Consider the following 142,186-nt stretch of genomic DNA (forward strand, 5'->3'; position numbering starts at 1 on the left):
TGAGTAAATGGGAGAGAGTATCGAAGATGAGATTCAAACATGAGAATGTCCATCTCGTGCCTTATCCCTACGCTTGCACTATGTATGTGGAACTCAACTCGTTTCAGCAAAACCTGTCTTGTGGTAAGTCGTTATGGCTGTGTTTGGATAATTTCTGGAAACATCTGTGATCTCCATCTTGCTTTTCCCTTTCCCTTCATCTCCTGTGTCTTTGAAGCAGAGGGAGCAAAACTGCGTGCAGCTGGTCTCACCCCGTCGCTTGCATGTAGCATCCCCTCTCAAATATACCACGTTTGGATGTAGGAACTCGTAAACGTGGAGAATTTGCTCCCTTCCCTGTACACCTCACTCCAGTAGTTAATTGCCCTCTGCAACAGTTGTTCAACATTTCTGTCCTGCAATTACGCACAGCATAACGTGCTGTTCCTTTCCGGCACCGATGTCTCAAGTTTCTGTTGGCAGGGCTTTTCCTTCAGGAAGATAGGTGTGGATGCCGCGCATGAGAGGGTAGCTGGCCAGTCTCCTGTGGAGGCTGTGCTCCAGCTGTCCTTGCATCTTCAAGAAAAGCAATTGTCCCCATCCCATCGACAGGTGGTATTTGTAGCCAGGAATTCTAGTTCTGAAAGAGCTGCATGTGCAGTTTTTCCATTTCAGCACCTCACGTGCAAGTCCAGCATGGTTTCTAAGGAGTTTCTCTTGTTCTGCGAAAGTGAGGTGCAATGCAAAAATGTACTTTTTAAGTTGGTGAAAGAAAGTCCAGTCACCAAATAGTCACCAAATTTGATCCTTTAACCTCTGTTACAGGTGAAGAAGCAAACAAGGGCAGTGATGAGCTTGTAAGTTTTGTGTGTGTTTGTGGTTTGTTTGTTTGTTTGTTTGTTTTTTTAAGTTATATTGTAAATAGTCTGGAGAAGCAGAATATAGATATAGGCAATGCTGTAGTTGTGCTGTTTCTGGGTGTCTGTCAGGCACTGTAAGGTGGCGCTGAATTCTCACCTATAACCATCCAAGTTGGGAGAAATCGTCCTGTTGGTTCCATGGGCCTTGGAATGAAGTGCTGCCCCCGGAGCCGAGGGCCCCGCTGGCTGCAGTGAAATGTGTTTGCTACAAGTCTGAGCTGAGCTGTCCGATGGTTTCTTCGCGGGGAGAGTCTGTGTGAGGTCGATAGGGCTGAATCGTGAAGTAGTGTCCTCGGTGCTGCATGTGCCATAAACAACCAAGTTCAGCTTCTTTGGAAAGTGTTTGTTGAATGAGAGCTGAGGGTAGGTTTGTTTTCAATATAGGTGAGTGTCTGCAAATGGAGTAAATTAGTGAAGGTGTCCTGTCCAAATTCCCCCAAAGAAAATCCCACTCTCTCTGCTAGCATTACACTCCTGCTAATGACATTCCGTGGCCCTCCTCTGAAGACGGAGAGCACGGGATGTTCTGGCAAGCAGTATTTCTTGTTGAGACCTGTTGAGCATAATTCTCTGGATGGGCTCTTGGTGCTCATCTTCGGTTTGAATAAGGCAGCTAGTCTTTTATTCCTGAAGCAGTTTTTGCATGAACAATTTTGCAAAGTACAAATGTATGTTAGCTCTGAATTTTGTTCTAAAGTGGAAAAGTCAAAATCAAACGTTATCAATACCAAGTTTGCAATGTTTTGAAGGCCAAGAGAAGAAATGCAGTGTCAGAAAGTACTGCCGTGGAAGAAACGGTGAAGAGGAGAAGAGTGGAATTCGGAGCAGAGACCTCACGCCCACAGTTGGGTATGGACAGGTGAGTTGACTACAAAATAGTCTTCCAGGGCACCTATCAGTATTTTCAGTGTCTTTTGTACCTTCCTCCTATTTCATTCCTGCGTAGTCCTTTGCCCCATTTGTCGTCTTCCTTCTCTTCCCTGGGTGACAGAACCTAAGCAGGGTTGCCCATGTTTGGAGCAAAGCTGTCCCATGCTTTCAGGTCCCGTGCCATTAACCGGAGGTCTTCCTGTTACGTGTAGAATCGCAGTGGGATGAGAACTCGGCAGCGAGACAAAGCCAGGCACTGGCTTGCACAGCTGCGCCGGGGGTGCCAGGGAAGAACTGGGAACAGCTTTCTGGCCACATCCCAGCCTGTTCCTCTCAGTGGGCTGATGAATGCCGCCTCTCAGCTGGAGGCTGAGATCTCTCTCTGTGGATTTCACAGAATGGCTGAGGTTGGACGGGACCTTTGGTCTCATCGAGTCCATCCCCTCCTGCTCAAGCAGGGTGACCCAGAGCAGCTCGCCCAGGACGTGTCCCGTCAGGTTTTGAGTGGGCTCCAAGGGTGGAGACGCCACAGCTTCTGTGGGCAAGCAGTTGTGGTGCTTGACCCCAGTTGCAGTCAAAGAGTTGTTTCTCGTGTTTAGATTTAATTTCATGTGTTGCCATTTGTGCCCTTTGCCTCTTGCCCTGCCAGAAGGCGCTGCTGAGGAGAGCCCGGCTCCCTCTTCTTCCTTCCCTGCCATCAGGTGTACGTTGCTAAGATCCCTCCTGAGCCTTCTGCAGGCTGAACAGTCCCAGCTCTCCCAGCCTCTCCGTGTACGAGAAGGGCTCCAGGCCCTTCATCATCTTTGCAGCCCTTTGCTGGGCTGAGCCCAGTGAGTCCCAGCCTTGTCCCGGGGAGCCCGTTCGGGACGGGGCGCACAGACTAGCCTCCGCAGCCCTGAGCAGAGGGGAAGGATCACCTCCCTCGAGCTGCCGGCAAAACTCTTCCTACTGCCGCTCAGGGTGGTGTTGGCCGCCTTCAGCACGAGGGTGCAGTGCTGGCTCATGCCAGCTACCTTCAGGCTTCGTTCTGGATTACTTCTCCGAGGCAGGCCCAGCATTCGTTATAGTCGAGCAGGCTTCTTTCTTTCACCGAGCGTAGCTTTTTCTAAAAGAAAATGTGTGTCTCTACTTAATATTACTTAATATTCACATATTACTATTCACAGGTATTGGGCAGAGAGTCCCAGATCCAGCGCTGTGATGGGAAGTGTTTGTGCTCACCTTTCCCCTTCCATGGTGGGATGTACAGACCATGTTGAATCATCTCCTTTGTTGCCTTAGGACCTACCCGCTTCCCAAATGCATGTCATGCAGAGATTTTAAAGGTAGAAGTCTGAACGCAGTTCTTTTCCTGCTCCTGCAAATGTTTCCCTCCCCCCCAACAGTTTCTTGTCACAGTAAAACTGCTGGAAATGAGCGAAGAGAGAAACCAGGTTCCAGAATGCTTTCTAATCTTTTTTAGCCAAGACAAGAGTTGTGGATTCAGAAGGCCAGAAAGGGCTCTTTCACGATCCAGTCTGGCAGTTCTCTTAGTCCCGTGTCTTGGCCCAGAAGTCACACCATTCTGGACAATTCTTGATTTCAAAATCAGATTGGTGAGGCATCAACTTCAAGCCTTCTGTCATTTTTCCCCAATTACTCCGTTAGACTGAAGAGCTCGTTCAGTCTGAGCGTTCCCCCCTGGGGAGGAGTTTGTCTGCGGTAATTGGGCCACCTCTTGATCTGTTTTTCTTTTTGGCCAAGTTCTTTTGCTCATCCTTCCTCATGGGGGATCTGGCTTTGGGTTTTCTTGGGGTGCCATTGAGTGTTGAGCTATCGGAATCTCCAGGTGTCGCTCTCCAGTGATACTGATCAGCCCAGTTTTGTGTGTGAATCCGGGGTTGGTTTTCCTCACATCCATCGCTTTGTACCTCTCTGTACAGCGTTTCCTCTGCCGTTTTATCGCTCCATGACCAGGTCTTGTAAGATCTCTCCGTGGTTCTTTGCTACCTGCCCTTCTCTTTGTGTCAGTAACCTTGTAGGGTTTGCAGACTTTCTCAACTGGCTGCTCATCCCCCTCTCCATGTCATGTAATGCTTTGTTGCATTAAGGGGCAAAGTAGTTTCGGCAGAAAATAACCCCCCTTGCGTTCTAACCCTCCTCACTGAGGTGGGAAGCGAGGTGTGGTGAGGTTTAAATTCTGAGGGATGCCCAATTCACCACTATCAGTCCAGGCGCGTTGAATGTGTATTAAACGGTTACAGTTCTGGATACACTAATAGCAGACTGCACCTTCAGCCCAGTTGCGCTCATGAACTAACACAGCCGCTCTTTTTGGTTGTGTTCAGTGAGAAACCCAAACAACGAGCTGCCTACACAGTGCAGTTTATTGCAGCAACAGCTACACAAGTTCTTTTGGATTGCTGGCGATAGCGACTGTCTGCAAAGCACGTGCGAATATTAAAGATGTTACTAATATAGCTCGGTTACAAATGCGCTAAGTTATCAAACAACTCTCTAGAGATTTCTAAGTTTCCCGGGGAAGCACTTGGTGTAGCCAAGTGTTCGAATTTTACCCACAAGCGTCCTTATGGGGGGAAGAGAGGCTCAGCCCGTTGACTGATCCCAGAAGTCAAAGCAGTCAGTGATGGAGTTCCCCTCGACTTGTTCACAACGGTGTCTTCCCTCATATCCCCCCTTTCTTGGGCCATATTTATACTATTTTTTATCTTCAAGGTGGAGTTAGAGTGACTCTAGTCATAACTACTTGAGTTATGATTGGTGTAAAATTTTCTCGCCTCTCACTTAAAGGTATCGTTTACGAAAAATTCAGGGCGCAGACTCAAGGAGGAGTGGTCGCACCTTGGAGGCAGGTAGCTTTGGGGCTGGAGGGGTGTTTTTGTATTATAATGCCATTATAATGTGCAAAGTTCACACAAAGGAGAGCATTTTGTCAACAAATGACAGATCGTTGGCTCAGGGTAACAAGTAGGCAGCTTATCAATTCTGTAAGACCTTTGAGGGTTGCATTTGGCCCTCCAGTTCCCATTTTATCACAGAGTTTGGCTGCGCTGTCTCCACTCCGCTCCATCCTCCGCACTGTTTTCCTTCTTAGAGCTGGCGCACATCAGTTCCGTGGTGCCATCTCGTTCCCGTGTTTGCTGGATTATCACAGGGTTTGGCCTTGGAGTCTCCACCCCACTCCACTCTGTGTGTTGCTCTGCAAGCAGTATTGTACAGGGAATCGCAGATGGAGCGGATTCTTCGCATACCGGCTGCGGCTGTGTTCTACCCTCGAACCCTCTTGATTTTATACCTTTCCTTAATGTGTGACCAATGCTCTATTATTGATCACTTTAGTAATCATTCCACAAGCTTTTCTTCTCTTTAACTGCTTGCTGGTTTTACTAGAAAAGCAGAAAGCCTGATAATGGAACGAGGGCCGGTTTTCCTTCTTCAAATGAGACTTTGAAGCGTGAGTGCAAATATCAATTAAGGGTCTCTATCTTGTTGGCTAGAGGTACTGAAATCCTGATTTCTGATGAAATACTGGAAGTAGCCTTTTACAAGATTGCTTCCTTTTTTTGGCTTTTTGTTAAACTCAGTTCTTACTTATTTGACTTCTTTTTAGAACTGGAGCTGAGTGTGTTCACCACAGGAGTAAAGCAAAGCGTGGATTTGAAACGGTAAGCTACAGAACGTCCAGAAAGAGACAACACTATCTCTTTAGTCCTAGATTCTTAAAGTGGCAAGCAGAAAAATGCCTTCAGGTAATGTTTTTCCCCTTTTCACCTGCATGGAGACATTTGTCATTCCTGCTCCTCAGACTTAGCCAAGGGATGAGTTCTACCGGGAGACGACACGAGCTTTTCTGAGTGTCAAGCTACAAACTCTAGGGGTGAGCTTCGCCTGCCAGAGATGAGCCTGAAGGGTGCCCTGCCTTGTCTTCCAGACTCCGGTCCTCTTTTTCCTCAGATGCCCCTTCGTGCAGAGCTCCGTGGAGGGCCAACAGTGGGGGCTGACACCTTGACACTGGCTTCAGCGTGAGGACTCGCCCCTCCCCAGCAGTGTCCTTTCTCTGTGCAGATGGCCTTGCAGGCGTCTCCCTCGTCTTGAAACAGTGCCGTGCCTTTTCTCAGTAGGGTGTCGGAAGGCGGGTTTACGACAGGGTTGTACCCACGGGATTGGCAGTTGCTTCCTGAACCCGCTGTTCTCCAGAGACCTTGTCAGGAGGGGAAGATTCTTTCTCCTGTAGCTCGCAGGCGAAAAGGCTGCTCTGACAGAGCTGCTGTTGGGCACAGCCTTTAGGGAACAGGGTCTGCGCCAGCACCCCTGTTCTCCTGCTCCTGCCTGTTGCCCGTCCTCCCAAACGACCCGCTGCACTTCATCCATTTTCTCGGTACCAATACCCATTCGAAATTTAGTTCCAATCCCTGCCATGCTCTCACCTTCCTGGCCTTTTTCCCCTCCACCTCTTTGGAGAGAGAATTTTATGAGGAGGCTGGTTCATTTCTCTTGGGTTTGTCCACAAAGGGAGTTGCCTGGTGGTATGAAAGGAACAGCTGCTTCTCCCACTGTTGCCTGGGAGGTGACCAGTTGCATCAAATCCCAGGATTTCTGCATGTTTCTGCATGACGACATGCTGCCCCTGCTTCAGGAACCTTCTGGACCTCTTCACAACTGGCGGAGCCTTTACGCAGATGTCGTCTGTGGGCTTGCTTGAGCTCTCAGATGGCCGGGGCATACTGCCTGCTGGCTCCTGGAGCCCTGGTTTCAAAGGGCCAACTCCAGCATCATTGCTCTGCAGGGATTCCCTGCCTGGACAGCCGCCTGCAGTGCTGGGCTACCAGTTGTGTGGTTACCTTCAGCCTGCACAGGTGAACTCCTGTATTGAAACAGCCCTCCCCTTGTTGTAAGCCCCAAACTTTCTTTCAGAAGAGGGGTTTTGACAGGTTTGTTGGATTTTCAAGACAGAAAGGAGACTGCCTGGTGACTCCTCAGGAGCGTTCGGTACAGAAGAATGTCTCTAAAACAAGCCGGCTTACTTGTCTCCAAAACCTGTATCGCTGTTTTTCCCTCAGCTTCCCTTTGCAGGATTAGTGACGGGTCTCTACACGTGCCCCTGCTGGCTTCTTTCCTCGGGAGCTCCAAACACACTCTTGGTGGGATAAGAGTCATCCGCTGAGAGATGCTTTTTTGTTCCCCACTTTGCTATAGCCACTGTGCCCAGAATGCCTCTGCTCCTTGTACTGTGGCTGAGTTTCCCAAATATTAGAGTCCTTGAAAGCTGGAGCTGCAGGTTGGCATGTTGGACCCTGAGAAAGAATGTGGCAGGCGGCAGACTTCACCGTAGCCTCGTATGGTGTTAACTAATGTGGGAGGCCACGTCCTGAGCTCTTTCCAGGTAAACTGGAACTATACGGAATGACTCGTCAACTGGGCAAATACCAACTGAGGGGAGAAGAACCTTCTCCAGAACAGATGCGTGTGCCACCATGCCTCGCACCTGAAATTTGCACTAGTCAGGGCACTGTTACGCTGAGGGGGGTGTCCAGGCACAGAGTGTTGTGGTTATGAATGCCGGGCCAGATACCATGAGCACTGCCCAAAATCATGGGCAGATGACCTCTGCCTTCTCTATGTTTTTCTAGGAGCTCAGAGCCAGGTGCTTCTGTGACGCGCTTTCCACTTGCTTTGCTCTCCATTTGCTTTCTTTTGCTATTTGGGATCAGAAGAAGGATTAGGTTTAGGAAAAAACGTATCGGTAGCTCCTGTAGTTCCTCAGGATTCTTCTGACAGTTCCTCTGGGGCTCTTGTTCAGTTTATCTGCAGTGTCTGAATTTGGATGCAAACCCACACGGTGTTTTAGAATGCATCTCAAAAAGGGAAGGGTCTCGTTAAACGTGAAGGAAATCTGTCTACTTAGCGCACGTAGGAGCGACGGGCACTCAATTGGGAAGGAGGAGCGTGGCAGTGCCGCAGTCACCTGGCTGTTAAATAGATGGCATTTTCAGCTTTCATCCAAATGCCTTCTTGGCCTGTGATTTTGACAGTAGGCTGTCTGGTCAGGATGACTGGTGTCGAGCCTGCGCACCTTTCCACTTACCACGTGTACCAGTAGCAGTCAAAGAAAGAGAACAGAGAACTGAGAGACGTTCAGACTGTCACTGCAGATAATTTTCTGACTTAGTTACTGCTCTGAGACTAAACTGCAAAGCTCTTAGGCCATCCACAGTTTGGAATTTTGGGTGAACCTGAGCTTAGTGCAAGAGGAACACCATCGGGGAGTGGAGCTATTCTTCTGTGATCTTCTCGCTAGGACAAAGTTGGTTTACTCTCTCGTCAAGAAGCTTACATGCTGATTTTGCTGTTTGTGGTCCTTTGTCTTGCTGACAGCCTTCCTAATGGGGATTCCCGACTCACCTCCCCCTTCTGGCACTTTGCACTTTTGTGCCTTCCCTGTTACTCTGTTTCCTATGACTGTGTCTTAGCAGGGCTGATGTCTGGGGGCCTGTATGGTCCAGCGGCTCTTATTTCCCACAGCACCTCGGTTGGTGGTTTCTTAAATCTCTCTCCGTGCCATAGCTGCTGTTATTCTTTCACAGTCTGCTATATTAAAGTCTACTCAGCGAACTACAGCTTTATGTTAGGCACGTGAATGTCCCGAGGAGGGAGAGGTAGCAATATATTGGTAAAGAAAGTCCTCGTAGGAGCAGGAAAAGAAATGGAAATCCCAGAACGAGGGAGTCGACCTTGTCTTTTAGTTCTGAAAGCGAGCAAACAAGCAAAAATCTCCTGTACCGTAGACTTTTACATTGTGTAACGGTTCTTGTGTTCCTTTTCCTTTCAGAATTCCTCCAAAGAAAAGGAGTGTGGCTTTAGTCCAGCGTCCCTCAGCGTGGGCTGTAACCAAGGGAGATTTTGTAAGTAAGGAATTCCTGGGTTGTTTCGTTCAGATTGGTCGTATTGCATCCAAAGCCACAAGGATGACATCGGTATTAGTTTTCCTTTAAAAATCATGTTTGGTATTTTCCAGCACGTGAGATTAGGAATGAGAACCATGGGAAAGCGGTAGGTCAGCAATGATTTTGGCTGAGAGTCTCTTCCCGTGCATCCCATCCCACCCGCAGAGCTCGGCTCTGTCGCTCGTTCAGAGCAGGGCTGTGAGATGGGAACCTCCCTCCAAATCCCTCTGCACGGTGATGGCTGGGAAACCCCCCAGGCGTCATGTCAGCCGGAGTCTGGACCCGCCTCTCGGTTTCAGGGGCTGCCGCTGGTGTTCTGGGAGGGTGGAGAGAGCGAGCTTCTGTTTTTGTTCTTGCTGCTGTTTCTTACAGGGGCACCTGTGGAATCTGACCTTGAACAAAGAACAGCAGCCGGTCAGGCTGAGGGTGCCATGCAGCTGCCGCAGCGAATGGACCACACGGTAAAGGAAGGAAGCGTGGAGTCGGGAGGAAGAGGTCTCTCCGAGTTCTGGAGAAGGTACCAACACTGCAGCTCGGAGCAGATGCAGGCCTGGCTATCGCTAGTAACAAGCGATAGGACAAGAGGAAATGGCCTCAAGGTTCCCCAGGGGAGGTTTAGAGTGGATATTAGGAAAAAGTTCTTCACCAAAAGGGTTGTGAAGCATTGGAACAGGCTGCCCATGGAAGTGGTGGAATCTCTGTCCCCAGAGAGATTTAAAAGCCAGGTAGACGTGCTGTGGGATGTGGTTTAGTGGTGGTTCTGGCAGTGTTAGGTTGATGGTTGGACTGGATGATCTTTAAGGTCCCTTCCAAGCTAGAGGATTCTCTGATTCGATGTCCAAGCCTGTGTTGGAGAGCGTACCCGACTGTAGCAGTTGAGGTGGTTCTACATGGTCTTGAAGAACGGACACCTCTGTTCTGTGGTTAAACCAAAGTGTGCCGGGGCAAAGGACCGTTCAGGGCTGTCCTTTTGTCTTGTGTAAGGTGCAACATTGCCAAGAAATGGTCCTCTTGTGAGCTGTCTTTGGGAAAAGCCCTCCTGGTGGGAGGTGGGGCTTTATCCGCTGAGGAGTGCCATCTCCAGCCCGATTTCTAAAGGGCTTAAATACTCCCCCTTCTGACAGGGCTTTCCCTGGACAGACCTTCTTTGGCTGCGTAGCAACTGTGGCCTTGGTAACCTTGACTCCCAAAGACACCATTGCAAACTGAAATTAACATCACCGTGCACCAGTTATTCTTTATGTTGTCTCTATTTTTTCAGTCTTTCCCTGTCTGTTTTGTGCTGGGGTTGTGTCTTTCTGGTGGCCAGAAATGGCCTTGTCATTACAATTCTCAGAGAAGGACTGGCAGTGTAACGTGCTCTTGTTGTTGTTTCCCCAGCATCATCTTTTTGCCACTCCAGCATCTTTTTGGTGGAAAGAACTGACCTGGAAGCACTGATTGTTGTGGAAAGGTAAACTTGTAGTGTGACTGTTTGGTGGTATTGTCTCTTGTGTAACTCTGCTTTTCACATGGCTTGTCTCAGCTAGTGAATGCTTTAAGTGAAATGCTACTTTGCTTATGTTTCCAAATTGATGTACTGAAGGTGTTGGGTTGGAATGTGTTTTTCTGTACAACCTAGAGTTTTGGGGAAAAGAGCAACAAGCTTTAAGATTTTGATCCTTGCGTGTCACCAAGTGGCAATGTGCCTTTGAAAAACTGTTCTGTGGGATTCTAATAAAAGAAGCAACTTGGAACTTGGTGTTATTTTAATCAGTCTTTAATCAGTCTTGCCCCGGCAGAAAACACTCATTCCCTCCAAGAAGCAGCAGAGGTTTCTAGTATGAGCCGGGCCTCTGCTTCCCAGCATGAAAAGGTCAAGATTGGTGAAGATACGGCAGCCTTGTGGAAGGAAAGGGAAAGGTACTGGAAGCAGAGGAGCCGCAGCAAGGCAGCGGGGCTGCGTCTGGGGGCCTCTTCCCGCTCTTGCCCTCGGCATCCCGTCGGGGCGGGAAGAGGCGGACGCCTCCAGCGGCGCCTGTGCTGTCGGCACCGGTGACTCGGGGCCCGATGCTCCTGGCTGCCGCCGTCAGTGCCACCGGCCCCGAGCTCGCTGGCGGGAGCAGTCGGGGCGGGAAAAGGCTTCTGCGTTGCTCCTCTTGCGCAGACGTGGCTGTGCTACTTACCCGCCCCGACGGGGGCTCCCCCGGCCGGGGGCTGCCCCTCCTGCCGCTGCCTGTGCCGCTGCGCTGCGCTGCGGGGGCTGCTCTGGGCGGCCCCTCGGGCTCCTTTCGCTCCGCATCGGGCAACCTGCGGCGCTCGGTGACTCCCGGGCGCAGCCCCACAGGACTCTGCCCGCCCCGCGGTGGCCCCACCGCCCTCCCAGCGGGGGAGAGGGCGGGTACGGACGGGACGGTGTGTGCGGCACAGAGCCCGTGCGGCGGGGCCCGGGGCAGGCAGGAGGGTCCGGTCGTGCCCCCCACCGGCTGCCCCGCCAAAGGGGGATGGCCGCCGGGACGGAGCCGGCCCCAGCCCAGCCCCGGGGCTGCCCCGACGCCCGGACAGCGGGGACCCGAGGGACACCGAGCGGCTGCCCCGGACCGGCCGGGACCTCGGGGCAGCGCAGGAGGGGAGCGCCCCGCGGCCGCCTCCCGGGGCGGCTCGGCCCCTCCGCCCGCCGCTCCTCTGCCCGCCCTGCGCCAGCCCGGCCCCGCCGCCGCGCTCGGGGACGGCCCTGACCGGCCGAGCGGGGCCGCGAGATGACGAGCCGATCCGAGCGGGGCCGAGTGTTGCCGAGCGGAGCCGAGCGGCAGCCGGTACCTCTCGCCACAGCCGCTGGCGAGACCTGGGCGTTGCCCGGGCAACGGCGGGAGGCTCAAACGCGCCGCAGCGGAGGGAGCGGCCGGTGGCCGAGGGAGCCGCTCCGGGGCCGGCCCGCTCCGCGGCGGAGGGCAGCGCAGCGTGAGGGGGGAGCAGGGGGACGGTGCGCTCGGCCTGGCGGCAGAGCCGGGGGGGAAGGAGAAAGGCTGAGGAGCAGTCGGGAGCGTGAGCGAGAGAGAGAGGGGCCGCTGGAGCCACGCTCTGCCCTCCCGGAGACGGGGACGGGAACAGAGGACCCGATCTGCCGGTGACATGCGGAAACGAAACTCCAGAGACTCCACAACCGGGAAGGTTGTAAAGTGGGTATGTTTATTCAGCGCTGGGCAGCACGGGGGGGTCGCCCCACCACAATCGTGCGCGCCCAATGCAGCGGCCTTCTCAAATATATATAGTTCTTAATTACATAATCATAAGATTTCCCAATACGCCTATACATATGCATAACCTGTCCCCACTTCGTATTAAAATTAGCTCTAAGAAGTCATTTCCATAAACTCCTCCCAACTGCGCTTGCGCAGTGCCTCCTGGTGGTGGTCGCTGAGGGTCGTGACCACGAAGGCTGATGATTCCTCTTCATCACCGCAAGTAACTCTTTGTCCTTGCGCAGACTCAGTTCTTCTTTGGTCTTTGTCCAGACCGCAGGGTTGGTTTCAGCCGCTTTTCAAGGCACACTCTTATTCGTTATCAGGAGCTGTCCTTGGCAATCTCAAGACTTCTTGCTTTTTATCAGGCCTGTCCTTTAGGTTATGAATCACTGCTAGTCAATCAGTGCACAATGTGTTATTGTCTCTATCACATACCCCTGACTCACCGGGCAGACCCTCCTCTTGGGGAAGTCTGCTGCCCCCCTGGGCCCGGGTTAAGGACGTCACTAGGAAACTTCCCGGCCTGGTACGGCCCTCGGACTATTGCCCAGCGCTGCTCTTCCCTGTGGGTGGCCACGAAGCCACAATGCGTAGTCCGAGGGCGATCCGGAGAGACTTCAGGGCCTTGGGATGGGTGGTAAGGGAATCTGGAGCGCCGGCTATTTTTCCTCTCTCCTTCCAGTTATGCGCAGCGACACTGGAAGGAACAGACGGACCTTGTCTCTTAATACATGGCTCCGTGGCTGCTGTCACCACCACAATTTTCGTTTTTTTGCACAAATAGGGAGGCCTCCATGGTGCCAGGCCTGCTGGGGTCAGATGGGATTGAACTTTCTGAAAGGGGGAAGAGGGTCTTTGCTCAGGAGCCAGTGGGGCTCATTGGCAGAGCTTTAAACTAGACTTGAAGGGGTCAGGGATAGGATCAGGCTTGCCCATGACAAGCTGCGGGAACATGCTAAGGTCAGGGGGACGGGGCGCCAGCGAGGACCCTCAGCCTGTTGGTCTGAGACGTGCTGGGTGCAGCACACTCGGAGTCTTATGGAGATGAGCCAGGGGCTTCTGACGGAACAGAAGCCAACAGGGAAACATCAGTGAAACCACAGTGTCATAGAATCATTTGGGTTGGAAGGGACCTTTAGAGGTTGTTGAGTCCAACCCCCTGCAATAAGCAGGGATGGGGCATCTGGGAAGATTATGTTTTTTGATGATGAGGGTGGGGAGACACTGGCCCAGGTTGCCCAAAGAGGTGGGAGATGGCCCATACCTGGAAACATTCCAGGTCAGGTTGGATGGGGCTCTGAGCAACCAGATCCAATTGAAGACGACCCAGACCATTCTATGATTAACTACTGCTTGGAAAAAACATACAAAGGAAAACTGAGTTAGAATCAGGTTAGGCTGATTCACACGGGGACTGGAGACGCAAAGAGTAAGGAAGACCCTCCCATTGAGTCACGAGGTTCAGAGTGGATCCCCTTGCCTTCTAAACTCCTTATGGAGCCCCGGTCTCACACTTGGAGAACAGCTTATGTCTAACGGAATTACCTATACAATGTTTGCAATAATATTGAGTAGCTGCATGGATTAGTAATGTCTCATTAGTACTAATTCAGCACGCTCTCAGTCACTTACTGAGGATCTGCCGCAGCTAAGGCATCTCTCCCCTTGGGTGAGGAAGGCTCTCAGTCTCAGGTAAGGAATCTCTAACCTTGAGAGTCGCCCCTGCCCACGGGGAGAGTCGCCTGGCGTGCAGTCCAGCTGCCATTCAGGGAGAGGTCAAATTGGGCTCCTCCTGACGGTGATATTTATCGAGGGGAGTAGTTGGCTGCTAGGCGATAGCACAGACGAGAGAGATGTCTTTTGTTTAGCTCGGGGATCTCGTTCTGTACTTTGGTTATCTTGCATTTTTAGGGTTTGAAACCGCCTTTAGTTCTTAAAGCAAGCAAACAAATAAACTTCTCCTGTACAATAGAATTTTACATTGTGTAACAGTTCTTTGGTTCCTTTTCCTTTCAGAATTCCTCCAAAGAAAAGGAGTGTGACTTTAGTCCAGCATCCCTCAGCGTGGGCTGTATCCAAGTGAGATTCAGTAAGTAAAGAATTCCTGGATTGTTTCATTCAGTTCGGTCATATTAGACTGCTTGCCCTCACTATCCCTCGGCAGCACTTTCACAGCCCGACCAACACTGGGGCTCTGCGCTTTCCTTGCACCGTAACGATCCCAACACTCTCTCCCACACTCGCCAGAGCCCCACTCCAAAATGGAAAACATCCAGCGACTGCTCCTACACAAAAGGAGCAAGGATGGAAAGCTGTTCCTGCCTTCACCATCCCGTAGCAGCGCTCTGACAGGCAGCTAATGGCAGCGTGGGCTGAGGCTGAGGTCCCCAGCAGCACGGGTGGCCCAGAGGAGAGAGGTGTCTGTTGCGGATGGAGCGATGCACTTCACTCGTAGAGAGAAGCAGCGACACGTTTATTGATACAAAACAGGGATTTAACAAAGTTTGAGAGTAAATGCGACAGTGCTTTAGCAGGATTCGATGGCAAGGTACACTTGGTTATTTCCTGCATGGAGGACAGGGTCAGGCAGAACTGCCAGGGAGACCCTCCTGTTGGGCTGAGGTTCGGAAAGGAGCCCCTTGCTTTCTAACCTCCTTCTCAGAGAGGAGTCTGGGTGCGGCTGGATCCAATCCTGGTCCCGGACTGGGTCAACGGTTTATGTCTAAGGGATTATATATGTGCAATCAATCCTTTCTATCACTTAGCTAAGATTTCACAGTTTCGCGTGCTATTAGTCACTGACCGAGGATCTGTTGCGGCAAAGAATCTGTGAAGCTCGAGGAGTAACCTTGAGAGGCGTCCCCGCTCATGGGGAGATCCTGGCGTGCAGGGGAGCTCAAAGGGCTCTTGGGCTGTTCACTATTGATGTGGGTGAGATGATTGACCTATAGTCATATCTGCATATTGGCCACAGTACCAGCACTGCTCAAGTTAGCCCTTGGCTACTGTGGTGTTATGTGTTTCCCCGAAACCACATCGAGCCGGGGGCAGCCATCACATGTACACGTGCCCATTGTGACCACCACAGGTGTTAGTGCTTGGGCAGGGTCACGGGAGATAAAGGTCAGGTTGGAAGGCGGGGAGGGGGAGCACACCATCACAGTGTCAAGGGAGTGATGTTGGTGCAATGCCGTTCCCTCCTCGACATACCTTTTCCAGCCACGTGTCCCTGGAGCTGTGGGATTCTCATACAGAACGCACACCCTAACCTAACCCTAATGGGAGGGTTAGATGGATCCAGGAACAGAGACCTATTGGCAAAACAGAAGGAAGCTTCCTTGGAGGAGTCTTGGTAGCTACCTGTGATATCAGGTCCCTCAACTAGAGATCAAAAGACTCTGGGAGATGCCTGGAAGGAGCCATGGGTTTATTGCGGGGTAAAAAGCTTTGCCTAAAAGAGAAAAAACATGATAGGTTACTTCCCAGTGAGAAAAACCCATCACAGTTATCTCCCTTTGGAGAGTCTGGAGGTCCTACCAGGGATCTGAGGTCCCTAAAATACATGACAAAAGACAACAACAGAAGCCTGGAAGGAGTCTCGGGTGAAACCCAGAGGATGGAACATTGTCCAAGGAGAAAAATCATCTCGGGTATCTTCCCTGGAGGAGTCTGGGGTTGCTACCCGGGATGACAGGACCCAAAAGCACCGGAATAAACACTCAGGGACATACCTGCAAGGAGTCTCGGATGCTTCCCAGAGGATGGAGCATTGTCCAAGGAGAAAAATTATCTCGGGTATCTTCCACGGAGGAGTCTGGGGTTGCTACCCGGGATCACAGGGCCCTAAACCCCAGGAAGAAAACACTCAGAAACAGAGCTGGGAGGAGTCTCGGGTGCATCCCGCAGGATGGACAATAGTCCAAGGAGAAAAATCAACTTTGGTATCTTCCCTGGAGGAGTCTGGGGTTGCTACCCAGGACCACAGGGCCACAAAAGCACCGGAATAAACACTCAGGGACAAAGCTGCAAGGAGTCTCGGATGCTTCCGAGAGGATGGAGCATTGTCCAAGGAGAAAATTCATCTCGGGTACCTTCCCTAGAGGAGTCTGGGGTTCCTACCTGGGATCACAGAGCCCTAAAGCACTGGAGAAAACTCTACGGGAGACGCCTGGGAGGAGTTCTGGGTAGATCCCGCAGGACTGACCACTGTCAAGAGAGAAAAATCGTATTGGGTGTCTTCCCTGGAGGAGTCTGGGGTTGCTACCTGGGATGACAGAACCATAAACCGTGAGAAAAAGACTCAGGGACATAGCTGCGACAAGTCTCGGATGCATCCCAGAGGATGGAGCTTTGTCCAAGGAGAAAAATCATCTCGGGTATCTTCCCTGGAGGAGTCTGGGGTTGCTACCCGGGATCACAGGGCGCTAAACCACCGGAATAAACACTCAGGGACATACCTGCAAGGAGTCTCGGATGCTTCCCAGAGGATGGAGCTTTGTCCAAGGAGAAAAATCATCTCGGGTATCTTCCCTGGAGGAGTCTGGGATTGCTACCCAGGACGACAGGGCGCTAAACCACCGGAATAAAGACTCAGGGACATACCTGCACGGAGTCTCGGATGCTTCCCAGAGGATGGAGCTTTGTCCAAGGAGAAAAATCATCTCGGGTATCTTCCCTGGAGGAGTCTGGGGTTGCTACCCGGGATTACAGGGACCCAAACCACAGGAAAAATGTTTGCGGGAGACGCCTGGGAGGAATCTCAGATGCATCCCAGAAGATGGAGCATTGTCCAAGGAGAAAAATCATCTCGGGTATCTTCCCTGGAGAAGTCTGGGGTTGCTACCCGGGATCACAGGGCCCCAAAACATCGGAATAAACACTCACGGACATACCTGCAAGGAGTCTCGGATGCTTCCCAGAGAATGGAGCATTGTCTAAGGAGAAAAATCATCTCGGGTATCTTCCCTGGAGGAGTCTGGGGTTGCTACCCGGGATGACAGGGCCCAAAAGCACCGGAATAAACACTCAGGGACATACCTGCAAGGAATCTCGGATGCTTCCCAGAGAATGGAGCATTGTAAAGGAGAAAAATCATATTGGGTGTCTTCCCTGGAGGAGTCTGCGGTTGCTACCCGGGATTACAGGGACCCTAACCACATGAAAAATGTCTGTGGGAGATGCCTGGGAGGAATCTCAGATGCATCCCAGAAGATGGAGCATTGTCCAAGGAGAAAAATCATCTCGGGTATCTTCCCTGGAGGAGTCTGGGGTTGCTACCCGGGATTACAGGGACCCAAACCACAGGAAAAATGTTTGCGGGAGACGCCTGGGAGGAGTCTCGGGTGCATCCCGCAGGATGGACAATAGTCCAAGGAGAAAAATCAACTTGAGTATCTTCCACGGAGGAGTCTGGGGTTGCTACCCGGGATCACAGGGCCCAAAAGCACCGGAATAAACACTTAGGGAAAAAGCTGCAAGGAGTCTCGGATGCTTCCCAGAGGATGGAGCTCTTCCCAAGGAGAAAAATCATCTCGGGTATCTTCCCTGGAAGAGTCTGGGGTTGCTACCCGGGATTACAGGGACTCTAACCACATGAAAAATGTCTGTGGGAGATGCCTGGGAGGAATCTCAGATGCATCCCAGAAGATGGAGCATTGTCCAAGGAGAGAAATCATCTCGGGTATCTTCCCTGGAGGAGTCTGGGGTTGCTACCCGGGATCACAGGGCCCCAAAACACCGGAATAAACACTCAGGGACATACCTGCAAGGAGTCTCGGATGCTTCCCAGAGAATGGAGCATTGTCTAAGGAGAAAAATCATCTCGGGTATCTTCCCTGGAGGAGTCTGGGGTTGCTACCGGGGATCACAGGGCCCTAAACCCCAGGAAGAAAACACTCAGAAACAGAGCTGGGAGGAGTCTCGGGTGCATCCCGCAGGATGGACAATAGTCCAAGGAGAAAAATCAACTTGGGTATCTTCCACGGAGGAGTCTGGGGTTGCTACCCGGGATCACAGGGCCCAAAAGCACCGGAATAAACACTCAGGGAAAAAGCTGCAAGGAGTCTCGGATGCTTCCCAGAGGATGGAGCATTGTCCAAGGAGAAAAATGATCCCGGATATCTTTCCTGGAGGAGTCTGGGGTTGCTACCCGGGATTAAAGGGACCCAAACCACAGGAAAAATGTCAGCGGGAGACGCCTGGGAGGAATCTCAGATGCATCCCAGAAGATGGAGCATTGTCCAAGGAGAAAAATCATCTCGGGTATCTTCCCTGGAGGAGTCTGGGGTTTCTACCCGGGATCACAGGGCCCCAAAACACCGGAATAAACACTCAGGGACATACCTGCAAGGAGTCTCGGATGCTTCCCAGAGGATGGAGCTTTGTCCCAGGAGAAAAATCATCTCGGGTATCTTCCCTGGAGGAGTCTGGGGTTGCTACCCGGGATGACAGGGCCCAAAAGCACCGGAATAAACACTCAGGGACAAACCTGCAAGGAGTCTAAGATGCTTCCCAGAGGATGGAGCATTGTCCAAGGAGAAAAATCATCCCGGATATCTTTCCTGGAGGAGTCTGGGGTTGCTACCTGGGTTTACAGGGACCCAAACCACAGGAAAAATGTCTGCGGGAGACGCCTGGGAGGAATCTCAGATGCATCCCAGAAGATGGAGCATTGTCCAAGGAGAAAAATCATCTCGGGTATCTTCCCTGGAGGAGTCTGGGGTTGCTACCAGGGATCACAGGGCCCTAAACCCCATGAAGAAAACACTCAGAAACAGAGCTGGGAGGAGTCTCGGGTGCATCCCGCAGGATGGACAATAGTCCAAGGAGAAAAATCAACTTCGGTATCTTCCCTGGAGGAGTCTGGGGTTGCTACCCGGGATGAAAGGGCCCCAAAACACCGGAATAAACACTCAGGGACATACCTGCAAGGAGTCTCTGATGCTTCCCAGAGGATGGAGCTTTGTCCAAGGAGAAAAATCATCTCGGGTATCTTCCCTGGAGGAGTCTGGGGTTGCTACCCGGGATGACAGGGCCCAAAAGCACCGGAATAAACACTCAGGGACAAACCTGCAAGGAGTCTAAGATGCTTCCCAGAGGATGGAGCATTGTCCAAGGAGAAAAATCATCCCGGATATCTTTCCTGGAGGAGTCTGGGGTTGCTACCTAGGTTTATAGGGACCCAAACCACAGGAAAAATGTCTGCGGGAGACGCCTGGGAGGAATCTCAGAGGCATCCCAGAAGATGGAGCATTGTCCAAGGAGAAAAATCATCTCGGGTATCTTCCCTGGAGGAGTCTGGGGTTGCTACCTGGGATTACAGGGACCCAAACCACAGGAAAAATGTTTGCGGGAGACGCCTGGGAGGAATCTCAGATGCATCCCAGAAGATGGAGCATTGTCCAAGGAGAAAAATCATCTCGGGTATCTTCCCTGGAGGAGTCTGGGGTTGCTACCCGGGATCACAGGGCCCCAAAACACCGGAATAAACACTCAGGGACATACCTGCAAGGAGTCTCGGATGCTTCCCAGAGGATGGAGCTTTGTCCCAGGAGAAAAATCATCTCGGGTATCTTCCCTGGAGGAGTCTGGGGTTGCTATCCGGGATTACAGGGACCCAAACAACAGGAAAAATGTCTGCGGGAGACGCCTGGGAGGAATCTCAGATGCATCCCAGAAGATGGAGCATTGTCCAAGGAGAAAAATCAACTTGGGTATCTTCCACGGAGGAGTCTGGGGTTGCTACCCGGGATGACAGGGCCCAAAAGCACCGGAATAAACACTCAGGGAAAAAGCTGCAAGGAGTCTCGGATGCTTCCCAGAGGATGGAGCATTGTCCAAGGAGAAAAATCATCTCGGGTATCTTCCCTGGAGGAGTCTGGGGTTGCTACCCGGGATCACAGGGCCCTAAAGCACTGGAGAAAACTCTGCGGGAGACGCCTGGGAGGAATTCTGGGTAGATCCCGCAGGATGGACCACTGTCAAGAGAGAAAAATCATATTGGGTGTCTTCCCTGGAGGAGTCTGGGGTTGCTACCTGGGATGACAGAACCATAAACCGTGAGAAAAAGACTCAGGGACATAGCTGCCACAAGTCTCGGATGCATCCCAGAGGATGGAGCTTTGTCCAAGGAGAAAAATCATCTCGGGTATCTTCCCTGGAGGAGTCTGGGGTTGCTACCCGGGATTACAGGGACCCAAACCACAGGAAAAATGTTTGCGGGAGACGCCTGGGAGGAATCTCAGATGCATCCCAGAAGATGGAGCTTTGTCCCAGGAGAAAAATCATCTCGGGTATCTTCCCTGGAGGTGTCTGGGGTTGCTACCCGGGATCACAGGGCCCCAAAACACCGGAATAAACACTCAGGGACATACCTTCAAGGAGTCTCTAATGCTTCCCAGAGGATGGAGCTTTGTCCAAGGAGAAAAATCATCTCGGGTATCTTCCCTGGAGGAGTCTGGGATTGCTACCCAGGATGACAGGGCGCTAAACCACCGGAATAAAGACTCAGGGACATACCTGCAAGGAGTCTCGGATGCTTCCCAGAGGATGGAGCTTTGTCCAAGGAGAAAAGTCATCTCGGGTATCTTTCCTGGAGGAGTCTGGGGTTGCTACCCGGGATTACAGGGAACCAAACCACAGGAAAAATGTCTGCGGGAGACGCCTGGGAGGAATCTCAGATGCATCCCAGAGGATGGAGCATTGTCCAAAGAGAAAAATCATCTCGGGTATCTTCCCTGGAGGAGTCTGGGGTTGCTACCCGGGATCACAGGGCCCTAAACCCCAGGAAGAAAACACTCAGAAACAGAGCTGGGAGGAGTCTCGGGTGCATCCCGCAGGATGGACAATAGTCCAAGGAGAAAAATCAACTTGGGTATCTTCCACGGAGGAGTCTGGGGTTGCTACCCGGGATGACAGGGCCCAAAAGCACCGGAATAAACACTCAGGGAAAAAGCTGCAAGGAGTCTCGGATGCTTCCCAGAGGATGGAGCATTGTCCAAGGAGAAAAATCATCTCGGGTATCTTCCCTGGAGGAGTCTGGGGTTGCTACCCGGGAGCACAGGGCCCCAAAACACCGGAATAAAAACTCAGGGACATACCTGCAAGGAGTTTCGGATGCTTCCCAGAGGATGGAGCATTGTCCAAGGAGAAAAATTATCTCGGGTATCTTCCCTAGAGGAGTCTGGGGTTGCTACCCGGGATCACAGGGCCCTAAAGCACTGGAGAAAACTCTGCGGGAGACGCCTGGGAGGAATTCTGGGTAGATCCCGCAGGATGGACCACTGACAAGAGAGAAAAATCATATTGGGTGTCTTCCCTGGAGGAGTCTGGGGTTGCTACCCGGGATCACAGGGCCCTAAAGCACTGGAGAAAACTCTGCGGGAGACGCCTGGGAGGAATCTCTTATGCATCCCAGAAGATGGAGCTTTGTCGCAGGAGAAAAATCATCTCGGGTATCTTCCCTGGAGGAGTCTGGGGTTGCTACCCGGGATCACAGGGCCCCAAAACACCGGAATAAACACTCAGGGACATACCTGCAAGGAGTCTCGGATGCTTCCCAGAGGATGGAGCTTTGTCCAAGGAGAAAAATCATCTCGGGTATCTTCCCTGGAGGAGTCTGGGGTTGCTACCCAGGATCACAGGGCCCTAAACCCCCGGAAGAAAACACTCAGAAACAGAGCTGGGAGGAGTCTCGGGTGCATCCCGCAGGATGGACAATAGTCCAAGGAGAAAAATCAACTTGGGTATCTTCCACGGAGGAGTCTGGGGTTGCTTCCCGGGATTACAGGGCCCAAAAGCACCGGAATAAACACTCAGGGAAAAAGCTGCAAGGAGTCTCGGATGCTTCCCAGAGGATGGAGCATTGTCCAAGGAGAAAAATCATCTCGGGTATCTTCCCTGGAGGAGTCTGGGGTTGCTACCCGGGATCACAGGGCCCCAAAACACCGGAATAAAAACTCAGGGACATACCTGCAAGGAGTTTCGGATGCTTCCCAGAGGATGGAGCATTGTCCAAGGAGAAAAGTTATCTCGGGTATCTTCCCTAGAGGAGTCTCGGGTTGCTACCCGGGATCACAGGGCCCTAAAGCATTGGAGAAAACTCTGCGGGAGACGCCTGGGAGGAATTCTGGGTAGATCCCGCAGGATGGACCACTGTCAAGAGAGAAAAATCATATTGGGTGTCTTCCCTGGAGGAGTCTGGGGTTGCTACCTGGGATGACAGAACCATAAACCGTGAGAAAAAGACTCAGGGACATAGCTGCCACAAGTCTCGGATGCATCCCAGAGGATGGAGCTTTGTCCAAGGAGAAAAATCATCTCGGGTATCTTCCCTGGAGCAGTCTGGGGTTGCTACCCGGGATTACAGGGACCCAAACCACAGGAAAAATGTCTGCGGGAGACGCTTGGGAGGAATCTCAGATGTATCCCAGAGGATGGAGCATTGTCCAAAGAGAAAAATCATCTCGGGTATCTTCCCTGGAGGAGTCTGGGGTTGCTACCCGGGATCACAGGGCCCTAAACCCCCGGAAGAAAACACTCAGAAACAGAGCTGGGAGGAGTCTCGGGTGCATCCCGCAGGATGGACAATAGTCCAAGGAGAAAAATCAACTTGGGTATCTTCCACGGAGGAGTCTGGGGTTGCTACCCGGGATGACAGGGCCCAAAAGCACCGGAATAAACACTCAGGGAAAAAGCTGCAAGGAGTCTCGGATGCTTCCCAGAGGATGGAGCATTGTCCAAGGAGAAAAATCATCTCGGGTATCTTCCCTGGAGGAGTCTGGGGTTGCTACCCGGGATTACAGGGACCCTAACCACATGAAAAATGTCTGTGGGAGATGCCTGGGAGGAATCTCTTATCCATCCCAGAAGATGGAGCTTTGTCCCAGGAGAAAAATCATCTCGGGTATCTTCCCTGGAGGAGTCTGGGGTTGCTACCCGGGATCACAGGGCCCCAAAACACCGGAATAAACACTCAGGGACATACCTGCAAGGAGTCTCGGATGCTTCCCAGAGGATGGAGCTTTGTCCAAGGAGAAAAGTCATCTCGGGTATCTTCCCTGGAGAAGTCTGGGGTTGCTACCCGGGATTACAGGGACCCAAACCACAGGAAAAATGTCTGCGGGAGACGCCTGGGAGGAATCTCAGATGCATCCCAGAAGATGGAGCATTGTCCAAGGAGAAAAATCATCTCGGGTATCTTCCCTGGAGGAGTCTGGGGTTGCTACCCGGGATTACAGGGAACCAAACCACAGGAAAAATGTCTGCGGGAGACGCCTGGGAGGAATCTCAGATGCATCCCAGAGGATGGAGCATTGTCCAAAGAGAAAAATCATCTCGGGTATCTTCCCTGGAGGAGTCTGGGGTTGCTACCCAGGATCACAGGGCCCTAAACCCCAGGAAGAAAACACTCAGAAACAGAGCTGGGAGGAGTCTCGGGTGCATCCCGCAGGATGGACAATAGTCCAAGGAGAAAAATCAACTTGGGTATCTTCCACGGAGGAGTCTGGGGTTGCTTCCCGGGATTACAGGGCCCAAAAGCACCGGAATAAACACTCAGGGAAAAAGCTGCAAAGAGTCTCGGATGCTTCCCAGAGGATGGAGCATTGTCCAAGGAGAAAAATTATCTCGGGTATCTTCCCTAGAGGAGTCTGGGGTTGCTACCCGGGATCACAGGGCCCTAAAGCACTGGAGAAAACTCTGCGGGAGATGCCTGGGAGGAATTCTGGGTAGATCCCGCAGGATGGACCACTGTCAAGAGAGAAAAATCATATTGGGTGTCTTCCCTGGAGGAGTCTGGGGTTGCTACCCGGGATTACAGGGACCCTAACCACATGAAAAATGTCTGTGGGAGATGCCTGGGAGGAATCTCATATGCATCCCAGAAGATGGAGCATTGTCCAAGGAGAAAAATCATCTCGGGTATCTTCCCTGGAGGAGTCTGGGGTTGCTACCCGGGATTACAGGGAACCAAACCACAGGAAAAATGTCTGCGGGAGACGCCTGGGAGGAATCTCAGATGCATCCCAGAGGATGGAGCATTGTCCAAAGAGAAAAATCATCTCGGGTATCTTCCCTGGAGGAGTCTGGGGTTGCTACCCGGGATCACAGGGCCCCAAAACACCGGAATAAACACTCAGGGACATACCTGCAAGGAGTCTCGGATGCTTCCCAGAGGATGGAGCTTTGTCGAAGGAGAAAAGTCATCTCGAGTATCTTCCCTGGAGGAGTCTGGGGTTGCTACCCGGGATTACAGGGACCCAAACCACAGGAAAAATGTTTGCGGGAGACGCCTGGGAGGAATCTCAGATGCATCCCAGAAGATGGAGCATTGCCCAAGGAGAAAAATCATCTCGGGTATCTTCCCTGGAGGAGTCTGGGGTTGCTACCTGGGATTACAGGGACCCAAACCACAGGAAAAATGTTTGCGGGAGACGCCTGGGAGGAATCTCAGATGCATCCCAGAAGATGGAGCATTGTCCAAGGAGAAAAATCATCTCGGGTATCTTCCCTGGAGGAGTCTGGGGTTGCTACCCGGGATCACAGGGAACCAAACCACAGGAAAAATGTCTGCGGGAGACGCCTGGGAGGAATCTCAGATGCATCCCAGAAGATGGAGCATTGTCCAAGGAGAAAAATCAACTTGGGTATCTTCCACGGAGGAGTCTGGGGTTGCTACCCGGGATGACAGGGCCCAAAAGCACCGGAATAAACACTCAGGGAAAAAGCTGCAAGGAGTCTCGGATGCTTCCCAGAGGATGGAGCATTGTCCAAGGAGAAAAATCATCTCGGGTATCTTCCCTGGAGGAGTCTGGGGTTGCTACCCGGGATCACAGGGCCGTAAAGCACTGGAGAAAACTCTGCGGGAGACGCCTGGGAGGAATTCTGGGTAGATCCCGCAGGACTGACCACTGTCAAGAGAGAAAAATCGTATTGGGTGTCTTCCCTGGAGGAGTCTGGGGTTGCTACCTGGGATGACAGAACCATAAACCGTGAGAAAAAGACTCAGGGACATAGCTGCCACAAGTCTCGGATGCATCCCAGAGGATGGAGCTTTGTCCAAGGAGAAAAATCATCTCGGGTATCTTCCCTGGAGGAGTCTGGGGTTGCTACCCGGGATCACAGGGCCCCAAAACACCGGAATAAACACTCAGGGACATACCTGCAAGGAGTCTCGGATGCTTCCCAGAGGATGGAGCTTTGTCCAAGGAGAAAAGTCATCTCGGGTATCTTCCCTGGAGGAGTCTGGGGTTGCTACCCGGGATTACAGGGACCCAAACCACAGGAAAAATGTTTGCGGGAGACGCCTGGGAGGAATCTCAGATGCATCCCAGAAGATGGAGCATTGTCCAAGGAGAAAAATCATCTCGGGTATCTTCCCTGGAGGAGTCTGGGGTTGCTACCCGGGATCACAGGGCCCCAAAACACCGGAATAAACACTCAGGGACATACCTGCAAGGAGTCTCGGATGCTTCCCAGAGGATGGAGCTTTGTCCCAGGAGAAAAATCATCTCGGGTATCTTCCCTGGAGGAGTCTGGGGTTGCTATCGGGGATTACAGGGACCCAAACCACAGGAAAAATGTCTGCGGGAGACGCCTGGGAGGAATCTCAGATGCATCCCAGAAGATGGAGCATTGTCCAAGGAGAAAAATCAACTTGGGTATCTTCCACGGAGGAGTCTGGGGTTGCTACCCGGGATGACAGGGCCCAAAAGCACCGGAATAAACACTCAGGGAAAAAGCTGCAAGGAGTCTCGGATGCTTCCCAGAGGATGGAGCATTGTCCAAGGAGAAAAATCATCTCGGGTATCTTCCCTGGAGGAGTCTGGGGTTGCTACCCGGGATCACAGGGCCGTAAAGCACTGGAGAAAACTCTGCGGGAGACGCCTGGGAGGAATTCTGGGTAGATCCCGCAGGATGGACCACTGTCAAGAGAGAAAAATCATATTGGGTGTCTTCCCTGGAGGAGTCTGGGGTTGCTACCCGGGATTACAGGGACTCTAACCACATGAAAAATGTCTGTGGGAGATGCCTGGGAGGAATCTCTTATGCATCCCAGAAGATGGAGCTTTGTCCCAGGAGAAAAATCATCTCGGGTATCTTCCCTGGAGGAGTCTGGGGTTGCTACCCGGGATCACAGGGCCCCAAAACACCGGAATAAACACTCAGGGACATACCTGCAAGGAGTCTCGGATGCTTCCCAGAGGATGGAGCTTTGTCCAAGGAGAAAAGTCATCTCGGGTATCTTCCCTGGAGGAGTCTGGGGTTGCTACCCGGGATTACAGGGACCCAAACCACAGGAAAAATGTTTGCGGGAGACGCCTGGGAGGAATCTCAGATGCATCCCAGAAGATGGAGCATTGCCCAAGGAGAAAAATCATCTCGGGTATCTTCCCTGGAGGAGTCTGGGGTTGCTACCCGGCATCACAGGGCCCCAAAACACCGGAATAAACACTCAGGGACATACCTGCAAGGAGTCTCGGATGCTTCCCAGAGGATGGAGCATTGTCCAAGGAGAAAAATCATCTCGGGTATCTTCCCTGGAGGAGTCTGGGGTTGCTACCCGGGATTACAGGGACCCAAACCACAGGAAAAATGTCTGCGGGAGACGCCTGGGAGGAATCTCAGATGCATCCCAGAAGATGGAGCATTGTCCAAGGAGAAAAATCATCTCGGGTATCTTCCCTGGAGGAGTCTGGGGTTGCTACCCGGGATCACAGGGCCCCAAAACACCGGAATAAACACTCAGGGACATACCTGCAAGGAGTCTCGGATGCTTCCCAGAGGATGGAGCTTTGTCCCAGGAGAAAAATCATCTCGGGTATCTTCCCTGGAGGAGTCTGGGGTTGCTATCGGGGATTACAGGGACCCAAACCACAGGAAAAATGTCTGCGGGAGACGCCTGGGAGGAATCTCAGATGCATCCCAGAAGATGGAGCATTGTCCAAGGAGAAAAATCAACTTGGGTATCTTCCACAGAGGAGTCTGGGGTTGCTACCCGGGATGACAGGGCCCAAAAGCACCGGAATAAACACTCAGGGAAAAAGCTGCAAGGAGTCTCGGATGCTTCCCGGAGGATGGAGCATTGTCCAAGGAGAAAAGTCATCTCGGGTATCTTCCCTGGAGGAGTCTGGGGTTGCTACCCGGGCTTACAGGGACCCAAACCACAGGAAAAATGTCTGTGGGAGACGCCTGGGAGGAATCTCAGATGCATCCCAGAAGATGGAGCATTGTCCAAGGAGAAAAATCATCTCGGGTATCTTCCCTGGAGGAGTCTGGGGTTGCTACCCGGGATTACAGGGAACCAAACCACAGGAAAAATGTCTGCGGGAGACGCCTGGGAGGAATCTCAGATGCATCCCAGAGGATGGAGCATTGTCCAAAGAGAAAAATCATCTCGGGTATCTTCCCTGGAGGAGTCTGGGGTTGCTACCCGGGATCACAGGGCCCCAAAACACCGGAATAAACACTCAGGGACATACCTGCAAGGAGTCTCGGATGCTTCCCAGAGGATGGAGCTTTGTCCAAGGAGAAAAATCAACTTGGGTATCTTCCACGGAGGAGTCTGGGGTTGCTTCCCGGGATTACAGGGCCCAAAAGCACCGGAATAAACACTCAGGGAAAAAGCTGCAAGGAGTCTCGGATGCTTCCCAGAGGATGGAGCATTGTCCAAGGAGTAAAATCATCTCGGGTATCTTCCCTGGAGGAGTCTGGGGTTGCTACCCGGGATTACAGGGACTCTAACCACATGAAAAATGTCTGTGGGAGATGCCTGGGAGGAATCTCTTATGCATCCCAGAAGATGGAGCTTTGTCCCAGGAGAAAAATCATCTCGGGTATCTTCCCTGGAGGAGTCTGGGGTTGCTACCCGGGATCACAGGGCCCCAAAACACCGGAATAAACACTCAGGGACATACCTGCAAGGAGTCTCGGATGCTTCCCAGAGGATGGAGCTTTGTCCAAGGAGAAAAGTCATCTCGGGTATCTTCCCTGGAGGAGTCTGGGGTTGCTACCCGGGATTACAGGGAACCAAACCACAGGAAAAATGTCTGCGGGAGACGCCTGGGAAGAATCTCAGATGCATCCCAGAGGATGGAGCATTGTCCAAAGAGAAAAATCATCTCGGGTATCTTCCCTGGAGGAGTCTGGGGTTGCTACCCGGGATCACAGGGCCCTAAAGCACTGGAGAAAACTCTGCGGGAGATGCCTGGGAGGAATTCTGGGTAGATCCCGCAGGATGGACCACTGTCAAGAGAGAAAAATCATATTGGGTGTCTTCCCTGGAGGAGTCTGGGGTTGCTACCTGGGATGACAGAACCATAAACCGTGAGAAAAAGACTCAGGGACATAGCTGCGACAAGTCTCGGATGCATCCCAGAGGATGGAGCTTTGTCCAAGGAGAAAAATCATCTCGGGTATCTTCCCTGGAGGAGTCTGGGGTTGCTACCCGGGATCACAGGGCCCCAAAACACCGGAATAAACACTCAGGGACATACCTGCAAGGAGTCTCGGATGCTTCCCAGAGGATGGAGCTTTGTCCAAGGAGAAAAGTCATCTCGGGTATCTTCCCTGGAGAAGTCTGGGGTTGCTACCCGGGATTACAGGGACCCAAACCACAGGAAAAATGTCTGCGGGAGACGCCTGGGAGGAATCTCAGATGCATCCCAGAAGATGGAGCATTGTCCAAGGAGAAAAATCATCTCGGGTATCTTCCCTGGAGGAGTCTGGGGTTGCTACCTGGGATTACAGGGACCCAAATCACAGGAAAAATGTCTGCGGGAGACGCCTGGGAGGAATCTCAGATGCATCCCAGAAGATGGAGCATTGTCCAAGGAGAAAAATCAACTTGGGTATCTTCCACGGAGGAGTCTGGGGTTGCTACCCGGGATGACAGGGCCCAAAAGCACCGGAATAAACACTCAGGGAAAAAGCTGCAAGGAGTCTCGGATGCTTCCCAGAGGATGGAGCTTTGTCCAAGGAGAAAAATCATCTCGGGTATCTTCCCTGGAGGAGTTTGGGGTTGCTACCCGGGATCACAGGGCCCCAAAACACCGGAATAAAAACTCAGGGACATACCTGCAAGGAGTTTCGAGTGCTTCCCAGAGGATGGAGCATTGTCCAAGGAGAAAAGTTATCTCGGGTATCTTCCCTAGAGGAGTCTCGGGTTGCTACCTGGGATCACAGGGCCCTAAAGCACTGGAGAAAACTCTGCGGGAGACGCCTGGGAGGAATTCTGGGTAGATCCTGCAGGATGGACCACTGTCAAGAGAGGAAAATGATATTGGGTGTCTTCCCTGGAGGAGTCTGGGGTTGCTACCTGGGATGAAAGAACCATAAACCGTGAGAAAAAGACTCAGGGACATAGCTGCCACAAGTCTCGGATGCATCCCAGAGGATGGAGCTTTGTCCAAGGAGAAAAATCATCTCGGGTATCTTCCCTGGAGGAGTCTGGGGTTGCTACCTGGGATTACAGGGACCCAAACAACAGGAAAAAAGTCTGGGAGATGCCTGGGAGGAATCTCTTATGCATCCCAGAAGATGGAGCTTTGTCCCAGGAGAAAAATCATCTCGGGTATCTTCCCTGGAGGAGTCTGGGGTTGCTACCCGGGATCACAGGGCCCCAAAACACCGGAATAAACACTCAGGGACATACCTGCAAGGAGTCTCGGATGCTTCCCAGAGGATGGAGCTTTGTCCCAGGAGAAAAATCATCTCGGGTATCTTCCCTGGAGGAGTCTGGGATTGCTACCCAGGATGACAGGGCGCTAAACCACCGGAATAAAGACTCAGGGACATACCTGCAAGGAGTCTCGGATGCTTCCCAGAGGATGGAGCTTTGTCCAAGGAGAAAAGTCATCTCGGGTATCTTCCCCGGAGGAGTCTGGGGTTGCTACCCGGGATTACAGGGACCCAAACCACAGGAAAAATGTTTGCGGGAGACGCCTGGGAGGAATCTCAGATGCATCCCAGAAGATGGAGCATTGTCCAAGGAGAAAAATCATCTCGGGTATCTTTCCTGGAGGAGTCTGGGGTTGCTACCCGGGATCACAGGGCCCTAAACCCCAGGAAGAAAACACTCAGAAACAGAGCTGGGAGGAGTCTCGGGTGCATCCCGCAGGATGGACAATAGTCCAAGGAGAAAAATCAACTTGGGTATCTTCCACGGAGGAGTCTGGGGTTGCTTCCCGGGATGACAGGGCCCAAAAGCACCGGAATAAACACTCAGGGAAAAAGCTGCAAGGAGTCTCGGATGCTTCCCAGAGGATGGAGCATTGTCCAAGGAGAAAAATCATCTCGGGTATCTTCCCTGGAGGAGTCTGGGGTTGCTACCCGGGATCACAGGGCCCCAAAACACCGGAATAAAAACTCAGGGACATACCTGCAAGGAGTTTCGGATGCTTCCCAGAGGATGGAGCTTTGTCCAAGGAGAAAAGTTATCTCGGGTATCTTCCCTAGAGGAGTCTGGGGTTGCTACCCGGGATCACAGGGCCCTAAAGCACTGGAGAAAACTCTGCGGGAGACGCCTGGGAGGAATTCTGGGTAGATCCCGCAGGATGGACCACTGTCAAGAGAGGAAAATGATATTGGGTGTCTTCCCTGGAGGAGTCTGGGGTTCCTACCTGGGATGACAGAACCATAAACTGTGAGAAAAAGACTCAGGGACATAGCTGCCACAAGTCTCGGATGCTTCCCAGAGGATGGAGCTTTGTCCAAGGAGAAAAATCATCTCGGGTATCTTCCCTGGAGCAGTCTGGGGTTGCTACCCAGGATTACAGGGAACCAAACCACAGGAAAAATGTCTGCGGGAGACGCCTGGGAGGAATCTCAGATGCATCCCAGAAGATGGAGCATTGTGCAAGGAGAAAAATCATCTCGGGTATCTTCCCTGGAGAAGTCTGGGGTTGCTACCCGGGATCACAGGGCCCTAAACCCCGGGAAGAAAACACTCAGAAACAGAGCTGGGAGGAGTCTCGGGTGCATCCCGCAGGATGGACAATAGTCCAAGGAGAAAAATCAACTTCGGTATCTTCCCTGGAGGAGTCTGGGGTTGCTAGCCGGGATCACAGGGCCCCAAAAGCACCGGAATAAACACTCAGGGACATACCTGCAAGGAGTCTCGGATGCTTCCCAGAGGATGGAGCTCTTCCCAAGGAGAAAAATCATCTCGGGTATCTTCCCTGGAGGAGTCTGGGGTTGCTACCCAGGTTTACAGGGACCCAAACCACAGGAAAAATGTCTGCGGGAGACGCCTGGGAGGAATCTCAGATGCATCCCAGAAGATGGAGCATTGTCCAAGGAGAAAAATCAACTTGGGTATCTTCCACGGAGGAGTCTGGGGTTGCTACCCGGGATGACAGGGCCCAAAAGCACCGGAATAAACACTCAGGGAAAAAGCTGCAAGGAGTCTCGGATGCTTCCCAGAGGATGGAGCTTTGTCCAAGGAGAAAAATCATCTCGGGTATCTTCCCTGGAGGAGTCTGGGATTGCGACCCAGGATGACAGGGCGCTAAACCACCGGAATAAAGACTCAGGGACATACCTGCAAGGAGTCTCGGATGCTTCCCAGAGGATGGAGCTTTGTCCAAGGAGAAAAGTTATCTCGGGTATCTTCCCTAGAGGAGTCTCGGGTTGCTACCTGGGATCACAGGGCCCTAAAGCACTGGAGAAAACTCTGCGGGAGACGCCTGGGAGGAATTCTGGGTAGATCCCGCAGGATGGACCACTGTCAAGAGAGAAAAATCATATTGGATGTCTTCCCTGGAGGAGTCTGGGGTTGCTACCTGGGATGACAGAACCATAAAACGTGAGAAAAAGACTCAGGGACATAGCTGCGACAAGTCTCGGATGCATCCCAGAGGATGGAGCTTTGTCCAAGGAGAAAAATCATCTCGGGTATCTTCCCTGGAGGAGTCTGGGGTTGCTACCCGGGATTAAAGGGACCCAAACCACAGGAAAAATGTCTGGGAGATGCCTGGGAGGAATCTCTTATGCATCCCAGAAGATGGAGCTTTGTCCCAGGAGAAAAATCATCTCGGGTATCTTCCCTGGAGGAGTCTGGGGTTGCTACCCAGGATCACAGGGCCCCAAAACACCGGAATAAACACTCAGGGACATACCTGCAAGGAGTCTCGGATGCTTCCCAGAGGATGGAGCTTTGTCCAAGGAGAAAAATCATCTCGGGTATCTTCCCTGGAGGAGTCTGGGGTTGCTATCCGGGATTACAGGGACACAAACCACAGGAAAAATGTCTGCGGGAGACGCCTGGGAGGAATCTCAGATGCATCCCAGAGGATGGAGCATTGTCCAAAGAGAAAAATCATCTCGGGTATCTTCCCTGGAGGAGTCTGGGGTTGCTACCCAGGATCACAGGGCCCCAAAACACCGGAATAAACACTCAGGGACATACCTGCAAGGAGTGTCGGATGCTTCCCAGAGGATGGAGCATTGTCCAAGGAGAAAAATCATCTCGGGTATCTTCCCTGGAGGAGTCTGGGGTTGCTACCCGGGATCACAGGGCCCAAAGCACTGGAGAAAACTCTGCGGGAGATGCCTGGGAGGAATTCTGGGTAGATCCCGCAGGATGGACCACTGTCAAGAGAGAAAAATCATATTGGGTGTCTTCCCTGGAGGACTCTGGGGTTGCTACCCGGGATTACAGGGACCCTAACCACAGGAAAAATGTCTGGGAGATGCCTGGGAGGAATCTCTTATGCATCCCAGATGATGGAGCTTTGTCCCAGGAGAAAAATCATCTCGGGTATCTTCCCTGGAGGAGTCTGGGGTTGCTACCCGGGATCACAGGGCCCCAAAACACCGGAATAAACACTCAGGGACATACCTGCAAGGAGTCTCGGATGCTTCCCAGAGGATGGAGCTTTGTCCAAGGAGAAAAGTCATCTCGGGTATCTTCCCTGGAGAAGTCTGGGGTTGCTACCCGGGATTACAGGGACCCAAACCACAGGAAAAATGTCTGCGGGAGACACCTGGGAGGAATCTCAGATGCATCCCAGAAGATGGAGCATTGTCCAAGGAGAAAAATCATCTCGGGTATCTTCCCTGGAGGAGTCTGGGGTTGCTACCCGGGATTACAGGGAACCAAACCACAGGAAAAATGTCTGCGGGAGACGCCTGGGAGGAATCTCAGATGCATCCCAGAGGATGGAGCATTGTCCAAAGAGAAAAATCATCTCGGGTATCTTCCCTGGAGGAGTCTGGGGTTGCTACCCGGGATCACAGGGCCCTAAACCCCAGGAAGAAAACACTCAGAAACAGAGCTGGGAGGAGTCTCGGGTGCATCCCGCAGGATGGACAATAGTCCAAGGAGAAAAATCAACTTGGGTATCTTCCACGGAGGAGTCTGGGGTTGCTACCCGGGATGACAGGGCCCAAAAGCACCGGAATAAACACTCAGGGAAAAAGCTGCAAGGAGTCTCGGATGCTTCCCAGAGGATGGAGCATTGTCCAAGGAGAAAAATCATCTCGGGTATCTTCCCTGGAGGAGTCTGGGGTTGCTACCCGGGATCACAGGGCCGTAAAGCACTGGAGAAAACTCTGCGGGAGACGCCTGGGAGGAATTCTGGGTAGATCCCGCAGGATGGACCACTGTCAAGAGAGAAAAATCATATTGGGTGTCTTCCCTGGAGGAGTCTGGGGTTGCTACCCGGGATTACAGGGACCCTAACCACATGAAAAATATTTGCGGGAGACGCCTGGGAGGAATCTCAGATGCATCCCAGAAGATGGAGCATTGTCCAAGGAGAAAAATCATCTCGGGTATCTTCCCTGGAGGAGTCTGGGGTTGCTACCTGGGATTACAGGGACCCAAACCACAGGAAAAATGTTTGCGGGAGACGCCTGGGAGGAATCTCAGATGCATCCCAGAAGATGGAGCATTGTCCAAGGAGAGAAATCATCTCGGGTATCTTCCCTGGAGGAGTCTGGGGTTGCTACCCGGGATCTCAGGGCCCCAAAACACCGGAATAAACACTCAGGGACATACCTGCAAGGAGTCTCGGATGCTTCCCAGAGAATGGAGCATGGTCTAAGGAGAAAAATCAACTCAGGTATCTTCCCTGGAGGAGTCTGGGGTTGCTCCCCAGGATGACAGGGACCCAAACCACAGGAAAAATGTCTGCGGGAGACGCCTGGGAGGAATCTCAGATGCATCCCAGAGGATGGAGCATTGTCCAAGGAGAAAAATCATCTCGGGTGTCTTCCCTGGAGGAGTCTGGGGTTGATACCCGGGATCACAGGGCCCTAAACCCCCGGAAGAAAACACTCAGAAACAAAGCTGGGAGGAGTCTCGGCTGCATCCCGCAGGATGGACAATAGTCCAAGGAGAAAAATCAACTTGGGTATCTTCCACGGAGGAGTCTGGGGTTGCTACCCGGGATCACAGGGCCCAAAAGCACCGGAATAAACACTCAGGGACATACCTGCAAGGAGTCTCGGATGCTTCCCAGAGGATGGAGCTCTTCCCAAGGAGAAAAATCATCTCGGGTATCTTCCCTGGAAGAGTCTGGGGTTGCTACCCGGGATTACAGGGACCCAAACTACAGGAAAAATGTCTGCGGGAGACGCCTGGGAGGAATCTCAGATGCATCCCAGAGGATGGAGCATTGTCCAAATAGAAAAATCATCTCGGGTATCTTCCCTGGAGGAGTCTGGGGTTGCTACCCGGGATCACAGGGCCCTAAACCCCCGGAAGAAAACACTCAGAAACAGAGCTGGGAGGAGTCTCGGGTGCATCCCGCAGGATGGACAATAGTCCAAGGAGAAAAATCAACTTGGGTATCTTCCACGGAGGAGTCTGGGGTTGCTACCCGGGATGACAGGGCCCAAAAGCACCGGAATAAACACTCAGGGAAAAAGCTGCAAGGAGTCTCGGATGCTTCCCAGAGGATGGAGCATTGTCCAAGGAGAAAAATCATCTCGGGTATCTTCCCTGGAGGAGTCTGGGGTTGCTACCCGGGATCACAGGGCCCTAAACCCCCGGAAGAAAACACTCAGAAACAGAGCTGGGAGGAGTCTCGGGTGCATCCCGCAGGATGGACAATAGTCCAAGGAGAAAAATCAACTTGGGTATCTTCCATGGAGGAGTCTGGGGTTGCTACCCGGGATCACAGGGCCACAAAACACCGGAATAAAAACTCAGGGACATACCTGCAAGGAGTTTCGGATGCTTCCCAGAGGATGGAGCTTTGTCCAAGGAGAAAAATTATCTCGGGTATCTTCCCTGGAGGAGTCTGGGGTTGCTACCCGGGATTAAAGGGACCCAAACCACAGGAAAAATGTCTGCGGGAGACGCCTGGGAGGAATCTCAGATGCATCCCAGAAGACGGAGCATTGTCCAATGAGAAAAATCATCTCGGGTATCTTCCCTGGAGGAGTCTGGGGTTGATACCCGGGATGACAGGGCCCAAAAGCACCGGAATAAACACTCAGGGAAAAAGCTGCAAGGAGTCTCGGATGCTTCCCAGAGGATGGAGCATTGTCCAAGGAGAAAAATCATCTCGGGTATCTTCCCTGGAGGAGTCTGGGGTTGCTACCCGGGACCACAGGGCCACAAAACACCGGAATAAAAACTCAGGGACATACCTGCAAGGAGTTTCGGATGCTTCCCAGAGGATGGAGCTTTGTCCAAGGAGAAAAATTATCTCAGGTATCTTCCCTGGAGGAGTCTGGGGTTGCTACCCGGGATCACAGGGCCCTAACGCACTGGAGAAAACTCTGCGGGAGACGCCTGGGAGGAATTCTGGGTAGATCCCGCAGGATGGACCACTGTCAAGAGAGGAAAATGATATTGGGTGTCTTCCCTGGAGGAGTCTGGGGTTCCTACCTGGGATGACAGAACCATAAACTGTGAGAAAAAGACTCAGGGACATAGCTGCCACAAGTCTCGGATGCTTCCCAGAGGATGGAGCTTTGTCCAAGGAGAAAAATCATCTCGGGTATCTTCCCTGGAGCAGTCTGGGGTTGCTACCCAGGATTACAGGGAACCAAACCACAGGAAAAATGTCTGCGGGAGACGCCTGGGAGGAATCTCAGATGCATCCCAGAAGATGGAGCATTGTGCAAGGAGAAAAATCATCTCGGGTATCTTCCCTGGAGAAGTCTGGGGTTGCTACCCGGGATCACAGGGCCCTAAACCCCGGGAAGAAAACACTCAGAAACAGAGCTGGGAGGAGTCTCGGGTGCATCCCGCAGGATGGACAATAGTCCAAGGAGAAAAATCAACTTCGGTATCTTCCCTGGAGGAGTCTGGGGTTGCTAGCCGGGATCACAGGGCCCCAAAAGCACCGGAATAAACACTCAGGGACATACCTGCAAGGAGTCTCGGATGCTTCCCAGAGGATGGAGCTCTTCCCAAGGAGAAAAATCATCTCGGGTATCTTCCCTGGAGGAGTCTGGGGTTGCTACCCAGGTTTACAGGGACCCAAACCACAGGAAAAATGTCTGCGGGAGACGCCTGGGAGGAATCTCAGATGCATCCCAGAAGATGGAGCATTGTCCAAGGAGAAAAATCAACTTGGGTATCTTCCACGGAGGAGTCTGGGGTTGCTACCCGGGATGACAGGGCCCAAAAGCACCGGAATAAACACTCAGGGAAAAAGCTGCAAGGAGTCTCGGATGCTTCCCAGAGGATGGAGCTTTGTCCAAGGAGAAAAATCATCTCGGGTATCTTCCCTGGAGGAGTCTGGGATTGCGACCCAGGATGACAGGGCGCTAAACCACCGGAATAAAGACTCAGGGACATACCTGCAAGGAGTCTCGGATGCTTCCCAGAGGATGGAGCTTTGTCCAAGGAGAAAAGTTATCTCGGGTATCTTCCCTAGAGGAGTCTCGGGTTGCTACCTGGGATCACAGGGCCCTAAAGCACTGGAGAAAACTCTGCGGGAGACGCCTGGGAGGAATTCTGGGTAGATCCCGCAGGATGGACCACTGTCAAGAGAGAAAAATCATATTGGATGTCTTCCCTGGAGGAGTCTGGGGTTGCTACCTGGGATGACAGAACCATAAAACGTGAGAAAAAGACTCAGGGACATAGCTGCGACAAGTCTCGGATGCATCCCAGAGGATGGAGCTTTGTCCAAGGAGAAAAATCATCTCGGGTATCTTCCCTGGAGGAGTCTGGGGTTGCTACCCGGGATTAAAGGGACCCAAACCACAGGAAAAATGTCTGGGAGATGCCTGGGAGGAATCTCTTATGCATCCCAGAAGATGGAGCTTTGTCCCAGGAGAAAAATCATCTCGGGTATCTTCCCTGGAGGAGTCTGGGGTTGCTACCCAGGATCACAGGGCCCCAAAACACCGGAATAAACACTCAGGGACATACCTGCAAGGAGTCTCGGATGCTTCCCAGAGGATGGAGCTTTGTCCAAGGAGAAAAATCATCTCGGGTATCTTCCCTGGAGGAGTCTGGGGTTGCTATCCGGGATTACAGGGACACAAACCACAGGAAAAATGTCTGCGGGAGACGCCTGGGAGGAATCTCAGATGCATCCCAGAGGATGGAGCATTGTCCAAAGAGAAAAATCATCTCGGGTATCTTCCCTGGAGGAGTCTGGGGTTGCTACCCAGGATCACAGGGCCCCAAAACACCGGAATAAACACTCAGGGACATACCTGCAAGGAGTGTCGGATGCTTCCCAGAGGATGGAGCATTGTCCAAGGAGAAAAATCATCTCGGGTATCTTCCCTGGAGGAGTCTGGGGTTGCTACCCGGGATCACAGGGCCCAAAGCACTGGAGAAAACTCTGCGGGAGATGCCTGGGAGGAATTCTGGGTAGATCCCGCAGGATGGACCACTGTCAAGAGAGAAAAATCATATTGGGTGTCTTCCCTGGAGGACTCTGGGGTTGCTACCCGGGATTACAGGGACCCTAACCACAGGAAAAATGTCTGGGAGATGCCTGGGAGGAATCTCTTATGCATCCCAGATGATGGAGCTTTGTCCCAGGAGAAAAATCATCTCGGGTATCTTCCCTGGAGGAGTCTGGGGTTGCTACCCGGGATCACAGGGCCCCAAAACACCGGAATAAACACTCAGGGACATACCTGCAAGGAGTCTCGGATGCTTCCCAGAGGATGGAGCTTTGTCCAAGGAGAAAAGTCATCTCGGGTATCTTCCCTGGAGAAGTCTGGGGTTGCTACCCGGGATTACAGGGACCCAAACCACAGGAAAAATGTCTGCGGGAGACACCTGGGAGGAATCTCAGATGCATCCCAGAAGATGGAGCATTGTCCAAGGAGAAAAATCATCTCGGGTATCTTCCCTGGAGGAGTCTGGGGTTGCTACCCGGGATTACAGGGAACCAAACCACAGGAAAAATGTCTGCGGGAGACGCCTGGGAGGAATCTCAGATGCATCCCAGAGGATGGAGCATTGTCCAAAGAGAAAAATCATCTCGGGTATCTTCCCTGGAGGAGTCTGGGGTTGCTACCCGGGATCACAGGGCCCTAAACCCCAGGAAGAAAACACTCAGAAACAGAGCTGGGAGGAGTCTCGGGTGCATCCCGCAGGATGGACAATAGTCCAAGGAGAAAAATCAACTTGGGTATCTTCCACGGAGGAGTCTGGGGTTGCTACCCGGGATGACAGGGCCCAAAAGCACCGGAATAAACACTCAGGGAAAAAGCTGCAAGGAGTCTCGGATGCTTCCCAGAGGATGGAGCATTGTCCAAGGAGAAAAATCATCTCGGGTATCTTCCCTGGAGGAGTCTGGGGTTGCTACCCGGGATCACAGGGCCGTAAAGCACTGGAGAAAACTCTGCGGGAGACGCCTGGGAGGAATTCTGGGTAGATCCCGCAGGATGGACCACTGTCAAGAGAGAAAAATCATATTGGGTGTCTTCCCTGGAGGAGTCTGGGGTTGCTACCCGGGATTACAGGGACCCTAACCACATGAAAAATATTTGCGGGAGACGCCTGGGAGGAATCTCAGATGCATCCCAGAAGATGGAGCATTGTCCAAGGAGAAAAATCATCTCGGGTATCTTCCCTGGAGGAGTCTGGGGTTGCTACCTGGGATTACAGGGACCCAAACCACAGGAAAAATGTTTGCGGGAGACGCCTGGGAGGAATCTCAGATGCATCCCAGAAGATGGAGCATTGTCCAAGGAGAGAAATCATCTCGGGTATCTTCCCTGGAGGAGTCTGGGGTTGCTACCCGGGATCTCAGGGCCCCAAAACACCGGAATAAACACTCAGGGACATACCTGCAAGGAGTCTCGGATGCTTCCCAGAGAATGGAGCATGGTCTAAGGAGAAAAATCAACTCAGGTATCTTCCCTGGAGGAGTCTGGGGTTGCTCCCCAGGATGACAGGGACCCAAACCACAGGAAAAATGTCTGCGGGAGACGCCTGGGAGGAATCTCAGATGCATCCCAGAGGATGGAGCATTGTCCAAGGAGAAAAATCATCTCGGGTGTCTTCCCTGGAGGAGTCTGGGGTTGATACCCGGGATCACAGGGCCCTAAACCCCCGGAAGAAAACACTCAGAAACAAAGCTGGGAGGAGTCTCGGCTGCATCCCGCAGGATGGACAATAGTCCAAGGAGAAAAATCAACTTGGGTATCTTCCACGGAGGAGTCTGGGGTTGCTACCCGGGATCACAGGGCCCAAAAGCACCGGAATAAACACTCAGGGACATACCTGCAAGGAGTCTCGGATGCTTCCCAGAGGATGGAGCTCTTCCCAAGGAGAAAAATCATCTCGGGTATCTTCCCTGGAAGAGTCTGGGGTTGCTACCCGGGATTACAGGGACCCAAACTACAGGAAAAATGTCTGCGGGAGACGCCTGGGAGGAATCTCAGATGCATCCCAGAGGATGGAGCATTGTCCAAATAGAAAAATCATCTCGGGTATCTTCCCTGGAGGAGTCTGGGGTTGCTACCCGGGATCACAGGGCCCTAAACCCCCGGAAGAAAACACTCAGAAACAGAGCTGGGAGGAGTCTCGGGTGCATCCCGCAGGATGGACAATAGTCCAAGGAGAAAAATCAACTTGGGTATCTTCCACGGAGGAGTCTGGGGTTGCTACCCGGGATGACAGGGCCCAAAAGCACCGGAATAAACACTCAGGGAAAAAGCTGCAAGGAGTCTCGGATGCTTCCCAGAGGATGGAGCATTGTCCAAGGAGAAAAATCATCTCGGGTATCTTCCCTGGAGGAGTCTGGGGTTGCTACCCGGGACCACAGGGCCACAAAACACCGGAATAAAAACTCAGGGACATACCTGCAAGGAGTTTCGGATGCTTCCCAGAGGATGGAGCTTTGTCCAAGGAGAAAAATTATCTCAGGTATCTTCCCTGGAGGAGTCTGGGGTTGCTACCCGGGATCACAGGGCCCTAACGCACTGGAGAAAACTCTGCGGGAGACGCCTGGGAGGAATTCTGGGTAGATCCCGCAGGATGGACCACTGTCAAGAGAGAAAAATCATATTGGGTGTCTTCCCTGAAGGAGTCTGGGGTTGCTACCTGGGATGACAGAACCATAAACCGTGAGAAAAAGACTCAGGGACATAGCTGCCACAAGTCTCGGATGCATCCCAGAGGATGGAGCTTTGTCCAAGGAGAAAAATCATCTCGGGTATCTTCCCTGGAGGAGTCTGGGGTTGCTACCCGGGATTACAGGGACCCAAACCACAGGAAAAATGTTTGCGGGAGACGCCTGGGAGGAATCTCAGATGCATCCCAGAAGATGGAGCATTGTCCAAGGAGAAAAATCATCTCGGGTTTCTTCCCTGGAAGAGTCTGGGGTTTCTACCCGTGATCACAGTGCCCCAAAACACCAGAATAAACACTCAGGGACATACCTGCAAGGAGTCTCGGATGCTTCCCAGAGGATGTAGCATTGTCCCTGGAGAAAAATCATCTCGAGTATCTTCCCTGGAGGAGTCTGGGGTTGCTACCCAGGTTTACAGGGACCCAAACCACAGGAAAAATGCCTGCGGGAGACGCCTGGGAGGAATCTCAGATGCATCCCAGAAGATGGAGCATTGTCCAAGGAGAAAAATCATCTCGGGTATCTTCCCTGGAGCAGTCTGGGGTTGCTACCCGGGATTACAGGGAACCAAACCACAGGAAAAATGTCTGCGGGAGACGCCTGGGAGGAATCTCAGATGCATCCCAGAGGATGGAGCATTGTCCAAAGAGAAAAATCATCTCGGGTATCTTCCCTGGAGGAGTCTGGGGTTGCTACCCGGGATCACAGGGCCACAAAACACCGGAATAAAAACTCAGGGACATACCTGCAAGGAGTTTCGGATGCTTCCCAGAGGATGGAGCTTTGTCCAAGGAGAAAAATTATCTCGGGTATCTTCCCTGGAGGAGTCTGGGGTTGATACCCGGGATGACAGGGCCCAAAAGCACCGGAATAAACACTCAGGGAAAAAGCTGCAAGGAGTCTCGGATGCTTCCCAGAGGATGGAGCATTGTCCAAGGAGAAAAATCATCTCGGGTGTCTTCCCTGGAGGAGTCTGGGGTTGCTACCCGGGATCACAGGGCCACAAAACACCGGAATAAAAACTCAGGGACATACCTGCAAGGAGTTTCGGATGCTTCCCAGAGGATGGAGCTTTGTCCAAGGAGAAAAATTATCTCGGGTATCTTCCCTAGAGGAGTCTGGGGTTGCTACCCGGGATCACAGGGCCCTAAAGCACTGGAGAAAACTCTGCGGGAGACGCCTGGGAGGAATTCTGGGTAGATCCCGCAGGATGGACCACTGTCAAGAGAGAAAAATCATATTGGGTGTCTTCCCTGGAGGAGTCTGGGGTTGCTACCTGGGATGACAGAACCATAAACCGTGAGAAAAAGACTCAGGGACATAGCTGCCACAAGTCTCGGATGCATCCCAGAGGATGGAGCTTTGTCCAAGGAGAAAAATCATCTCGGGTATCTTCCCTGGAGGAGTCTGGGGTTGCTACCCGGGATTACAGGGACCCAAACCACAGGAAAAATGTTTGCGGGAGACGCCTGGGAGGAATCTCAGATGCATCCCAGAAGATGGAGCATTGTCCAAGGAGAAAAATCATCTCGGGTTTCTTCCCTGGAGGAGTCTGGGGTTGCTACCCGGGATCACAGGGCCCCAAAACACCGGAATAAACACTCAGGGACATACCTGCAAGGAGTCTCGGATGCTTCCCAGAGAATGGAGTATTGTCCAAGGAGAAAAATCATCTCGGGTATCTTCCCTGGAGGAGTCTGGGGTTGCTACCTGGGATTACAGGGACCCAAAACACAGGAAAAATGTCTGCGGGATACGCCTGGGAGGAATCTCAGATGTATCCCAGAAGTAGGAGCATTGTCCAAGGAGAAAAATCATCTCGGGTATCTTCCCTGGAGGAGTCTGGGGTTGCTAACCGGGATCACAGGGCCCTAAACCCCAGGAAGAAAACACTTAGAAACAGAGCTGGGAGGAGTCTCGGGTGCATCCCGTAGGATGGACAATAGTCCAAGGAGAAAAATCAACTTGGGTATCTTCCACGGAGGAGTCTGGGGTTGCTACCCGGGATCACAGGGCCACAAAACACCGGAATAAAAACTCAGGGACATACCTGCAAGGAGTTTCGGATGCTTCCCAGAGGATGGAGCTTTGTCCAAGGAGAAAAATTATCTCGGGTATCTTCCCTGGAGGAGTCTGGGGTTGCTACCCGGGATTAAAGGGACCCAAACCACAGGAAAAATGTCTGCGGGAGACGCCTGGGAGGAATCTCAGATGCATCCCAGAAGACGGAGCATTGTCCAATGAGAAAAATCATCTCGGGTATCTTCCCTGGAGGAGTCTGGGGTTGATACCCGGGATGACAGGGCCCAAAAGCACCGGAATAAACACTCAGGGACATACCTGCAAGGAGTCTCGGATGCTTCCCAGAGGATGGAGCATTGTCCAAGGAGAAAAATCATCTCGGGTATCTTCCCTGGAGGAGTCTGGGGTTGCTACCCGGGATCACAGGGCCACAAAACACCGGAATAAAAACTCAGGGACATACCTGCAAGGAGTTTCGGATGCTTCCCAGAGGATGGAGCTTTGTCCAAGGAGAAAAATTATCTCGGGTATCTTCCCTAGAGGAGTCTGGGGTTGCTACCCGGGATCACAGGGCCCTAAAGCACTGGAGAAAACTCTGCGGGAGACGCCTGGGAGGAATTCTGGGTAGATCCCGCAGGATGGACCACTGTCAAGAGAGAAAAATCATATTGGGTGTCTTCCCTGGAGGAGTCTGGGGTTGCTACCTGGGATGACAGAACCATAAACCGTGAGAAAAAGACTCAGGGACATAGCTGCCACAAGTCTCGGATGCATCCCAGAGGATGGAGCTTTGTCCAAGGAGAAAAATCATCTCGGGTATCTTCCCTGGAGGAGTCTGGGGTTGCTACCCGGGATTACAGGGACCCAAACCACAGGAAAAATGTCTGGAAGATGCCTGGGAGGAATCTCTTATGCATCCCAGAAGATGGAGCTTTGTCCCAGGAGAAAAATCATCTCGGGTATCTTCCCTGGAGGAGTCTGGGGTTGCTACCCGGGATCACAGGGCCCTAAAGCACTGGAGAAAACTCTGCGGGAGACGCCTGGGAGGAATTCTGGGTAGATCCCGCAGGATGGACCACTGTCAAGAGAGAAAAATCATATTGGGTGTCTTCCCTGGAGGAGTCTGGGGTTGCTACCTGGGATGACAGAACCATAAACCGTGAGAAAAAGACTCAGGGACATAACTGCCACAAGTCTCGGATGCATCCCAGAGGATGGAGCTTTGTCCAAGGAGAAAAATCATCTCGGGTATCTTCCCTGGAGGAGTCTGGGGTTGCTACCCGGGATTACAGGGACCCAAACCACAGGAAAAATGTTTGCGGGAGACGCCTGGGAGGAATCTCAGATGCATCCCAGAAGATGGAGCATTGTCCAAGGAGAAAAATCATCTCGGGTTTCTTCCCTGGAGGAGTCTGGGGTTGCTACCCGGGATCACAGGGCCCCAAAACACCGGAATAAACACTCAGGGACATACCTGCAAGGAGTCTCGGATGCTTCCCAGAGAATGGAGTATTGTCTAAGGAGAAAAATCATCTCGGGTATCTTCCCTGGAGGAGTCTGGGGTTGCTACCTGGGATTACAGGGACCCAAAACACAGGAAAAATGTCTGCGGGATACGCCTGGGAGGAATCTCAGATGTATCCCAGAAGTAGGAGCATTGTCCAAGGAGAAAAATCATCTCGGGTATCTTCCCTGGAGGAGTCTGGGGTTGCTAACCGGGATCACAGGGCCCTAAACCCCAGGAAGAAAACACTCAGAAACAGAGCTGGGAGGAGTCTCGGGTGCATCCCGTAGGATGGACAATAGTCCAAGGAGAAAAATCAACTTGGGTATCTTCCACGGAGGAGTCTGGGGTTGCTACCCGGGATCACAGGGCCACAAAACACCGGAATAAAAACTCAGGGACATACCTGCAAGGAGTTTCGGATGCTTCCCAGAGGATGGAGCTTTGTCCAAGGAGAAAAATTATCTCGGGTATCTTCCCTGGAGGAGTCTGGGGTTGCTACCCGGGATTAAAGGGACCCAAACCACAGGAAAAATGTCTGCGGGAGACGCCTGGGAGGAATCTCAGATGCATCCCAGAAGACGGAGCATTGTCCAATGAGAAAAATCATCTCGGGTATCTTCCCTGGAGGAGTCTGGGGTTGATACCCGGGATGACAGGGCCCAAAAGCACCGGAATAAACACTCAGGGAAAAAGCTGCAAGGAGTCTCGGATGCTTCCCAGAGGATGGAGCATTGTCCAAGGAGAAAAATCATCTCGGGTGTCTTCCCTGGAGGAGTCTGGGGTTGCTACCCGGGATCACAGGGCCACAAAACACCGGAATAAAAACTCAGGGACATACCTGCAAGGAATTTCGGATGCTTCCCAGAGGATGGAGCTTTGTCCAAGGAGAAAAATTATCTCGGGTATCTTCCCTAGAGGAGTCTGGGGTTGCTACCCGGGATCACAGGGCCCTAAAGCACTGGAGAAAACTCTGCGGGAGACGCCTGGGAGGAATTCTGGGTAGATCCCGCAGGATGGACCACTGTCAAGAGAGAAAAATCATATTGGGTGTCTTCCCTGGAGGAGTCTGGGGTTGCTACCTGGGATGACAGAACCATAAACCGTGAGAAAAAGACTCAGGGACATAGCTGCCACAAGTCTCGGATGCATCCCAGAGGATGGAGCTTTGTCCAAGGAGAAAAATCATCTCGGGTATCTTCCCTGGAGGAGTCTGGGGTTGCTACCCGGGATTACAGGACCCAAACCACAGGAAAAATGTTTGCGGGAGACGCCTGGGAGGAATCTCAGATGCATCCCAGAAGATGGAGCATTGTCCAAGGAGAAAAATCATCTCGGGTATCTTCCCTGGAGCAGTCTGGGGTTGCTACCCGGGATTACAGGGAACCAAACCACAGGAAAAATGTCTGCGGGAGACGCCTGGGAGGAATCTCAGATGCATCCCAGAGGATGGAGCATTGTCCAAAGAGAAAAATCATCTCGGGTATCTTCCCTGGAGGAGTCTGGGGTTTCTACCCGGGATCAAAGGGCCCCAAAACACCGGAATAAAGACTCAGGGACATACCTGCAAGGAGTCTCGGATGCTTCCCAGAGGATGTAGCATTGTCCCAGGAGAAAAATCATCTCGGGTATCTTCCCTGGAGGAGTCTGGGGTTGCTACCCAGGTTTACAGGGACCCAAACCACAGGAAAAATGTCTGCGGGAGACGCCTCGGAGGAATCTCAGATGCATCCCAGAGGATGGAGCATTGTCCAAAGAGAAAAATCATCTCGGGTATCTTCCCTGGAGGAGTCTGGGGTTGCTACCCAGGTTTACAGGGACCCAAACCACAGGAAAAATGTCTGCGGGAGACGCCTGGGAGGAATCTCAGATGTATCCCAGAAGATGGAGCATTGTCCAAGGAGAAAAATCATCTCGGGTATCTTCCCTGGAGGTGTCTGGGGTTGCTACCCGGGATTACAGGGACCCAAACCACAGGAAAAATGTCTGCGGGAGACGCCTGGGAGGAATCTCAGATGCATCCCAGAAGACGGAGCATTGTCCAAGGAGAAAAATCATCTCGGGTATCTTCCCTGGAGGAGTCTGGGGTTGCTACCCGGGATGACAGGGCCCAAAAGCACCGGAATAAACACTCAGGGAAAAAGCTGCAAGGAGTCTCGGATGCTTCCCAGAGGATGGAGCATTGTCCAAGGAGAAAAATCATCTCGGGTATCTTCCCTGGAGGAGTCTGGGGTTGCTACCCGGGATCAAAGGGCCCCAAAACACCGGAATAAACACTCAGGGACATACCTGCAAGGAGTTTCGGATGCTTCCCAGAGGATGGAGCTTTGTCCAAGGAGAAAAATTATCTCGGGTATCTTCCCTGGAGGAGTCTGGGGTTGCTACCCGGGATCACAGGGCCCTAAAGCACTGGAGAAAACTCTGCGGGAGACGCCTGGGAGGAATTCTGGGTAGATCCCGCAGGATGGACCACTGTCAAGAGAGAAAAATCATATTGGGTGTCTTCCCTGGAGGAGTCTGGGGTTGCTACCTGGGATGACAGAACCATAAACCGTGAGAAAAAGACTCAGGGACATAGCTGCCACAAGTCTCGGATGCATCCCAGAGGATGGAGCTTTGTCCAAGGAGAAAAATCATCTCGGGTATCTTCCCTGGAGGAGTCTGGGGTTGCTACCCGGGATTACAGGGAACCAAACCACAGGAAAAATGTCTGCGGGAGCCGCCTGGGAGGAATCTCAGATGCATCCCAGAGGATGGAGCATTGTCCAAAGAGAAAAATCATCTCGGGTATCTTCCCTGGAGGAGTCTGGGGTTGCTACCCGGGATCACAGGGCCCTAAACCCCCGGAAGAAAACACTCAGAAACAGAGCTGGGAGGAGTCTCGGGTGCATCCCGCAGGATGGACAATAGTCCAAGGAGAAAAATCAACTTGGGTATCTTCCACGGAGGAGTCTGGGGTTGCTACCCGGGATGACAGGGCCCAAAAGCACCGGAATAAACACTCAGGGAAAAGCTGCAAGGAGTCTCGGATGCTTCCCAGAGGATGGAGCTTTGTCCAAGGAGAAAAATCATCTCGGGTATCTTCCCTGGAGGAGTCTGGGGTTGCTACCCGGGATCACAGGGCCCTAAAGCACTGGAGAAAACTCTGCGGGAGACGCCTGGGAGGAATTCTGGGTAGATCCCGCAGGATGGACCACTGTCAAGAGAGAAAAATCATATTGGGTGTCTTCTCTGGAGGAGTCTGGGGTTGCTACCTGGGATGACAGAACCATAAACCGTGAGAAAAAGACTCAGGGACATAGCTGCCACAAGTCTCGGATGCATCCCAGAGGATGGAGCTTTGTCCAAGGAGAAAAATCATCTCGGGTATCTTCCCTGGAGGAGTCTGGGGTTGCTACCCGGGATTACAGGGACCCAAACCACAGGAAAAATGTTTGCGGGAGACGCCTGGGAGGAATCTCAGATGCATCCCAGAAGATGGAGCATTGTCCAAGGAGAAAAATCATCTCGGGTTTCTTCCCTGGAGGAGTCTGGGGTTGCTACCCGGGATCACAGGGCCCCAAAACACCGGAATAAACACTCAGGGACATACCTGCAAGGAGTCTCGGATGCTTCCCAGAGAATGGAGCATTGTCTAAGGAGAAAAATCATCTCGGGTATCTTCCCTGGAGGAGTCTGGGGTTGCTACCTGGGATTACAGGGACCCAAAACACAGGAAAAATGTCTGCGGGATACGCCTGGGAGGAATCTCAGATGTATCCCAGAAGTAGGAGCATTGTCCAAGGAGAAAAATCATCTCGGGTATCTTCCCTGGAGGAGTCTGGGGTTGCTAACCGGGATCACAGGGCCCTAAACCCCAGGAAGAAAACACTCAGAAACAGAGCTGGGAGGAGTCTCGGGTGCATCCCGTAGGATGGACAATAGTCCAAGGAGAAAAATCAACTTGGGTATCTTCCACGGAGGAGTCTGGGGTTGCTACCCGGGATCACAGGGCCACAAAACACCGGAATAAAAACTCAGGGACATACCTGCAAGGAGTTTCGGATGCTTCCCAGAGGATGGAGCTTTGTCCAAGGAGAAAAATTATCTCGGGTATCTTCCCTAGAGGAGTCTGGGGTTGCTACCCGGGATCACAGGGCCCTAAAGCACTGGAGAAAACTCTGCGGGAGACGCCTGGGAGGAATTCTGGGTAGATCCCGCAGGATGGACCACTGTCAAGAGAGAAAAATCATATTGGGTGTCTTCCCTGGAGGAGTCTGGGGTTGCTACCTGGGATGACAGAACCATAAACCATGAGAAAAAGACTCAGGGACATAGCTGCCACAAGTCTCGGATGCATCCCAGAGGATGGAGCTTTGTCCAAGGAGAAAAATCATCTCGGGTATCTTCCCTGGAGGAGTCTGGGGTTGCTACCCGGGATTACAGGGAACCAAACCACAGGAAAAATGTTTGCGGGAGACGCCTGGGAGGAATCTCAGATGCATCCCAGAGGATGGAGCTTTGTCCAAGGAGAAAAATCATCTCGGGTATCTTCCCTGGAGGAGTCTGGGGTTGCTACCCGGGATTACAGGGAACCAAACCACAGGAAAAATGTTTGCGGGAGACGCCTGGGAGGAATCTCAGATGCATCCCAGAAGATGGAGCATTGTCCAAGGAGAAAAATCATCTCGGGTTTCTTCCCTGGAGGAGTCTGGGGTTGCTACCCGGGATCACAGGGCCCCAAAACACCGGAATAAACACTCAGGGACATACCTGCAAGGAGTCTCGGATGCTTCCCAGAGAATGGAGCATTGTCCAAGGAGAAAAATCATCTCGGGTTTCTTCCCTGGAAGAGTCTGGGGTTTCTACCCGTGATTACAGGGCCCCAAAACACCAGAATAAACACTCAGGGACATACCTGCAAGGAGTCTCGGATGCTTCCCAGAGGATGTAGCATTGTCCCTGGAGAAAAATCATCTCGAGTATCTTCCCTGGAGGAGTCTGGGGTTGCTACCCAGGTTTACAGGGACCCAAACCACAGGAAAAATGTCTGCGGGAGACGCCTGGGAGGAATCTCAGATGCATCCCAGAAGATGGAGCATTGTCCAAGGAGAAAAATCATCTCGGGTGTCTTCCCTGGAGGAGTCTGGGGTTGCTACCCGGGATTACAGGGACCCAAACTACAGGAAAAATGTTTGCGGGAGACGCCTGGGAGGAATCTCAGATGCATCCCAGAAGATGGAGCTTTGTCCCAGGAGAAAAATCATCTCGGGTATCTTCCCTGGAGGAGTCTGGGGTTGGTACCCGGGATCACAGGGCCCTAAACCCCAGGAAGAAAACACTCAGAAACAGAGCTGGGAGGAGTCTCGGGTGCATCCCGCAGGATGGACAATAGTCCAAGGAGAAAAATCAACTTGGGTATCTTCCACGGAGGAGTCTGGGGTTGCTACCCGGGATCACAGGGCCCAAAAGCACCGGAATAAACACTCAGGGAAAAAGCTGCCAGGAGTCTCAGATGCTTCCCAGAGGATGGAGCATTGTCCCAAGGAGAAAAATCATCTCGGGTATCTTCCCTGGAGGAGTCTGGGGTTGCTACCCGGGATCACAGGGCCCTAAAGCACTGGAGAAAAGTCTGCGGGAGACGCCTGGGAGGAGTTCTGGGTAGATCCCGCAGGATGGACCACTGTCAAGAGAGAAAAATCATATTGGGTGTCTTCCCTGGAGGAGTCTGGGGTTGCTACCTGGGATGACAGAACCATAAACCGTGAGAAAAAGACTCAGGGACATAGCTGCCACAAGTCTCGGATGCATCCCAGAGGATGGAGCTTTGTCCAAGGAGAAAAATCATCTCGGGTATCTTCCCTGGAGGAGTCTGGGGTTGCTACCCGGGATTACAGGGACCCAAACCACAGGAAAAATGTTTGCGGGAGACGCCTGGGAGGAATCTCAGATGCATCCCAGAAGATGGACCATTGTCCAAGGAGAAAAATCATCTCGGGTATCTTCCCTGGAGGAGTCTGGGGTTGCTACCCGGGATCACAGGGCCCCAAAACACCGGAATAAACACTCAGGGACATACCTGCAAGGAGTCTCGGATGCTTCCCAGAGGATGGAGCTTTGTCCAAGGAGTAAATCATCTCAGGTATCTTCCCTGGAGGAGTCTGGGGTTGCTACCCGGGATTACAGGGAACCAAACCACAGGAAAAATGTCTGCGGGAGACGCCTGGGAGGAATCTCAGATGCATCCCAGAGGATGGAGCATTGTCCAAGGAGAAAAATCATCTCGGGTATCTTCCCTGGAGTAGTCTGGGGTTGCTACCCGGGATTACAGGGAACCAAACCACCGGAATAAAAACTCAGGGACATACCTGAAGGAGTCTAGGATGCTTCCCAGAGGATGGAGCTTTGTCCAAAGAGAAAAATCATCTCGGGTATCTTCCCTGGAGGAGTCTGGAGTTGCTACCTGGGATCACAGGGCCCTAAACCCCAGGAAGAAAACACTCAGAAACAGAGCTTGGAGGAGTCTCAGGTGCATCCCGCAGGATAGACAATAGTCCAAGGAGGAAAATCATCTTGGGTATCTTCCCTGGAGGAGTCTGGGGTTGCTACCCGGGATCACAGGGTCCTAAAGCATTGGAGAAAACTTGCGGGAGACGCCTGGGAGGAGTTCTGGGTAGATCTTGCAGGATGGAGTACTGTCAAGAGAGAAAAATCATCTTGGGTGTCTTCCCTTGAGGAGTCTGGGGTTGCTACCTGGGATGACAGGGCCCTAAACAACCGGAAAAAACTCTCAGACACATAATTGCGAGGAGTCTTGGATGCATCCCAGAGGAAGGAGCATTTTCCAAGGAGAAAAAGTATGTGGGGTATCTTTCCTGGAGGAGTCTGGGGTTGCTACCTGGGATGACAGGTCACCAAAACACTGGAAAAAAAGACTCAGGGCCATACCTGGGTGGGGTGTCGGGTGCATCCCAGAGAATGGGGCATTGTACAAGGAGAAAAATCATCTTGGGTATCTTCCCTGTATGAGTCTGGGGTTGCTTCCTGGGATCTCAGGTCCCTAAAGCAGTGATCAAATGGCTCCAGGAGTTGCCTGGGAGGAGTCTTGGGTGGACCCTGAAAGATACATTTTCATAGTAAAAGAGTGTTTTGGTAGAGAATACCATGTCAGGTTTCCATGCTGGGATGGCCCTGAGGTGCCCCCAGTGGAAGTAGAGGAGGGGTTGGGCAGTGCACGTGTCCCCTGGAGCCACCGCTGCCCTGGAGGTCACGCAAAATGTCTTGCTCGAGTGCTCAGGGAACAGCCGATCGCCACTTTTGGGGTCAGGAAGGAATTTTTCCCCGGGGCACACTGGCACGGGCCCCCGGGGGTTTTTCGCCTTCCTCTGCAGCCCCGAGCACGGCCCCTTGCCAGGGCTCCTCGGGGCCAGTTGTGGCCAGCGGTTCCCTGTCCTGGCAGGAGCGGGAGTCCAGCGGTGCCCTCCATCCCTCCGCCTCTCCTCCCTGTGCCAGCTTGGCAGGGGCACCTCCGGGACCTCCCTGCACGAGCCCCCCGGGGGTCTTCTGCCCTGGGCCGGGCACGGCCTGCTTGCACAGGCTGCAGGCGCCATGCTGCCTCAGGACGGAGCGGGCAATCGAAGCGGAGCCTCCGTCTCCTCTGCCAGAGCCGCCGGCTGTGCCTCGTCTGTCCCGGCCGCAGCCCGAGAGCGTCTCCACCGGCCCGGGCCCGACCCTGTGCCCCGGGGGAGCCCCGCAGCCTCTGCCCCGCCGCCAGCCCGCCTCTCCCCGGGCCCGTCCCCGTCCCCGTCCCCGTCCCCGTCCCCGTCCCCGCCGGCACCGGGGGCAGCGCAGCCAGCGGCCACAGCCCGGCCCCTCTCCGCACCCCCGCTGCCCGCCGACGGCCGCCCCGCCAGACCCCTGGCAGCAGCGGGCACCGGCGCCTCGCCCGGGGGACGCCCGACGGCTGCGCCGCTGCCCGCTCCCGCGGGGACCCGCTCACGGGCCCGCCGGCCCCGCGCTTCTGCCCTCGGGCCCCGCCGCGGCCTCCGCAGCCTCCGCGGAGCGAGGCCCACACGCCCTCTGCCCGCAGCCCCCGCACGCACCCACCGGGACCCCCGGCCCCCTCCGCGCCCACACCTGCCCCGCCGCTCCGCCGGGGCTCCCGCCGCACGGCCCGGCCCGGGCCCGCAGGGCCGCAGCCCACTCGAGCCGAGCCCGGCCCAGCCCAGCCCAGCCCGGCCCAGCCGATCCAGCCAGCCGTGCGGGCAGAGCCGGGCCGAGCCGGGCGGGGGGAGCAGGCGGCAGGCGCGGCCGGAGCGAGGCAGTGCCGCCTCCCCGGGACTCCCTCCCGCCTCTGCCGGGGATGGGGGGCGGGTGGCCGAGCAGCGCAGCGTCCCCGCAGGGCCCTCCCTGCCCTCTGCACCTGCGGGAGCAGACAAGTCCCCCCCAGGAGAGGCACTCCACGCTGTTCCATCCTTCCCCCGCTCTCTGCCCCCCTGCCCGTCCCCAGCGTCTTCCCGTCCTTTGGGACCTGCTCCTTGCTGCCCGGCCAGCTCCTCTGGGAAGCCCCTTCCCGGGCACTCTTGGGCCAGCAGGCAGTGCCAACGGCGTCCCTGGCAAGGGCCTGTGGCCCAACGCCTGTGGCAACCCAGCCCCGTCCTGCTGGGGAGGGCGAGGATGGGGCTGTGCTTGTGGCCGGGCGGGAGCAGTGTGGGTTGGGGGGATGCTGCCATGCCCCCAGGGATGCCATGCCCGTGGGGGTTGCCATGCCCACTGGGGTGCTGTGCCTGGGGGATTGCCACGTCTGTGGAGATTCTACGCCTGCAGGGACGTAGGTGCTGTACCCATGGGGATGCCGTGCCCCTGGAGATGCTGTGACCATGGTGGTGCTGTTCCCGTTGGGATGCTGTGCGCGCAGCATGCTGGCACTGTGCGAGGTCTGCTGGTCCCTGCTGCAGGACTGGGTGATCAGTGTGACCATCGGCTGGAACTGCAACCTGGACCTATCCGACAGCGAGTGCCGCCCTCGCTACTCCTTCCACCACCTCCACCCCAAAAGGACTTCGGCTTCCCCTTGGCTACAGCTACAGGTGATGGCCCTGTCCCTGCCCTGGCCCCGCTGCCCCGCATCCTTCATCCAGCCCTGCCCCACCATCCCCACAGCGCCCATTGGTCTGAGGATGCTCTGTGGTGGGGGGGCATCACCCTGGGGTGCTCCAGCCTCAGGCCAGCCCATCCCGTCCCTGCCCGGGTACCGCCGGAGCTGCAAAGGGCCATGGTGGCAGGCTGGGGTAACACTCGCTCTGCCCGAGACCATCCAAGTCCCCCCCAGCTCTCAGTGACATGCTGCCCCCAGAAGGAGTTGCACCCCTGCCTGGGTGGGACATGTCCTACAGCCACGTGTCACTGCTGCCAGCCCCAGGCCTGTCAAGAAACCCCCGTGCTCAGCATCCCTGCCTGGGGCTGCTCCCTGCGGGCAGAAGGGAGGGGACGGGGACGGGGACGGGGGACGGGGACGGGGACGGGTGGATGGGGTAATGGGGGCGTCCCCATCCTTGAGCCCTGCAGTGCTGACGTGTGGAAACAAACTCCACAACTCACGCCGAGTTATAAAGCAGCTATGTCTATTGCAGCGCTGGGTGCAAGGGGGATCGCTCCTCCAAACTTGCACACCGTAAAGGGTTAGTTATACAGCTTATAGACATGCCATATATACACATTCACAAGGGTTTCGGAGAAGTGATTAACATGCTCATGACTTTTCCGGGAACTCATTACCATAAGCTACTACCCACCCCGGTATGCGCATTATAGTCTCCCGGTGGTCCTTCAGAATCCTCTGGGAGTCGTTGACTCCTTTTCAATCACTGTATTGTTTTGGTCAACTGTCCTTATCTGGTTGCCAAAGCCGCTGCTCTATGGCTCCAGATGGCTCTGCTCCTCTGCCACTTCCAAGGTAGAGCTGCCCCGGGGTCATCATTCAGGAGCCTCTCAGCTACGACTCTCGCTATGCATTTTGCAATGTTGCAATGTCTCACTGGATGTTGTTTCCCCGTAGCGGTGCCATGGTGGGGACAGGCACATCCCCAGTGCTCGTGGGGAGCTGGAGGGTCCTGGGGCTGCTTGCCCTGCTGCAGGCATGTGGGAAGAGCGCGGGGTCCTCCCAGCCCCCTCCGGGCACCGTCCCTGCCCACAGGCTGCCTGCAGAACCTGACACAGGCAGGCACCTTGGTTCGGGCGGCATTGCCCCCCCCGCTGCTACTGCAAGAGGAGGTCGCCCCTGACGGCACCTTGGCGTTGTCCCGAGAGCCCCCGGGGAGCACAGGAGGGGCTCTGCCCGCAGCCCCGGGGACCCTTTTCCCCCGGAGGGGGGCAGGAGCAGGAGCCGCCTGTCCGACGCTGGCAGCCCCTTCCCCTAGAGCTGCAGGGGGACAGCCGGGGGGGCTGCAGGGGTCAGACACGGACGGGTCCGTGGTCCTTCCTGCCCAGCAAGGTCACAGCTCCACCCCCTCAGCTGCATGCACCCCCCCACGGCCACAGCTCCTGCTTCCCCCCTCCCCAAATCTACACCTGCCTTCTACAAGCCAGTTCTTTACAGAAATTCAACATTAAAACCGCACCTGGGGGCCAGCACAGCCCTGCGGAGCACAGCTCCAGCCCTCGGTGCCCCCAGACCCCCGTGCCCGGCAGCGGGGGGCAGGACAGCCCCATGGTCCAGCTCTTCTCCCGCAGCTCCTCCGCGTTCGGCTCCCCTTCCCCCTCCTCTTCTGCCCCCGCCACCTCCTCCTCCCACACTCCTCTCTTGCCGCTGTCCTTCTGGAGGGAGACAGCGACAGCGCAGCAGTTCCTCCTGCCCGGCCAACACCTCCCTGCTCAGCTCAACCCCCCCCGCTGCTGCCGGGGTACGGAGCGCTTCCCAGCTCTGACCTCCCCGTAGCGGACGCGAGAGTCCAACTGCCCTCGATACCTCCATAACCGGCTGGATCCATCCAGAGCAGGAACTCCCCGCAGCGGGAGCAGGAGATGGTCAGAGAGCGGAAGATCCCCTCGGAGTGGGTGCCGGAGGGCAGAGACTGCAGTCCCCCCCCGCGTTGGCATCGTCCCGAGTTCAGAGCCTTCTCTGGGGGACACTGTGGGGAGGAGGTGGCGCTGGCAAGGACGGGGGGGTTCCCTTCTCCCCTCCCACCACTGGGGGATGGATGGGCCGTACCCATCCGAGCCCATCCGAGCGGAACTGACCGGAGCCAACCCCATTCGAGCCTAGCCGAACGCAGCCGAACCGAGCCCAGCTCACCAGAGCCGACCCCATCCGAGCGGAGCCGACCCCATCCGAGCGGAGCCGAGCCCCGCCGGTGCCCGCGGGCGCGGTGCGGCTCCTCCCGCCGCGGGTGACGGCGCGCAGGAACCGGCCCCGCGGCACCGGGCGCTGCAGCTGCTCGTCCCGCTGCGCTCCGGCGGGGCGGCGCGGGCTCGGGGAGCTCCTGCCCAGGGCGGGGGCGGGCGGGCGGAGCGGGGCGCTGCCGGGGCCGGGGGGCGGCCCGCGGGGGAGGGGGCGTGTGGCGATGGGAACGCGCGGACTGCGATATGCAGGGTCGAAACCGGAATCCGCTGTATTAAGCAAGCGTGCTCTTTACATACCTTTCTACCAAGGCAGTAATTGCCTACTGTACTTGTTTACACCATCGCGTACTCCAAAAGATCACGTTCCCACCGAAAAGGGAATCTCTCTTCCCTGTGAGCAGCACCTCCTTATCTCGGGAGGAGCTTCACACAGCTTCATCGTCTGCCAGAACAGTGCTGCAGCTGCTTATTCCTCCCTATTAGTTCTACCCCACTTAACCCTTCTTTTGCCTCAGTCCCCACATCTCGTGATCATGTGTTGCCATCTCATGTTGAGCTTCTCATCAGTCAGCACCCCCAGGTCCTTCTCCCCAGGGCTGCTCTCCATCCATTCTCCGCCCAGCCTGGATTTGGGCTGGGGATTGCCCCGACCCAGGAGCAGGACATTGCACTTGTCCTGGTTGAACTTGATGAGGTTGGCATGGGCCCACCTCTCCGGCCTGTCATTAGTAGAAGGCCAGGCCTGCAGCACCCCGGTTATCAGCCCGGCTCGGGTGGGAGGGGATGCTCCTGCATGGGGGGGTTGCCCTGCACTGGGGGGGAAATGCCACCGAGGGAAGGTCTCGCCAAAGTGGGGGCCGCGCTCATGCTCCCTCTCCCCCATCCCTCCCCAGATCGCCCCGGCAGAAGGTCCCGAGGGCAGCGAGCGGATGGTCATCATCACAGGGCCGCCCGAGGCTCAGTTCAAGGTGCTCTGGGTGGGGGCTGTGGGTGGGGGGGACAGTAAGGGACAAGTCGCGGGCGTCCCTGTGGTCACCACTGTGCTGCCAGCCTGGCTTGGCCTCCCTCAGCGCCAGGGGATGCTCTTTGCTGGGTACAGTGGTTTTGATGCTGCTGGACGTGGGGACATTATCAGCTTTGGGGATGGAGAGGCACAGCGGGCGTTGCCTGATGGTTTTCCTTCCCGTCCGTCTGCTCCCCAGGCCCAGGGGTGAATATTTGGGAAGCTGAAAGAGGCAAACTTCTTTAACGCGAAAGAAGTGAAGCTTGAAGCCCACATCAAGGTGCCTTCCTTCACTGCTGGTCGTGTGACAGGCAAAGGTGGCAAAACGGTAGGTGGTGGTGCCCCGGGGATGCAGAGTTGGGCATCACCCATCACCCCTGCCCACCCCAGGGGGACAAATCCCGGGTGCACAGTGGTTTCAGCGACGTCTTGACCCTCAGCCCCCATGTCCTGGTGGTGGTTCTCGTTGGTCCCAAGGAAGGGGGAGACACACAGGGTGCCTGGTGCCGTCGTGACACCGGTAGTGGAGGTTTTTGGCTCTTCCACAACAGAAGCCTCTTGTGGTTCCTCCAGGTGAACGAACTGCAAAACTTAACCAGTGTGGAAGTCATTGTGCCATGAGACCAAACCCCGGACGAGAACGAGGAGGTCATCGTTAAAATCATTGGGCATTTCTTTGCCAGTCAGGTACTGTTTGGCTGTGGCTTTACCCGATCCTCCCTGGCCACTTTCATCCACCGAGGAAAGGTGTGGGGCTTGCTGAGCCCAGCACCACCCGAGCGACCTGCTGCTCTTCTTTTGGGAGGTCCCTGTGTCCCCAAGAGGCACTGAAGGTGTTTCGGTAGCTCCCCCCGGCTGTGCGAGAACTGAAATTGAAGATTGGCTTGATTGAGCTAAAAATGTGTGTTTTGGATGCTGTGCAGAGCAGCACCCAGGGTGTGAATGGACTCCTTGGTGCGGGCAAATCCATGCGCATCCCACCTGGGTGCATCTTCCATAACCTTGTCTCCTGTCCACTTCGGCGGGATGGCGACCCCCCAAAAAATTCAGGCTCTCTCGAGGAGTGAAGCACAAGTTAAAAAAAAAAAAGAACAAAACAAAACAAAAAATTAACAAAAAAAAACCCAAACACACACCAGCACCACTCCCACGAAATTAATTACAGCTTGTCCAGAGTGAAAAGTTGGGAGTGGCGAGATGCTCAGTGGGGGCTCGGGAGTGGTTGGTGGGGGGAGAAGAGGTGCCCTGACCCCCACCTCTTGCTTTTCCCCTCTCCTCCCCAGGACTGCACAGCGCAAGATGAGGGAAATGCTCCAGCAGGTGAAGCAGCAGGAGCAGAAACACGCTCCGGGAGCCCCGGCCTCGCAGCACAGCAAGGGAGGCTCCCGCCGTGCCGCCCAGCACCGCCCGATGAATGTAACCCCACCGCCGGACATCCCCCCGTCCCAAACCCTCCTCCCCCACCCCCAGCAGGTCAGGGGAGCAAACCAAAGACCCCCCCAAACACACAGCCCCCCATTCCCCGCGGCGCTGCGAGGATGCACAGCCGAGGGGTACGGGGAGGGCTCTCTCCATCCCACAGCCTCCCCCTTCCTCCTCCCTCGCCTCCCGACGCTCTCCCTTTAGTTGGACTAACGTCGGCAGGTTTGGGTACCTCAGCACCTCACGCTTGTGTCTCCCTTTTAGAGATTTTGTGTGCCTTGGAAACCTGAGAGTTGGAGGGTTTTTTTTATTAATTTTCTAATAAAAAAAGAAACGAGTTGGACAAAACGATGGGAATAGGCAGCACTCTGGTCATTCTCTCCGGGGCGTTGTGGAGGAAGGCTGCCAGTCTTCCTCCCAGTGTACTTTTCCCCGTTGGCTCCAGACTGCTGCTGGGGCTGAGTTCTGAGCCGCCAGAGCGGTTCTCAGCAGACGGTCACTCGGCGCAGACAATGAGGCCCTGAATAGCCCTTCCTGTGCTCTTGATGGCTCCGGACGGCTCTGCTCCTCTGCTGCTTCTAAGGTGGGGCTGCCCCAGTGCCCTCACTCAGGAGCCTTTTGTCTGTGCAGGTCTCACTTGTGACAGGGGGTGGGGGTGTTGCCAAACTAACTGCTGTGTTGCGATGTGTGAGTGGGTGTTCCTGCCCGTGTCAGTGCCAGAGCTCTTCCGTAGGCTCCTTCTGCCAGCGGAGAGACAGGGGCCGCTCCTTCGGGAGAGAGCTTGTTTAAAAAGAGGAAAAAAAAAAGGGGGGGGGGGGGGGAAGAAAAAAAAAAAGTGGGAAAAGAAAAAAGGGGAAAAAGAAAAAAAGGGGAAAAATGAAAAAGAAAAACAGGGGAAAAGGGGGGGGGGAGAGAAAAAAAACGGGGGGGGGGGGGAAGGGGAAACAGAAAAAAGGGGGAAAAAGCAAAAAGGGGAAAAAGAGGAAAAAGGAGGGGGAAGCAAAAAACAAAAGGGAGAAAAAGAGAACCCCCCCCACACACATTAAAAAAACCCCAAACAAACCAAGGAAGGAAAGTGGGAACAGCCGCGGGGCAGGAGGAGGGACAGGAGCCGGGGGAGGGGGGGGGGGGCCGTGGGGGGAGGTGGCGGTGCCAGCGCCGGCCCCGGGGGCTGCGACACCACGTTTTTGTCCTCTACTGCAAAGTGTTCTGTGAAAAACAACCAACCAAATCCCACCCACCGACAACATCAAAAACCAAAGAGAAATCTCTGCAGCTCACACGAGCCTGAGCTCGCTCTCCGTTGCTCTCTTTCCAGTGTCTCGGGGGGGTCACGGCCGAGCTGAGATTGGGGGGTGGTGGTGGTGGGAGTTTGCCCCATGGCTGTGATGAGGGGAGAAGGGGTGGGTGGGGAGTGGGGGATGTGGTGTGGGGGTTTTTTGGGGGGTGGTGGTTTTTTGCCAGGCGCAGCTTTACCCAGTGGCTCGAGGAGGTGTTGGCATCAGGAAGCCTGCGCTAAAGCGGGGTGGGGGCCTCGCTGCAGTTGGTTAGCAGAGCCAAAGTGGTTACTAATGGTTATTAATGGTGCACTAATTACGCCCGTGTAACTGGGAAGCTCAGATGCCCCCTAACCAACCCCCCCCCGGTGCTTCTCTAGCCAGGCGAGCGCTGGGCGTCCCCCCCGCAGGAGAGGAGCGCACCTCCGGGGTGGGTGGAAGGGCGTCACCCAACAGGGAGAGGACCAAGATGGGGCTTGGGTGTCCCTTGGGGTGGCCGGGTGGCGGGGTAGGGCTGCTGGGGGCTGCCACGATGAGGGACACACCCACGCCTTTCTCCATGGCTCCCACAGCTCTGCTCCCTCCCTCCCTCCCACCCATCCAGTGCCACCGGAGAGGTGGTGTCCCCCCTCCCGGGGCAGGCAGGGGCTGTGCCACCCCATCTAACACCTCAACGCACCAAAGCACCTCACTGGGGGAGGGACTCTGTGCCTGATAGTCCCATGCGCCCCAGCACTGTAAGGATGGGGCTGAGCCCCCACCACGGCCACCCTGTGCAAACCAAAGACCCCCACACAGACCCCCCCACCCCCATTCCCCGTGGCACTGTGAGGATGCACAGCCGAGGGGTACGGGGAGGGCTCTCTCCATCCCACAGCCTCCCCCTTCCTCCTCCCTCGCCTCCCGACGCTATCCCTTTAGTTGGACTAACACAGGCAGAGAGAGAGAGAGAGAGGTTTTATTATTCTTCTTTTTTTTTAAATTTTTTATTTCCTAAAAGCCACCCGTTTTTCATCCCAGGCATGGCCAGAGGAGCTCGCCCAGCATTGAGGGGGGGAGGTTGGGCTGCGGCGCACAGCGCAGCGGCTCGTCAGTTTTTAGAATTAATGTAACGCTAACGAAACTAACGGCGATTTTTAAGTTTTTTTAAGGATTTTAATTCTTTATTTATTTATTTCATTTCAGAGGGGGCCGGGGCGGGAGGGGAACATTTGTTTTTTAGCAAATGCCGGCTTTTCTAGAGGTTAAAGGAAAGGCCGTTCTCGGCTGTAAATGCTCCCCTCCAGCGTGGTGGATGGGGGGGACGGATCTCCGAGGGGCCAGCTGTATCCTTGGAGGATTCCCCATTTGTCTCCCCAGACCCTGCGGTTTATATTTCCTGACTCGGTGAGGGTGCAGGATTATGCCTGAGTGGATTACACTGTCTGGGATATTTCCCTCTGGTGGTGCCATAGCAAAGTCTCTGTTGCCAGTTTGTGATGTCCGGCACTCAGCGTCACGTGAAGAGTGGTGGGATGGGACTCGGGGCATTTTGTTTGTTAAGGGCCATTTGGTTTTGGTTGTTCTGTGCATCTGGAGATAAGCCCGGGCTGAGCTGTTTTGCAGCTCCCCCCAAGTTCTCTCTGCACAGCCAAGGCACGGCGGAGATGGAGCTGAGTGGGATGGCAGCTCCCTGCCTCTCACCTCTTGTGCTCTGAAACCGGCTTGGCTGGCTGCTCCCACACAGTGTGTTACTGGCTTGCCCAGCAGGTGTCTGGGGACACCACTGGGGTGTCCGTAAGGGGTCCTGGGGGGGACTCTTGCAGGCCAGAGGAAGTCTGGGGCAGCCCTTCAAGGATCTGGGGGTCCCCTCTGGTGCCTCTGGGGAGGCTTTTGTGGCTGGAGAGGGCCCAGCTGGTTTCAAGAGGTGCTTCCTCCCTTTCTCCAGCCCACCCAGCTCCCCCGACACCACCACCCCCCCAGGTTGGTGGGTGCCAGCAGTGCCAGCCTGTCCCACTGGGTCGGGCACTGAGGGGGGCACAGCCCCAGCCGCGGGATGGGAGGAGGAACCACAGCACCAGGGATAGAGACCAACATTTTATTTCTTTAACATTTCCCATGGGGGGCACCCCAGGGTTGCGCGGCTGCACCGCAGCTGGTGCCAGGAGGGACTCAACGTCCCCCCCACAGCTCACCTGGCTCCGCGCGTGATGCTTTTGATGGGGCTCAGCGCGGTCTCTTCTGTGCTACGGACTAAGCGGCTTCAGGTAGGCGACTGCTGCACCGCACTGTGCTGCAGTGTGGGGTGGGGTGAGGGGCTGCGGCGCGGGGCTGGGAGCTGCTCCCGTCTCGCCCAGCTCCCGGGGTCCTGCAGAGGGACTGGAAGAAGCCAAAGCAAGGGACGACGGACGCAAGAGCCCGCCCGGAGGAGCAGAGCAGTGAGTGGCACTGGCACCGAGCACCATGCAAACAGCCCACACCCCACGGCAGCCCTGAGCCGGGGCTGTGCCGGGGACTGCCGGCTGCTCACTCGTTCCCCTCCCTCAGCAGTTTCTCGGCTAGCGGATGAAGGATCGGAGCTCAAGTCGACACAGGAGAAGCAGGGAGTGTGGGGGAGACCCCCAGATCCTGCCCCAGACCCTCAGCCCGTGCCCTGCCTGCGCTGGGCAGCCCTGCCCGCCTGCTGAGGAGGGGGTGCTGCCCGTGGGCTCCAGCGGAGGAGACAGGGTGCAGCGGGTCTCTTCTCTCTCCTCCTCTGCAGGGCAACCGAGGAGGCAGCGAGGAGGGAGCACCGGGCCCCACAGGACCCACTGGGCTCCCTGCCAACCATATACCATCTGAGCAGTGATGCCTCTCTCTACCCCCTGCCCCCCCCCCCCCCCAAGCCCCCACGTCCCCCTGCCCTCCTCTGCCGCCTATAGGTCCTATCAGTGGGGACAGCTCCTTCTGTACCAAGGAATCTCCCAGGCTCCTGGGCCCCCTGAGGGCCACCGCAAGAGCCCCTGCAGCCTGTGCTTGCTGGCCAACTCGGAGGACTGCAGCAGCCTGTTGAGGAGCAGCTCCTCTCCCCAGAGATCCCTCTACCACTTCCTGGAGCCCTGGCCCAGTGCAGCAACAGAGCCAGTGGTGCTCACACACTCAGGACACCCCCCGCTCTCCCATGGCTGCTGGTGGGGCAGTGGGGAAACTGGGGCTGGTCCTCAGCCAGGAGCCTCCACAGGAGCTGCCAGCAGGGACCGAGAAAGAGTGGGTTCCCAGGCAGGGGACGGAACTGAGAGCGGCAGCATACGCTGTGGGGCTCTGAGCTGCTGCGTGGTGCCAGGTCTATCCAATGTCAGGCAGTATGTTCCCAGCAGACGTCACTGCTAACAACTCTTCCGAGAAAGTGGGGCCGTTTCTGTAGTCGTAGCCTGCCTGGAGAAAGAGCCCCACGGAGCTAAGAGTCTGCTGAGCAGCAAGGGAGCAGAGTCGCTGACTCTCAACCAAGGACTGAAACACAGCAACTCACTCTATTGCCTTCCCCCTTCGCCCGCTGCCTCCCACAGTTGAGAAGAAACCAACCAGGGAGTTCCAAAGGAGGGGACCCCTCCCCCACTCCCCCAAATCTGCTCAACACCCCCAAAGCTCCCCAAAGACAAGGGACTCCTCCCACACACCTCCACTCCCCACACCGACAACCCTCCCCCTCCCCCAACGCTCCAAAAAGCAGCAGTCCTTAGGGCAGACTCCTGAAGCTGACTCCACAGCTACGGCTCCCCGTCGGCTCTGGGGGAGACAAGGGGGCCCCGGGGGTCTCCGTGGGCTTTAAGGGGGTCCCAGGGCTGCCCACGGGCTCCCAGCAATGCCCGTGCGCAACACCCACCCCCGCTTCAGGGGGCCCAGCGCTGACACCCCCCGACCCACCTCGGGGGTACCTGGGGGGACTCGGCCGTGGGCTGGAGGCGGGCGAAGGGGGCACGGCCGGGCTGACCTGCCGGGGGGGGCTGAGAGCGGAGCCCAGAGCGGAGCCAAGCGCCCGGCCAGGCCGGCCCCGGGCACCCTGCGCTGCGGCCGGGGCTGCCGCCACCTGCGGGGAGCGAGCGGGGGGTGAGGGGGCGGCAGCGGGGGACGGGGGGACGGACGACGGGGGTCTGAATCGGCCCTGTTCTCCCCGGGGACCCCCCACTCGGCTCTGCCCCCCCCAAAAAGGCCCAGACCGCCCCCCGAGGCCCCCAGCCCGGTCCCGCCACCCTACAAACCCCCCGAACTGGCCCCAGAGACCTCCGTACCGCTCCTGCCGCTGCCGCTGCCGCTGCCACCGCCACCCCACCCCACCCCACCCCGCTCCCGCTCCCGCTCCCGCTCCCGCCCCCCTCGGCCCTGGTCCCCCCATCTCTCTCGGTACCGAACGCCGCAGCTCTCGACCACCGCCACACAACGGAAACGTTCTCCTTCGCGTCCGCCCAACCGCGCATGCGCCGAGGGGCAGATACGGGCCACGCCCCCTCAGCCCCGCACCACCGCTTCTTTCCGCCCCGGGCACTGCGAGGCCGAAACCAGCGCAGCCCTCCCCCAAATGCGCCGGGACCCCCCTAAACCAGCCCAATCCTCCGCAAAATGAGCCGGGACTCCCTGAAATCAGCTCAGCCCTCACCAAAATGAGCCACACATCCGCCTGCAGAGCTCCGCCAGCCCCCCCGACGGACAACACGGGAATGGGGGGAAAGAAAACAACCAGAAAGGTACTGAAAATAACGTGGAGACGGTGCTTAGAGATCCTTCCGAGAGGCAAAACCCGGCCTTTGTTCTCATTTTTGAACACGGGGTTTCGCAGTGCTTCGCGGGCAGTGGTTATCCAGGGGCATCAGCTATCCCGGGAAGCGAACGTTCCCATCCCGTGTGGCAAAAATCCACTCGCATGAATAACTTAGACAAAACCCGCCCACAAAAGGACAGGAGGCACCTTTGGTCACCCTTTGCTTGAAGCTTCGCTAAAACTGTATACTCAGATTGGCCCTGTCCTGCAGTTTCTTTCCCAGGGTTTTGCCCCAAACCCACGCTTCTAGCCCCGCTCCCCAAGCCCTCCCTCAGGGCCCACCACCTTTCCCCAGCCCATCCTGTCCTTAAAGCTTTTCTTTCCACACACAGCCCTTTCCACTCACCTCCCTCCGGGGCCTCCTCTCTCACAGGCACCTCACAGCCCTGCAAACCTCCTCTCCTTCGCCTCTCCCTCTCCCGAAAACCCATTCCCCCCTCACAAACACCCATTCCCCTCACTCCCCCCTCACACGCTCACTCCCACACCCTCAACCCTTCCCCCCACCATTCTCCCCTCCCCCCTCGACCCACCTCCTCTTCTCTTCTCTTCTCTTCTCTTCTCTTCTCTTCTCTTCTCTTCTCTTCTCTTCTCTTCTCTTCTCTTCTCTTCTCTTCTCTTCTCTTCTCTTCTCTTCTCTTCTCTTCTCTTCTCTTCTCTTCTCTTCTCCTTTTTTCTTCTCCTACCCCTCTCTCTGCCCGTGGGCAGCCCTGGGACCCCCTTAAAGCCCACGGAGAGCCCCGGGGCCCCCTTGTCTCCCCCAGAGCCCACGGGGAGCCGTAGCTGTGGAGTCAGCTTAAGGAGTCTGCACTAAGGAATGCTGCTTTTTGGAGCGTTGGGGGAGGGGGAGGGTTGTCGGTGTGGGGAGTGGAGGTGTGTGGGTCCCTTCTGCCAAAGTGCAGTGAGAACCACGTTCACTGAACCCCCATTCTACATGGACAGGGTCAGTTGGATGTATAGGACCAAGTTGTTGGAATAACCTCAGCTCTTTTATTAGCAATTCCAAGGCATTGGTATTTTGGTCAGTCCATTCCCAGGATTTTCCCTTCCTGAGCAAATCATCAAGGGGCAAGCAATGATGGAAAAGCCAGGGGTGTGTTTACGCCAACAGCTTAAAGTTCCTAGAACTTGCTGTAACTCCTTCACACTGGGTGGATTCTGCCCCTGTTCTGTTTTTTTTAGGGTATCTTGAGGGACCGAAGCAGCTCCTTTAATCCACCAGAGCCCCAGGAATTGCACTTCCTGCGCCGGTCCTTGACACTTGGTGGGGAACGGCCCCAGTTGCAGATCTGACCTTGGGGGATGAAACCAGGCTTGGGTCTAGTGGGAGGTGTCCCTGCCCATGGCGGGAGGTGGAACTCGATGATCTTCAAGGTCCCTTCCAACCCAAACCATTCCGTGAGTCTATGATGGTGTCTGTCCAGCTGATGAGCTCCCACCCGAGTTTCACTCGGCGAAAAGCAGCAGCCGGTGCTTGGGTACCCAAAGGCTTCTTTTACATTTTCCCTCTTCTTTGTTTCTTAACTTTTTCAACTCAAACCAAAGGTGTTGGAAAGGGTGGCCCCGTGGGCAGAGAAATCATTCCTCCCTGCGAGATGGGCTGTGGCACCACAGGGCCATCTCACCTGAAAGGAGGAAACCCACAGGTCACTCCTTTGGTCCAAAGAGTGGAAAAAAATAGAAAAGAGAACCACCACCACCACCACCCCCCACCCCCCACCCCCCCACCCCCAACCACCAAACCAGCCCCTCGCTGAAGGCGTAAGGTGGGAAATACTGCAACAACTGTATTTTTTGCAACAGCCCCACTTAAAAAACGCTGTAATGATTCATAACGACCCATCCGACTAAAACCAGGAGTAGCGGTGACCTACCCGTCAGCTTTTAGCATCCTGCTAACCAGCTTAAAGGCACCGGTGAGGAGAAGAGTTCAGCCACAACCAGCTCGAAGGAGGAAAAGAGGATCTTGCTTTTAGGGGAACGGCTGTCTTTGCAAAAGGTAAGTGCCCCCGTGGCTCGACCGCCCCTTCAAACCTCGATTTCTCCGGCTCAGTTTTCTCTGTAACTGCTCCCACAGCACTGCGGATCCTGCAGCTTTCCCTAAATCATAATAAAACCTTCCCTAAATCCGGCAGCAGGTTTCTGACGTCTCCAACGCCTCCGAGCATCGCATGGGGATCCCACATGCCACCGGTCCCCTGGGATTTCCAGGCTCTGACCCCTGGCTTGGCTCAGGTGCCCTCTTTTTTCACTCAGTTCCTCAAGTTTTAGGTAAAAGGGCACTGGGGCTGCGCCTGCCTGACCCCACAGACCTGTGCCAGAGGGGGGTTTGAAAGAAATGAATAAAAAAAATACTATATGAAAGATAAATAGAATCTCTTTGGATTTTATGTAATGCTAATTAACTATTGCAAATGGGCAAAAATATACCCCCAAGAATGTAGGGAGGAAGAAATGCTCGATTTCTGTTGTGTGCCGGCCCCTCCCTCCCCCCACTCCCCTTTCTGAGCTCCCTGAGCACCCCACGGTCTGGCAGAGGGGACACGTGTGACACTGCTGTCCCCTCCCTCCTGCAGCACAGAGCTCATTGCAATTACTTGCACAGAGAAACAACCAAAATTATATATAAAAAAAACATTTAAAAACCCAAATTAAAGTAAACAACAAAATTTAAACCCCCAAATTTAATAACCCAAATTAAAAAAAAAAAAAAAATTAAAAACAAAAACATAGTTAAGTCATTAAATTTTTCAACCCCCCAAACCCGCTAATTTCAGCCCTTTCCCCAGTCAGCTGGTTCCCCACCCCCAGCCCCAGGCAAATGGGCTTTCTCCCAAAAATCATTGCTGCCCACTCCCCCATCCCCTCCAGCCCCCCCCCCCCCCAAAAAAAAAGCTCCACAGCCCCCTCCACCTCCTCCCCGCCCTCCCAAAGACACGGCAGCGGCGCAGTGAGACAAACGAGAGGTTTATTCCATTTTTTTTCCCATTACGTTCAATGGGCAACAAGAGAAAAAGGGCCGACAGTCCCGGCTCCGGCGGGGGGAACCCCTCAGTCCACAGTGACGCTCCACCGATGGGACCCACGCGATGGCGACAGGGATTTGTGTCATTTGTGTTCCACAGAATGAACCCAAAATAAATTAAAAAAACCCAATGAAACAAAAAAACTAAAACCAAACACAAAACCACACAAAGATTCAAAGTGATAACTAACACAGATTCGCTTGGGGGATTCCCCCACCCCCCACCTCCAGTTTTATTTACAACACGGAGTGTTTCCAAACTAGATCATCGCTTACAATAAAATAAATATATTTCAGCATCTGCACAACAAAAATAATTGCTGTATTTCTACATGTAGCGCACTGGGGGGGGGGGGGGGGAATTAAAATAATTTAAAAAACCCCACCCTTTTTTATTACCTTTTTACATTACACACACACACACCCCGCTTAAGGATCTCTTTTATGCGCATCATTTTAGGAAACTTCTTTCGAGGGGCCCCCGGGGGGTGTGAGGAGCTGTTTGAAGGCACCGAAGCGCACAGCAGCCCCCGTCCCGCCTCGCTGGGAAGGGGCTTTGCTGCCAACTAAAGCATTGCGGGTCACTGCAGGGATATCTCTTTTGATTCCTAAAGCGACTCCAGCAGCAGCTTTGAGAGGGATTTTTCCTCCCGACTCCTCCCCGTAAAATTCTCCTCTGCACAGGGAAATATTAAATCCTCCCAAAATACAGAGCCGGCCGTGGGATCACGGGGCACGAAGGGGGGGACAGGCGCAGCACTGTGTCCCACAGTCAGCCCGGGGGGGTTACAGCCGCCTTTTAGGTGGCTCAGAGTCACGTTGTTAACCAAGACCTCAGCTTTCATTTAATTAAAAATAAATACATAAATATATAAATAAATAAAAAATCTCACCCTGTGAGCAGCAAAAACCCCCGAGCTTCGAATACAGAAGAGGGCTGCACCGGGGAAATCTGCTTTGCTTTTTAAGTAAGGACTTCTGGAGGCAGCTGCCAAGGAGGAAAAGGCACCTTCCCACTTGCCTCCGGGCTCATCCCACCCTGCGAGAGAGACGCGGCTTTGCGAGGAGAGGGGAGGAGGAAAAAACACCACAGCGAGAGAGCCAGGGAGGGAAAAGGAAGGAAAGCGGAGGGACAGCGGAGGGGCAGCCCGGGGACACAGAGCCCCAGGTCTCGCCTGGCCGCTCCCGCCACCACCCGGCGGATTGGAGGGGTTTGATCTGAAGCGCTGCCTTATATTAATTTAACAGCCGGGGGAGGAGAAGGCGCCATTTCTGCCTTTTGCAGCTTCCAGGCTGACGGCAGAGCCGAAACAAGAAAAATAATTATCATAAAAACAAACAAACAAACCAACAAACAAAAATTCCAAAAACACTCCAGTGTAAAACTGGAGCGCAGGGAGCAAATGCTTTTCCTTCGCCTCGGCCCAACCGCTCGGGCACTCCGCGCTGCCCCCCCACGGAGGGCATATCCCTCTCCTGCCAGGGAGAGACAGAAGGGCGAACTGAAGGCAGGACCCCAAACCAGACCCGAGAACCTGGTCGTGATGAAGAAGAAAGTGGAGAAAGCGTCACATACAACAGAAACATTCAGAGTTTATTTTTGGGGAATAAAAAAAAAAGAGAAACAGAAGAGGAGTGAGATATTAAAAAAATAGCACTGAACGATGAAGCGGCAGCAGTCCCTCTACCGCTACAAAACGGCAACAACCCACACATGAACACACGGAGGCGGAACACCACCGAACTCCCACTGACTGTCATGTGCACCTCAGTTTGCTGCTCTGGAGAGAGGGAATGCCTGAAGCACACCAAGGACAGCTGAAACCATCGCCGTGGCTTAAAGGGGAATCCTCCAACTGGAAAACAAAATAAAAGCGGTTTCTGCCCATGTCTGCATGGGCACATCCCCGAGTCACGTTCTCACGCCTCTCCTTCAAAGTCAAGATTCCTAAACATGAAAACTGGAGTTGGGGGGAAGGAGGAGAGAGAAAAGGAGGGAGAGAGTCATCAGTGGGGCTGCTGCCCCGCTCGTGGGACGGCGCCAGCAGAGAGGAGCTGGTTCGTGTGCCGCAGCCCTCGCCGCTTGCTCGGCATTGCCGGCAAAAAAAAAAAAAGCCGTAGGCACGTGCCACTGCTCGCAAAGGAGCACAGCCACGTTCCCACACGATCCTTTACCTCTTTCCTCCCCAGATTCAGACTGTTTCCGTGCTCATAGTGAGAGCCTTCCACACGGGTGTTTTTGATATCTCATCCAAGATATTAATCTCCGAAGGATCAGTCCTGCAATAAATATTTGAGACAGCAATCTGTGACTGTGGGAACTGACGCCACCCAGCGCATCAGCACCAGCAAGAGGAATGGGGGGGAGGAGAACCAAAGCTGCGCATAAGCACAGCGGGTTGGGCGGGAGGAGGAGGTTTGGAAGGCGAGCCGGAGAGCCGCAGAGCTACAGCTCTGTGCAAAGGCTCTGCACAGAATCCCAGACTGGTCAGGGCTGGAAGGGCCCTCTGGAGCTCACCCAGTCCCACGCCTGTCAGAGCAGAGGCACCTACAGCAGTGGCACAGGACACCTCCAGGCGGGTTTGGAATGTCTCCCGAGTGGGAGACTCTCCCACCTCTCTGGGCAGCCTGTGCCAGCGCTCTGCCGCCCGCCCTGCCCATAAATTTGCTCTTCCCACCAAGCTGAGTGCATGGCGCTGGGATGCTCAGCAAAGAAACATGGAGAAAATTCTGCCAACCCACTTCAGGCTAATCTTGCCGGGGGTCCTGCTGCTTGGTGGGGCTTTACCTGTCGCTGCTTGGCTTTGGGATATCCGCGCTGCTGGTCTTGCCCAGTTGCAGCCGAACGGAGTTTGCAGCAGCAGCTTCCATCATCTCCTGGGACTCCTGACATAAAAAGGGACAAATCAAAGTTGTCTGTCTATGATCGAAGTGGAGATAAACTAAACACCCAGCAAAGCCCACGTGCTGCCCTCTCCTTCTGACCTTCTGTTAGCGCAGCCGGGGAAAGACCTTTCACTCCAAACATTTTGGGGGGGGGGGGGGGGGGGTTAAAACCACCCTTATGAGCAAATCTTTCCATCATAATTATAATGTTTATTATAAATGGCACCTTTAAAAATTATACCGCTATTCAAGTGTTAAGATCACTGCTAATTTAAAAACAAGGTTATGATGCGGGATCCAGGATGTCAGGATCTATTTCTATTGAGTTTGGATCTTCCCCCAACATTTCAAGAGAAGCTGTGACGGAAAGAGGCAATCTCAGAGCCCGAGGGAGACATCCAGCCCCGAGCACCCAGCAAGCATCACCTCTTCTTCTTTGGCTTCATTTTTGGCATCGGCCAACTTCTTCCTGCTTTCTGGCATAAGGTCATCCAAAAAGCTGAGCTCCCGCTTTGAGAAGCAGAAGTCCATCACTTTCCGGACAAACACGAGAGCCAAAACCTTCACAAAATGAGAGGGAAGAGGGGGTTGAGGTGTGAGATGATGCTACATTTCACTCCGACGCTGCAAACGTCCCACTGCCGAGCGGCACCGGCTCTTACCATCATGGGAAAGATGATGGCAGCACGGGACACCTTGATGGCCCAGAGCAGGACGAGGCAGATGAGCTGGATCAAGGTGAAGAAATGCACCTTCCGCAAGGGAACGTGCCGCAGGTAGATGAAATCCGGCTGGTGTTTTGCCGGCATCCAAAAGAGCTTCAAGCGATCGAAGAACTGCAAAATAAAAGCGGAAAAGTTACCCCTTGGGGCTGCGGAAAGTTTCCGGCCCTGTTGGGATGTGGAAGGAGTTTTCAGGATCTCGCGTGCAGTGAGAAATCCTGGATCCCACTTTGTTCCTCCCGGGAGCAGCACCCGTTTTCCCTTTGCTCCATCTATAAACCAGTGTGTCCATGAGAGCTGCCCACCAAATTGCAATTATTCCACATTCTTCTATTATAGAATCACAGAAGGGTTTAGGTTGGAAGGGACCTCGAAGACCAGCCAGTCCCACCCCCTGCCCTGGGCAGGGACACCTCCCACCAGCCCAGGTTGCTCCAAGCCCTGTCCAACCCGGCCTTGAACACCTCCAGGGATGGGGCAGCCACAGATTCTCAGGGCAACCTGCACTGGTGCCTCACCACCCTCACAGGGAAAAATTTCTCCCTGATATCTCATCTCAATCTGCCCTCTGTCAGTGTCAAACCATCCACCCTCGTCCCCTTGCTCCCCTCCCTCATCCAGAGTCGCTCCCCAACTCTCCTGGAGCCCCTTTAGGCACTGGACTCCCCAGAGACTTCTCTTCTCCGGGCTGAACGCCCCCAACTCTCCCAGCCTGTCCTCCCAGCAGAGGGGCTCCAGCCCTCGCAGCAGCTCCGGGGCCTCCTCTGCCCCCGCTCCACCAGGTCCATGGCTCTCCTGTGCTGTGGCCCCAGAGTTGGAGGCAGCACTGCAGGGGGTCTCCCCAGAGCAGAGCACAGCAGAGGGCACAATCCCCCCCTCGCCCTGCCGGCCACACTGCTGATGCAGCCCAGGATGCAGTCGGCCTTCTGGGCTGCGATTGTGCATTGCCGGCTCATGGTGAACTTCTCATCAGTCCGCACCCCAGGTCCTCCTCAGACCATCTCACCCCCCCCTCCCTGTTCTTCTATAAAAATATATTTTTAATATATTCTATTCTTCTGTTTGCTATTTGGCATTTCTCAGCCCACTGAATCCCCCAGTGAGGATTCCCACCGGCAGTAGAAATCGCCTTCGCTTTGCACTGAATTCCCCCATTTTCACCACACCAAACACTGCCCTGTCCCAAACCGTGACGCAGAGCGCGCTGAACTTGCCTGGTCCTCCCGCCCTACGTACCTCCTGTGCCCCCACCAATCTTCTCCTTATACAAAATACTTTCACTGCCTGCTTTTGGGGAGGTTTTCTCCCACACCACTGCTTTTTTCCTGCGTCTCTGGAGATGACACAGCAGGGAGCTGCACGCTGTAAGAGTCCGTACCTGAATCCCTCGGAGCGACGACACACCCATATAGAGAAAGACACCATAAAGCACAGGCATGGGTATAAACTGGGAAATTAAAAAAAAGAATGCAATAATTAATTTTTTTAATTGCATTTCCAGTATTACTGCTCTCTTCTAGAGGCACTGCCTAAAATTGCCTAAAGCTTTCCAGTTTCCACATGGTTAGAGATGTTTCAGCTCTCAACACATAGAGGTTTTGTATGTGCGAGTGAGTGAGTGAATGCTCTGCTTTAGGCTGAGCTTCTGAGTTACGTTTCATTAGAATAATCCTGTTTTCCTGAAAGGTTGGAGGAAAATAGGTCATTTCACCCATGAAACTGTACGCCACGTTCTGTGACGGCAGAAGAACATTTCTACACATTTTTGTGGCAACACGCAAAAGCAAAGTGCCTCCTTTTAGCCTAGAGCTGTGGTGACTTTGTGGGAGGAACACACCAGGAAGCCCACGGGGATGATTTTGGTGTGTTTAGCTACTGGGAAAGGCTGTTGGGAGGCATTTGGGGGAGCAAATTGCATCCCATAAGGTGCTGCCTGCTTGAAAGAGAGCAGTGTACTGGTCTGAATCCGCTTCATCGTAACCCATAAACACAGGTGGGCCTGAGAGACACCTGGGAATTAAAGCAGTTGTCCTGCTCGCTTGCCTCGAGGACACCAAACTGGGGTGTGAAGGGCTGGAAAGCGTAACTGAGGCTGGTTCCCACTGTGGGCCAAGCCTCAAGGTTTGGGATCACCTCCTTCTCTGCTCCACACCTACTCAGGCCTGGAGGGAGGGGATGGTTTTTGTCAAACCTCCAAAAAGCTCACGCTTGTTGGGCATTTTGCATTTTCCTCTTACCTTTAACACCGAAGTGAAGAAGACAGAGCAGCCCATGAGCACAAAGATCATCAAGCCGGTGACTCTCTGCTCTCGTATCCCCAGAAACTTGGGTTGTTCTCCTGGAGCCGAGCAGCCAGACTCCACTTTGAGGCTATTGACGTGGGTGATGGACAGGACAGTCGCAGCCACAAACCAGGGCAGCCCCATCACGGAGCACACCCCGAGCATCACGGCCACCATGAAAAGGTCCAGGTGGTACCCGCATCCTTTCTGTGGGCAGCAAAACAAGGAACAGAGCATCTCACAGCACAAGAGCGAGGACAACGTCGCAACTCAGACTCAAACCCTACTTGGGCGCAAGTCACCCTCTTGAAAATTTAAGAGAAGAATTGGCAAAAATAAGGATGGATCCGGTCTTTGCGCAAGCACCTTGCATGAAAATCTGGCAGGAGTTCAGACCAAGTGGATTTGGGAGGTTTGTGCAATAGCTACTTCTCAAAAAAAAACAAACAAAAAAGACTATTTTCATTCATAAAGAAAGTTCTACCACTGGCAAGCAAGGCGTGACCCCGAGTTATCCCTGGCAGTACGTCAAAACAGTTCGTTCCCCCAGCTCCTGCTGGCGTTTTGAAACGAAAACACGCTTCTATAGTGCTCGAAAATTAATTTGTTCCTCCAAAAGATTGCTCATCTGAACTGCCCTCGTTTGCTCCCTGTGACATCACTAATCCAGCAGAGCATCCTGCCACACAGCCTGACGTTGTCCCAAACCAACGCCTTCACAAAGCACTTGGCATAGGAGCTTCTCCCCACACCTGCAGCCCAGAGTGGGGTGGGGATGGGGTCAGCTCTTGCAGCCCCTTACCTTCAGCTTGTGCTCCTTCCTGTTGACAATGACAGCCGTGATCTGCTGGTCCATGAATATCAAGATGGTGCAGAGCAGAGCTGGGATGGGCGTGGCCAACACCGTCCACCAAGGGTTGGGCCCTATGGGGTTGATCAACCACCCGCGGTCGTCTCTGGTAGGCTGCAACAAAGCCAAAACACACATCAGGATCAACTCCCAGCCCAGCCACTTCACTGGCTTTGATTTTCCTCTCCATCGCTGTGCCGCCTCATCTCCTGGCCCTGCCTTCATGTCACCCTTTCCTACGGGGTTCAGCAGTGCCAGCGTCCTCATCGCAAGCACCTATAGATACTTCTGTAGGTATCAAGTTTTGGGGCTGGCTTCCTCTTTCCAGAAGGAAACGATGCACTCGGAGGTGGAAGAGGAGATGGTAACACCACCAGCATCCCCAGACTCAGCCCTGTCCTGTCCCACCATCACCTTGTGGCATCCCCAAGGGCTGAAAGCGGCTCCACACGAAAACACCCCATTACCTTGAACATGTGGGGGACATGGAGCTTCGGCGATGGGATCCCAACCAGGAAGTCAATGAGGACCATGATGACGATGGTGAGGAAGACACCAAAGTCACTTACTGTGGACCGTACCTGGGGCAAGAAAGCAGAGCTGAAAGGGACAGCACAAACGGGGCCATATCGTGAGATGGAAAAGTTAAAGACATCAACAGCATTAAGGCTGGTTAACAAATTCCCACCACTCTGAGAAGATGCAGCCAAATCCCTCGGTTAGATGCTGTTGCTGTGTTTGTACCTGCGAGATCTGGTGTCAGGCAATAAAAAAAGTTTAATTAGGTGGAAAAGGGTGGTTTAAATTCAAACTTTAAAAAAAAGCCAATAAATATTAAAAAATAAGGAAACAGACGTCTGCCACTACAGCTGCACTCACAGCTACAATGGGAATAAGGCACTGAGGCATCATTTACTCCTCAAAAGGAAGAAACAGTGTCTTTTGTGTCTTTTTCTATGGCAGTTCCTCATTTGAATCAACTTTCCCCTTGGGCACACCAGGTGAAAAAAAACCACAAACGAAAAAACAACAACCAACCAACTTTGGAAGACCTGATTTCCCACTGCCTGGGCAAAAAACTGCTCCGGGGCAGGTCGCGAGGCAGGTGGGAAACGCTACGATCGTTTTGCACTCCTGGAAATGAGTGAGGGACATGGAAGTTTGGCCTTCAAGGTCAACATTTCCCAGTTTGACCAAGCGGTGGCAAACACTGCTTAGTGCTCCTGGAAAGCCATTTTGGGAAATGAGTGTGGAGACTGCTGTTGGCCACTCTCTTCTACCTACTCTGGTTGGGAAGTAGCGGCTGGTTTTAAACTTCCTCAATAAGCCCGACAGGACAAAGGTGGAGAAGAAGAGGATGCAGCACCAGAAGAAGACATCAGGTGTGTAGGGGCCATTGTGTCCACAGGCAGGTCCACGAAACTCTCCATGCAAATACCGACATTCCTGGGGAAACAGAGCATCAGAACACAAAGGTAGTGCACATGCGGCAAGGAAACCTCGGATAACTAGGGAGTTTGGAGTATCTTGCTCCAAGATCCGTGACCTCGGGACTGCTGCTGCCAGTGGCGATTTATATTTCACGATCAGCAGCAGCTGAATAAGTGACACATGGAACTACACACGACAGCGGAGAGAGGAGATGTGATGGGACACTGTACCACAGACCTATGGCACATCCTCTGCTTGAACAGCAGGTAACCGTGGCTGAAGAAGACACCAGAGGGGAAGGAAACACTGGAAACTCTTGGGGACGGGGAAGGAGGGCTAAGACAACAGTGGCTGGAAAGGAGAAGAGACAAATTGTCCCTTCCCAGGGGCGGGCTCACAGGACACGGCCAAGGGGGGTGAAGATGTCCATAAGAGCATCCCACCCTGTGCCTGAGCTCTGCTTCCAGCAACAATGGCCCAAGGGGCTGCTCAGACACGCAAGTTTATGCACGTACCTTCAGACAGCGCTGAGTAAGAAAGCAAGGCCTGGAGTTACTAGGAACCAATTAAGGAAGCTAATTACAGCCTTCAAGCATGAACTTAAGTCCTCCAACTTCTCCAATAACCAAAGCACCCACTGAACCTTGCTCCCAGACAGAACCGCTGTCCTGAGGACGACAGTTATTGCCCACCATGTCGGGGATGAGGTGGACTCTCCTTCCCAGGCCCAAGTGGGTTAAACCCACACCATAGACTGAAGTAACGACTTTTCAGAGCAGCACTGGAACAAGTTGGAAGCCCACCATCACCTGAAGGGCTCTGAGCTTTGCACCAGGCCAGCACCCCTGGACCCCGTGGCCACGGCACGAGGAAGCAGTGACTCGGGGCACTTACAGTCACCGTGAGGTTCTCCCAGGTGATGCCAGACACATTGATCTTGGTGCTCTCCCAGAACTGCAGGGTTTCGTTGCTGGGATGGGTCGGTGCCTCACACTTACAGCTGGGAGGAGAGAAGCCAAGACAGGGGTGAGGGGAAGGCGATGGAGGTGCAGCCCTGAGCTCCTGCCAAGGGGCAGCGGCGTTTTAGGAGGAAGAAACCCACTAGGAGATGGTGAGGAAGTCCAGCTTGCTGTGCGTGTGCACAGGGTAGGTCACTCGCAGGTGACTCAGCTTCTCCAGAGCCTCGTAGATGAAGATGATGCAGGTGAGGGAGGCGAAGGCTTCTTCGGTGAAGCGGGTGATGTAGCACACCAAAGAGCTAGCATCGGTGGCCACCAGCACTACGCAGAAGAAGGCGGTCCACAGACCGATGCACGCCCGTAGAGAGAGATAGGAGAGCGCGTAGTCCCTGGGAAAGTAAAAGAAAACGCAGGGTGGAGAGGGCAGCAAGAGGCTCCGAGCCGTGCCTTCCTTTGGGGAAAGTCGGCAGCAATTCAGGAGCGTGTCAAAGCTGCGGATGGTAAATGCAGTTTCCTGCATTCCTGCCTCGGAGGCTAATTGAGGTCAGGTCCCTGTTGCGGAAGGTGGTGTTCTCCCACATCACCCCGATGCCCTAACAGCGAAACCGGCTGGGTTTGCACCCAGTTACCTGCTGCCAGCAAGTTGGGGCTTCATAATAAATTTAATTGCAAAAAGGGGGGTTAATCTCCCATCACAGTTGCCACAACAAAAAGACTGTCATGGAAAATATCCATTTCGCCTGAAAAGCTCCTGCTTTCTCAAAAATCATCAAAACATTGGACCAGAAAACTCTTTGGATATGTGGGTAAAATATATTTCCACTTCCAGCAAAAATCATGCAAAAAAGTGCCCGAGTTTGTACTGAGAGGAAAGCAAATCTTCCCTCATTCCCAAACCAGAGTCATTTGTCTCATCTTCCCTGTGCAGCCCAGCTCGGGCATCCACATCCTTGTGGTTTCTCCTCCTGCTCTTTCACTTTAACCCTAAAAACCCCGGACCACCCCATCCATCCTTCAGAGACCGAGGGCTCCTGCACCGTCACATACTAAAGCAGCAGCGCGTGATGTCTGTGACACAGAAGACAACTTAAATCTACCAACTACCACTAAGAAAAACATCTTTTCTCCATCCCTGCCTTCTGAAGGCGCTCGCAGCACCTGGCCGCAGCAGCCAGCCTTACTTGCAGAATTTGTAGAGGACCTTCTCGAACACGAGGACGGGGCCGGTGCTGCCAAGAAGGGCGAGAGGTTGGCCAGCAAAGAGGGAATACACCACGCCGGTCATGGATGCGCCCAGCAGCGACTCCATGGCACTCTGTCCGGGGAAGAGAGGCAGCAGTGAGTAATTAAATCATTAGAGGGAAAAAAACAAGTGCAAATTCACTGCAGCAAGGACTTTTGCATGAGTTTTGTCCTCCCCCGTGCCACCCAACAGAGAGAGGTGCTCACTATGTGGCCGTTGGTCGCCTCCCCCAGCAGTCCCCCGAAGGTGATGATGGGGGACATGCAGGCACAGTAGAGGAAGAGGAAGGACGCCAGACACTGCAGGCTCAGACCATCCCGAAAGTCACTCCAGAACCAGGGGGCTTTTCGCTTCACATCCCGGATCAAACCTCCAAAGAGCCTGGAGGAAGAAAAAAAAAAAACAACAAAAAAACATTATCGTGGAAGACCACGTTAAGTTTTCTTGGCTGAGGAAGGACAATCACAAGCACAGAGTAACTTCCGTTGCTAAAAAGAAGTCTCCTTCTTCCATTTTAGCCCCAGTAGAAACTGAGGCATACAAAAAACCCCTCCAACAAAAAGAAAAAGAGACCAAACCTGAGAGCCCGTCCCCTCTTATTGCAACAGTCCCTCACTTTGAGAAGCAGCAGAGCTCTACCTGGAGGTACTTACACATCTGCTTCCACCCCAAAGCAAGAAAACCTCTGTGCAACCATGCTGTGGCTCAGCCCAGCTGCCCAAATGTCCCACCCGCCCAGCCCAGGGGACCAAGCTGGGAACCTGGAGCCCCTTCACCGACCCAGTTCACCCCAAAACTCTGCTAGAAGGGAGGTGCGCACTCAGATTTTAGGGGCAAACAGAAAAGCACCCCACCAAACTATTTCAGTTCACACCTTCCTGTCCGCTCCAGTTCAGGACCGCTGTGCTTCTCCGGCTTGCTGTGAGAAGCGCTGTCATCGAGAGCTTCTGGCACCTTCCTTTTTTCCTGTTAAAATGGAAATAAGATAAAGATATGTCTTTGCAGCCACTGGCTTGTTTTGCTTTTTGGGCTGGGTACGTGACCTGTGAATTTGGGCCCCTGAGCAGCACCCCCAGCCGTGCTGCCCTCCTGCCCGTCCCCCTCGTGCCTCTTTCTGCTGCAGCACCCACCTGCGAAGGGACGTTTTTCGGGGGCTCAATTCGGATAGAGGGATCCCACTCTCCTGGCGGCAAAACCATGACCTGATCCAGAAACTCATCGATGCCAGCCACCAGGTCAGCCCGGTTCTTGGCTTTATAGGCAACGTCGTGGAAAACCTGCCGTAGGAGACAACCTGGTGAGAGGATGACCCATCTCGGATGTCCTAACCAGTGCAATTAAGTCTTGGCTAAATGCAAGGTCATTTCCCCCAAATCGCCTGTTGGATTGAAATGGCAGGAAATATTCCCCCCAAAGGAAAAATCTGTGCATCACAGTATTTGTAACCATCTCCACCAGGCTTCCGTCTCCTGTGGCACATCACAGCCTTCTGCTTCAAGAGGAGAAGTTTCACTGGCCCTGGCAATGCCACCACTGGGGACAGCATGCTAGGGACCCTGGGGAGAAGGATGAGGCACGGGCTGCAGCCCAGGTGGGATTTTAGCCTCCAGCAGGCAGCTAAGAGGGACAGCAAACCCTCTTCCTCACTACTACAGAGACAGGGAGAGGTGAAGAAAGCCCCAAAAAATGACCCGGAGATATCTCTTATCTCGTCACACCTCATCCGTCATGATAGTAGCCATGGACCTGCCGATCTCATGGTACTGATGGGCTTTTCCTCCTGGTCCAAGCAAAACAAACAGGAACCTAGGCAAGAAAACCAAAATGAGAGAGAAGAACATGGCCTCACTCAAAGGGCGCCCAAGGAAATCCCTGGGAGCTCCCAGCCCAGAGCATGGCTCCAGGGGGGACATGTAGGCTCACCGACTCCGGTGATGAATTTGAAATGCATCAAAACCAAATGCAAATTTGAATTTTGGGCCAACTTTCATTAAAATTGGCCAATGGGTTTAAAAGCTCCAGCAGGGAAGGGAGAAATGAAAGCAAGGAGATGTGGGTGGGAGAAACGTGCTTGCTCCTACTGGCCGTGTTCCCCTGGGACACCCAACTGATGCGTGAATTTGGTGTTTTGTTGTGGTGTTTGTTTTTTTTTTTAAATAAAAACTTTGCGCTTTTCATTCAGACCTCGTTGGGATGGGAACTTCCGTCATGCCCGAGAGAAGGACAGCTGGGCTCAGGCGGACAAATGCCACGATGGGCTGGCGAAGGAAATCCAGCTCTCCTACGAGCACGTTGCACGCTTCAGCCCCGGTGGGAATTTTCTTCATGAAGCGCAGCTCCGCCTGGGCACGACAAGGGATTTTCAGGACATTACCCCAAAAGCAAAGCCCACAGCACTCTGCAGAACACTCTGCAGCCAAGTTTGCAAGAGCAAATCTGGCCCTAAAGGCGTAAGAAAGCTACGAGTGTCTCACCTTGCTTAGATCCATCGCATTGCTGTCATAGTTCACCCCATTTTTAGCTTCTGCAGTGGTGGGAGATGGGTGAGGAGTGAGTGTTTGGGCTGGGAGGAGAAAGAAAGACACTCAGAAAGACAGGCAAGGAGCAATCGGGACGCTTCTTTGCCAGGAGAAGTCTAATGGGGCCAAAGCCCTGCAGAAACCTCCACCTGGTGCCAAAGCCTGGCAGAAACCCTCACCGGGTACCAAACCCTGCAGGAACCCTCACCTGGCTTGTCGAGGGGATGCACGTCTAACTGCTTCTTGCTCGTGTCAGCAAATGAGCAGACGATGGAGAGAAGGTTGTTTCTTTTCTTCTCGTTCTGATGGTGATGCTTCTTCAAAAGCACTTCTCGAACTTTTGCCCGCATGCGCTCATCAAACTCCACAGACTGCTCTTGCTGGCCCAAGATCATATCTGGAGATGGCAACGGGAAACGAAGCCGTCAGAGCAGAAAGTCCCCAAGCCCCGAACCCTCAAGCCCCCGGCGAAAGCTGCACCACGCAGGATACCCTAACGCGGGCTCAGCCTTGCTTAGCAAGACGTTTTAACGCAGTTCAGCCTTTGCAGCGAAAGGAAGAATTCTCTTTTGCTAAAAGCCATCATCAAAGTGCTTATTCATCACTCCGCTCAGATAATTATTCCCCATCCTAGATAATGTCATTTTTTTGCCCGATCTGGCGTTTCTAGACAGACTCTCTAGACTCGACACATTTCAACAAATTATAAGCAATCTCTAGCACAGACTTTCCCAGAGTTTCCTTTGCCCATCAACTGCAATTTGCCAAGCCCGGGGAGAAACGTGCTAAGAACGGCTCCGACTTCTCCAGCTCTTGCAAGGGCTGAATGGAGACCTGCCAGTCAAAGATAATTTCTCCAAAGCCGCTTTTTCAATTAACTTCAATTATCTTCCCCACAGAAATATGCTGCTTGGTCACCTGCCAGATAAACTCTGCCTTTAAAGCTCTTAAATCCTGGATGTTAAGGCAAGAGGAAAAAAAACAAAACAAAGAACGGGAGGAAACAGCTTGTAGTAAGTAGCTTATTTAAGGAGGTTCAGCTCTTAGGCAGACTCCGTGTTCCTGAGAGCAGCCTGCCAAGCCCTGACACTCCTTTCTGGCCGGAGAATATTCTCTAATCGCCTCTCTGACCCCACAAATGGCTTTCAAAAGGCTCCCATACTGGGAGAAAAAGCTGATGTCACTGTTGTACACCCAGTCTACATCCAAAAAGCAACCCACGATTTAAAAACACAGCGCGACTTCTGGAAAAGGACGTGCCATTGGGGCAGGGTTTGATATGGGAGTGAAGGGCACCGCGGCAAATTGAGCTCAGCCGTTCCCGGCGGGACGCAGTGTGCTCAGTACCTGCGATCTCTTCAATGCTGTTGGCACAAACATCCAGCAGCACCGTCCCGTTGCTGATGCAGCTCCGCAGCTCAAAGAGGCTGTGCAAGGACAGCGTGGCCACGTAGGGCTTGCTCCAGCGCTCGCCACCATCTTCCACGTCCTCCTCAAACTTCAGCCACCTGCGGACATTGGGCACGATCAGCCCCGTTGCATGAAAACAGCCTCAGCTCTGCAACCCCTTCGGTGCAGCTACGGGGCGGCAAGAGGAGAAGGCTCCGCGCATCGGCACCTGCAGCTGCAAAAGCTTCACGTCCCGGAGAGCGGAAGGCAGAGCCCACGGCCGCCACCGCAGCCGGTGGCAGGGATTTACCTTGCCGTTTCCTTCCACTCGGCATCTTCACCCGCCTTCAGGAAGATCTCATCCAGCTCAGTGAACAAGTGGTGGGGAACATGCTGCTCGTCCTCCTCGGTGCTGAGGATGAACTGCACCCGCTGGGATGGGGTGTCTGGGGGCAGAAGATAAATCCCGTTACCACACCTGCATTCGACCCGTCACGCTCACACGCAAAGTGGCCATCGATCGGCACCAGTTCAGCCCTAAATATTGGGCTAGCCCCTCTCCCCCAGGTCTGGCCAGGCTTGCACAGAGCCACGGAGAAGGAGAAGCATCTATTACACCTCTGCATAAGGACGGGCCACTTTCCTTCCCCACGTTTCCATTTTTAAAGGCAGGATCCCTCTACGGAAGACCAGCCTCAATCCATTATGCCTTCAACTGCCTCCCAAATAATGCCACTTTCCCTCAGAAGAACAGCAAACCACACAAATCAGCCACACAGACCTGCTTGCAGAGGACCCCGGCACCCACGCAGCCCCGAGAAGGCTCGTGAACACTGCGGCGGGACTTACAGTGGTAGCCCTGCTCCATTGGGGCACAGTCCTTCTCCCGTTCCTTCTTCCGATGCTTCTGGCGGTGGGGTCGGTGGTGCCGGTGGCGCTGGTGGCTTTGCCTCACCAGCGGCATCCGCACGCCCACGGACAGGGTGCGGTGGCCTGCAAAAAAAGCAGCGTTCTCATCACTCTCAATATTGCGGAGACGGTTGACGCCGCTGCCACGATTAAACCAGCGTATCCATCCCAGGAGGAAACACCAACTTCTCTTCATTTTAGTTTCACTGCATCCCTGAATGTCAGAGACCCCTCCCTTTTTCCAGGCCTGTTTTACTCTAACTTTGCAACAACAGAGCAACAACAAGCGATGGCTCCGGGTCACCTAAAAATGCCCTGAAAGTATCAACCCTCGTCTCAAATCCCAGCTTTGGCTGGACAACACTCAGACCTGCTCATTAAGCAGCGACAGAAGGTAATTATTTTTAAAATCTTTGTTGGCACAAGGCGACAAGAGGAGATCCAATCAGTCCCGTGATAATGAAGTCTGGAACAAAAAAAAAGAAAATCACAGCCCTGTGTCTGCAGCCATCAAATTATTCTCCTGACCTCTCCAAGCCAAGAGCAGCCTCTGAGAAAACAAGCTGGGAACTACCCAGCTCCATGGCCAACACTCACACCACAGATGCTGCGGGGGCTTTTTCCCCTCTGTCTAAAAGCCACAACATTAAAAAAAATGTAAAAATAACTGTGCTTGTTTATTTAGAAGCATGCCACGTTTCATGGCAGGTGATGCATACGCTGAGCACAGGACGCGGCAGGGACTTTGCGCGACGGGAAAACGCGTGGGGCTGGTGGCACCTCTCCCGACTCACCTTCCAGCTCCTCCTTCTCATAGTGAATAGTGACAGCGGCGCTCGTTCTTCCCTGGTCAATCACCGCCTCCTCGTCATGTCTCTGTTTAGCGAGGAGAAGAAGATACAAGTTGGGACCAGGTGAGGAGAGCTCCCTTATGTCCTCCCAGCCATCACCCATCCCTGCGGCCACGCGAGCCCACGAGCATCACACCTCTGTGTGTCTCCTCCTCCAGGCACAGCCCTAAAAACACGGATTTGGAGGAGGTTTTTATTCCCATACCCAAATAAAACCACCTGTAACGTCACCTGTATTGTATACACCGTGAGTCTGGAAGGATTTACTAAAAGGGGAGACAGTTGAGTGTTTCAAACCAAAACCAAACCTCCTGCTTCGTTCTTGTGGTTCCTTTCAAAAAACTAAAATAGGGATTTCCAAACTGGGGGTGGGGTGGGGGAACCCAACCCCACACTTTTGAGCACAGCCAGTTTCATTCTCCAAACGTGACACCTGCAGGACTCACTAGATGGCACTTGGCTACAGGACATGGCCACCATCAACCTCCAAAGGCCCTCAAGAACCTGCAAGGGTGAAGCTTCGACTTCAGCCCAACCAGGCTCGGGCTTCTCTTGCTGCAAGCCTGCTTTCCACACAAAACTGCGTTTTTCTCCTCAAAAGAAAAGCCAAAGGCTAACAGCTAATGCCCTCCTTGGCTGAAATACCACTGCCAGCGCTGCACAAAGAGCATCTGTGCCTTAAAAGCTGAAGGAGAACTACAGGAGTTCTCTTCTCCCCTTGTCCCTGGGCTGGGGAAGGGCATCACCGGGATCACCACGCTCAAAGAAATAAAAACCCAACCACGTCTCACACTCGAGTCGCAACTGCAGCTTTGAAAGGGCCTCCAGGAAACCCTTCTCTTTAGAGAAGAGCAAAACACCAGAGATCTGCTTTTTATCCCCCAAATCCCTGCTTCGACTGAATGGCATCACCTGCCGCCGTGCAGCAGCGACACTCGGGAAGCTCACACCTCCCGCTCACCAGCCAATTTAACGAGCAAAAGGAACAAACGTTCCCATCTGGGAATGAGTTTTTTCTGGCCCCCGAGTACTAATTTCAAAGCCGACTTGCTGCGACCTCCCCGCCACCTCCCGGCACTTGCCCGCGTCACCCGGCAGACAGATTATGACACGCCTGTGGCTTTCCTGTCCTCTCTCCCACGCCGACCTCTGCCACCCTCCGTCCCTTCTTAGCAATGTGTCTGCTCCCCTCCAGATTTACCGGAAAAAAAACTCAAAAACTCAAACCCCATCCTCAGAAAAGGCACGGGACAAAAGGGGCTTAATCAAATCGCTTTAAATGGCAATTTTAGTAAAATCGTTACTTAAGTAAAACACCAATTTGAATTAAATCGCAATTTAAGTAAAATTGCCACCGAAATAAAACCCCAATTTGAATTAAATCACTATTTAAATTAAATCGCAACTTAGATACAATCACACTTGAAATAAAATCGCAATTTAAATACAACAGCGAGCTTGAGTGTGTTACAGGGGTGTCAGAGTGGGAATAAACGGAGCGATTTGGGCATCACAGCTCCCCAAATTCCCCCCGAGCAACATGGGGAATGTCTGCTTCTCTCTCAGAAACCATTTTGGCTCCGTGCTCCCACCCACGATGCTAAACCTGCCCCCGGCAGGGCACAAAGCATCGTCCCCCCCGCATCCTTCCCTGCTCTGGCGACATGCCAGTGGGATTTTGGGAAGTCTCCCCCCCCCTTTTTGGGGGATGCGCAGCTCCTCGGCACAGCCCTCCCACCTGTAACTCTTCCAGAAGTGTCATTTTGGGACCCTTGTCCTGCTTCATCCTCAAGTCGGTCACCGGTTTTGGGGGATAACTGAGCCTCCAGATCAATCAGAGGACCAAACCCTCCGACTGCAGCCCAGTGACTCCCAGTCTGCACCATCTCCAGCACATAAACAGCGACCGTTGCTGGGATCGGAATGTTCAGGGTGACCCCGGCAGTTATTTAAAGCTATACACCCCAATACTGATCCCGCTTGGAAAACTTAGCGGATGGGGAGAAACGTGCTCTGTTTTGAGGAAAAACTATCCAGAATAGAGAAAAGGGGTGGAAACGCTGCATCTCGGCAGGGCAAAAGGTGTTACACAGTGTTTGGGTGTATTTGAAAGCCCAAACTGCCAAAAGACCACGTGAGGCACAAACCATTGGGGAAATGCCCGTTATGGGGCAGCCCTGATTTTCATCAACATTTCCTGCATCAAATCAGGGTGTTTCAGGGAGGTCTCCCTTCGGCACAGCCTCCGTCCCTTCGCGGCTTCCATAAACCCTCGTTAGCCAGACCAAGTCCTACGCCGTACGGAAATGTCCAGGGAAGCCCCATGTTTTACTCTCCTCGCTTCCGCCAGCTATCTCCAGCCCTACTTTATGTTCCGAGCGGAGCTAATCCCTCATTTCCAGCCTACAGATTCATTTGCTGTCATGAACTTCCTCCCCGGCGCTGCTCAGCACAAAGGTTAACGGCCCCGGCTCGCCCTGAAAGGTGACATGGGATGTAAAATAACACAGCGAAGGAGGGTGACAATGAGGTCTAATCCGTTAAAATCCCATCGGGATTCAAGCTCAGATCTCTGCTGCTTTTTTATTATTTTGTATTAAAGCTTCAGGCGCAAATACAGGAGAAAGAAGCCAAGCGGGTCCGTGGCAAGACACTCCGAGAATCCCATCGCCCTTCCCCAGTTGTTGCAGCATCCCCGAAATCGCGGCAAACCTCGCACAGAGATGCCACCGAAGGAAACGGTGCCACTCAAAACCCTCTTTTTCCCGATTAAGACACCCAAATGGACTCAGAAAGGTTATTTCATTGAGGAAATCGCTGGAGGATTTAAGGATTTAATAAGTCTATGGGATCTGTGGATGTGTGGGCTTGGGATGGGACGGAGCAGGACAGAGAGATGCCTCCAGAAAGCGAATTATCCCATCCCAGGATGGCTACCAGCACTCACAGACGCTTCGCCTTCCCTCTTTGTCCTTCTCCGCCACTGCCAGGCGCTTGGAAAACATCAAATCATCGAAACTGGGCTGGGAAAGGGGATGGCGAGCTCACTTTTGAGTTTCGGAGCAGAGGGTGTTGTTCCATCTCAAGAAAACTTCTCCAAATTATTATTTTGCTGCAGGGTTTTTTTTGTCCCAGCAGGAGAGAGAGGGATTTTTGACTGTCCTGCCTCAGTTTACCTGTCTCAGTGCAACTCCTCCAGTTAGAAAGAAAAGTCTTTCCCTGGGGAAGCTTTGGTGTAATTGAGGATGAGGAAAAGCACAAAGCAGAGGTTCAGGTCCGGCTTTGAGTCCTCCCGGTGCCGGGGGAGGCCAAAAGCATCGCACGAGCAGGCAAACTTCCCATCTCAGCCCCCTCATTCCGTCACTCGCAAGCTGGACTGGCCACCAGCAGCAGGAGGGAGGATTGATGTAATTAATCTCGCGCAAAGTGTAATTAATAACACTGATCCCAGTGTTATAAGGGGATGAGGGGCCAAACTGGGGGAGCTGCTCTAGTGGTGGAGCAGGAGACCCCCCTCCTCGCCCCTCTCCATCTCCATCCTACCCAGACAAAGCCACCGGTCCTGTGGCTCCCTCCTTTGCTATCGTGGGGGTCAGCACCATCCCCTGCAGGGACCCCTCCGGCTCCTGAGCCAGGATTTGGGCTGTGACGGGGACTGGACCCGGGAGAGGACACATCTCCAGAGCCCCAAAGTGGGGCTGTGAGGGGGGGACACACGCAGGTCACAGCTGAGCATCACCAGGACGTGACCGTCTTCCCTTGCTGGCAGAGACGCAAATTCCTCTCAGTCTTTCCCGTGAGCTGTAATTTCAGGGCAGATTAATTAATTCCCCACCTCTCGTTTGCCCCCGAGAGCACCTCCTGCAGCTGGGTCCCATGGGTGCAGCGGGGGGGCGGACAGGCCCTCCCCCGGGCCAAGGAGATGCAGAAAGAGGGGGGGACCACCCAGCCACCTCCTGCCTGCACCCCAACACCGGGCGCATCCGTGCAAGCGCCCGGTGGGACAATAGCTGAGGTGACCGGGTGGCATGGGGCTCTGTGGGGACAGTGGCCTTTGTCCCCCTGCTCTGAAGGGCCACAGCATCACCAGGGGGTCACATCGAGATGCGGAGGAGGGGGGGTCTGGTGGGGAGACCCCCAACAGGCATTGCCCAGGTGCCTTCCTCCCCTCCTCACATCCCTCCCGCACCCAACTTGGGTACCCCTCGCCTCCCCCTTTGAGCCCCCACCCCTCTGCCTTGCAGATGCCTTGCTGATGCCTTACACCCCCTTTCAGCGGCCTGCTGTCCCCCCTCCTTGCACACCCCCAGCACCCTATTTTAGACACCTACCACCCTCCTTACCCCCTCCAACCTTGCAGATGCCCTTCACTCCCCTTTCCATGGCCCTCACAGCCCCTTGCAGATGCTTTGCCTCCCCCATTCACCCCCACCCCCTGCTCCCAACGTGTTTCCCCCCAGCCATGAGAAATGCCGCAGTGAGCAGCCATGGAGCATTCTCCAGCCACACCGTCGGCATGGCCTGCCCGGGGGTACCAGGCATCGCCCTCCCTGCCCTGGTGCCGCTGCCCCCCACCTGACAGCTGAGGATCCCATCGGCCCGTTGCTGCTGGTGGGCATGGCGGGGCTGGGGGGGAGATAATTGCTTGATAATGATACTCTTAAGACATCCAAACAAAACACTAACAAAAATCACTACGATCACAAAAATGAGTAGGTTTCACAATAGGCTTTGCAGCTGTCAGCTCAGGGCAAACTCAAAGCCATGCAAGATTTTGTTCAACCATCCGACTTCTATTGCCTCTCGTAGATTTCTGCCATCCAAGTAGAAAACAAATTAATTTTTCTTATTTTCTCTTTTGACTGATTCCCTGTCCAATCAATACACCAAGGAGGAGATCGCGTGTAATGCCATTCTCCGTGTTCTGCCGTCTTCCAAACTGAAGGGAACTGCATTCGAGAAAGTGCTCGAAAGCCCAGCAGTTATCGCCTCTGTTTTGGACCCGCGCTTCAAGGAGATGCAGTTTCTCAGCCCCAGCCTGAGAAGCGAGTTGCACCAGCCAGTGAGAACCACGCTGTTGTGGGTTTGCAACCACCAGTCCCCATCTGCCACCCAGTCTGGGGTGCCAAACTCAGATTCCAAAGCCACGGGCACAGATGCCGGCAGCCAGCTGCCTGCTCGCAAGGACCCATGCGCCAGCGCCCCGTCTCAGAGTAGCTACGACATCCTTCTGGGGTAGGACCCGATGGAGAGCATGCCCGAGATCCACCAGCAACTGGAAAACTACATCCTGGAGCCCCTCTGCAAGCACAGCACCAGCTGGTGGAAGAAGAACGAGCATCGCTTCCCGGCCGTGGGGCGGCTGAGCCGGCAGTACCTCGCCATCCCCGCCACCGCCCTCCTGCCAGACCAGGCCTTCGCTGCTGGGGAAAGCGCCCTGGAGCATCGGTGCACTGTCCTGGTGCCGGAGAATCTGGTCCAAATTCTGTTCTTGCATCCACATTCTGATTTTTTAGAATCAATGTGAAACAGCAACAAGACTTGGAACAGGAACTGGCACGTGGAGCCCTTCCCTGGGTCAGTGGGGGGTTAAATCGACCCGCGGGGTTTTGGACACCACAGTTAGATAGGGTGCCGGGTATTTTTCCCAAACTCCCGCCTTTTTGGCATCGCTTGGGCAGCACCGGCAGTGAGGAGCAGGCTTAGGGAAGAGGTGTGAACACGCCGATGCCTCTTCTGACTTTTAGGGTAGTTTTTTTATAAATACAAGTGATGGGAAACAAAAGGAGAATGTTCGTACCCGCTCTGCAAAGCGGGCGCTTCGGGGAAAGAAGTTTACCATGGCCCAGACCTGAAGATCAATACTTTAAAGACAAAACAGAACCAAAATACAGATTTGCTTCAACCGGGCGGGAATATTCAGCCACACAAAAAAAAAACCAAACCAAACCAAAACAAAAAAAAAAAAAAAAAAACCAAAGCCATGAAAATCAGGTGGCCTGGCAACGAAAAGTAAACCTTTTCTCCCTCCCGGTACACCGCCAGCAGAGACCAGCCCCCTTCTTTAGATGTCATTCCCTGAACTAACCCAACCACCATTGTCACTGCCAAACGCTGCGTTATTTGTGCAAACAAACACCGATGGGCGCTACAGTGCAGCACGAAAGGCCAACGCCGACTCTGGCAAATAACCAAGAGGCCTCGCAGACATCCAATGCCTTCACCCGCCCCAATCCTGCTGCCGGCTTTGTCATGGCAGTGCCGCTGCGCTCTCCAGTGGGAAAACCAACCCGGGAACAGCACTGTGTGGCGCAGGCCCAGGTTCTCCTTTGCTTCGCACCACCAACCGCACAGAACGGGTTTTGACGGCTTCGATTATTTCTGGCTCAAACCCAGCAAGAGCAGCCCCAGGACTTGAACGTTCAACAGCTCAATTTAATAAATTGAGGAGAACACATAAAAAAAAAACCTTACTCCTCTCAGAAGAACAACAAACCTTACTCCTATCAGAACAACACTAAAGCCTAAAACTAAGAGCTAAAAGATGCCTAACTAAGACCGAAAATCTACACGTCACTATCACCTAAGGGGGAAACACTATTAAATACAATACCTTATTCTCTGCTGTTCTTATCTTCTGGGTCTTTCTGGAGCGGGGGTGACCTCGTGGTGGTGGACCCTCCGCAGAGCTCAGGCGCTGCCGGAGGCGAGAGATGGTGGGTGGGGTTTTCTTAGTGGAGGAAAGGGACCTGGTTGCTGGGCTGCACCGGCAGTTGCCCAGTTGCCAACGGGAGGAGGTCACCCTCTGGGCTTCTGCCGGCTTCGCCGCCCTTTGAAGACGTCCCCAGGGCCTTCCGATCCTCCCGTGGGCGATGGTATTTCACATGCGCGTTCCTCCCGTTGACTGTCCCAAACACCCTGGAAGGGAAAAAACAAACGGGGATTTTTAACTCCTTTTCTAAGAAAAAAAAATTTGTTAGACGACGTTTTATTACTTCTAATTTTGTGAGTTTCTTGTGCGTTTTGCTGCGTGGTGCCACACAGTCTCTGCCGGTACCCCCGGCTGGGTGGGACCTCGTTGGTTAAACACGGCAGATCATTGGGGATTAAAATAGGAGAATTAACATCACGATGGATGAAAATCGGGTCGGACTGAAACTCAAGTGGCTCTGCGTGGCACGAGCAATGTCGCTTGGCACGAGCGACTGCAGCGCAGGAGCCCTCGGGCCGCAAACTGCAAGAAGGAACTTCAGTGGAACCTTTTTCTCAGCCAAACAAAGGAGAAACGCTGGGATTCTCGCCCAAGGAGATGAACCGCCCCAGGCCTGTAATGGGAGGAAAGGGCCTTCAAAGAGAGAGAGAGAAACCGTTGTGGCTGCAGTCAGCGGGAGACGGAGGAGCCCCGAGTGCAGGGGAGACGGGAGGAGGATGGAACTGAGCAGGAACAATCCCGACAGGTTCGTTGCTCCAACAGGCGCAGAGGAAAAGCGGCTATTAAACAAATGGTGGTGACAACACGTGGCCATGTGCGGCGCGGGACAGGTGCCCCAACACCTCAGGGAAGAGACCGTGAGGCCTTCAAAGGCACAGGAAAACACAGCGGTTTCAGCTAAAAGTCCAACAAAAGCAGCAGGTGGTGGCGGGACAGTGGGAATCCTCCAGCTGCCCTTAGTTCTGCTCCCCCCCAGCCATCTCGGAGAGTTTCCATCTGTTTGAGCCCAAAGCAGTGAGTTTCAAGAAGAAAAAGCGAGCAGCTCACCTTCCACACTGCCCGCAGGGAAACCCAGCTGCGTCGCCTGCGCCTCCAACCCCGCGCGGAGCGTCCCCGGGATGGCGGGAGGGACTGCCTGTGCCACGGGGCGTCTTCTCGCTGCTCTTCTGCTTCTTGGTGGGCCCAAGCCGGCGCCTCTTCTTTGGGCTGCAACCAGCCTGTAAACCAGACAGCTTGTGCTCATTTCTCCTGCTCCTCAGCAAGGGGGACAGCTAAAGCGAAAAACTGGCTGGAAACATCCCCAAACGGCCTAGGCAGTGAGGGGTTTATTTGTGTGCTGGGTGGAACGCGTTCTATCAGCCCCAGCCTGCCCCACTGAGCTCCTCCAAACGCTAAAACAGCCAAAACAATGCTGAAATTCGACGGGGAGGATGGGGTGCAAAGACAGATGGTGAAAGAAAAACCATATTATTTCTACTGTCCTCAGCAGAACAGTAGAATTACAGAGAACTGAAGTGACATGCTTACCCAGTGGCTGCCATCAAAAAAAAACCCTAAATAATATGTATTTCTGTGAGCCACATTTCTGCTTCCTGGCAAGGAACATTTTGGCAAGACCCACACAGAGGCGGATCACCGGCAGTTCCTGTGACGGAGTACTGGGACGTCACGAAACATCCCCGAAAATCATCAGAAGCAAGTTTAATGTGAAGGGGATCGTTTCCCAGAGCCCGAGACAATGCGTCCATGGGGCATCTTGCACCCACCCCCGGCAGTTTTCCTACCTTCTCTTCAGCCCCCTCCACCTCATCCATGCCTCGCTGGAGTCTTTTGGCTGTCTGTCCTGGTCGGGTGGCGCCAAACCTGACGTGTTTTTTCCAGGTGTAGTAATATTCCACACACTGGGCCACGGTCTTCGTCTGAATCTGTCAGGAGAAAACCAGAAGCGATCGATGAGGGAAATACCGCAGGAAAACACCGAAGGCACAGACCCACAACAAATCTATCCAGCGCTCTTTGTCTGTCCCCCCCTCTGTCTGCAGTCCCCACAGCACAACGCACAGGTGAGATCAGGCCGAAAACGAGCCCCCTTCTTCTGAAAGGGCCGTAAAGAAGCCTTGGGAGGGCAGAACTGTACATTATACGCCGATGGTCAACGGAATGTGTCATTATTCTTTTAATATTTCCCATATTTTGTACCGGAGAGATTAAATTTCTTTGGTAATTACACATTAGGAAAATTATGTTTCGTACCGGTGTCTTTTTAGCATGAAGCTGCATCCCAAGGACAGGATTCCGACACGCCGTTCAAAAGACGACTTTTCGGGCTTAAAACTCCCCTCCACACTAACAACCCGCAACCCAACTCGGTCTAACAGCTTTACCTTCTTCTGGATCAGGTGGAAATTCTTCTTATGCACATAAAAAGCCTCTTTAAACAACTGCTCCTCCAGGGGCGTCCAAGTGTCTGAGCCTGGGAAGAAACAGCCACGTGCAAATTATTAGACCACTCGCAGCCTACCTGAAATCCGCACAAGTTATTCATCACACATCCACACCTCTCCTCCTGTGGAAAGTGATTAGCCAATGCCACAGGGAATTCGTTAGCACAAGCAGTTATGGCTGCCGGAAGAGCTGCCGTGAAGCCGGCATACGAAAGGAGAAGCGTACAGCAGCGTGGGGCATCACTGCATGGGACAGCAGTGGGCTGGAACACAGGGACAAGGCACTCCCCGCGCCAAAAGGCCCCCGGAACAGATTAAAACGACTATTTTCCCTGTCCCGAAGAACATGAACCGTTGCTCGCACGTTTCTAAAAATCACTTCTTTCAATCAGAACAAAAGGAACGGCAGTACCCGCTCGCATTCCCGGAGAAGCAACAAGCTCTGCTTCCACTTTACCTGCGTAATGATAATCAGCCAGGGGATGGGATTCAGGTCGCTGGGGTGCCCCAGACTGCAGCATCTCCAGACCCTCCTGCGGGAGTTCAGAGAACAAGACTTAGGTTCCCCCTCAGGAGGGACCTCAACTCTTCAGCCCACTGTAGGAAGAGGGTGCTCAGTCGATGCTCAGCAACAGCGCGTCAGGGTCACCTCCGCCCACGGCAGTCGATGGGAATATTTCCTCAATCCACACTGATGTGTTTTAAGAAACCAGAACCCGCGCAGATCTCCGGGGACCAAGCTGTGGCACCCCAACGGCCACTGCTCGCTGCTGGAGTCCTTCTGGGCTCGTCCCTGCTGCAGGCAGAGCTGCCTGCAGGAGTAGGAGGACTTCTATTCTCCAAATTGTCAGAATTGACAAGAGACAAAACAAGCTCTTATTGATACACAGGGTCTGTCATCCCACAAGACCTTAATGCAGACGGCGGCCAACAGGCAGCACGCAAGAACTCTGCCCCTTTAGCAAAGGGATTCGAGCCTGCGGAACAGAAAACTCAGGAGCGACTCCCAGCTCATCCCAGTACCAAAGACTGTCCTAGTCTGGTAGGAATTCGAAAATATTTGCATCTTACCAGAGCTTCATGCAGGTGGTGCAAGGCATGCTCCAGGTTGCCTCTTCCCCCCGGCACCACATTGGAGCAGGCGAAATTGAGCAGATTTGTCACTAGAAATGCAACAAAAACCAACAGAAAGTCAGTTCCCATCAAGAAAGGGGGAAAGGTGCGATACAAGGCCGAGGGCAAACAGAGGAGACAGACTGGAGACCCATAAAACGCACTGAAAAAAAGGCAGGTTATCCGCTATCGCTCTCTCTCCCTTCAGAGCAGCTTTGGGACCAGAAGCTCCAGAGACAGATCTCCCTTCTCCCGAGGTCACTGCAGTTGAGGTGGGACAGCTACAAACCGTCTCTCCCACAGGACGCGACTGAGAGCACCACCGGTTGTTGTCTGTTCACTGTCCCATCAGATCTGAGCACCCTCAGGTGCTACCAGCCACGAAGGAAGTCAAGGAAAGGAGGGAGAGGGTCCCAACGGACAAACAGCTGCTGTGAAAACGTGCAGTTTTTGACCCTTAGTATCTCAGGGGGAACCTGACAAAAAAAACGTTAAGAGAAACCTCTGTCCTGTGTTTCCGGATTCGTTGCAATGTCTCCCCAGGCCTTCCACACCAGCGACGCTCCCTCCTCCTCCTCCTCCAACCGGGATCTGTCCTGGAGATCTGGGATCTCTGCCTGAAAGTCGCTGCCGACGTTGACGTGTCTGAAATCGTTAAGGCAGAGGAGGTGAGGAAGGAGAGCTGGGAACAGCACGATAGCACGCACCCGCTTCGAAGGAGGGGACGTGTCAGGTACGGCAGTTATTTCCCAGCACAGCGTCACCAACTGCCCTCTAACAACTCCCACAGCCCCTTCTCGCCACCAACAGCATTACCGTTCCACCACGTGAGCCCTTTTGCGCCCCATCGGGCAAGAAAATTGCCGCTTCCTTCCTCAAACCCTGAGCAAACTGGCGAGGTTCACTCTGAGACCGACAGCCAGCAGCAGAAGAGCTGCGACGGTGGGCCAAGACCACCGTTGGAATGTTGTGTAGAAGGCGGGAGGCCGGCAACCGGCATCATGAGGTCAGCCTGAGTGGCAAGCCCAGCCTGGGCTAGCACTGGCCATTTCTGGCAAGCACGGGGGTATACTCCAGCCAAAATAACCCCTCTGTTACCCTCTGCAGCACTGTGGGGCAGTGGGAGAAGTGGCCGAGCCATGGGGAGCAGGTCAACGGCAACAGCAAGGACTGGCAGAGGCCCGGTGCCGAACCAACCGTGCACCCGCTCCTCAGCCCCCTTTCCCCAGGGTTTGCGGTTATTCTGACCACTGGGCCGGAGCTCATGGCTCAATGCGGATTTTAGAGTTGACCTTCATTGGCCTAAACACATCCATTCTGCCCAAAAGATATATGAAAAAACCCGCTCACGGTAAAAATCATCAAGACCCTTTAGCCTTCCTTGCCGCCCTCATCACTGCACACCGCTCCCCATTCTCCCAGAATTTCCCTCCTTTCGGGCAAATCTCTCACTGGACACGTAAGGTGTGGAGATGGACCCTCCAGATCTCCTGGCACAGCTGCCCCTCACCTGGGTTACAGTCGGCCCTGCAGGGATTGAGCCGTTCGGGGCTTTTTCCAAGCCAAAGCCAGGAGCGGAGCAAAACCCCAGTGGGCTGTTTCCATCCCCTCTGACACAAAAGCAATCCTAAAGGAGAAAGGCACCTCCTTTTTCACTTTTCCAGACTTTCTTTGCAAGGCAGGAGTCTTTTAACAATATAGTTTAATCACCGTCAACATTAGATCCGCGCTTGCATTCACTCCGTAGAGCTCACTGACTGTCTAGCTGGGAAATCTCTGCCGCTCAATTAGCCGCAAAAGATGGGAACTGGAGAAAAATCCCCAGCGGGACATCAATCCCCAGCGTTATCAGGATACAGCCTGAAATAACAGAGGTGGTTAAGATCCCTTCTCCTTCCAGCGGCTACGTGAATTGCACCCATTGACAAATACGTACAAATATTTGTTTCAAAGTTACAGATGTCGCTTTTTAATTGCGATACCAAAAAGGAATAACCTGCATTAAAAATGCCAGGAGTGTTTTCTTCCCATACCGTGCTGGAATTTCTGAAAAATTAATTTCCTGCACGGAAAAGCACATTGTTTGTGGATAACAAATGGCGAACTCAGCGTTTGGGGAAGGTGAGTTCCAAAGTGCTGAGGATCCATCTCTCCATTCGCAGGAGGAAGATAGCAAAGGCCGTCAAAGCTTCCCAGCACAGCATCCTTACTGCCTGCCTGTTCCTATAGCCCGGGAGATCCTCGGAGCCTTCCCACAGGGAAAGGGAGGAGGGGGCTGACCACCAAGGCTGGCTGGACACGTAATGATTGTCACCACATTCGTTTCTTGACAAAGAACGATGAAATTCATCCATTTGAACAAGACAGCAGGTCCCTTCCCTGCCATGGTTCCAGCGCTGGAGGAAAGGTGCCTCTCCCGAGGCTGCACTGGGATGGCAGTGCTGCACAGAAAGACAGAGATTTTTAAATCTCTTTTTTGATTCCCGGAAAAAACTTGTTTTCTCTCTCAGTAAAGGACAAGCTCCCCAGGCCGGGCAGAAAGGCAGCACAGCCACGATTTACTTACAGAGAAAGGACCAGAGGGGTGGGCGGTCCCTGCGCCCAAGGAAAGCAGCCATTGCCAAAGCAGAGGGAAGGACGTGTCTCATATTCAGCAGAGAGAACCGAGTCACAGACTAACTCTAAAAAAAAAAAGCATTAACCACAAAATTAGCTAATGGCTTCCCAAACCTAAACTCAGGGCCTCCCTCCGTGATTATAATGCAGTAACGGTCTTAACAGGCAGCCAGCTCACCAGGAATGAGATGGAGACTGACCCCCGTATTCCCCTGGAAACCCTTCGGCCAGGCAAGCCCCTGAATGCTCTCCCAGATTGTCGGTTCTTTACCTCCACGAGGAACTTGTGGCCTTTTATTGTCATATTGGGTGACCAGAACAAGCCCTGCCATTCCTTATTCCAGCCTTAACAGCCTTCAGCGTTTCACTCCGGTCACCTCCCTGTCCCACTTCCGTCCCTGCACAATTTTGGGGATGGCGACTGAGAAATTAGGTCTTGTGGTTCCCATTGAAACACCCATTAATTCATACAACCAAAAGCTAGGCAAATGAAAAGGCGATGTTAAACCTCAGCCCCCAGGGAAAAGAAATGTGCCCGACGAGGTGCTAAAAGGCGCTCTGGCAAACCACCCCCCCCTCCAAACTGCAGTTTGCTCCAGGAAACTGACAAGTTTTCTTCCTCTGCGGCCTTAGCGAGGCTGTAGATTTTTCCACCCTGCAGGGAAAGAAACAATCCTCAAAAGCAGATGTCATTCTGCCTGCAAGGAAAGCTTTAAAATAGGCATTCTGCCTTCAACAAAAGAAAAATAAACGGAACATCCGAGCTGGTTTCTCCAGGAAAATAACACTTTGCACTTGCACAGCAAAGCAACGCTCATTAACCAATCTCGTAAAGCTTCACAGGCATTAAGAAACACTCCACGTAACACACATGCGTGCACCCTGTAAGCACACGTGCAAAGAGGAATCCCTGTTTCCGCACCCCGGCTATATCAAACCCCACTATTTCCCTCACAAGCTGTGATGCAAATGGGCCACGCTCCCATTCCTCGGCTCCAGAGCTCCGGCGATGCCGGGATCATGCCGACCCTCAGCTGCTACGGGCATCAGCTCTGCTAACACCCCGCTGCCGGCTCAGCAACAGGAATCTGAGAGCAGGAAGGGGATTCTACCACACAGGCTCCCCAAAATCCCCCGCACTTAAGAGGAATGCAAATCTCAGGCTCCCCTAAGCCAACACATTTCTCACCGTGACCGCCGCACTAACACCCAGAGCAGTTTTTAAGCAGCACGCACCAGGTTTAACCTCCGCGCCTGAGAAAGTCCCTGTCCTGAGGGCTGCCGGTCCCCTCGGCCCAACGCAGGAGGCAGCAGCAAACCCCTCCACACAGGGCAAGAGGTGCTTGTAAGAGTGACATCCAGCTAATAACCAAAAAGCACTTAAACCAATCCCAAACTTTGGAGACATTTAGTCTCGGGCCGGCAGCAGCATGTTGCTCAGTAAGGCACACTTCCACGACTCCCCTCAATTAACCGTCACCTCCAGAGCCCCATCTCTGAAGGTGAGAAGTTCCTTTAGGTTGACTCTTGATGTCCCTTTCCCTCCCACAGGCAACGAGACCCCAAGTATTTCCACTTGAGAGTGCAGTTCCCCTTCCACGGGCACCCAGCTCGCTCTGCAGTTTTGGATTATCACCGACCTCTGTGCCAGCTCCACCAAGAAGCCAGGTGAGAGGCTCTGAATCACGTTACTAAAGATCCCAAGGCTTGACCTTGTTCCGTTTATTTCTAAACCTTTGGCCCTGGATCAATGAGTTCATTGTTTTCAGGGAGTTCCAGATGTAAGCGCTGAGTACTGTTATTGGTGAATCCAGAACTGTCAACAGTGATAAAAAACAGAGCGCAGGAAGACAGTAAGGTCTCCGAGTCCCAAACTCAAATAACAGATGGCTAAAAAGGAAGGAGGAGCACACAGACATATTCGAATCCTGCTGAAAATAGTCAGCCATGGCCAACAGGAGCCGAGGAGGCAGTGGCCGTGGACACCTGGCTCGGGGGAGCCGCGCAGCTCAGCATGTATTTCGAGAGCTTTTCAGAACAAGTAATAAAAGCTTGACAGCAGCAGGGAGTGCGGGAGTCGCGGCAGCAGTTGCATCGATAAGCAATCTGCGCAACAGTTCCTAAAACAGGGGCTGCCCACAATCAGAAGTTGACTCTTTGGTACAAACTCCCTCCACACCAGTCATCACACAGGGGAAAAAAAACAACCAAGCTATTGTAGGGCTCAGTATTACCCATTTCTCTGCAGCTGGACAGAAATACACACTTCTGCGGCTTTTCCCACACTGGAAAATTCAAAGCACCCAAACAGGGCGCGCTTTTAGAGACATCAGCAATTAAGTTCTCTGTCCCCTCCAGAAAAGCCTTTTCCTAAAGGCGTTCTCCTCCCAAGGGCAGACCCACAAAAAGAAGCCCTCTCTGCTTAATCCATTTCACAGAGAATTTGAAATGCAAACAAGAATTAAACAGGACGTCTTTTCCCCGCTTCAGGGAAAGCCACTAATATAGACCTTGGCAACATATTTAGCAAATCTATCATTGTAATGCCTTTGCATTGCCCATTTCCACCTGGAGAGCAGGCTGAAAGGACTCATAAAAAAACCTCAAACCAACCACAAAACATATTCCTGTCTAGGGGGTAATTTTATGAAACGATTTGAACACCTTAACGATTTGAACATCTTTTTACAGGTACAAGGCAACAAGAAACATTCTCGAGGTGAAAAAAAAAACACCACCTATTCACCTCTTTACCCCAAAGATCTTTTCACCACACGGATTCCACCACCAATACACAGCTGCTAAATATCCCCGGCTGCTGCCGATCCGTAAGAAACCCTTCAAAATACAAGAGAACGCTGAGCCCAGCGCGCTGACGGTGCTGCCAGGGCTGTGAGTCGGAGCCCCTGAGGACGGAGTCGCAGCCCCTGAGGTTGAAATCAGCCCCACACTTAGGCACAACCCGGGGTTTTAAGCCTCACTACAAACCAGCCCCCCGCTTCTCAAGAAAAACAGGGATATTCACCTCAAAACAAACCACGTTCTCGATGCCAAAGGGGCGCTGGTCCATGGCCGCCGCCGCCCTTAGGGCCAGTTCCATGGGGCTTCGCTTGACCTGGAGCAGAACTCGCGGGCGTGAGGACAACGAGCCCCCTACACAAAATCTGAAAAAAAGGAAAAGTTCAATAAGATTTGCTGTTACTCACCCACCAAAGCCTAACCACTACAACTGGCCCTTTCACAACCGTGCCTGATCGCAGAAGAAAACTGAAATATCCCAATTCCCGCTTCAAACACAAGGCGTGGAGCTGCCCACACCCCACGTGTGGGCTGGGAAGACAGGGGGCTCTTCTTCTCAAAACCCGCAGGAAGAGAAAGGGCAGGAGTGTTTTCCCAGCCCTGGAAGAGCTGTGGGGAGAAGGTGGGAGGGAGGAAAAGGCTGCCCAGGAGTGGGGTAGGGGGAAGGAGAGGGCTCCATCCATGGGGGAAACGCCGTTCCTGGCCACACAGGCGGCTGTGGGACCACCCTGGGGATGGATTTGGGGGCTCTCCCTGAGGGAAACACTGCTCCCAGCCATGCAGGAGGCTGTGGGACCACCCTGGGGATAGGTTTGGGGATGAGGGGGGATCTATCCCTGAGGGAATCACTGCTCCCAGCCATGCAGGAGGCTGTAGGGCAATGACAGAGATGGATTTGGGGGCTCTCCCTGAGGGAAACCCCATTCCCGGACACACAGGAGGCTGTGGAGCCGCCCAGGGGACAGATTTGGGGGCTCCCCCTGAGGAGAGCCTGTGGGGAGGAGGGAGGCGGGGGCCGCCCCAGGGCCGGGGCCACTCCTGGAAGGGGAGGGGGGATCTCCAGCCGCCCACGCGGGGCTGCCCGAAGCCTGAGGAGATGAAAAGAAGAGGAAAAAAGAGGAAAATTCCCTCACCGCCATCGCCTCTCACAGCCCCGGCCCTCCCCGCCGCGCCTCATGGCGGCTGTGTGCGGTGTCACCTGAGCGGGGGGCGGGGGCTGAGGCAGGAAAAGGCGAGAGGGGGAGGGAAGGGCCATTTTGAATGGGAGGAGAGGGGAAGGGGGGGCGAAAGATGGGGGGAGGGGAGGAGAGAGGAAGAGAGGATGGGGGGGGGGTGGGAGCGAGTGTGTGAGGGGGGAGTGAGGGGAATGGTTTTTCGTGAGAGGGAGGTTTGCAGGGCTGTGAGGTGCCTGTGAGAGAGGAGGCCCCGGAGGGAGGTGAGTGGAAAGGGCTGTGTGTGAAAAGAAAAGCTTTAAGGACAGGCTGGGCTGGGGAAAGGTGGTGGCCCTGAGGGAGGGCTTGGGGACCGGGGCTTGAAGCGTGGGTTTGGGGCAAAACTCTGGGAAAGAAACTGCAGGACAGGGCCAATCAGTATACAGTTTTAGCGAAGCTTCAAGCAAAGGGTGACCAAAGGTGCCTCTTGTCCTTTTGTGGGCTGGTTTTGTCTGAGTTATTCATGCGAGTGGATTTTTGCCACACGGGATGGGAACGTTCGTTTCCCGGGATAGCTGATGCCCCTGGATAACCACTGCCCGCGAAGCACTGCGAAACCCCGTGTTCAAAAATGAGAACAAAGGCCGGGTTTTGCCTCTCGGAAGGATCTCTAAGCACCGTCTCCACGTTATTTTCAGTACCTTTCTGGTTGTTTTCTTTCCCCCCATCCCCGTGATGTCCGTCGGGGGGGCTGGCGGAGCTCTGCAGACGGCTGTCCGGCTCATTTTGGGGAAGGCTGGGCTGGTTTCGGGGGGTCCCGGCGCATTTGGGGAAGCGCTGGGCTGGTTTCGGCCTCGCACTGCCCGAGGCGGAAAGAAGCGGTGGTGCGGTGATGAGGGCGGGGGCGGTGCTGGGGGGCGTGGCCCGGGTTTGCCCTTCGGCGCATGCGCGGGTGGGCGGACGCGAAGGGGAGCACTTCCGGTGTGCGTCGGCGGTCAGGAGCTGCGATGGTCGGTACCGGGCGAGACGGTACCCGGTCGGACCGGGGCCGAGGGGAGCGGGAGCGGGAGCGGGAGCGTGCGCGTGCGCGGGCGGGGCGGCGGCGGCGGCGGCGGCGGCGGCGGCGGCGGCGGCGGAGGCGGCAGCGGCAGCGGCAGCGGCAGCGGCAGGAGCGGAGGTGTCCAGGGCCAGTTCGGGGGATTTGTGGGGTGGTGGGACAGGGCTGGGGGGCTCGGGGGGTGGGCTGGGCCTGTTTGGGGGGGGCAGAGCTGACTGGGGGGTCCCCGGAGGGAACAGGGCCGATTCAGGCCCCCCGTCCCCCGCTGCCCCCCCCTCACCCCCCGCTCGCTCCCCGCAGGTGGCGGCAGCCCCGGCCGCAGCGCAGGGTGCCCGGGGCCGGCCTGGCCGGGCGCTTGGCTCCGCTCTGGGCTCCGCTCTCAGCTCCCCCCGGCCGGTCAGCCCGGCCGTGCCCCCTTCGCCCGCCTCCAGCCCACGGCCGAGCCCCCCCAGGTACCCCCGAGATGGGGTGGGGGGTGTCAGCGCTGGGCCCCCTGAAGCGGGGGTGGGTGGTGGGCACGGGCATTGCTGGGAGCCCGTGGGCAGCCCTGGGACCCCCTTAAAGCCCACGGAGAGCCCCGGGGCCCCCTTGTCTCCCCCAGAGCCGACGGGGAGCCATAGCTGTGGAGTCAGCTTAAGGAGTCTGCCCTAAGGACTGCTGCTTTTTGGAGCTTTGGGGGGGAGGCAGGGTTGTCGGTGTGGGGAGTGGAGATGTGTGGGAGGAGTCCCGTGTCTTGAGGGAGCTTTGGGGGTGTTGGGCAGATTTGGGGGAGTGGGGGAGGGGTCCCCTCACTTGGAGCTCCCTGGTGACTGTGGGAGGCAGTGGGCGAAGGGGGAAGGCAATAGAGTGGGTTGCTGTACTTCAATCCTTGGTTGAGAGTCAGCGACTCTGCTCCCTTGCTGCTCAGCAGACTATTGGCTCCGTGGGGCTCTTTCTCCAGGCAGGCTACGACTACAGAAACGGCCCCACTTCCTCGGAAGAGTTGTTAGCAGTGACGTCTGCTGGGAACATACTGCCTGACGTTGGATAGACCTGGCACCACGCAGCAGCTCAGAGCTCCACAGCGTATGCTTCCACACTCAGTTCCGTTCCCTGCCTGGGAACCCACTCTTTCTCGGTCCCTGCTGGCAGCTCCTGTGGAGGCTCGTGGCTGAGGACCAGCCCCAGTTTCCCCACTGCCCCACCAGCAGCCATGGGAGAGCGGGGGTGTCCTGAGTGTGTGAGCACCACTGTCTCTGTTGCTGCACTGGGCCAGGGCTCCAGGAAGTTGTAGAGGGAGCTCTGGGAAGAGGAGCTGCTCCTCAACAGGCTGCTGCAGTCCTCCCAGTTGGCCAGCGAGCACAGGCTGCAGGGGCTCTTGCGGTGGCCCTCGGGGGGCCCAGGAGCCCGGGGGGTGCCTGGACCAGAAGGAGCTGTCCCCACTGATAGGACCTATAGGCGGCAGAGGAGGGCAGGGGGACGTGGGGGCTTGGGGGGGGGGGGGCAGGGGGTAGAGAGAGGCATCACTGCTTCGATGGTATACGGTTGGCAGGGAGCCCAGTGGGTGCTGCCTCCTCGGTTGCCCTGCAGAGGAGGAGAGAGAAGAGACCCGCTGCACCCCGTCTCCTCTATCGGGGCCCGTGGGCAGCACCCCCTCCTCAGCAGGCAGGCAGGGCTGCCCAGCGCAGGCAGGGCAGGGCACAGGCTGAGGGTCTGGGGCAGGATCTGGGGGTCTCCCCCACACTCCCTGCTTCTCCTGTGTTGACTTGAGTTCCGTTCCTTCATCCGTTAGCCGAGAAGCTGCTGAGGGAGGGGACGGAGTCCTCCTCCTATCCCGCGGCTGGGGCTGTGCCCCCCTCAGTGCCCGACCCAGTGGGACAGGCTGGCACTGCGGGCATCCACCAACCTGGGGGGGGTGATGGTGTCGGGGGAGCTGGGTGGGCTGGAGAAAGGGAGGAAGCACCTCTTGAAACCAGCTCGGCCCTCTCCAGACACAAAACCCTCCCCAGAGGCACCAGAGGGGACCCCCAGATCCTTGAAGGGCTGCCCCAGACTCCCTCTGGCCTGCAAGAGTCCCCCCCAGGACCCCGTAAGGGCAGCCCAGGACCCCTAACGGACACCCCAGTGGTGTCCCAAATCTGGGTTCTTTACCTGCTGGGCAAGCCAGTAACACACTGTGTGGGAGCAGCCAGCCAAGCCGGTTTCAGAGCACAAGAGGTGAGAGGCAGGGAGCTGCCATCCCACTCAGCTCCATCCCCGCCGTGCCTTGGCTGTGCAGAGAGAACTTGGGGGGAGCTGCAAAACAGCTCAGCCCGGGCTTATCTCAAGATGGCGCAGAACAACCAAAACCAAATGGCCCTTAACAAACAAAATGCCCCGAGTCCCATCCCACCACTCTTCCCGTGACGTTGAGCGCCGGACATCACAAATTGGCAACAGAGACTTCGCTATGGCACCACCAGAGGGAAATATCCCAGACAGTGTAATCCACTCGGGCATAATCCTGCACCCTCACCGAGTCAGGAAATATAAACCGCGGGGTCTGGGGAGACAAATGGGGAATCCTCCAAGGATACAGCTGGCCCCTCGGAGATCTGTCCCCCCCATCCAGGACGCTGTACAGGGTAACTTCCCCGGGATGGAGCGACCTCACCTGAGAGAGAGAGGGTAAGTGACTAAGAAACATCCGTACGGTATAGGGCATGCGATTGAGTTTGTGACTGGTGCACTCTTCTAAGGCATTAATATCTAGCGCCCTCGTGGTTTGTGTTGCTACTTGTCGGGGGCATTTGTAGCTCGCAATAGTGGATCCCGCTAATTGCTTCTAAACCGCAATAGTGTAATCGCCATCGCGCACACAGAACTTGCAATAGTGATGTATTGGGCCCGTGACCGAAGTCCAAAGAAATTATTAATTTGAACCTCTCAGTGAAGCCCTTTTTCCCGTTTCGTCACACTCCCCGAGCCACTGGATAAAGCGACACCTGGCAAAAAAAACACCACCACCTCAAAAAAACCACCACCACCCCAAAAAAACCCCACACGACACCCCCCCACTCCCACCCACCCCTTCTCCCCCCATCACAGCCATGGGGCAAACTCCCACCACCACCACCCCCCAATCTCAGCTCGGCTGTGACCCCCCCGAAGACACTGGAACGAGAGCAACGGAGAGTAAGCTCAGGCTCTTGTGAGTTTGGTTTTTGATGTTGTCGTTGGGTGGGTTTTGGTTGTTTTTTTCACAGAACACTTTGCAGTGTGGTGTCACAGCCCCCGGGGCCGGCGCTGGCACCGCCACCTCACCCCCTGTTCTCATCCCTCGTCTTGCCCGAGGGCTTTCACTCCTTTCCTTGCTTGGTTTGGTTGTTTTTTTTTTCCTTTCTACCTTTTTTTTTTTTATATTTGGGGTTTTTGTTTCCTTTTCCTTTTTTTTCTCTTCCCCCCCCTTTTTTCCTTTTCCCTTTTTTTCTTTTTCCCCCTTTTTTCTTCCCCCCCTTTTATCTCTTTTTCTCTTTGTTCTTCTTTCCCCTCTTTTTTTTTCACCCCCATTTTTTTCTTTTGGTTTTTTTCTTTTTCTCTCTTTAAGCATCTCTCAAGCTTTCTCCGAAGGAACGGCCCCTGGCTCTCAGCCAGCAGAAGGAGACTATGGAAGAGCTCTGGCACCCGTGGGATTGCTTTCCTTCTCCCGCCTCGCACTCAGTAGAGAGCGTGTTTTCCAAGTCTTTTTTTTTTTTTTATTAAGAAAATAAACAAAAATAATGCTCCAGCTATCAGTTTTGTAAGGCACAAAAAATCTCTAAAAGGAACAGAAGCGCAATGTGCTGAGGTATGAAAGCCTGAGGTAGTTTTTGTGTGTGGTTGTGTGTGTGTCATCGGGGGTTGGGGGTTGTGTGTGTGTTACTTTTGAAACTAAAAAAAAAATTAATATTTTTGCTAGTGTTGGGTTTTTTTTTCCCCCAGCCCTGGGCTGACAACCTCTTGGAAATCTGTTTTTCCCCCCCTGCCCCTCTTTCCCCCCTTCTCTCCTTGCAACCGGGATCTTTCCGCAAAGCGTTTACGGCCGAGCACAGCCTTTCCTTTAACCTCTAGAAAAGCCGGCTTGTGCTAAAAAACAAACATCCCCCTCCCGCCCTCACCCCCTCTGAAATGAAATAAATAAATAAATAAAATAAAGTCCTTACAAAACTTAAAAATCACCATTTGTTTCGTTATCGTTACATTAATTCTAAAAACTGATGAGCCGCTGTGCTGTGCGCTGCAGCCCAACCTCCCCCCCTCAACGCTGGGCGAGCTCCTCTGGCCGTGCCTGGGATGAAAACCGGTGGCTTTTAGGAAATAAAAAATTAAAAAAAAAAAAAAGAATAATAAAACCTCTCTCTCTCTCTGCCTCTGTTAGTCCAACGAAAGGGATAGCGTTGGGAGGCGAGGGAGGAGGAAGGGGGAGGCTGTGGGATGGAGAGAGCCCTCCCCGTACCCCTCGGCTGTGTATCCTCCCAGTGCCACGGGGAATGGGGGTGGGGGGGTCTGTGTGGGGGTCTTTGGTTTGCACAGGGTGGCCGTGGTGGGGGCTCAGCCCCATCCTTACAGTGCTGGGGAGCACGGGGCTACCAGGCACAGGGTCCCTCCCCCAGTGAGGTGCTTTGGTGCGTTGAGGTGTTAGATGGGGTGGCACAGCCCCTGCCCGCCCCGGGAGGGGGGACACCACCTCTCCGGTGGCACTGTATGGGTGGGAGGGAGGGAGGGAGCAGAGCTGTGGGAGCCATGGAGAAAGGCGTGGGGGTGTCCCTCATCGTGGCAGCCCCCAGCAGCCCCACCCAGCCACCCCAAGGGACACCCAAGCCCCATCTTGGTCCTCTCCCCGTTGGGTGATGCCCTTCCACCCACCCCGGAGGTGCGCTCCTCTCCTGCGGGGGGGACGCCCAGCGCTCGCCTGGCTAGAGAAGCACCGGGGGGGGGGGGGGTGGTTAGGGGGCATCTGAGCTTCCCCATTACACGGGCCTAATTACTGTGCTGTTGAAACCCCCACACCACATCCCCCACTCCCCACCCACCCCTTCTCCCCCCATCACAGCCATGGGGCAAACTCCCACCACCACCACCCCCAATCTCAGCTCGGCCGTGACCCCCCCGAGACACTGGAAAGAGAGCAATGGAGAGCGAGCTCAGGCTCGTGTGAGCTGGAGAGATTTCTCTTTGGGTTTTGATGTTGTCGTTGGGTGGGATTTGGTTGGGGTTTTTTCACAGAACACTTTGCAGTAGAGGACAAAAACGTGGTGTCGCAGCCCCCGGGGCCGCCGCTGGCACCGCCACCTCCCCCCACGGCCCCCCCCCCCTCCCCCGGCTCCTGTCCCTCCTCCTGCCCCGCGGCTGTTCCCACTTTCCTTCCTTGGTTTGTTTTTTTTTTTTTTTCTTTTCTACCTTTGTTTTTTAATATGTGGGGTTTTCTTCTTTCTCCCTTTTGTTTTTCGCTTCCCCCTCCTTTTTTCTCTTTTTTCCCTTTTTTTCTTTTTCCCTTTTTTTTGCCTTTTCCCCCTTTTTTCTGTTTCTCCTTTTCCCCGTTTTACTTTTTCTCTTTTTTTACTTTTTTCCTCTTTTTCCCCTTTGTTCTTTTTCCCTTTTTTTTTCCTTATCTCCCTTTTTTCTCTGTTTCTCCCTTTTCCCCCGTTTTCACTTTTCTCATTTTTTCACTTTTTTCCCCTTTTTTTCTCTTTTTTCCCCTTTTTTCTTTTCCCACTCCCCCCCCCCCCCCCCTCCCCCCCCGCTTTTTTTTTTTCCCTCTTTTTAAACAAGCTCTCTCCCGAAGGAGCGGCCCCTGGCTCTCCGCTGGCAGAAGGAGCCTACGGAAGACCTCTGGCACTGACACGGGCAGGAACACCCACTCACACATCGCAACACAGCAGTTAGTTTGGCAACACCCCCACCCCCTGTCACAAGTGAGACCTGCACAGACAAAAGGCTCCTGAGTGAGGGCACTGGGGCAGCCCCACCTTAGAAGCAGCAGAGGAGCAGAGCCGTCCGGAGCCATCAAGAGCACAGGAAGGGCTATTCAGGGCCTCATTGTCTGCGCCGAGTGACCGTCTGCTGAGAACCGCTCTGGCGGCTCAGAGCTCAGCCCCAGCAGCAGTCTGGAGCCAACGGGGAAAAGTACACTGGGAGGAAGACTGGCAGCCTTCCTCCACAACGCCCCGGAGAGAATGACCAGAGTGCTGCCTATCCCCATCGTTTTGTCCAACTCGGTTCTTTTTTTATTTGAAAATTAATAAAAAAACCCTCCAACTCTCAGGTTTCCAAGGCACACAAAATCTTTAAAAGGGAGACACAAGCGTGAGGTGCTGAGGTACCCAAACCTGCCCACGTTAGTCCAATGAAAGGGAGAGCGTCGGGAGGCGAGGGAGGAGGAAGGGGGAGGCTGTGGGATGGAGAGAGCCCTCCCCGTACCCCTCGGCTGTGCATCCTCGCAGCGCCGCGGGGAATGGGGGGCTGTGTGTTTGGGGGGGTCTTTGGTTTGGTCCCCTGACCTGCTGGGGGTGGGGGATGGGGGGGATGTCCGGCGGCGGGGTTACATTCATCGGGCGGTGCTGGGCGGCACGGCGGGAGCCTCCCTTGCTGTGCTGCGAGGCCGGGGCTCCCGGAGCGTGTTTCTGCTCCTGCTGCTTCACCTGCTGGAGCATTTCCCTCATCTTGCGCTGTGCAGTCTTGGGGAGGAGAGGGGAAAAGCAAGAGGTGGGGGTCAGGGCACCGCTTCTCCCCCCACCACCAACTCCCGAGCCCCCACCGAGCATCTCGCTGCTCCCAACTTGTCACTCTGAACAAGCTGTAATTAATTTCCGGTTGTTTGTTTTGGTTTTTTTTTTTTTAACTTGTGCTTCACTCCTCGAGAGAGCCTGAATTTTTGGGGGGGTCGCCATCCCGCCGAAGTGGACAGGAGACAAGGTTATGGAAGATGCACCCAGGTGGGATGCGCATGGATTTGCCCGCACCGGGGAGTCCATTCGCACCCTGGGCGCTGCTCTGCACAGCATCCAAAACACCCATTTTTAGCTCAATCAAGCCAATCTTCAATTTCAGTTCTCGCACAGCCGGGGGGAGCTACCGAAACACCTTCAGTGCCTCTTGGGGACACAGGGACCTCCCAAAAGAAGAGCAGCAGGTCGCTCGGGTGGTGCTGGGCTCAGCAAGCCCCACACCTTTCCTCGGTGGATGAAAGCGGCCGGGGAATATCGGGTAAAGCCACAGCCAAACAGTACCTGACTGGCAAAGAAATGCCCAATGATTTTAACGATGACCTCCTCGTTCTCGTCCGGGGTTTGGTCTCATGGCACAATGACTTCCGCGCTGGTTAAGTTTTGCAGTTTGTTCACCTGGAGGAACCACAAGAGGCTTCTGTTGTGGAAGAGCCAAAAACCTCCACTACCGGTGTCACGACGGCACCAGGCACCCTGTGTGTCTCCCCCTTCCTTGGGACCAACGAGAACCACCACCAGGACATGGGGGCTGAGGGTCAAGACATCGCTGAAACCACTGTGCACCCGGGATTTGTCCCCCTGGGGTGGGCAGGGGTGATGGGTGATGCCCAACTCTGCATCCCCGGGGCACCACCACCTACCGTTTTGCCACCTTTGCCTATCACACGGCCAGCAGCGAAGGAAGGCACCTTGATGTGGGCTTCAAGCTTCACTTCTTTCGCGTTAAAGAAGTTATCCTCTTTCAGCTTCCCAAATATTCACCCCTGGGCCTGGGAAGCAGACGGACGGGAAGGAAAACCATCAGGCAACGCCCGCTGTGCCTCTCCATCCCCAAAGCTGATAATGTCCCCACGTCCAGCAGCATCAAAACCACTGTACCCAGCAAAGAGCTCCCCTGGCGCTGAGGGAGGCCAAGCCAGGCTGGCAGCACAGTGCTGACCACAGGGACGCCCGTGACTTGTCCCTTACTGTCCCCCCCACCCACAGCCCCCACCCAGAGCACCTTGAACTGAGCCTCGGGCGGCCCTGTGATGATCACCATCCGCTCGCTGGCCTCGGGACCTTCTGCCGGGGCGATCTGGGGAGGGATGGGGGAGAGGGAGCATGAGCGCGGCCCCCACTTTGGCGAGACCTTCCCTCGGTGGCATTTCCCCCCCAGTGCAGGGCAACCCCCCCATGCAGGAGCATCCCCTCCCACCCGAGCTGGGCTGATAACCAGGGTGCTGCAGGCCTTGCCTTCCACTAATGACAGGCTGGAGAGGTGGGCACATGCCAACCTCATGAAGGTCAATGAGGCCCAGTGCAAGGTTCTGCACGTGGGTCGGGGCAATCCCAAGCCCAAATCCAGGCTGGGTGGAGAATGGACGGAGCGCAGCCCTGAGGAGAAGGACCTGGGGGTGCTGATTGATGAGAAGCTCAACATGAGCCGGCAACACATGATCGCAGCCCAGAAAGCCATCCATATCCCAGCCTGCATCAGAAGAAGTGGGCCAGCAGGGCGAGGGATGTGGTTCTGCCCCTCTGCTGCGTTCTGGTGAGACCCCACCTGGAGTACTGCGTCCAGCTCTGGAGCCCCCAACATAGGAAAGACATGGACCTGCTGGAGCGGGGCCAGAGGAGGCCACAGAGATGCTGTGAGGGCTGGAGCCCCTCTGCTGGGAGGACAGGCTGAGCGTTGGGGTTGTTCAGCCTGGAGCAGGCGCCGGCCAGGTGGCTCCGTACAGACCCGAGAGGTACGCCCAGGAGCTCTATGGTGGGAGAGAAAACGAGGGTCAGTGACGGCCACAGTGTGCCAGACCTTTCCCAGCCACCCCCAGCCCGACGCAGAGCAGCGTGCCACCACTGTGAGCCCGGCAGGGACACGGGGACAACCCTTCAGGCCCTGAAACCCCCCCTCACAGAGCACGGGGGCACCCGAAGGGTGCATTGGGGTGAGCTGCGGCCCCGACCCAGCACAACGGGGCTGGGATGCGGATGGGGACACCCAGGTACCCCCAGTTCCTCCCCGCTGCCATGTTTCTGCCTGTGTCCTGCCTTTGTAGGGGAAAACCGGCCCCAACGGCCTTTCAGAGCAGCCAAAACCCCTCAAAGCTGAAACCGTGCTGTGACCACCATCGATCCCCTGCGCAGAAAGTAGGGGGTTGGCGAGAACCGAGCACCATGTCTGGTTTGGCTCTGATTTCAACCACCGTTTCACTTTTCCAGGTCCAAGAGAAGAGAAAGCCAAGGCTGAGGAAGATGTTCCCCCAAGACCTGGGCTGGGGACAGGGGGGAAAGCAGCAAGGGGTGCGTGCCAGCACTCCAACCCAAGTCAACCCAACCCAAAGCCTCGTCAACTCTTCCATGTCTCAAATCCATCAGAAATCTCCCCTGGCAGTAGACACAACTCTTTCCTGCTCTGCGTTCCAGCAAGTGCAACCAGATGCTACCTGCAAACCACCATTTCTCACGTGGAGAAGGAGCAGACCCAGCTCCCCTGCCCAGGCTGGATGCCGCTTTCGCTCCCAGCCCTCTAGTTAAAGCCGCTGCACCGAGGTTGTGCTCCCTCGCACATTGAGCCCACGCTCCCCGTGTCCACCCTCTGCTTCTGGCCACGGTCTGCTCCATGGCTCCTACACCAACATGTCCTCTCCTGCCCAGCCAGTCCTCAAGGCCAGCTTGGACACCGCACCTCCTCACTTCCCTCCCTTCACCAGGAGCCTCATTCCTTCTCCTCCATCCTTGCCAGGTCTCTCGAGCTCCACAGTTGAAGCTACAGCCACTGGCCCCAGGTCCTGCTGAGGATGCAGTCAGAAATGACCACTCCATGGTGTGAAACATAAAGTACTTGGGTGGAAGGAGCAGAGGCCTCACCAGGGTGGCTTCAAAAAGGTCCCACAAAGCTTTGGGCTGAAGGGGGTCCCACCAAACGCTGCCCTTTGGGACACCTGCCCAGCTCTTCTCCAGCACACCAACAAACACTCAACCAGACGCTTCCCCAAGGCCGCGCTTGCTCGGGTGGTCGCCGCGGGCAGAGCATCCTCCCGCACAGCCGGACCAACTGACCCTTCTCAGTGCCCTCCGGGGCCACCGCGCACATCACACTCACATGCCCCTCCGCACCACCAGCCTGGCACTCACCCTTCTCCTCCGACTGCTCTGCTGCTGGCGTTGCCAGGAGAAGAAAACAGCACACGTAAACTTCAGACAACAGCACAAGTGAACTTCAGAACTCAGCTTGGCCACTGCAGTTAAAGACAATAAGAGATTCTTTCAGTATATCAATAGAAGAAGGAAGACTAGGGAAAATGTAGGCCCACTGGTGAATGAGACAGGTGCCCTAGTGGTGGAAGACACAGAGAAGGCAGAGTTCCTGAATGCCGCCTTTTCTTCGGTCTTCACTGCTAAAGCTGTCCCTCACAAATCCCATACTCTGAAGGCAAAGGAGAAGGTCTGGAGAGAGGAAGATTTTCCCTCAGTTGAGGAGGACCGGGTCAGAGACCACTTGGCCAAGCTGGACATTCATAAGTCCATGGGCCCTGACGGGATGCACCCGTGAATGCTGAGAGAGCTGGCAGATGTTATTGCTGGACCACTCTCCATCGTCTTTGAACGGTCATGGAGAACAGGAGAGGTGCCTGAGGACTGGAGGAAGGCCGACATCACTCCAATCTTCAAAAAAGGCAAGAAGGAGGACCCAGGGAATTACAGACCAGTGAGTCTCACCTCTGTCCCTGGGAAGGTAATGGAGCGACTCATTCTGGATGTCATCTCCAAACATGTTGAGGAACAGCAAGTTATTGGAAGTGGTCAACATGGATTTACCAAGGGTAAATCATGCTTGACCAATCTAATAGCTTTCTATGATGTTATAAGTGGTTGGCTGGATGAGGGGAGAGTCGTAGATGTCATCTACCTTGACTTTAGCAAGGCTTTTGACACTGTCTCCTACAACATCCTCATTGGGAAGCTGAGGAAGTATGGGCTAGATGAGGTGACGGCGAGGTGGATTGAGAGTTGGCTGTGGGACAGAACTCAGAGGGTTGTGATCAGCGGCACAGAGTCTAGTTGGAGGCCTGTAATCAGTGGTGTCCTCCAAGGGTCAAGACTTGGTCCAATTTTGTTTAATATATTCATTAATGACCTGGATGAGGGGACAGAGTGTATCCTCAGCAAGTTTGCTGATGATACCAAACTGGGTGGGGTGGCTGACACCCCAGAGGGCCGTGCTGCCATCCAGCGTGACCTGGACAGGCTGGAGAGCTGGGCAGAGAAGAACCTAATGAGGTTCAACAAAAGCAAGTGCAAGGTCCTGCACCTGGGGAGGAAGAATGTAAAGCACCAGTATAGGTTAGGGGCGGACCTGCTGGGAAGTAGCTCTGAGGAGAAGGATCTGGGGGTCCTAGTAGACAGTAAATTATCCATGGCCCAGCAATGTGCCCTTGTTGCCAAAAAGGCCAATGGAATCCTGGGCTGCATAGGGAAGAGTGTGGCCAGTAGGTCGAGGGAGGTCATTCTCCCCCTCTACTCTGCACTGGTGAGGCCACAACTGGAATACTGTGTCCAGTTTTGGGCTCCCCAGTTCAAGAGGGACAGAGAACTGCTGGAGCGAGTCCAGCGAAGGGCAACTAAGATGATTAAGGGATTGGAGCATCTCCCGTATGAGGAAAGGCTGAGAGAGCTGGGACTCTTTGGCGTGGAGAAGAGAAGGCTGAGGGGAGACCTTATTATGGCATATGAGTATCTAAAGGGTGGGTTGAAGGAGGATGGAGCCAGGCTCTTTTCAATGGTTCCCAGTGAAAGGACGAGGGGCAATGGGCTCAAGTTAGAACACACAAAGTTCCGTTCAAATACACGGAAACACTTCTTTACGGTGAGGGTGACAGAGCACTGGCACAGGCTGCCCAGGGAGGTGGTGGAGTCCCCTTCTCTGGAGCTTTTCAAGACCCGCCTGGATGCAGTCCTGAGTGATGTGCTCTGGGCAATCCTGCTTTGGCAGGGGAGTTGGGCTAGATGATCTCTAGAGGTCCCTTCCAACTCTGAAAACTCCATGATTCTGTGATTCCATAGTGGAAACTGCTAAAACAGCATTAACTGCACGAGAGTCCAGGAGATCGGGCATCTCAGACTGAGTTTGTGGTTAAGGAAAGTTCAGAGTTACGAGATTGCCCTGATCCAACAAAATCTAACGCAGATGCTTTAAAACTTAAGCGACAGCCTCACTCTGATTTGCCAGGATTTTATGAATCACCTACGAAGAAGTCTAATACTGCAAGTTTCACAGGGGAAGGTACTATGTTAGCAGACTTTAATGAAGATGTCCCTTTTTGATATGATCCAGTTGAAAAATGGAGGCAAATAAAGCCAAAGGCACTGGACAGTGGAGATACAGCATGTGGAAATGCAATAGCGTGTCCCGTCTGACGACGAACGGATCAGCCTAATGAGCACTCGCCTTTTCCTTATGGAGTAATTAAAGACTTGAGACAAACTGTTATGCAAAATGGGTTAAGTGCACCACATACTCAAAGTTTGCTACAAGGAATATTTGGGGGGAATGAGTTAACACCCTATGATATTTGGCAAATTACACGTTTAATACTTACTCCTACGCAAATGGTATTATTTGAGTCAACGTGGAAATCTGCTTGCCAAGTGGCAGCTCTTGCAAGCAGCGAATGCTGCTGCGAAAGAGTCTTTGTTAACGCAGCTTGTTGTGGGAAATGCTAATTATGAATGTCAGTGTATTTTGCGTTCGTTACAAAATCCGACGATAGTCCAAATGATTGAGGCATGTCAAAGAATCAGTTCTAACTCTCATAACATGGAGATGTTGGCGACAACTTTTGCTGCAGCGGTGAAAGTACGAGGAAGTTGGTTTTTGTGTGGGCCGGCTACAGCCCAGCGGTTACTTCGGTCTTTCACAAGTGTGTCGCGTGAATCTGTCAGATCATTCAGAATCTGTGCATAAAAGCATTCACATGTTAAAGGAGGGGGTCAGAAAGTTGCAAGTAGACAATGAATGGAATTGGTTGAACGATTTGTTATCTGGTTGGGGAATTACAGGATGGATAGCTGCAATCATTAAGACAGGATTAATGATATTGATCATAATTTTTTTTATAGCATTAATTGTTCCATGTTTATACTCTTGTCTGCAAAGGGCCCTGCAGAAGATGATAAACTCGGCGTTTCTAATTGAAAAACAAAAAAGGGGGAGATGTGGGGACTGAGGCAAAAGAAGGGTTAAGTGGGGTAGAACTAATAGGGAGGAATAAGCAGCTGCAGCACTGTTCTGGCAGACGACGAAGTTGTGTGAAGCTCCTCCCGAGATAAGGAGGTGCTGCTCACAGGGAAGAGAGATTCTCTTTTCGGTGGGAACGTGATCTTTTGGAGTACGCGATGGTGTAAACAAGCAAAGTAGGCAATTACTGCCTTGGTAGAAAGGTATGTAAAGAGCACGCTTGCTTAATACAGCGGATTCCGGTTTCGATCCTGCATATCGCAGTCCGCGCGTTCCCACCGCCACACGCCCCCTCCCCCGCGGGCCGCCCCCCGGCCCCGGCAGCGCCCCGCTCCGCCCGCCCGCCCCCGCCCTGGGCAGGAGCTCCCCGAGCCCGCGCCGCCCCGCCGGAGCGCAGCGGGACGAGCAGCTGCAGCGCCCGGTGCCGCGGGGCCGGTTCCTGCGCGCCGTCACCCGCGGCGGGAGGAGCCGCACCGCGCCCGCGGGCACCGGCGGGGCTCGGCTCCGCTCGGATGGGGTCGGATGGGTTCGGCCCATCCATCCCCCAGTGGTGGGAGGGGAGAAGGGAACCCCCCCTCTTTGCCAGCACCGCCTCCTCCCCACAGTGTCCCCCAGAGAAGGCTCTGAACTCGGGACGATGCCAACGCGGGGGGGGACTGCAGTCTCTGCCCTCCCGCACCCACTCCGAGGGGATCTTCCGCTCTTTGACCATCTCCTGCTCCCGCTGCGGGGAGTTCCTGCTCTGGATGGATCCAGCCGGTTATGGAGGTATCGAGGGCAGTTGGACTCTCGCGTCCGCTACGGGGAGGTCAGAGCTGGGAAGCGCTCCGTACCCCGGCAGCAGCGGGGGGGGCTGAGCTGAGCAGGGAGGTGTTGGCCGGGCAGGAGGAACTGCTGCGCCGTCCCTGTCTCCCTCCAGAAGGACAGCGGCAAGAGAGGAGTGTGGGAGGAGGAGGTGGCGGGGGCAGAAGAGGAGGGGGAAGGGGAGCCGAACGCGGAGGAGCTGCGGGAGAAGAGCTGGAACGTGGGGCTGTCCTGCCCCCCGCTGCCGGGCACGGGGGTCTGGGGGCACCGAGGGCTGGAGCTGTGCTCCGCAGGGCTGTGCTGGCCCCCAGGTGTGGTTTTAGTGTTGAATTTCTGTAAATGACTGGCTTGTAGAAGGCAGGTGTAGATTTGGGGAGGGGGGAAGCAGGAGCTGTGGCCGTGGGGGGGTGCATGCAGCTGAGGGGGTGGAGCTGTGACCTTGCTGGGCAGGAAGGACCACGGACCCGTCCGTGTCTGACCCCTGCAGCCCCCCCGGCTGTCCCCCTGCAGCTCTAGGGGAAGGGGCTGCCAGCGTCGGACAGGCGGCTCCTGCTCCTGCCCCCCTCCGGGGGAAACGGGTCCCCGGGGCTGCGGGCAGAGCCCCTCCTGTGCTCCCCGGGGGCTCTCGGGACAACGCCAAGGTGCCGTCAGGGGCGACCTCCTCTTGCAGTAGCAGCGGGGGGGGGCAATGCCGCCCGAACCAAGGTGCCTGCCTGTGTCAGGTTCTGCAGGCAGCCTGTGGGCAGGGACGGTGCCCGGAGGGGGCTGGGGGGACCCCGCGCTCTTCCCACATGCCTGCAGCAGGGCAAGCAGCCCCAGGACCCTCCAGCTCCCCACGAGCGCTGGGGGATGTGCCTGTCCCCACCATGGCCCCGCTACGGGGAAACAACATCCAGAGAGACATTGCAACATTGCAAAATGCATAGCGAGAGTCGTAGCTGAGAGGCTCCTGAATGGTGACCCTGGGGCAGCTCTACCTTGGAGGTGGCAGAGGAGCAGAGCCATCTGGAGCCATAGAGCAGCGGCTTTGGCAACCAGATAAGGACAGTTGACCAAAACAATACAGTGATTAAAAAGGAGTCAACGACTCCCAGAGGATTCTGAAGGACCATCGAGAGACTATAATGGGCATACCGGGGTGGGTAGTAGCCTATGGTAATGAGTTCCCGGAAAAGTCATGAGCATGTTAATCACTTCTCCGAAACCCTTGTGAATGTGTATATATGGCATGTCTATAAGCTGTATAACTAACCCTTTAGGGTGTGCAAGTTTGGAGGAGCGATCCCCCTTGCAACAGCGCTGCAATAGACATAGCTGCTTTGTAACTCTGCGTGAGTTGTGGAGTTTGTTTCCGCACGTCAGCACTGCAGGGCTCAAGGATGGGGACGACACCCCCGCCCCGTCCCGTCCTGTCCCGTCCCGTCCCCCCCCTCCATTCTGCCTGCAGGGAGCAGCCCCAGGCAGGGATGCTGAGCACGGGGGTTTCTTGACAGGCCTGGGGCTGGCAGTGGTGACACGTGGGGGCTGTAGGACATGTCCCACCCAGGCAGGGGTGCAATTCCTTCTGGGGGCAGCATGTCACTCAGAGCTGGGGGGGACATGGATGGTCTTGGGCAGAGCGAGTGTTACCCCAGCCTGCCACCATGGCCCTTTGCAGCTCCGGTGGTACCCGGGCAGGGACGGGATGGGCTGGCCTGAGGCTGGAGCACCCCAGGGTGATGCCCCCCCACCACAGAGCATCCTCAGACCAATGGGCGCTGTGGGGATGGTGGGGCAGGGCTGGATAAAGGATGTGGGGCCAGGGCAGGGCCAGGGCCATCACCTGTAGCTGTAGCCAAGGGGAAGCCGAAGTCCTTTTGGGGTGGAGGTGGTGGAAGGAGTAGCGAGGGTGGCACTCGCTGTCGGACAGGTCCAGGTTGCAGTTCCAGCTGATGGTCACACTGATCACCCTGTCCTGCAGCAGGGACCAGCAGACCTCGCACATTGCCAGCACACTGCGCGCACAGCATTCTAACGGGCACGGCACCACCATGGTCACAGCATCTCCAGGGGCACGGCATCCCCATGGGTACAGCACCTACGTCCCTGCAGGCGTAGAATCTCCACAGACATGGCGATCCCCCAGGCACAGCACCCCAATGGCCATGGCAACCCCCACGGGCATGGCATCCCTGCGGGCACAGCATGTCCACGGCTATGGCATCCCTGGGGGCATGCAGCATCCCCCCAACCCACACTGCTCCCGCCCGGCCACGAGCACAGCCCCATCCTCGCCCTCCCCAGCAGGACGGGGCTGGGTTGCCACAGGCGTTGGGCCACAGGCCCTTGCCAGGGCCGCCGTTGGCACTGCCTGCTGGCCCAAGAGTGCCCGGGAAGGGGCTTCCCAGAGGAGCTGGCCGGGCAGCAAGGAGCAGGTCCCAAAGGACGGGAAGACGCTGGGGACGGGCAGGGGGGCAGAGAGCGGGGGAAGGATGGAACAGCGTGGAGTGCCTCTCCTGGGGGGGACTTGTCTGCTCCCGCAGGTGCAGAGGGCAGGGAGGGCCCTGCGGGGACGCTGCGCTGCTCGGCCACCCGCCCCCCATCCCCGGCAGAGGCGGGAGGGAGTCCCGGGGAGGCGGCACTGCCTCGCTCCGGCCGCGCCTGCCGCCTGCTCCCCCCGCCCGGCTCGGCCCGGCTCTGCCCGCACGGCTGGCTGGGTCGGCTGGGCCGGCCTGCGCTCGGCTGGGCTCGGCTGGGCTCGGCTCGAGTGGGCTGCGGCCCTGCGGGCCCGGGCCGGGCCGTGCGGCGGGAGCCCCGGCGGAGCGGCGGGGCAGGTGTGGGCGCGGAGGGGGCCGGGGGTCCCGGTGGGTGCGTGCGGGGGCTGCGGGCAGGGGGCGTGTGGGCCTCGCTCCGCGGAGGCTGCGGAGGCCGCGGCGGGGCCCGAGGGCAGAAGCGCGGGGCCGGCGGGCCCGGGAGCGGGTCCCCGCGGGAGCGGGCAGCGGCGCAGCCGTCGGGCGTCCCCCGGGCGCGGCCCCGCCGCTGCCCGCTGCTGCCGGGGGTCTGGCGGGGCGGCCGTCGGCGGGCAGCGGGGGTGCGGAGAGGGGCCGGGCTGCGGCCGCTGGCTGCGCTCCCCCCGGTGCCGGCGGGGAGGGGGACGGGGACGGGGACGGGCCCGGGGAGAGGCGGGCTGGCGGCGGGGCAGAGGCTGCGGGGCTCCCCCGGGGCACAGGGTCGGGCCCGGGCCGGTGGAGACGCTCTCGGGCTGCGGCCGGGACAGACGAGGCACAGCCGGCGGCTCTGGCAGAGGAGACGGAGGCTCCGCTTCGATTGCCCGCTCCGTCCTGAGGCAGCATGGCGCCTGCAGCCTGTGCAAGCAGGCCGTGCCCGGCCCAGGGCAGAAGACCCCCGGGGGGCTCGTGCAGGGAGGTCCCGGAGGTGCCCCTGCCAAGCTGGCACAGGGAGGAGAGGCGGAGGGATGGAGGGCACGGCTGGACTCCCGCTCCTGCCAGGACAGGGAACCGCTGGCCACAACTGGCCCCGAGGAGCCCTGGCAAGGGGCTGTGCTCGGGGCTGCAGAGGAAGGCGAAAGACCACCGGGGCCCGTGCCAGTGTGCCCCGGGGGAAAAATTCCTTCCTGACCCCAAAACTGGTGATCGGCTGTTCCCTGAGCACTTGAGCAAGACCTTTTGCGTGGCCTCCAGGGCAGCCATGGCTCCAGGGGACACCAGCACTGCCCAACCCCTCCTCTGCTTCCACTGGGGGCACGTCAGGGCCATCCCAGCATGGAAACCTGACATGGTATTCTCTACCAAAACACTCTTTTACTATGAAAATGTATCTTCCAGGGTCCACCCAAGACTCCTCCCAGGCAACTCCTGGAGCCATTTGATCACTGCTTTAGGGACCTGAGATCCCAGGAAGCAAGCCCAGACTCATACAGGGAAGATACCCAAGATGATTTTTCTCCTTGTACAATGCCCCATTCTCTGGGATGCACCCGACACCCCACCCAGGTATGGCCCTGAGTCTTTTTTTCCAGTGTTTTGGTGACCTGTCATCCCGGGTAGCAACCACAGACTCCTCCAGGAAAGATACCCCACATGCATTTTCTCCTTGGAAAATGCTCCTTCCTCTGGGATGCATCCGAGACTCCTCGCAATTATGTGTCTGAGAGTTTTTTCCGGTTGTTTAGGGCCCTGTCATCCCAGGTAGCAACCCCAGACTCCTCAAGGGAAGACACCCAATATGATTTTTCTCTCTTGACAGTACTCCATCCTGCAAGATCTACCCAGAACTCCTCCCAGGCGTCTCCCGCAAGTTTTCTCCAATGCTTTAGGACCCTGTGATCCCGGGTAGCAACCCCAGACTCCTCCAGGGAAGATACCAAAGATAATTTTCCTCCTTGGACTATTGTCTATCCTGTGGGATGCACCTGAGACTCCTCCAAGCTCTGTTTCTGAGTGTTTTCTTCCTGGGGTTTAGGGCCCTGTGATCCCAGGTAGCAACCCCAGACTCCTCCAGGGAAGATACCCGAGATGATTTTTCTCCTTGGACAATGCTCCATCTTCCGGGATGCATCTGAGATTCCTCCCAGGCGTCTCCCGCAGACATTTTTCCGGTGGTTTGGGTCCCTGTAATCCCGGGTAGCAACCCCAGACTCCTCCAGGGAAGACACCCAAGATGATTTTTCTCTCTTGACAGTGGTCCATCATGCGGGATCTATCCAGAACTCCTCCCAGGCGTCTCCCGCAGAGTTTTCTCCAGTGCTTTAGGGCCCTGCAATCCCGGGTAGCAACCGCAGACTCCTCCAGTGAAGATACCCGAGATGAATTTTCTCCTTGGACAATGCTCCATCCTCTGGGAAGCATCCGAGACTCCTTGCAGCTTTGTCCCTGAGTGTTTATTCCGGTGGTTTTGGGCCCTGTGATCCCAGGTAGAAACCCCAGACTCCTCCGTGGAAAATACCCAAGTTGATTTTTCACCTTGGACTATTGTCCATCCTGCGGGATGCACCTGAGACTCCTCCCAGCTCTGTTTCTGAGTGTTTTCTTCCGGGGGTTTAGGGCCCTGTGATCCCGGGTAGCAACACTAGACTCCTCCGTGGAAGATGCCCGAGATGATTTTTCTCTTTGGACAATTCTTCATCCTCCGGGAAGCATCTGAGACTCCTTGCAGGTATGTCCCTTAGTCTTTATTCCGGTGGTTTAGCGCCCTGTCATCCTGGGTAGCAACCCCAGACTCCTCCAGGGAAGATACCCGAGATGATTTTTCTCCTTGGACAATGCTCCATCTTCTCGGATGCATCTGAGATTCCTCCCAGGTGTCTCCTGCAGACATTTTTCCGGTGGTTTGGGTCCCTGTAATCCCGGGTAGCAACCCCAGACTCCTCCAGGGAAGATACCCGAGATGATTTTTCTCCTTGGACAATGCTCCATCCTCTGGGATGCATCCGAGACTTGTCGCAGCTATGTCCCTGAGTCTTTTTTCTCACGGTTTATGGTTCTGTCATCCCAGGTAGCAACCCCAGACTCCTCCAGGGAAGACACCCAATATGATTTTTCTCTCTTGACAGTGGTCCATCCTGCGGGATCTACCCAGAATTCCTCCCAGGTGTCTCCCGCAGAGTTTTCTCCAGTGCTTTAGGGCCCTGTGATCCCGGGTAGCAACCCCAGACTCCTCTAGGGAAGATACCCGAGATAATTTTTCTCCTTGGACAATTCTCCATCCTCTGGGAAGCATCCGAAACTCCTTGCAGGTATGTCCCTGAGTTTTTATTCCCGTGTTTTGGGGCCCTGTGATCCCCAGTAGCAACCCCAGACTCTTCCAGGGAAGATACCCGAGATGATTTTTCTCCTGGGACAATGCTACATCCTCTGGGAAGCATCCGAGACTCCTTGCAGGTATGTCCCTGAGTGTTTATTCCGGTGTTTTGGGGCCCTGTGATCCCGGGTAGCAACCCCAGACTCCTCCAGGGAAGATACCCGAGATGATTTTTCTCCTTGGACAATGCTCCATCTTCTGGGATGCATCTGAGATTCCTCCCAGGCGTCTCCCGCAGACATTTTTCCCGTGGTTTGGGTCCCTGTAATCCCGGGTAGCAACCCCAGACTCCTCCAGGAAAGATATCCGGGATCATTTTTCTCCTTGGACAATGCTCCATCCTCTGGGAAGCATCCAAGACTCCTTGCAGCTTTTTTCCTGAGTGTTTATTCCGCGGCTTTTGGGCCCTGTGATCCCGGGTAGCAACCCCAGACTCCTCCGTGGAAGATACCCAAGTTGATTTTTCTCCTTGGACTATTGTCCATCCTGCGGGATGCACCCGAGACTCCTCCCAGCTCTGTTTCTGAGTGTTTTCTTCCTGGGGTTTAGCGCCCTGTAATCCCGGGTAGCAACCCCAGACTCCTCCAGGGAAGATACCCGAGATGATTTTTCTCTTTGGACAATGCTCCATCCTCTGGGATGCATCTGAGATTCCTCCCAGGCGTCTCCCGCAGACATTTTTCCTGTGGTTTGGTTCCCTGTAATCCTGGGTAGCAACCCCAGACTCCTCCAGGGAAGATACCCGAGATGATTTTCCTCCTTGGACAATGCTCCATCTTCTGGGATACATCTGAGATTCCTCCCAGGCATCTCCCGCAGACATTTTTCCTGTCGTTTGGTTCCCTGTAATCCCGGGTAGCAACCCCAGACTCCTCCAGGGAAGATACCCGAGATGATTTTTCTCTTTGGACAATGCTCCATCCTCTGGGATGCATCTGAGATTCCTCCCAGGCGTCTCCCGCAGACATTTTTCCTGTGGTTTGGTTCCCTGTAATCCTGGGTAGCAACCCCAGACTCCTCCAGGGAAGATACCCGAGATGATTTTCCTCCTTGGACAATGCTCCATCTTCTGGGATACATCTGAGATTCCTCCCAGGCATCTCCCGCAGACATTTTTCCTGTGGTTTGGTTCCCTGTAATCCCGGGTAGCAACCCCAGACTCCTCCAGGGAAGATACCCGAGATGATTTTTCTCGTTGGACAAAGCTCCATCCTCTGGGATGCATCCGAGACTTGTCGCAGCTATGTCCCTGAGTCTTTTTCTCACGGTTTATGGTTCTGTCATCCCAGGTAGCAACCCCAGACTCCTCCAGGGAAGACACCCAATATGATTTTTCTCTCTTGACAGTGGTCCATCCTGCGGGATCTACCCAGAATTCCTCCCAGGCGTCTCCCGCAGAGTTTTCTCCAGTGCTTTAGGGCCCTGTGATCCCGGGTAGCAACCCCAGACTCCTCCAGGGAAATTACCCGAGATGATTTTTCTCCTTGGACAATGCTCCATCCTCTGTGAAGCATCCGAGACTCCTTGCAGCTTTTTCCCTGAGTGTTTATTCCGGTGCTTTTGGGCCCTGTCATCCCGGGTAGCAACCCCAGACTCCTCCGTGGAAGATACCCAAGTTGATTTTTCTCCTTGGACTATTGTCCATCCTGCGGGATGCACCCGAGACTCCTCCCAGCTCTGTTTCTGAGTGTTTTCTTCCTGGGGTTTAGGGCCCTGTGATCCCGGGTAGCAACCCCAGACTCCTCCAGGGAAGATACCCGAGATGATTTTTCTCTTTGGACAATGCTCCATCCTCTGGGATGCATCTGAGATTCCTCCCAGGCGTCTCCCGCAGACATTTTTCCTGTGGTTTGGTTCCCTGTAATCCCGGGTAGCAACCCCAGACTCCTCCAGGAAAGATACCCGAGATGATTTTTCTCCTTGGACAATGCTCCATCTTCTGGGAAGCATCCGAGACTCCTTACAGCTTTGTCCCTGAGTTTTTATTCCAGTGCTTTAGGGCCCTGTGATCCCGAGTAGCAACCCCAGACTCCTCCAGGGAAGATACCCGAGATGATTTTTCTCCTTGGACAATGCTCCATCCTCTGGGAAGCATCCGAAACTCCTTGCAGGTATGTCCCTGAGTTTTTATTCCGGTGTTTTGGGGCCCTGTGATCCCGGGTAGCAACCCCAGACTCCTCCAGGGAAGATACCCGAGATGATTTTTCTCTTTGGACAATGCTCCATCCTCTGGGATGCATCTGAGATTCCTCCCAGGCGTCTCCCGCAGACATTTTTCCTGTGGTTTGGTTCCCTGTAATCCCGGGTAGCAACCCCAGACTCCTCCAGGAAAGATACCCGAGATGATTTTTCTCCTTGGACAATGCTCCATCTTCTGGGATGCATCTGAGATTCCTCCCAGGCGTCTCCCGCAGACATTTTTCCTGTGTTTTGGGTCCCTGTAATCCCGGGTAGCAACCCCAGACTCCTCCAGGGAAGATACCCGAGATGATTTTTCTCCTTGGACAAAGCTCCATCCTCTGGGAAGCATCCGAGACTCCTTCCAGGTATGTCCCTGAGTCTTTATTCCGGTGGTTTAGCGCCCTGTCATCCTGGGTAGGAATCCCAGACTCCTCCAGGGAAGATACCCGAGATGATTTTTCTCCTTGGACAATGCTCCATCCTCTGGGAAGCATCCGAGACTCCTTGCAGGTATGTCCCTGAGTGTATATTCCGGTGTTTTGGGGCCCTGTGATCCCGGGTAGCAACCCCAGACTCCTCCAGGGAAGACACCCGAGATGATTTTTCTCCTGGGACAAAGCTCCATCTTCTGGGATGCATATGAGATTCCTCCCAGGCATCTCCCGCAGACATTTTTCCCGTGGTTTGGGTCCCTTTAATCCCGGGTAGCAACCCCAGACTCCTCCAGGAAAGATATCCGGGATCATTTTTCTCCTTGGACAATGCTCCATCCTCTGGGATGCATCCGAGACTTGTCGCAGCTATGTCCCTGAGTCTTTTTTCTCACGGTTTATGGTTCTGTCATCCCAGGTAGCAACCCCAGACTCCTCCAGGGAAGACACCCAATATGATTTTTCTCTCTTGACAGTGGTCCATCCTGCGGGATCTACCCAGAATTCCTCTCAGGGGTCTCCCGCAGAGTTTTCTCCAGTGCTTTAGGGCCCTGTGATCCCGGGTAGCAACCCCAGACTCCTCTAGGGAAGATACCCGAGATGATTTTTCTCCTTGGACAAAGCTCCATCCTCTGGGAAGCATCCGAGACTCCTTGCAGCTTTTTCCCTGAGTGTTTATTCCGGTGCTTTTGGGCCCTGTCATCCCGGGTAGCAACCCCAGACTCCTCCGTGGAAGATACCCAAGTTGATTTTTCTCCTTGGACTATTGTCCATCCTGCGGGATGCACCCGAGACTCCTCCCAGCTCTGTTTCTGAGTGTTTTCTTCCTGGGGTTTAGGGCCCTGTGATCCCGGGTAGCAACCCCAGACTCCTCCAGGAAAGATACCCGAGATGATTTTTCTCCTTGGACAAAGCTCCATCCTCTGGGATGCATCCGAGACTTGTGGCAGCTATGTCCCTGAGTCTTTTTCTCACGGTTTATGGTTCTGTCATCCCAGGTAGCAACCCCAGACTCCTCCAGGGAAGACACCCAATATGATTTTTCTCTCTTGACAGTGGTCCATCCTGCGGGATCTACCCAGAATTCCTCCCAGGCGTCTCCCGCAGAGTTTTCTCCAGTGCTTTAGGGCCCTGTGATCCCAGTTAGCAACCCCAGACTCCTCCAGGGAAGATACCCGAGATGATTTTTCTCCTTGGACAATGCTCCATCCTCTGGGATGCATCTGAGATTCCTCCCAGGCGTCTCCCGCAGACATTTTTCCTGTGTTTTGGGTCCCTGTAATCCCGGGTAGCAACCCCAGACTCCTCCAGGGAAGATACCCGAGATGATTTTTCTCCTTGGACAATGCTCCATCTTCTGGGATGCATCTGAGATTCATCCCAGGCGTCTCCCGCAGACATTTTTCCTGTGTTTTGGGTCCCTGTAATCCCGGGTAGCAACCCCAGACTCCTCCAGGGAAGATACCCGAGATGATTTTTCTCCTTGGACAAAGCTCCATCCTCTGGGAAGCATCCGAGACTCCTTGCAGGTATGTCCCTGAGTGTTTATTCCGGTGTTTTGGGGCCCTGTGATCCCGGGTAGCAACCCCAGACTCCTCCAGGGAAGACACCCGAGATGATTTTTCTCCTGGGACAAAGCTCCATCTTCTGGGATGCATATGAGATTCCTCCCAGGCATCTCCCAGACATTTTTCCGGTGGTTTGGGTCCCTGTAATCCCGGGTAGCAACCCCAGACTCCTCCAGGGAAGATACCCGAGATGATTTTTCTCCTTGGACAAAGCTCCATCCTCTGGGATGCATCCGAGACTTGTCGCAGCTATGTCCCTGAGTCTTTTTCTCACGGTTTATGGTTCTGTCATCCCAGGTAGCAACCCCAGACTCCTCCAGGCAAGACACCCAATATGATTTTTCTCTCTTGACAGTGGTCCATCCTGCGGGATCTACCCCGAATTCCTCCCAGGCGTCTCCCGCAGAGTTTTCTCCAGTGCTTTAGGGCCCTGTGATCCCGGGTAGCAACCCCAGACTCCTCCAGGGAAGATACCCGAGATGATTTTTCTCCTTGGACAATGCTCCATCCTCTGGGAAGCATCCGAGACTCCTTACAGCTTTGTCCCTGAGTGTTTATTCCAGTGCTTTAGGGCCCTGTGATCCCGGGTAGCAACCCCAGACTCCTACAGGGAAGACACCCGAGATGATTTTTCTCCTTGGACAATGCTCCATCCTCTGGGAAGCATCCGAGACTCCTTGCAGCTTTTTCCCTGAGTGTTTATTCCGGTGCTTTTGGGCCCTGTGATCCCGGGTAGCAACCCCAGACTCCTCCGTGGAAGATACCCAAGTTGATTTTTCTCCTTGGACTATTGTCCATCCTGCGGGATGCACCCGAGACTCCTCCCAGCTCTGTTTCTGAGTGTTTTCTTCCTGGGGTTTAGGGCCCTGTGATCCCGGGTAGCAACCCCAGACTCCTCCAGGAAAGATACCCGAGATGATTTTTCTCCTTCGACAAAGCTCCATCCCCTGGGAAGCATCCGAGACTCCTTGCAGGTATGTCCCTGATTGTTTATTCCGGTGTTTTGGGGCCCTGTGATCCCGGGTAGCAACCCCAGACTCCTCCAGGGAAGATACCCGAGATGATTTTTCTCTTTGGACAATGCTCCATCCTCTGGGATGCATCTGAGATTCCTCCCAGGCGTCTCCCGCAGACATTTTTCCTGTGGTTTGGTTCCCTGTAATCCCGGGTAGCAACCCCAGACTCCTCCAGGAAAGATACCCGACATGATTTTTCTCCTTGGACAATGCTCCATCTTCTGGGATGCATCTGAGATTCCTCCCAGGCGTCTCCCGCAGACATTTTTCCTGTGTTTTTGGTCCCTGTAATCCCGGGTGTCAACCCCAGACTCCTCCAGGGAAGACACCCAATATGATTTTTCTCTCTTGACAGTGGTCCATCCTGCGGGATCTACCCAGAATTCCTCCCAGGCGTCTCCCGCAGAGTTTTCTCCAGTGCTTTAGGGCCCTGTGATCCCGGGTAGCAACCCCAGACTCCTCCAGGGAAGATACCCGAGATGATTTTTCTCCTTGGACAATGCTCCATCCTCTGTGAAGCATCCGAGACTCCTTACAGCTTTGTCCCTGAGTGTTTATTCCAGTGCTTTAGGGCCCTGTGATACCGGGTAGCAACCCCAGACTCCTCCAGGGAAGACACCCGAGATGATTTTTCTCCTTGGACAATGCTCCATCTTCTGGGATGCATCTGAGATTCCTCCCAGGCGTCTCCCGCAGACATTTTTCCCGTGGTTTGGGTCCCTTTAATCCCGGGTAGCAACCCCAGACTCCTCCAGGAAAGATATCCGGGATCATTTTTCTCCTTGGACAATGCTCCATCCTCTGGGATGCATCCGAGACTTGTCGCAGCTATGTCCCTGAGTCTTTTTTCTCACGGTTTATGGTTCTGTCATCCCAGGTAGCAACCCCAGACTCCTCCAGGGAAGACACCCAATATGATTTTTCTCTCTTGACAGTGGTCCATCCTGCGGGATCTACCCAGAATTCCTCCCAGGTGTCTCCCGCAGAGTTTTCTCCAGTGCTTTAGGGCCCTGTGATCCCGGGTAGCAACCCCAAACTCCTCTAGGGAAGATACCCGAGATAATTTTTCTCCTTGGACAATGCTCCATCCTCTGGGAAGCATCCGAAACTCCTTGCAGGTATGTCCCTGAGTTTTTATTCCGGTGTTTTGGGGCCCTGTGATCCCGGGTAGCAACCCCAGACTCCTCCAGGGAAGATACCCGAGATGATTTTTCTCCTTGGACAAAGCTCCATCCTCTGGGAAGCATCCGAGACTCCTTGCAGCTTTTACCCTGAGTGTTTATTCCGGTGCTTTTGGGCCCTGTCATCCCGGGTAGCAACCCCAGACTCCTCCGTGGAAGATACCCAAGTTGATTTTTCTCCTTGGACTATTGTCCATCCTGCAGGATGCACCCGAGACTCCTCCCAGCTCTGTTTCTGAGTGTTTTCTTCCTGGGGTTTAGGGCCCTGTGATCCCGGGTAGCAACCCCAGACTCCTCCAGGGAAGATACCCGAGATGATTTTTCTCTTTGGACAATGCTCCATCCTCTGGGATGCATCTGAGATTCCTCCCAGGCGTCTCCCGCAGACATTTTTCTTGTGGTTTGGTTCCCTGTAATCCCGGGTAGCAACCCCAGACTCCTCCAGGAAAGATACCCGAGATGATTTTTCTCCTTGGACAATGCTCCATCTTCTGGGATGCATCTGAGATTCCTCCCAGGCGTCTCCCGCAGACATTTTTCCTGTGTTTTGGGTCCCTGTAATCCCGGGTAGCAAACCCAGACTCCTCCAGGGAAGATACCCGTGATGATTTTTCTCCTTGGACAAAGCTCCGTCCTCTGGGAAGCATCCGAGACTCCTTGCAGGTATGTCCCTGAGTCTTTATTCCGGTGGTTGAGCGCCCTGTCATCCTGGGTAGCAATCCCAGACTCCTCCAGGGAAGATACCCGAGATGAATTTTCTCCTTGGACAAAGCTCCATCCTCTGGGAAGCATCCGAGACTCCTTGCAGGTATGTCCCTGAGTGTTTATTCCGGTGTTTTGGGGCCCTGTGATCCCGGGTAGCAACCCCAGACTCCTCCAGGGAAGATACCCGAGATGATTTTTCTCCTGGGACAAAGCTCCCTCTTCTGGGATGCATATGAGATTCCTCCCAGGCATCTCCCAGACATTTTTCCGGTGGTTTGGGTCCCTGTAATCCCGGGTAGCAACCCCAGACTCCTCCAGGGAAGATACCCGAGATAATTTTTCTCCTTGGACAATGCTCCATCCTCTGGGAAGCATCCGAAACTCCTTGCAGGTATGTCCCTGAGTTTTTATTCCCGTGTTTTGGGGCCCTGTGATCCCGGGTAGCAACCCCAGACTCCTCCAGGGAAGATACCCGAGATGATTTTTCTCCTTGGACAATGCTCCATCCTCTGGGAAGCATCCGAGACTCCTTGCAGCTTTTTCCCTGAGTGTTTATTCCGGTGCTTTTGGGCCCTGTGATCCCGGGCAGCAACCCCAGACTCCTCCGTGGAACATACCCAAGTTGATTTTTCTCCTTGGACAATGCTCCATCTTCTGGGATTCAACTGAGATTCCTCCCAGGCGTCTCCCGCAGACATTTTTCCTGTGGTTTGGGTCCCTGTAATCCCAGGTAGCAACCCCAGACTCCTCTAGGGAAGATACCCGAGATGATTTTTCTCCTTAGACAATGCTCCATTCTCTGGGAAGCATCCGAGACTCCTTGCAGGTATGTCCCTGAGTCTTTATTCTGGCGTTTTGGGGCCCTGTGATCCCGGGTAGCAACCCCAGACTCCTCCAGGGAAGATACCCGAGATGATTTTTCTCCTTGGACAAAGCTCCATCCGCTCGGATGCATCCGAGACTTGTGGCAGCTATGTCCCTGAGTCTTTTTTCTCACGGTTTAGGGTTCTGTCATCCCAGGTAGCAACCCCAGACTCCTCCAGGGAAGACACCCAATATGATTTTTCTCTCTTGACAGTGGTCCATCCTGCGGGATCTACCCAGAATTCCTCCCAGGCGTCTCCCGCAGAGTTTTCTTCAGTGCTATAGGGCCCTGTGATCCCAGGTAGCAACCCCAGACTCCTCCAGGGAAGATACCCGAGATGATTTTTCTCCTTGGACAATGCTCCATCTTCTGGGATACATCTGAGATTCCTCCCAGGCGTCTCCCGCAGACTTTTTTCCTGTGGTTTGGGTCCCTGTAATCCCGGGTAGCAACCCCAGACTCCTCCAGGGAAGATACCCGAGATGATTTTTCTCCTTGGACAATTCTCCGTCTTCTGGGATGCATCTGAGATTCCTCCCAGGCGTCTCCCGCAAACATTTTTCCTGTGGTTTGGGTCTCTGTAATCCCGGGTAGCAACCCCAGACTCCTCCAGGGAAGATAGCCGAGACGATTTTTCTCCTTGGACAAAGTTCCATCCTCTGGGATGCATCCGAGACTTGTCGGAGCTATGTCCCTGAGTCTTTTTCTCACGGTTTATGTTTTTGTCATCCCAGGTAGCAACCCCAGACTCCTCCAGGGAAGACACCCAATATGATTTTTCTCTCTTGACAGTGGTCCATCCTACGGGATCTACCCAGAATTCCTCCCAGGCGTCTCCCGCAGAGTTTTCTCCAGTGCTTTAGGGCCCTGTGATCCTGGGTAGCAACCCCAGACTCCTCTAGGGAAGATACCCGAGATAATTTTTCTGCTTGGACAATGCTCCATCCTCTGGGAAGCATCCGAAACTCCTTGCAGGTATGTCCCTGAGTGTTTATTCCGGTGTTTTGGGGCCCTGTGATCCCGGGTAGCAACCCCAGACTCCTCCAGGGAAGATACCCGAGATGATTTTTCTCCTTGGACAATGCTCCATCCTCTGGGAAGCATCCAAGACTCCTTGCAGCTTTTTCCCTGAGTGTTTATTCCGGTGCTTTTGGGCCCTGTCATCCCGGGTAGCAACCCCAGACTCCTCCGTGGAAGATACCCAAGTTGATTTTTCTCCTTGGACTATTGTCCATCCTGCGGGATGCACCCGAGACTCCTCCCAGCTCTGTTTCTGAGTGTTTTCTTCCTGGGGTTTAGGGCCCTGTGATCCCGGGTAGCAACCCCAGACTCCTCCAGGGAAGATACCCGAGATGATTTTTCTCTTTGGACAATGCTCCATCCTCTGGGATGCATCTGAGATTCCTCCCAGGCATCTCCCGCAGACATTTTCCTGAGGTTTGGTTCCCTGTAATCCCGGGTAGCAACCCCAGACTCCTCCAGGAAAGATACCCGAGATGATTTTTCTCCTTGGACAATGCTCCATCTTCTGGGATGCATCTGAGATTCCTCCCAGGCGTCTCCCACAGACATTTTTCCTGTGGTTTGGGTCCCTGTAATCCCGGGTAGCAACCCCAGACTCCTCCAGGGAAGATACCCGAGATGATTTTTCTCCTTGGACAAAGCTCCATCCGCTCGGATGCATCCGAGACTTGTGGCAGCTATGTCCCTGAGTCTTTTTTCTCACGGTTTAGGGTTCTGTCATCCCAGGTAGCAACCCCAGACTCCTCCAGGGAAGACACCCAATATGATTTTTCTCTCTTGACAGTGGTCCATCCTGCGGGATCTACCCAGAATTCCTCCCAGGCGTCTCCCGCAGAGTTTTCTTCAGTGCTATAGGGCCCTGTGATCCCAGGTAGCAACCCCAGACTCCTCCAGGGAAGATACCCGAGATGATTTTTCTCCTTGGACAATGCTCCATCTTCTGGGATACATCTGAGATTCCTCCCAGGCGTCTCCCGCAGACATTTTTCCTGTGGTTTGGGTCCCTGTAATCCCGGGTAGCAACCCCAGACTCCTCCAGGGAAGATACCCGAGATGATTTTTCTCCTTGGACAATGCTCCATCTTCTGGGATGCATCTGAGATTCCTCCCAGGCGTCTCCCGCAAACATTTTTCCTGTGGTTTGGGTCCCTGTAATCCCGGGTAGCAACCCCAGACTCCTCCAGGGAAGATACCCGAGATGATTTTTCTCCTTGGACAAAGCTCCATCCTCTGGGAAGCATCCGAGACTCCTTGCAGGTATGTCCCTGATTGTTTATTCCGGTGTTTTGGGGCCCTGTGATCCCGGGTAGCAACCCCAGACTCCTCCAGGGAAGATACCCGAGATGATTTTTCTCCTTGAACAATGCTCCATCTTCTGGGATGCATCTGACATTCCTCCCAGGCGTCTCACGCAAACATTTTTCCTGTGGTTTGGGTCCCTGTAATCCCGGGTAGCAACCCCAGACTCCTCCAGGGAAGATACCCGAGATGATTTTTCTCCTTGGACAAAGCTCCATCCTCTGGCAAGCATCCGAGACTCCTTCCAGGTATGTCCCTGAGTCTTTATTCCGGTGGTTGAGCGCCCTGTCATCCTGGGTAGCAATCCCAGACTCCTCCAGGGAAGATACCCGAGATGATTTTTCTCCTTGGACAAAGCTCCATCCTCTGGGAAGCATCCGAGACTCCTTGCAGGTATGTCCCTGAGTGTTTATTCCGGTGTTTTGGGGCCCTGTGATCCCGGGTAGCAACCCCAGACTCCTCCAGGGAAGATACCCGAGATGATTTTTCTCCTGGGACAAAGCTCCATCTTCTGGGATGCATATGAGATTCCTCCCAGGCATCTCCCAGACATTTTTCCTGTGGTTTGGGTCCCTGTAATCCCGGGTAGCAACCCCAGACTCCTCCAGGGAAGATACCCGAGATGATTTTTCTCCTTGGACAAAGCTCCATCCTCTGGGAAGCATCCGAGACTTGTGGCAGCTATGTCCCTGAGTCTTTTTCTCACGGTTTATGGTTTTGTCATCCCAGGTAGCAACCCCAGACTCCTCCAGGGAAGACACCCAATATGATTTTTCTCTCTTGACAGTGGTCCATCCTGCGGGATCTACCCAGAATTCCTCCCAGGCGTCTCCCGCAGAGTTTTCTCCAGTGCTTTAGGGCCCTGTGATCCCGGGTAGCAACCCCAGACTCCTCTAGGGAAGATACCCGAGATAATTTTTCTCCTTGGACAATGCTCCATCCTCTGGGAAGCATCCGAAACTCCTTGCAGGTATGTCCCTGAGTTTTTATTCCGGTGTTTTGGGGCCCTGTGATCCCGGGTAGCAACCCCAGACTCCTCCGTGGAAGATACCCAAGTTGATTTTTCTCCTTGGACTATTGTCCATCCTGCGGGATGCACCCGAGACTCCTCCCAGCTCTGTTTCTGAGTGTTTTCTTCCTGGGGTTTAGGGCCCTGTGATCCCGGGTAGCAACCCCAGACTCCTCCAGGGAAGATACCCGAGATGATTTTTCTCTTTGGACAATGCTCCATCCTCTGGGATGCATCTGAGATTCCTCCCAGGCATCTCCCGCAGACATTTTTCCTGTGGTTTGGTTCTCTGTAATCCCGGGTAGCAACCCCAGACTCCTCCAGGAAAGATACCCGAGATGATTTTTCTCCCTGGACAATGCTCCATCTTCTGGGATGCATCTGAGTTTCCTCCCAGGCGTCTCCCGCAGACATTTTTCCTGTGTTTTGGGTCCCTGTAATCCCGGGTAGCAACCCCAGACTCCTCCAGGGAATATACCCGAGATGATTTTTCTCCTTGGACAAAGCTCCATCCTCTGGGAAGCATCCGAGACTCCTTGCAGGTATGTCCCTGATTGTTTATTTCGGTGTTTTGGGGCCCTGTGATCCCGGGTAGCAACCCCAGACTCCTCCAGGGAATATACCCTAGATGATTTTTCTCCTTGGACAAAGCTCCATCCTCTGGGAAGCATCCGAGACTCCTTCCAGGTATGTCCCTGAGTCCTTATTCCGGTGGTTTAGCGCCCTGTCATCCTGGGTAGCAATCCCAGACTCCTCCAGGGAAGATACCCGAGATGATTTTTCTCCTTGGACAAAGCTCCATCCTCTGGGAAGCATCCGAGACTCCTTGCAGGTATGTCCCTGAGTGTTTATTCCGGTGTTTTGGGGCCCTGTGATCCCGGGTAGCAACCCCAGACTCCTCCAGGGAAGATACCCGAGATGATTTTTCTCCTGGGACAAAGCTCCATCTTCTGGGATGCATCTGAGATTCCTCCCAGGCGTCTCCCGCAGACATTTTTCCTGTGGTTTGGGTCCCTTTAATCCCGGGTAGCAACCCCAGACTCCTCCAGGAAAGATATCCGGGATCATTTTTCTCCTTGGACAATGCTCCATCCTCTGGGAAGCATCCGAAACTCCTTGCAGGTATGTCCCTGAGTTTTTATTCCGGTGTTTTGGGGCCCTGTGATCCCGGGTAGCAACCCCAGACTCCTCCAGGGAAGATACCCGAGATGATGTTTCTCCTTGGACAAAGCTCCATCCTCTGGGCTGCATCCGAGACTTGTCGCAGCTATGTCCCTGAGTCTTTTTCTCACGGTTTATGGTTCTGTCATCCCAGGTAGCAACCCCAGACTCCTCCAGGCAAGACACCCAATATGATTTTTCTCTCTTGACAGTGGTCCATCCTGCGGGATCTACCCAGAATTCCTCCCAGGCGTCTCCCGCAGAGTTTTCTCCAGTGCTTTAGGGCCCTGTGATCCCGGGTAGCAACCCCAGACTCCTCCAGGGAAGATACCCGAGATGATTTTTCTCCTTGGACAATGCTCCATCCTCTGGGAAGCATCCGAGACTCCTTACAGCTTTGTCCCTGAGTGTTTATTCCAGTGCTTTAGGGCCCTGTGATCCCGGGTAGCAACCCCAGACTCCTCCAGGGAAGACACCCGAGATGATTTTTCTCCTTGGACAATGCTCCATCTTCTGGGATGCATCTGAGATTCCTCCCAGGCGTCTCCCGCAGACATTTTTCCCGTGGTTTGGGTCCCTTTAATCCCGGGTAGCAACCCCAGACTCCTCCAGGAAAGATATCCGGGATCATTTTTCTGCTTGGACAATGCTCCATCCTCTGGGATGCATCCGAGACTTGTCGCAGCTATGTCCCTGAGTCTTTTTTCTCACGGTTTATGGTTCTGTCATCCCAGGTAGCAACCCCAGACTCCTCCAGGGAAGACACCCAATATGATTTTTCTCTCTTGACAGTGGTCCATCCTGCGGGATCTACCCAGAATTCCTCCCAGGCGTCTCCCGCAGAGTTTTCTCCAGTGCTTTAGGGCCCTGTGATCCCGGGTAGCAACCCCAGACTCCTCCAGGGAAGATACCCGATATGATTTTTCTCCTTGGACAAAGCTCCATCCTCTGGGAAGCATCCGAGACTCCTTGCAGCTTTTTCCCTGAGTGTTTATTCCGGTGCTTTTGGGCCCTGTCATCCCGGGTAGCAACCCCAGACTCCTCCGTGGAAGATACCCAAGTTGATTTTTCTCCTTGGACTATTGTCCATCCTGCGGGATGCACCCGAGACTCCTCCCAGCTCTGTTTCTGAGTGTTTTCTTCCTGGGGTTTAGGGCCCTGTGATCCCGGGTAGCAACCCCAGACTCCTCCAGGGAAGATACCCGAGATGATTTTTCTCTTTGGACAATGCTCCATCCTCTGGGATGCATCTGAGATTCCTCCCAGGCGTCTTCCGCAGACATTTTTCCTGTGGTTTGGTTCCCTGTAATCCCAGGTAGCAACCCCAGACTCCTCCAGGGAAGATACCCGAGATGATTTTTCTCCTTGGACAATGCTCCATCTTCTGGGATGCATCTGAGATTCCTCCCAGGCGTCTCCCGCAAACATTTTTCCTGTGGTTTGGGTCCCTGTAATCCCGGGTAGCAACCCCAGACTCCTCCAGGGAAGATACCCGAGATGATTTTTCTCCTTGGACAAAGCTCCATCCTCTGGGAAGCATCCGAGACTCCTTGCAGGTATGTCCCTGAGTTTTTATTCCGGTGTTTTGGGGCCCTGTGATCCCGGGTAGCAACCCCAGACTCCTCCAGGGAAGATACCCGAGATGATTTTTCTCCTTGGACAAAGCTCCATCCTCTGGGAAGCATCCGAGACTCCTTGCAGCTTTTTCCCTGAGTTTTTATTCCGGTGCTTTTGGGCCCTTTCATCCCGGGTAGCAACCCCAGACTCCTCCAGGAAAGATACCCGAGATGATTTTTCTCCCTGGACAATGCTCCATCTTCTGGGATGCATCTGAGATTCCTCCCAGGCGTCTCCCGCAGACATTTTTCCTGTGTTTTGGGTCCCTGTAATCCCCGGTAGCAACCCCAGACTCCTCCAGGGAATATACCCGAGATGATTTTTCTCCTTGGACAAAGCTCCATCCTCTGGGAAGCATCCGAGACTCCTTGCAGGTATGTCCCTGATTGTTTATTCCGGTGTTTTGGGGCCCTGTGATCCCGGGTAGCAACCCCAGACTCCTCCAGGGAATATACCCGAGATGATTTTTCTCCTTGGACAAAGCTCCATCCTCTGGGAAGCATCCGAGACTCCTTACAGCTTTGTCCCTGAGTGTTTATTCCAGTGCTTTAGGGCCCTGTGATCCCGGGTAGCAACCCCAGACTCCTCCAGGGAATACACCCGAGATGATTTTTCTCCTTGGACAATGCTCCATCTTCTGGGATGCATCTGAGATTCCTCCCAGGCGTCTCCCGCAGACATTTTTCCCGTGGTTTGGGTCCCTTTAATCCCGGGTAGCAACCCCAGACTCCTCCAGGAAAGATATCCGGGATCATTTTTCTCCTTGGACAATGCTCCATCCTCTGGGATGCATCCGAGACTTGTCGCAGCTATGTCCCTGAGTCTTTTTTGTCACGGTTTATGGTTCTGTCATCCCAGGTTGCAATCCCAGACTCCTCCAGGGAAGACACCCAATATGATTTTTCTCTCTTGACAGTGGTCCATCCTGCGGGATCTACCCAGAACTCCTCCCAGGCATCTCCCGCAGAGTTTTCTCCAGTGCTTTAGGGCCCTGTGATCCCGGCTAGCAACCCCAGACTCCTCTAGGGAAGATAGAATCATAGAATCATAGAATCAGTGAGGTTGGAAGGGACCTTTAAGATCATCAAGTCCAACCATTAACCTACCCTGATAAAAACACCACCACTCCTAAACCATGTCCCTAAGCATCTCATCTACCCTTTTCTTAAACACCTCCAGGGATGGTGAATCCACCACCTCTCTGGGCAGCTTATTCCAATGTTTAATAACCCTTTCAGTGAAAAAATGCTTCCTAACATCTAATCTAAACCTGCCCTGACATAACTTGAACCCATTTCCTCTTGTCCTATCACTTGTCGCCAGGGAGAAGAGGTCAGCTCCCATCTCTCTAAAACCTCCTTTCAGGTAGTTGTAGAGGGCGATAAGGTCTCCCCTCAGCCTCCTCTTCTCCAGGCTAAACAACCCCAGATCCCTCAGTCGTTCCTCATAAGGTTTGTCCTCCAGACCCTTCACCAGCTTTGTAGCCCTTCTCTGGACACGCTCCAACACCTCAATGTCCTTCTTGTAGTGAGGGGCCCAAAACTGAACACAGTACTCGAGGTGAGGCCTCACCAGTGCCGAGTACAGGGGGATGATTACTTCCCTAGTCCGGCTCACCACACTATTCCTGATGCAGGCCAGGATGGTGTTGGCCTTCTTGGCTGCCTGGGCACACTGCTGGCTCATGCTCAGCCGGTTGTCCACCAACACCCCCAGGTCCTTTTCTGCCAGGCAGCTTTCGAGCCACTCCGCCCCCAGTCTGTAGCGCTGCATGGGGTTGTTGTGACCCAAGTGCAGGACCCGACACTTGGCCTTGTTGAACCTCATACCATTGGCCTCAGCCCATCTGTCCAGCCTGTCCAGATCCCTCTGCAGAGCCAATCTACCCTCAAGCAGATCAACACACCCCCCCAGTTTAGTGTCGTCTGCGAACTTACTGAGGGAGCACTCGATCCCCTCATCCAGATCGTTGATAAAGATATTAAAGAGAACGGGCCCCAGCACCGATCCCTGGGGGACACCACTCGTCACTGGACACCAACTGGATTTAACTCCATTTACCACCACTCTCTGGACACGGCCATCCAGCCAGTTTTTTACCCAACGAAGAGTATACCTGTCCAGGCCATGAGCAGCCAGTTTCTCCAGGAGAATGCTATGGGAAACGGTGTGGATGTGAGGGCGATCTGGCTGCGACATCTGTCACCCCATTGATCGCCAGGGTTGATTCGGCTGATCTGGCTGGCTAGGCGGGTGTCCCCTTCCTCCCTCACCGCTCCATGTGCGTCCCTCCCGAAGCTGCGCGCTCGGTCGAAGAGGACGACCTTCCCCGATAGAGACGTACCGTTCATCGGTCAAGGGTATACGGTAGCTGCGCTCCCCTGCTAGAACCTCCAAACAAGCTCAAGATACCCGAGATAATTTTTCTCCTTGGACAATGCTCCATCCTCTGGGAAGCATCCGAAACTCCTTGCAGGTATGTCCCTGAGTTTTTATTCCGGTGTTTTGGGGCCCTGTGATCCCGGGTAGCAACCCCAGACTCCTCCAGGGAAGATACCCAAGATGATTTTTCTCCTTGGACAAAGCTCCATCCTCTGGGCTGCATCCGAGACTTGTCGCAGCTATGTCCCTGAGTCTTTTTCTCACGGTTTATGGTTCTGTCATCCCAGGTAGCAACCCCAGACTCCTCCAGGGAAGACACCCAATATGATTTTTCTCTCTTGACAGTGGTCCATCCTGCGAGATCTACCCAGAATTCCTCCCAGGCGTCTCCCGCAGAGTTTTCTCCAGTGCTTTAGGGCCCTGTGATCCCGGGTAGCAACCCCAGACTCCTCCAGGGAAGATACCCGAGATGATTTTTCTCCTTGGACAATGCTCCATCCTCTGGGAAGCATCCGAGACTCCTTACAGCTTTGTCCCTGAGTGTTTATTCCAGTGCTTTAGGGCCCTGTGATCCCGGGTAGCAACCCCAGACTCCTCCAGGGAAGACACCCGAGATGATTTTTCTCCTTGGACAATGCTCCATCTTCTGGGATGCATCTGAGATTCCTCCCAGGCGTCTCCCGCAGACATTTTTCCTGTGGTTTGGGTCCCTTTAATCCCGGGTAGCAACCCCAGACTCCTCCAGGAAAGATATCCGGGATCATTTTTCTCCTTGGACAATGCTCCATCCTCTGGGATGCATCCGAGACTTGTCGCAGCTATGTCCCTGAGTCTTTTTTCTCACGGTTTATGGTTCTGTCATCCCAGGTAGCAACCCCAGACTCCTCCAGGGAAGACACCCAATATGATTTTTCTCTCTTGACAGTGGTCCATCCTGCGGGATCTACCCAGAATTCCTCCCAGGCGTCTCCCGCAGAGTTTTCTCCAGTGCTTTAGGGCCCTGTGATCCCGGGTAGCAACCCCAGACTCCTCTAGGGAAGATACCCGAGATAATTTTTCTCCTTGGACAATGCTCCATCCTCTGGGAAGCATCCGAAACTCCTTGCAGGTATGTCCCTGAGTTTTTATTCCGGTGTTTTGGGGCCCTGTGATCCCGGGTAGCAACCCCAGACTCCTCCAGGGAAGATACACGAGATGATTTTTCTCCTTGGACAAAGCTCCATCCTCTGGGATGCATCCGAGACTTGTCGCAGCTATGTCCCTGAGTCTTTTTCTCACGGTTTATGGTTCTGTCATCCCAGGTAGCAACCCCAGACTCCTCCAGGGAAGACACCCAATATGATTTTTCTCTCTTGACAGTGGTCCATCCTGCGGGATCTACCCAGAATTCCTCCCAGGCGTCTCCCGCAGAGTTTTCTCCAGTGCTTTAGGGCCCTGTGATCCCGGGTAGCAACCCCAGACTCCTCCAGGGAAGATACCCGATATGATTTTTCTCCTTGGACAATGCTCCATCCTCTGGGAAGCATCCGAGACTCCTTGCAGCTTTTTCCCTGAGTGTTTATTCCGGTGCTTTTGGGCCCTGTCATCCCGGGTAGCAACCCCAGACTCCTCCGTGGAAGATACCCAAGTTGATTTTTCTCCTTGGACTATTGTCCATCCTGCGGGATGCACCCGAGACTCCTCCCAGCTCTGTTTCTGAGTGTTTTCTTCCTGGGGTTTAGGGCCCTGTGATCCCGGGTAGCAACCCCAGACTCCTCCAGGGAAGATACCCGAGATGATTTTTCTCTTTGGACAATGCTCCATCCTCTGGAATGCATCTGAGATTCCTCCCAGGCGTCTCCCGCAGACATTTTTCCTGTGTTTTGGGTCCCTGTAATCCCGGGTAGCAACCCCAGACTCCTCCAGGGAAGATACCCGAGATGATTTTTCTCCTTGGACAAAGCTCCATCGTCTGGGAAGCATCCGAGACTCCTTGCAGGTCTGTCCCTGATTGTTTATTCCGGTGTTTTGGGGCCCTGTGATCCCGGGTAGCAACCCCAGACTCCTCCAGGGAAGATACCCGAGATGATTTTTCTCCTTGGACAATGCTCCATCTTCTGGGATGCATCTGAGATTCCTCCCAGGCGTCTCCCGCAAACATTTTTCCTGTGGTTTGGGTCCCTGTAATCCCGGGTAGCAACCCCAGACTCCTCCAGGGAAGATACCCGAGATGATTTTTCTCCTTGGACAAAGCTCCATCCTCTGGGAAGCATCCGAGACTCCTTGCAGGTATGTCCCTGAGTGTTTATTCCGGTGTTTTGGGGCCCTGTGATCCCGGGTAGCAACCCCAGACTCCTCCAGGGAAGATACCCGAGATGATTTGTCTCCTGGGACAAAGCTCCATCTTCTGGGATGCATCTGAGATTCCTCCCAGGCGTCTCCCGCAGACATTTTTCCCGTGGTTTGGGTCCCTTTAATCCCGGGTAGCAACCCCAGACTCCTCCAGGAAAGATATCCGGGATCATTTTTCTCCTTGGACAATGCTCCATCCTCTGGGATGCATCCGAGACTTGTCGCAGCTATGTCCCTGAGTCTTTTTTTCTCACGGTTTATGGTTCTGTCATCCCAGGTAGCAACCCCAGACTCCTCCAGGCAAGACACCCAATATGATTTTTCTCTCTTGACAGTGGTCCATCCTGCGGGATCTACCCAGAATTCCTCCCAGGCGTCTCCCGCAGAGTTTTCTCCAGTGCTTTAGGGCCCTGTGATCCCGGGTAGCAACCCCAGATTCCTCTAGGGAAGATACCCGAGATAATTTTTCTCCTTGGACAATGCTCCATCCTCTGGGAAGCATCCGAAACTCCTTGCAGGTATGTCCCTGAGTTTTTATTCCGGTGTTTTGGGGCCCTGTGATCCCAGGTAGCAACCCCAGACTCCTCCAGGGAAGATACCCGAGATGATTTTTCTCCTTGGACAAAGCTCCATCCTCTGGGATGCATCCGAGACTTGTCGCAGCTATGTCCCTGAGTCTTTTTCTCACGGTTTATGGTTCTGTCATCCCAGGTAGCAACCCCAGACTCCTCCAGGGAAGATACCCGAGATGATTTTTCTCCTTGGACAATGCTCCATCCTCTGGGAAGCATCCGAGACTCCTTGCAGCTTTTTCCCTGAGTGTTTATTCCGGTGCTTTTGGGCCCTTTCATCCCGGGTAGCAACCCCAGACTCCTCCGTGGAAGATACCCAAGTTGATTTTTCTCCTTGGACTATTGTCCATCCTGCGGGATGCACCCGAGACTCCTCCCAGCGCTGTTTCTGAGTGTTTTCTTCCTGGGGTTTAGGGCCCTGTGATCCCGGGTAGCAACCCCAGACTCCTCCAGGGAAGATACCCGAGATGATTTTTCTCTTTGGACAATGCTCCATCCTCTGGGATGCATCTGAGATTCCTCCCAGGCATCTCCCGCAGACATTTTTCCTGTGGTTTGGTTCCCTGTAATCCCAGGTAGCAACTCCAGACTCCTCCAGGGAAGATACCCGAGATGATTTTTCTCCTTGGACAAAGCTCCATCCTCTGGGAAGCATCCGAGACTCCTTGCAGGTATGTCCCTGATTGTTTATTCCGGTGTTTTGGGGCCCTGTGATCCCGGGTAGCAACCCCAGACTCCTCCAGGGAAGATATCCGAGATGATTTTTCTCCTTGGACAATGCTCCATCCTCTGGGAAGCATCCGAGACTCCTTGCAGCTTTGTCCCTGAGTGTTTATTCCAGTGCTTTAGGGCCCTGTAATCCCGGGTAGCAACCCCAGACTCCTCCAGGGAATATACCCGAGATGATTTTTCTCCTTAGACAATGCTCCATTCTCTGGGAAGCATCCGAGACTCCTTGCAGGTATGTCCCTGAGTGTTTATTCCGGTGTTTTGGGGCCCTGTGATCCCGGGTAGCAACCCCAGACTCCTCCAGGGAAGATACCCGAGATGATTTTTCTCCTTGGACAATGCTCCATCTTCTGGGATGCATCTGAGATTCCTCCCAGGTGTCTCCCGCAAACATTTTTCCTGTGGTTTGGGTCCCTGTAATCCCGGGTAGCAACCCCAGACTCCTCCAGGGAAGATACCCGAGATGATTTTTCTCCTTGGACAAAGCTCCATCCTCTGGGAAGCATCCGAGACTCCTTGCAGGTATGTCCCTGAGTCTTTATTCCGGTGGTTTAGCGCCCTGTCATCCTGGGTAGCAATCCCAGACTCCTCCAGGGAAGATACCCGAGATGAATTTTCTCCTTGGACAAAGCTCCATCCTCTGGGAAGCATCCGAGACTCCTTGCAGGTATGTCCCTGAGTGTTTATTCCGGTGTTTTGGGGCCCTGTGATCCCGGGTAGCAACCCCAGACGCCTCCAGGGAAGATACCCGAGATGATTTTTCTCCTTGGACAAAGCTCCATCCTCTGGGATGCATCCGAGACTTGTCGCAGCTATGTCCCTGAGTCTTTTTTTCACGGTTTAGGGTTCTGTCATCCCAGGTAGCAACCCCAGACTCCTCCAGGGAAGACACCCAATATGATTTTTCTCTCTTGACAGTGGTCCATCCTGCGGGATCTACCCAGAATTCCTCCCAGGCGTCTCCCGCAGAGTTTTCTCCAGTGCTTTAGGGCCCTGTGATCCCGGGTAGCAACCCCAGACTCCTCCAGGGAAGATACCCGATATGATTTTTCTCCTTGGACAATGCTCCATCCTCTGGGAAGCATCCGAGACTCCTTGCAGCTTTTTCCCTGAGTGTTTATTCCGGTGCTTTTGGGCCCTGTCATCCTGGGTAGCAACCCCAGACTCCTCCGTGGAAGATACCCAAGTTGATTTTTCTCCTTGGACTATTGTCCATCCTGCGGGATGCACCCGAGACTCCTCCCAGCTCTGTTTCTGAGTGTTTTCTTCCTGGGGTTTAGGGCCCTGTGATCCCGGGTAGCAACCCCAGACTCCTCCAGGGAAGATACCCGAGATGATTTTTCTCTTTGGACAATGCTTCATCCTCTGGGATGCATCTGAGATTCCTCCCAGGCGTCTCCCGCAGACATTTTTCCCGTGTTTTGGGTCCCTGTAATCCCGGGTAGCAACCCCAGACTCCTCCAGGAAAGATACCCGAGATGATTTTTCTCCTTGGACAATGCTCCATCTTCTGGGATGCATCTGAGATTCCTCCCAGGCGTCTCCCGCAGACATTTTTCCTGTGTTTTGGGTGCCTGTAATCCCGGGTAGCAACCCCAGACTCCTCCAGGGAAGATACCCGAGATGAT

The 142,186-nt window shown here is 54.3% G+C and overlaps 1 protein-coding gene across 1 annotated transcript; it reads right to left on the minus strand.

The window, feature by feature from the left end:
- Positions 1-5,907: 5,907 nt before the first annotated feature.
- On the minus strand, positions 5,908-79,647 carry LOC309685614 (electroneutral sodium bicarbonate exchanger 1-like; the record flags this gene model as incomplete). Its single annotated transcript, XM_082501352.1, has 10 exons — positions 5,908-6,036; positions 70,098-70,232; positions 70,334-70,507; positions 71,772-71,840; positions 72,631-72,882; positions 73,478-73,633; positions 78,310-78,435; positions 78,877-78,964; positions 79,343-79,500; positions 79,633-79,647. The coding sequence occupies 10 exons, from the start codon at positions 79,645-79,647 to the stop codon at positions 5,908-5,910; spliced, it is 1,302 nt and encodes a 433-aa protein (XP_082357478.1).
- Between the last annotated feature and the right edge of the window lie 62,539 nt (positions 79,648-142,186).

Source organism: Vanellus vanellus, assembly GCF_965231255.1.
Source record: "Vanellus vanellus genome assembly, contig: HAP1_SCAFFOLD_39, whole genome shotgun sequence".
NCBI classification, from domain to species: Eukaryota; Metazoa; Chordata; class Aves; order Charadriiformes; family Charadriidae; genus Vanellus; species Vanellus vanellus.